Source organism: Strix aluco, chromosome 3 (assembly GCF_031877795.1).
Source record: "Strix aluco isolate bStrAlu1 chromosome 3, bStrAlu1.hap1, whole genome shotgun sequence".
NCBI lineage: Eukaryota > Metazoa > Chordata > Aves > Strigiformes > Strigidae > Strix > Strix aluco.
The window spans coordinates 125,885,332-126,029,510 of NC_133933.1; the positions used below are offsets into that span (position 1 = coordinate 125,885,332).

General features: G+C 41.5%; 1 protein-coding gene across 3 annotated transcripts; it reads right to left on the reverse strand.

Annotated features, from left to right (window-relative positions):
• Window positions 1-1,663: 1,663 nt before the first annotated feature.
• On the reverse strand, window positions 1,664-89,156 carry CD2AP (CD2 associated protein). Of its 3 annotated transcripts, XM_074820181.1 has the most exons (19): window positions 89,008-89,104; window positions 65,961-66,173; window positions 65,102-65,262; window positions 46,067-46,220; window positions 42,235-42,335; window positions 37,680-37,800; window positions 34,970-35,154; window positions 30,806-30,914; window positions 26,755-26,846; window positions 24,415-24,519; window positions 21,910-21,946; window positions 21,466-21,528; window positions 17,909-18,065; window positions 14,386-14,528; window positions 8,026-8,141; window positions 7,099-7,182; window positions 6,303-6,487; window positions 5,129-5,192; window positions 1,664-3,969 (listed from the first exon to the last, which is right to left on the reverse strand). In XM_074820181.1, coding segments are annotated over exons 2-19 (1,920 nt in total). In that variant the 5' UTR covers window positions 65,962-66,173; window positions 89,008-89,104; the 3' UTR covers window positions 1,664-3,927. The 3 variants fall into 3 exon arrangements, with proteins under 3 accessions (XP_074676282.1, XP_074676281.1, XP_074676280.1); XM_074820180.1 differs by lacking the exon at window positions 65,961-66,173 and having other exon boundaries at window positions 89,008-89,156; XM_074820179.1 differs by lacking the exons at window positions 65,961-66,173; window positions 89,008-89,104 and adding an exon at window positions 87,702-87,818.
• Between the last annotated feature and the right edge of the window lie 55,023 nt (window positions 89,157-144,179).

The window sequence follows — 144,179 nt, forward strand, 5'->3', positions numbered from 1 at the left end:
GAAGAACAGTGGTCACTAATTCTTTCCACAGTCCTGCAAGGTGTTTATCATGAGCTTATAGGGTTTCCTGAGCTAATGTCATTTTGTCTGCAACCACAACTTCAGTCAGTCCTCAGGCACAATGCGGGGTCCCCAGTTTTAGCCTAAAGGTAGGCATTATTTAGGGTTCTGTTTGGATATAGCCAGCCTTGCATCTCACAATGGTATCAAGTAGGAATTAAACCAAGCACAATTAGACACACCCAACACAACCCACTTGGGAAGGTTAGATGACTTGCACTTGACACAGTACCAGGTAGAGGTGAATTAAAAGGTGGCACCTTAGCAACCTTTAAGTCAGAAGGGCCAGAGATCAGACTCAAGATACGGACACCTGTTTTAAAAGGCAATTCTTCCCCTAGTCACCTGGAGTTGTGCTCCCTGAACATTTGCTACAATGACAAGACTGAATACCCCTTGATTCTCAAACACCTCCTCAGTCTAAGCACTAGTCCTCTGAAGGACACAAAGGCTGGCATACTTCAGTACTCAAGAGACACACACATGCTTACCCCAGAAGGAAGAGGTGTGAATTTGTGCTCCCACGGACTTAGAAAGATTTTCAGACCTTGACTTCCAACAGGCAAGGTGGGTACTCCAAACCCTGAACCCAGCAGCATCAGTCTCATGCTTTACGAGCTGGTTGAGGCTGTTTGCATTCTTCAAGCTGGGAGGTATGTGCCTAGGCACCCAAAAGGGAGTGGTTTGTCTTTTCAGCTCTTGCAAAATCCAATTACCCAAGATATATGACCAGCTGCTTTGACACTGCTCTGAGAAAGCAAACTGTCAGCAAATCAGGAACTTCAATAGCAGCCAAAAATAAGCCAGCTGTAAAAACCTGTTTTTACCATTTCCTTTGGAAAGAGTTAACAGCCTTCTGCTAATTTATGACTTCAATGAACACAAGGTATTTATTTAAAAGTTCAACAGATACTTTGCTACACAACTCAAAGTCAAACCTTGGAATACATTACAGGTTTTCATCAGAAACTTCATTCCCCTGAAGCAACATAAATGAAAAATGTTACTTCATTGTGATTGTTTAAATAAATTTTAAAAAAATGAAAGTAGACCTGTTTTTTTTTTTTAAACTGTACCTCGTATGCAAACAAAAGCTTTTTAGAGAATGTTATGAACGTTGAATAAAGACCTTGAAGTTTAAAAATGCCCTTCTCTTATTCTGTTCATTTGCCTTTTCCCTCATCCATACTCCTTTTAAAACATGCCACTCTCAGCCTTCAGTTCTTCACTATATTTAAGTGATTCAAACATGCATTTATCCATGTTACTGAGTGGCAACAGGGATCTTAAAAAAACCTCTGAAGATGCACAGTCGGTCAGTTCAATATAGACCAACAGAAAGAAAAAAAAAAATAGGGAAATAAAGAGATACTGAGAAGTTAAGATTCCCAGTTACACTTACAAAGAAAAACAGTAACCTTTCCAATGGTTTGGATCCTAAACCATACTGACAGTCAGGAACCAGAGCACCCCAGTGAGTAAATTAGTATCTCAAACCCTATATACACAATAATACACTTTGTTCCCACCCCCTGAATTTGTCTTGCAAAAACTTTAGTGGCATTAGAAACATTCCTGAACAGAATTGAATAGACATTTCAACAGGTTTTTAAACTTACTTTATTTGCTGCATTTGGATAGCATGCATCATTTTACAGCACCGGTAAACAGGTCAGTGGAGCATACTGCTTTTAGGAACTTGTACTGTGGAATGTCTTCAAAACCAGCACCCTCTCCCCCTCCACTCTAGTACACAACACTAGCTGAAGACAAGACAGACGTATATCAGGGCAACTTCCTTATGGCTAAAAATACTCATAGCAGCGACTTTTAAAGGAGGGTTTTATTAAATCAAGTCATTGCACTTGGGTCATTTATTGCTATAGCGAACAAAGGCCATTAAATAACAAATATCTTTCATTTGTGGTTCTAACTGATTGTCTTGTTCTGTTCGTCTGCTACAAGCTTACACACAGACACAATTTCTGTGGAGCAATCCATTCCAAGATTTATTTCATGCTCTAATCACAATGAAGAGCTTGTATCACAAAAGTTGCCATTCCATTAGGCTCAATTCTTGCTTTTCATCACCTGACTTCGAGGTATGACTTTTAAGTAAGAATTTAGCATCTGACGAGAAGCATTACTACTACACATTATTCTTTTATATAAAGATCTGGCTCAAGTCTTCATTTGTGATGCATCTAGGCAATTAAAAGTTAAAAGCATTAATATTGAATCAGCTTATTAGCAATGTGACTAGCAAATATTACCCAATACCTGCATAGTATATTAATCGAATTTTATCAACCATTTAAATCAGCAACTGACAAACATCCTCCAATTGACTTTTTGATGGTTGTATTTTATGATGCATCAACTGTGGAAAAAGTATACTCTCAAGAAGTAACACTCATGTCACTTACTCAAGTATACTAAATAATTACTGTATTTATGACTATTCCCATGAACAGGAACTTAATTACTTCTCTTACTGGTGAAAATGCCAAACTATGTGGCATGTTTTTATCATTCAAATTCTAGTACACCAAAAGGAGAGAAGGTGATTACTAACAGACATAATGCATTTGACTGGCTTTCTAAAGCTGTACATTTTTTAATTCTTTAATCAAATGAACACAGCAATGAATATCATTGTCTCCCATCACTTTGTATATTATTTATATATTATTCTGGTGCACTGTGTTGGGCTTAGGGGTTAAAGATAACGGCAACCCACAAGATTTCAACTGTTTTTCCATAAAACATTAAAGACACCTTCTTGGACACCAGCACAATGCTGTTAAAGCAATTGTTCCAATCACACGTTAAAATACAAAGATGTAATTAAACTTAGAGGTACACAATATACTGAGAAAGTTTATGGCATAAATATATAAATATTGAGACCTTTTGAGAATATCAAAGTTCCAAAGGGATTTATTTGACTATTGTAAAAACAGATCAAGACGCATACTTAACCACTAGGAAGACTGATGACTTCAGTTTAGGTACACAGAAGCAGAGACATTGTGACTTAAGGTTTACTTTTTCATGCTGTATGCTGTAATATTTTAGGCACAACAGGTTAAGACTGGATTCTAGCCTTGTTTCTGTACTTCTTGCATTTTGTGGTTTTAAAAGTTAATTGTCATAACTTCATAATTCAGTCCTAAATCCCTTTTTAATCCAATAGTGCAAGTGACAAAACATCCTGCTAAACTACTCAGATTAGATCATTCTTTCTTACTACAATGCATAGGAGTTTCACCTGCTTCATTGCATTAACAAATTCCCATCTCATTGCTCAACTTATAAACAGCATATTATTAATATTCTCACTGCAGACAGGCACAACAGCATAACCCTGGGTAAGACTGCCAAAAATTATACAAATACCATATATTCCATTTTGCGTGTAGGGGAAAAGTAGTGACTACAATTACAATACAGTTATTCCAACCCTCCCAATAGACTATTTTACAGATTAGTTGTAAAGATAGATCACCCTATTTATAGTATAGATCTCTTTAAAAATTAAGCTACAGGTATTCAATAAAAATCTATTAAGAACTCCCTCTCCTTTCTATACAGATTCAGTAGTATTTTCAAGCAAACCAAAAAATAAGGTCTGCAATTCCAGCACAGTAAGAAATAAGGCCTCTTTTACATTGGCAAAAAAATTACACCATTATTCTTTTTTGTTTTCTTATCTCTTTGAATAAAAGACTATATTCCTTTTTTTACTATATTTTTTCTTTAAGACTGTAGAACACCAGCATCCATTATTATGAAATAAGAGTCAGTTCTCCTTGTGTTCAGCTTTGAATTCCTGATGAGTTAAAAAGATTTGAGTCCATAGCTGTCTCATGTAGACATCACTGCTTTCTTCAATTTTTCTATTTCAAGCTGGAAAATGGATATTTTGAAAAGAAAGAGAGTCAGTATTAAAGTAGCAATCATCTAAAGTCTTCAGAGCTTTCACCAAAACTATAACCTTTATATTTCAAAGACACTTAAGTAAGTAAAATCGTAACATTTGACAGCTCAATATTTACAGCCGACTTTATACTACTGTATTGCTAAACAAACAAGTATCTAAAATCATTGAAAATTTGCCTATAGTTCTGGAACATCTTATTGGATAAACTCGCTCTCAATAAAGCAGTCTAAGCTGGGTTGTGGAATCACTTGACATGTCCCCACATAATGCTGCATTGTCACCTCAGACTATCTTCCTAAAGTAGCCTTCATGCAAAATACCACACCATGATTAATTTGTATTTATTCAAATGGATTTAGAGGATACATGGAAGTTATGTCCTCGTCATCCCCAGTGTATATTTAAGGCAACTACATTAATTGCTTTAGAGCTGCATTAAAGAGAGGACTCACCAGAAGTTCTTAAGTTTCAAAAGTAGCTTTCTATTCAGTAGGTAGTACTATTTCACAAATAAAATGCCCTTTTGTACCAGACTCAGATAATTTTCTACAATGAGCTCATCCTGTCAATCGCTTGATGGCATCATATTGTAATGCAGGTAGCCTTCTTCATCAATAAATTGAAAGGAGTGGCGTTCATTCATAAGGAAATTTTTAAGATGCATTCTGTTCTTGTAGCAAATTATCCACTTAATATTTAAACAATTCATCAAAAATTTAGGAAAGTTTACTTTTGCCCTGTTTTTCTTTTGATTACGTAATTTGCCCTTCAATCTTACAAAAGCAAAGTGTTAATCTTCTCTCTTGGAACATGTCCAGCTGGACATATCTCTAGCAAAGAGAATCCAGCAACACTAAACCAAACTCACATCCCAACACCTATACATATTGTTAAAAATATTTTTCCAAATGAAGAAAGCTGAACTAATATGAACTGTGAATCTTTATATATATATATATGCCAAGTGCCTCAGGAGGCATTCATTCAATCACACACTAACACAGCAATAAAATTAAAAAAAAGTTGAGCAGGTTCATTAAAACTTCCCTGTGGCATCAAAATTCCAGAACACTGCCTACATAATTGTAAACTTCCCCCCCCCCCCCGTCGAATTGTTAACATTACCTCCAGATTACTTCGCAACAGCTTCTCTTCTTCCAAATCCTTCTTGAGTTTTTCCAGTTCTCTCCTAATAGCAGTTAAGATATCAGAAATACAAGTTAGAGGCGGGGGGGAATTCACATTACTGAGAACAGGAAGCACAGGCCTTGTTTAAATTTTACAAAAGGATTTCACATAACAACTGTCTGACACTACATCTTATAAATAAAACTTACGTGTAAGTACATCCCCACTAGTGAACTGCTACTCAGATCTGCTGGACCACAAGTTTCTACCAACTCTCAACACTTCTTACCTATCACTATGCACCTATCCTTAACTTATAATCACATTTTTAAGTAGTCTGCTTAGAAATTTGTATGGTTATTTTATTATTGAAGAGTTGAATTTAAGCTAAATAACCTGGCAACTTCTACATAGAGAACGGAAGCTGTTTAGAATAGAAAGTTCCCAAAACATGTTTTATTATGCTCAGGCAAGAAAGTGCTAGGAATTATCAAGTTGCTGAAGAACTAGTTCATTAATCTCCAGAACTCATAATTCACTAGTTTGCTTTGGAGACCAACTGATCCTCTCAAGAGGTCACTCTCAAAGCCGGTTTGGTTAGCACTAGTAATCATCTAAATAGTACTAAAATGAATGTGCTGTAAAACTAAAACCAGAAAAGGTAAATTTCCCACAGATTGGTCTTTATAATCTTTACTCCAACATCAATTTTTCTTCTACATCATCCTCCAAACACAACCCTACCCACATGCACAGAGATGATGGGGCTATCATGATCACCCATTTGAAAAGCTCAGTAATATCTTTCCCTACTACCAGTCATGTCAATATTGCAGTTGTGTGCAGTGTTACACATGGCCAGCACATGTATTTATATTAAATATCACAGAAGTTATCTACTTTTCCTTATAGTGAAAGTGCTAACTGTGTAAGAAATATTTTCAAAAAGCTGTAATGAATGCAAAAGTGCAAAGTAGGAAGGAAGAAATATGTACAAGTTCAAAAAATACTCTGACATCAAATCTGTATGTATTTAAGACATGTAGTTAGATTAGCTTCTAAAGAAATAACTTCTGAATTAATATAGAATAGCTTTTTAAGAAGTCTGGCATTAAAAACATTTGGAAGATGCCTATATATCCCTTTGCAGATTGATAAGGAAAATATTTACCCATGTTCTTTCTTCAGTGCATCTACTAAACCCATCAAATCATTAATCTGAGTCCTGAGCTCTTCCACAGAAATTTTTTCATCATCTGTTTCTCCTTTAAATTGGATGTCTCCAGGAAAAAAGTTGAGTATAACAGAACTTGGTCTCTGAGATGAAGATGGAATTGGTGGACTGAATGCAGATGGCTGAAAATATAAACCAGTAGAAAGCTAAGAAATGAAGTCTTTATGAACTGGCCACTTACAGCATACAGTTTGTACTGGTATGGGAGCTACATGTGCACAAGTTTCCTTAATTTTCTACCCAAAAGGTAAGAAACAACGTCCAGTTCAAAGGGACTACCGTAGTATATGAGACAGTTATTTTATACAGTTCTTTATTAAGCACTTCCCTGAAGTTCCTGTAGTCATCAAAAAAAGTAGTTACACTGCAGTTCTCCATAATTTAAAAAACCTGTGATTTAATGGAGCCCATTGGCTCATTATACACAATCTTTTGTGCACCTTTCTGATCTGCTCAGTTGTTCTGTCTGTTGGGATACTAAAGACTACGCAGACATGAAGCTTATTTGGGAAATACCACCATAGTTTCATGCTACCTGATACAATAGTTCTCATCATAACTGATGCACTTTATACTAAAGTATAAATGGACTTTATGTTAAATGACATGGCTCACTTGCATTTAAATACAATCATTTACATTTAGATGGTTGAATCAATCTAAACTGGAAATATGAGCAAGATGAACAGAATACCTAGCTGCCTGGTACTTCTCTAGCTCCTTGGCACCATACCTTTTTTGTTTCAACTGGCTTTGGTTTGGCACTTTCTTCTTTCTGCACCTTCAAAATTTTTTCTGGACTCACATTTTGACTTGCCTGGTAATCCATTCATAAGAAGTGAAAAGGTTTTCACAATTTAGAAAAAAAAAATAAAATAAATTAGAAGAAGAACTGTCATATGTTTCTAAAGATGCAATAGTAAGAAGAAAAAAAACCCCTAACTTAGATTACTCAACTACCAGTTTTCTTCCCCTGCCGGTTAGAGCTTTCCTTCCCTGCAATACTCATTCAGCTGATTTACATCAAACTCGGGAAGCCTGGGCAGGATTTTCAAGCATCTCTGCAGTACTTAATTCTTAGATGCTTTTGGGAGCCTGTAGGTGCTTCCATAAACCACAAACATTAATAGGCATAAACTGTAGATGGTAACTGGCATGACTGAACTATACCACATCCAATGACATAAATTCATGTCAAGGACTCTGCACCACCTGGTTCTCATGGTCTGACCACCTCACATCTTAGCACATGAGATCACAAGTCCTGCGCTACAGCAACATTAAATTACAGATTTGCTGTGGCCAAAGACTAGATATTGTTAGGCTCATAAGGCACTAAAGACACTTTCAGAGTTGTGTGTATGCACAACATCTATTTCATCATCAGCGAAGCTAAAAGACCTGAGTACATACTGCAGCAATACCCCACAGAACAGGAAGACTCCTTCAGCTGCAATACAATCACGCTGTTTCTCTTACATACACTTCCCTCCTGGGAATGGATGTTTCTGTAGACAAAGTCTATAGGAACTGAACCTCTGCGGTATTTTGCATTTCTCTCTCAGGTAAATGGTACGTAAGATTGTTTCCCACTGTAATCCTGTTTCCTTGGAAGTTATTTCTTAGTTCACTACTAGGAAAACACATCCAATATACTCACAGGACTACTGCTATTGAAACGTGAAGGCAGCCTCCTACCAGGCATCTTGGGTCGGTTTGCAGTAGGGTGTGATAGATTATCTGAGGTAGCTATTACATCATCAAAGCTTAACAGATCTAGAAAAAGATGAAAACAGAGACCATCATCAAGCCCAGAAGGTTTTGCTCTGTTCTTTTTTATCACTTCTTTCCTTACAGAAAAAATTATCAGAATTCTTACTGTTTCAAAGATTTTCAGCATATACAACACGAGCCATAGGAAATAACTACATGACTTTGATATATCTGGGAAACCACATTTTCCCCCTTGAAAAAAATAGATGAATTCAACTAGCATTTAAATTCAAGTTCTCAACAGAAGTAGTGCTACAGTAACATGAAACAGTCCTAACAAGTATCTGCAGAAAAACATATTTATGATTGTTTTTCTAAGGGATGCCATATTGAACTATTGAAGAGAGCATATTTTCTTGTTGGTTAAACTTGCATGAAAATTCAAGTTTAGTGACTAAGACAAAAATAAAAGCAACATGATAAAGTACATGTCCACATGTTGGTGAAAGTTAACAAAACATTAACTGCAGATATTTCTGTGCAGGGTAGTTTTTTCATATGTAGCACTTCATCTAAAGAAAATACACAACTTCATAAAGCCTGTAATAAAACATTTCACACTTTAGTAAATCATATAGATGTCTCTGCTCATTTTTGTCTTTATGCTCACAGCTCTAAGTAAACTGTCTTAGATCAGTAGGAATTCTTTATGGGAAGAGGCAACCTTAGGAAAAAAAACTATTAATAGGAAGAACAGAACACATCTAATCAATAACATAAGTACTTCACCTAGTTAAAAACTGAACTTCTTAACCATTTCTCCACAAAATGATAATACTTACCTATCAACAGGTGTGTAATGAGATAGGTTTTTTTATTTAAGCATCAACATAAGATTATGGATATTATATATCATTTTACAACACAAATTCATTGGACTTATTCTAGAGACTCTAAATGTTTAACTAGAATGCGACACATCATTTACTATAGGCACCAAAAATAACATTCAAGGTTTTGGGTCTTGGGTTTTTTTTCCAGTGACTTCTGATTTTTACATGACATTACGATTTCTCAAACAGCAGCTATGATTCTTCTTTCCCTATTTTCTCATTAATTTTGAAGCTATGGCAAGAGATAAGAAAAAAACCCCTAAGAACACTGAGCCAGACCATTCATACCGCTTTGGTGTTTGGATGACTTAAAATCATCTGATTAATCCAAACTTTACTCATGCACTGTCAAAGTTAATTTGTACCTGTAGGAACTAAGTTTTCCACTGAATGCGTTAACTGATTTTTAATGTCTTCTACTCTGCATTACTATCCTTGAAGTTCTTAAAAATATTCACATCTTTCAGACATCCCTGAATGTAACTACTTTATCATCTGTTGCCTTGTTGAAATGCAAGCATTTATAGCACTGTTACCAATCAGTTTTGCTGCTTTTTAATTTTATTAAAGAGAATGTGAAGACGTTCTTTTGAAAACATGTAATCATAGTTGCAATTAAAAAAACGCAGGGAAGAAAAACAAAGGAAGAAACAGAAGAGTGATGAATGGCAAGCAGCTGATGGAAATAAGGATGAGGAAGAAATAAATAACTATGAAGGTATTTCTATTGTAGTCTGTGCCAATAAAATATTTAACTTATTAGAAGTCAAGCAACAGTGACCAAGGGGTATATATTCATGTTCTTTACTCAATTGTCAGTAATCCCAGAGTACTAACCCATGCCAATATGTAAATCAGGGTTTATGTTAGTTAGGTATTATTAGAAAGGTAACAAAAAGGCAGGGAAAAAATATATATATATATATGCCTTTTCCCCACCTCAGTAATTTTTGCCTTTAAACAATCCTCCTTTTGTCATTCTGCAGAAGTGACAAATCATTTGGAAGTAAATTTAAATAAGAACTGTAAACTGAGTTGCTATTATGATTGTAATGCCAGCCCTCTCTCCATGAACAAAGTAAACATCAGGCATATTAAGAATATTAAGAACATATTAAGAATAATGTGTACTTCTGAAAAAACCACAGTATTTGACAAGGGTTGAAGATGAAGACTGCTACAGTTTTGAATTGTATATAATTTAAATATAGATGGTGGGATGACACTAAAGCCAAGAGGTTTTTTTCCTGTTTGTATGAGCTTCTAAAGAAATGGCTACACCTGAGACAGCTGCTCAGCATTAAATTATTACCAACACATTAAAGTCAGAGGGAATTCTGACTGTACTTGCATTTTCCTATTTACCTTTCCATGTTGTTGCTTTAGTATGGGGAAGAAATAAAAACACAGGCTGGTGGGGATTAGGGTTTGTGGGTTTGGTGGTGGTGGTTTTGTTTGTTTGTTTTATTGTGGGTTTAGGGGTTTATTTGTTTGTTTTTCTTTTTAAACAGAAATCTTAGTTATTTTAGGAGAAAGCTTGGACCTACTGAAACCAGTAGAGATACTGATGAAATCCACTGGAAGTTCACAAGTTACACACCCATTTCAATCAATAAGGTGATTTATTAATTTTCTTACAGACAGCCTGTGAGTAATTGTTAAAGGAAATTCCATCATAGTGCCAAAAGAACAATACCATGTATCTGGGGATAATTTGAGTCAAAAAATTATTTTAAGGCTGAGCGATATTCACCTTTCTTTCTAGAAAGATGAGCTAAGCTTAAACAGTTACTTAGGACAGACTATTAGAAACGTCTCTTCTGCGAGCTTAGCATGGATCCGTAACAGAACTGCTAGGAGCTTTAACAGATACAACTAGGTGATAGGTTTTGTTATGATTTGTGAACACTTCAAGTGTATTCATAGCAGTTTGTCTTAAAAAAGCCTTCACAAAAACAAGCAAAGCTGAAGGGGTGTCTAAAGAAATATGCTTCCAATCTCTCATGTGGCTGGGGCTTAAAAACCCATAATAAAAGTGAAACACATGCAGTATTTTAGAAGACAAGACCTCACATTAATCTGCAGAGTAAGAGAAAGTGGCAGTCCTTTTTCCTATTACTCATCTTGCTGAGATAGCACCCCAACAATTTAGAGGGCAGATATAAGCCTTAGAATATCTACATCTGCGGTTGAGCAATAGTAAGGTATTTTCTACAATTAAGCACATGCCTAATATGTAAGTTTCAAAAATGCTCTCTTACAGGATGATACTAAGTAGCCAACATCAGTGGATTCAGTGCCTAAAGGCTTCATAATTGCATAATTTGTGTATACAGAAAGATAAAGCCATTCAACCTACATACAACAGAAGTGCTACAACTACTGAACACATTTCACTATAAGCACTAGGTTTGGCTTATCAATAGCTGGACTGTAAAGTTTTTGTTATTTTTTTTTTTTTTTTAAAATTCTCACAAGTTCCTAATTGAAAAGTATACTTAAACTTCTTTAACAGCTAAGGAAAACAGGCATTCAAACAAACAAACAAAAAAAAAGGCATTTTGAATTGAAACTCAAAAATTTTAGTATCAATAACTGAAAATTACGCTTATGACGTTAAGAAAAAGCTACGTGTATGGCATAAAGCATTTGGATTTCCTTATAGATTGTTATCTTACCAAAATGGAGAAGGGTAGGGTAATTTCCTGACACGTAAGAAGGGAAACATGGCAAACAGGATAGGAAACAAAATCTGGAAAGAAAAGTCAAGGAGAGGAATGTCTAGAAAAAGATTCTGAACAAAAAAATTATTTTACAAAGCAGAAAAAAGAAACATTTGTAGAAGAAACAGAATTGCTTCACATGTTCAGCATGCTAGAATTACAGCTTTAAAGTACTGTAAAAGACTAATTGAACAGAGAAACATTTATGCAATTTTTCAAATAAAGCTTCGAGAAGAGGTATTTCAACATGATCAATGTTTCTGAATGTTTTTGAGTATTTGTCCTTATCTGATGGCTAGGGGCCTAATTTTGGTATGGAGTAGTTTTTTTCCCCTATAGATACAGATTTACAGCTTCTCCTTGGGCTAAATTGAAAGTAGCTCAACCTACACCACACTTAATGGTCAAACTAAGTTGCAAAAAAGTAAGTTCCATACTTAATGAAATTGGTTTTCTAAGAATTCATTCACTTCAGGATCTCAATCTAAAGAAGAAAAAAGAGACTCTGCTAATGCATTTGTGAACCCCAGCCATACATTTTCCCCCACATTTTAGTATCTATTCTAGTTCTTGTAAGATTAAACATTCTTGAACTTTATATAAGGACCCAACATCTTTGGAGCTTTATACAGCCTTAGCTGCTGCACAGAGTATTACGTCTTTAGTAGTAGAATGCACACAGTAACATAAAGCATAAGATTCATTACATTTTACTGGCAGGGGTTTGGACTAGTCTCTTTTTCACAATAGTAGCAAAACTACAAGTGACTTATGTGAAGCTGCCCTTGTTTAAAACAATCTGCATAACAGAGGACTTTTGAAACTTTATTCTTAAATAGCAGCTCCTTGACACTGGTCAGTGCTGCAACCCCACAGACTGCCTCAGCCTCCTTCGCTTGCTCAGCACCAAACAAGGACCATGAAGCAGATGTCACCCACTTGCTTGTTATGCAACCCCTGTCCCCTGCCCCATCTCAGGTACTAAAATCTTGAATATCTCTATGAGCCTGTACAATCTTATGTTAGCAAATCAGAATCCATATATTTTTATTTTTTTACTAAATCGGTATAAATTTTGGGGATTTTATATATATGAATACCTAATATCACAGCTACTATGTTGCTGCTCTGGTTATTAAAGATGCCAAGATAACTGCACCTAAAGAGAAAAAAAAAAAAAAAAAGACATTCCACTCCAGGGGAGTTTTTTCCTGGGGAAAACAATACTATGCTATACAGTAACACATCTAGCACAATTCTAGAGATAAACATCTGAGTAGTAGGACAAGGCTTACATTTTTAAGGCTAGGTTGTGCATCACTCTCATCTCTCAGCTTGCTTTGGCCTGAAAGTGTTTCTTCCATACCCTCACTCAAACTCATCTTTAAATAGAGGCAATAGTTAAACTGCCAATTCAAAACCTTTAATGCAAGACATATCACAGAATATGCACAGATTTTACTGGGGAATAAAAAGAAAACTTATAAATACTTTAGGGTAACACTGATAATATCTGTAATATTTCAGGATATTTTAATACCTGCTGAAGTCCAACTTTTTGTGGCTCAGGAAAATGTAACTTCTGTATTAAAACATATAGGAACCAACCCTTCTTCATACAAAGCACTTAAGCTTAGAAGCACATTTTAAAATGTTTAATGGAAAAGTCAGAAGTACCCTTTTCTATTCATAAACTGTCTCAGTTCTTTAATGCATTATTTTTATCTCCCAGATGAATTTATTACACTTTAGGACAAACTATTCTACAAGCTGAATATCATAATTGGCCTAAAAAAATAAATCAAAGTCATACTATTTCAAAATGTATAATAACTAAACCTTTTCTGAGAGGAAAGGCTGCATTTGAGATACATAAATCAAAACTGCAGGTACAACTCACTAAAGCTTTTTCTGGAGTGGTTAATCATACAATAAAAATAATTTAGAATTTAAAAAAAAATGCCTGCAGCGGATGATCTCTGCCCAAGAGGCACAGAGAGGACTGAAATCACTTGTGCTGTCAAGTAAAAGACAAAAGGTAACTAAATAATAGCTCACAGAGCCTGATCATCAATGTGTGTGCTTTAACCAGTATCAAGGGTTTCACTGGACAAATTCAGATTTAAAGAGATGCCAGGTTTGGCTCAAGGTCCATTAAGCAAAGCCATAAGCACGGACTTCAAATGTACAATGCTCCAAGCTGGCCCAAATTTAAGGAATGATAAAGTCATAATCTAGAATAGCTATGAACTTAATCACAGAATGCTGAAGGTAATGGCATTACTAAAAATATGCAAGTTAGCTAGAAAAGCAAAAGGTCTCTGAAATACAAGAGCAGAACAAACAGAACCAGTCAGTAAGGAAAACAATTTCATAAAAACGCAAGATAAGAGTGGCAGCAAAACCCCATGCTTTCAAATTAAAACAACAAACCATTACCTACGTTTCTCCCTTCCTGTCATCTCTTACATCCCAGAGCTCATCAACTACCTCCAAACAGCCCTCTGACAACTGCCCATCACTTGTTGACTCTTACCTTCAGCTACCTACAGCAGTTCTAAAAAATATACTTTCTACTGAACGGCCATAATTGCACTCTGCAGCATTTTGAGTAAATTACTTAAAAAGCTAACCTTGTAAAATACTACAGTCCAAACAAAGACCCAAAAGAACGTTTTATTCTTTTCTTACCTGATTCTTTAGAGCTCTTTACCACAAGTGAATCTACCTCTACTGATTTTGGTCTAAGTGGGAATGGTTCAGAGTCTAACTTTGGTTTTGTTACTGGCTCAACTTCAGATTTCGGTCGAAGAGAAACAACTTCTCCATTAGATCTGTAGCAAGATGACAAACGACAAGACGTAACTAGTCAAGAGATTAAATAGTTTACAAATGAAACATATCAAGGATTAGATGTAAACTGAAACATTTCAGTAGGTTTTATAATTCTCTAAAGCCTCGCTTAAAATCAAGTCTTTCAGAAAGCAATTCTAGTCCTATAAAAGTCAATTCTTTTGTTCTAGCTCTTGCAGAATTGTCAAACACGTACAATTCCCTTGTAAAAACAATCCCAAACTTTTACTCCAGGGCACATTTTGGCACTTAAATCCAAAATATTACACTTCAGTGCAACAGAAAACAAGAGAGCTGAATAGCACCTTCAGTGATATCTCTTGAAATATTCAGAAACATACTCAGACTCCTTGACATCAAAATCTTCCTGTAAAGAAAAAAGCTGCCAAGATGAAGTTATTTCTTTCTGGATATAAAGTACCTTCTATATATGGCTTTTATTCTACCATGCATTCTTTGCATGTCTGGTCACATCACCCCGGGGGGGGGGGGGGGGGGCGCGGAAAACACACACCAAAACAAACACACAAAAAACCACACTCCCCCAAAAAAATGAACAGATGACATTTTCCTATAAATTTATTGCCATCATTTAAGCTACAGCATAGAAATAGATTCATAAAATCATTTAGGTTGGGAAAGACCTTTAAGATCATTGAGTCCAACCTAACATTGCCAATTCCACCACTAAACCATGTCCCTAAGATGTACATCTTTTAAATACCTCCAGGGATGGTGACTCAACCACTTACCCAGACAGCCTGTTCCAATGCTTGACAACACTTTCAGTGAAGAATTTTTCTCAATATTCAATCTAAACCTCCCCTGGAACAACTTGAGGACACTCACTCTTGTCCTATTGTTTGTTACTTGGGAGAAGAGACAGAACCCACGTTGCTACAACCTCCCTTCAGGTAGTTGTAGAGAGCAGTAAGGTCTTCCCTGAGCCTCCTTTTCTCCAGGTTAAACAACCCCAGCTCCCTCAGCCACTCCTCATAAGACTTGTGCTCTAGACCCTGCACCAGCTTCATTGCTCTTTGGACACACTCCAGCACCTCAATGTCTTTCTTGTAGTGAGGGGCCCAAAACTGAACACAGTATTCAAGGTCTGGCCTCACCAGTGCCAAGTACAGGGGGACAATCTCTTCCCTACTCCTGTTGGCCACACTATTTCTGATACAAGCCAGGATGCTATCAGCCTTCCTGGCCACCTGGGCACACTGCTGGCTCATGTTCAGCCGGCTGTTGACCAACACCCCCAGGTCCTTTTCCACCAGGCAGCCTTCCATTCACTCTTCCCCAAGCCTGTAGCAGTTACATGGGGTTGTTGTGACCCAAGTGCAGGACCCAGCACTGAGCTTTGTTCAGCCTCATACAATTGTCCTCGGCCCAGCGATCCAGCCTGTCCACATCCACTGTAAAGCCTCCCTACCCTCAAGCAGCTCAATACTCCCGCCCAACTTGGTGCCATCTGCAAACTTATTGATCTGCAAACTTACTTGATGCCCTCAAAGATATTAAACAGAACTAGCTCTAATACTGGGGAACACCACTTGTGACTGGTCACTAACTGTCAGCCATCCAGTCACTTTTTTACTCAGTGAAGAGTGCAGCCATCTAAGCCATGAGCAGCCAGCTTCTCCAAGAGAATGCTGTGGGAAATGGTGTCAAAGGCTTCTACCTGGACTCTAGTAAAGCCTTTGACATCCACAGCCTCTCCCTCATCCAATAAGCAGGTCACCTTGTGATAGAAGGTGATTAGGTTAGTCAAGCAGGACCTGCCTTTCATAAACCCATGCTGACTGGGCCTGATCACCTGACTGTCCTGTATGTGCCATATATAAAGTGCATAAATGCACCAGTTGTCAACTTCAATGTGTTCCTGTTATTAACTCACCTCCCAAATCCTTTATTTGGAAGTTTTATTGCAGTAGAAAGAGATAGCAGCCTTATCTTCCTAGAACAATGTTTAAATATGTTTAAATATCTGAAAGTTTAATACCCCTAAGATTTAAAGTTTTCAATTATTAAAGGACCACAGTTTACTACAGACCTCTACTTAACTGCACATGTGTATCCCTTTATAGCCATAATTATTTTCTAAAACTGAGGAGAACATAACTTGTGGTATGAAAACAAAAATCTTTACTTGGGAAACTCTCCAAAATACCAAGTGATATAACACAATTACATGCTGAAAACATAAACAGAAGTAATGTGACAATGGTCTAACTTCAGACAGGCATCCAGTGTTCCCAGGGCTGTGCAGGGTGGAATCAGAGGCAGGTGACCCATGTTGAACTCAACCATCCAAATTGTGTGCCCTACACACACTCCCTTTCCCCACTGCCCTCCTCCTCACTGCCTTTAGATATTCTTCCTTTTGGTTCAGCTATACAGGACCTGCTGTAAAAAAAGATAAACCTTGACAAATGCTTGCTGCCACTACGTATCTTTGCAGGTATTTAAGGTGCAAGCTCTTTGATGTAGCAGCTGTCTGCTCCTTTATTTGTACAAGGCCAAGTTAATCATGACCTTACTTTCTCATGGTTCTTTCAAGTCAATCCCAAAGGGACAGTTACCCAAAACTGCAAATAAACTGCTGACAGGTAAGGATCTAGCAAATATACTTTGATGGAGACAGAAAGGGAAACTGTGTGCAGGATTGTACTGATGCAAAATTAGTCCTATAAGTAACCATTACAAACTCATGAGAAAAAAAGTTTTTAAAAGTGGATCTAGAAGAAACAGTGAGCAATTACTTGCTATTACCGTCCCTATTTGTCCAGTAACTCAACTGAGAATACTCAGGACAGAGTAAAGACACTGGATGTGGTTCTGTAATAAGTGCTTTCTTCCCAGAAGAGCACATAAGCAACACTGAGTACCTTTAGCAGAGGTTCTAACTGTGGTAACTTCCTTTTCATCTATCTTACTCTAAAGTGCTGGAACACTGAACACTGATGCAGCTCAAATCTTCAGTTTTTTTCCAACACAATAATAATTCTCAAGTGCCACGTACACAGATTCTTTTACACCACACCGCTACTGTAGTTACAACTTCTTCGTTATGGGGCAGGCTTAAAGCAAAGCAGCCCACAGATTTGTAACTTCATCAGCCCCATGGTTAGCTATGCTGTAATACTTACTCTGAGATAGATTCCATGTCTCAAAGAATTAGAAAGTTATAAATTCACACTAATAATGACATGGAGAACCAAGACACTGATAGGTGTAGGGTAGAAGTTATCCTTGCACCCTTTTCACCCTTAAAACATGTTTCTTCCCACCTCATCCATGAAGGAAGATTAAACAACGCAAATAAAATACACTTGGTGTACACGATTTAAGTTATACTGACTTGGACACAGATGATGGCAAAACAGGTTTATCTGGACGTTTTTGCAGAAGCCCTGCTCTCAGTAAGCTGTTAGTCTTGCTTGGAGGAATAGGCTTCTTGGGTGGTACTTGAGGAGCTTGAGGCTTCAAAGGCTTCTGATCCAAAGCTCCTTTTTCATCTGACAAAATAAGTCACCAGAACATTTTAAAAACGCCAGTTGTCTAGAATTCTTACAATGCTAATCAATTAGAAAGCAACTGCTGTCAGAAATACTTTCTTTGCAGGTAAAAGTGAAAAATAGATATGCAAGTGTCTTAAGCAACACCTTATCAAAACACATAGTTATCTGAACTTAAAAACCATTAAAGTAATCAAAATGTCTTTCTACTGACATCAAACAGTAGTAAGAAATTATGGATTCACCTTATTGCACTGCAAATGACATCTAAGAACCAAGAATCTTTCTGTACTGCTACTGCTTTCTCTTTTCTATGAATTCACCTTACCTCCCCTAAAAAAGGTAGGGGGTTTTTTATTTTGTTGTAACTAGACTTCTTCCATACACACAAGCAGCATAATGTATCTATGGAAAAAAGGGAAAAATGAATATTTATCTGAATAACTAAATTTATTTTCAAGTCTACCATCCTACAAATTCAAGATACAAATTAAGTATGTATAAAAAAGTTAACTTTATTGTTCAATGACTGTATGACCTAATTGAATACTGTCCAGAGAAGCTGACATATAACATATGGGACACTGAAAAATTCAAGCTGCTTCACAAATGTTAGCTGAATAGACTTTAACCCATGTTCCCTAATTACACCCTGGGGGATATCCAGAGCATACCTTCTACTTTTCCTTGTAAAACTATGCTACAGCTCAGTTAGGCATGCATAAAGTACTGAGGCTTTAGAAGGTTATTGTTAGACTACAGTAAGGAGTTACAGTCATTTACAGTTACTGCCCTTGCAGGGCAGGAAATCAATAAACTGGGATGGAGAGACTGACCTTCAGTTTTGATTCTCCCCCTTCTCCCCTGCTGTGACTTTGCTTTTAACCAAGTATTGGTCTAATGTAAAATCTGTACATATGCTATGGATCTGGGGGGTAGGGTTGGAAATTTGCTTCAGCTCCATCACAGCTAAGTGCCTGAACTGCCAGGTCTATGACTGACTTCCTCTGGACAAGTCCTGCAGCCATTGTCAGCCCTCCAACCGTAAAATGGTAAAACACTGATTTTCTTTCACAGGAATACTTGGAAGTAAACAGATCATAGAGACACTTCTGCAAAAAAGCATTATCTAGGGCAGAATTGTCTTTCTGCTTTGGGACATTTAAACAATAGGAGACAATTTGAACAAAAAACCTAAACTGGTTGGCATCCCCGTCCAGTCTCTCTTAATATTAAAAGAAAATAAAACACTGAAGTAGTGGAAGAATTTTGCCACATGGTGGTGCTGACTGTCCTGTCTAAAACAGCCTGCTAACAGTGCTAGCCACTTCTGCCCGCTGACTCTATATGTAAGATTTAAATTTTAAATGCCCAATAGCAGTTAGTATTGCTGAAGATCAATTAATTTTATTTAGCTATGCTGAACACGAGTTGAGAATTACACCTTTTGTTTTTAAGAATATGTGAGTTCATAAACAGGGCAGAAAAAATGCTGTCAGATTGTATTCCTGAATTATCAACTGTCAGTTTTGCCTTCAATTACTCCCACTCAAAATCTGAATATAAAAACTGTTCACAACTAAGTGGAAAAAGTTAATACCAAAGGTCAAGATTAACCATGAGCACAGAAATCAGACAATTCTGCTGCACAAAATGGCATGCCTCTTTTTTGGCTTTTGCTCCGCAATGAAAGAGATAAGGGTTGGCTAAAAATGAGCAGTTTAGTAATGGAAATAGAAATACTAATCTGGAGACATTTACACTGGACAAAAATTTCTACATGATACCACTAAGTATCCTTCGCTATAAATACAGAAGTATTTATAGGACTATTGCTTTTAATTTCTGATCAATTTTTGATCATAAAGGCAGGTTTATTAGTCTCCCAATAGGCATAAAAAATTTACATGGTTTAATAGCTTGCAATTGGAGCTGCTCAATCAATTTTTTTCTGAAAACCAATTGCAGTACAATTTCATATTTAGTTAATTTAATCATTAGTATTGACATGGTTATTTTTGCAAAAGTAAAACTGCACTGATAAATGGATATTTCTTCTAGTAAAAGATTACTGCTATCCAAATAAGTAACTTTAAGACCTGACCTTCAACTGAAGGACAAACTTGTCCTTCATAATTTCCTGTACCACAGTAAAGGATGGTTCTCTACCATACTTAATTTTTCAGGAGCTTTCATGTTCCTAAGCATTTTAGATGGTGTCACTCAGTACTTCTTTTTCCTATATTCCTCCACAAACAGTGGAACTCAACTATGCAAAAGTTAACACCATAGTACAAACATAGCCAATCTAAAATTAAACTTACTTCAGTTTAAATAAACTTGAACTTCTAAAGAGCCAAGTGATCAAAATTTCTAGAAGCATAGAGTTGATCTCAATTCATACCTGAAGATACTGTTCCAAGAGATAAAAATAATTTGTTTGCTCACATTCAGAAGAAACATACCTGATTTTAACAAGTATTCTTCATATGAAAAACCTGAGGATGTGCTATGTTTAAATGTGGGTTATAAAAACTGCCCAAGGAAGCCAAGAAACCCACTGAGCAGGCTTACTTGTTGAAATGTTGTTTAGCCATGGTCAGTCACAGTTAGCTATTCACAGAGCAGAGTATGTTTTTATAATATGGTTAAGCTGCAGTAACATCAGAATTTCTTCCTTAAGACCCAACCAGCATGTTTGTTTAAGCTTCTGATTTTAAACACAGCCAAAACAGTTTAACAGTTTCACTTGGCAAGTTTTTCAAATATGAAAAGACGACTTTCAGAAACATGTTTAGGTGATAATAGTAGCTTTTTTTCTATTAAAAAAAAAGGCATCCTTTAAATTTTAATAATAAAGTGGTAAAGATCTCCAAATTCTGGAGAACTGGAAAATATGGAATGTAGCAAGAACTAACAAGACAAGAAATCTCAATTTCTGAGCATTGCGACTGTAACATCTAAGGAGTGTTGCTACCATTCGGTGTATTTATTTCAAAGATATTTTCAACCAGAGACTGATTTTGGCCAAAACATTCAGAAGCAGCAGCAAGCATTTTCATTTCTAATAACTTACTATTGCTATTCAAAACTGAAGTCACTATCACAGAACTACACTTAAATGAATTCAACAGTAACTATGTTATTATGCAGTGCAATCAACATTTTTCAGAATGTAATGCACTAACAAGAAATAAACGTTTCATAAAGTGTAGTTCTTCCAATCACTCTAAAGATATTTCCATAACATCACAGACACAACAGCTTCAGTAGACAGTAGCAAGGGAATCTGTATGACATCTTCTAAACAGGCAACTACTGCACAGAGCAGCCAAGCTAAAAAACTAACTCGTTTACAAGAGCATAGTCTGAAACCCACTATGAAGAAAACTGGTCTCACCTTTTTCCTCAGGCCTCAAAGAAGGGAATTTCTTCTCTCCAGTTGACAATTCAGGCTTTGGAGCTAAATGCAAAAACAAACCGTAGACATTTCTCAGAGAGCTTTAATTATCTTGGTCACTAACTAAAAATATGACATACACCAATTTGTGTTTATATTTTCTCCTTTGCATGGAGTGTAATACCATTTATAAACACTCATTTGAGCCCAGAAAATGGTAGGCCTGTATTAAAATGTTTCCAAAGTAGGCTCCGTCATAATTTTGAAAAATATATAGCAGCAGCAAAATACATAAAGCATAAAAAAGTAACCATAAACTGTGGCTATGGGTGGCTCCATTACTAGGAAATACAAAGCTACATCTGAATTTTCTTCTGAAGTCATGCACTGCTTCTGAAATGTAATGTTTCCTCAGACACGTACCACCATACATATACTACATACCTGGACTTTTAGCTGGAGGCGGAGGTTTCTTTGGCTTCTGCAAAATTAAGGAAAAAGAGTGAAATAAACAGATATTCTCTATCAAAGACAGACTTATTCATGTTTTGTTTTGCTAACTGTAATGTCTAGCTTGTTTACTAGCTGATTTCAAAGTATTTCACAAAAGAGGCCATCAATTCACAGACAGAAAACAGAACTGGAGCAATTCCCCTGATATCTCCCCAATAACCAGTTGCAAAAAGGAAGAAAATGCAGGTTTCTTCAAATCAGATCAGTGCGTCAGCAACTTGCATAAGCAGTAGAGGTACAAAGAACTAAAAACTAAAGATTACGTCTTTTCTAGTCCGAAGAATTGCTCCAATTGCACCCATTTTAATTTCAGTATATAAAACTCAAATCTTAGTTGTTACAATGCAAGTTTCAAAGAGTAATCAGTTAAATTTTTGAACCAAAAATAGTCGCTTTCACTGAAAAAGAAAAAGGTTCTAAATTAAGTATCTGAACTATTTCAATGAATTGACTTCTAAATTACAACAGTGTAAGGAAAAAAAAATAATTTGCAGCATTTGCAAAGTAAACAATGCAGTTACATGAAACACGTTGTTCTGAGATTCCTTATCATTATATATTTAAGTGGGAAAGCTGGAGAAACTACTCTAGCCATTAAAAACTCAAAGTATTATGGTGCCACAGTCTGTACATTGAAAATAACTCTATTTTAAAACACAGTCACTCATGACTTTCCTTTAATTGGTAGACTTGAATTTGAATTTCTCTCCTGTTGAAGGAGTACTCTCAGGACAGACATCTCAAGTCACCTCAAGCCACCTCATCCTCAGAATCTGATTCATGAAAGTGTTCCACATTAGGTGTCTTTGTGGTTGCATGAAGGAGAAAACTCACTGATAAAAATGATCACAAAAGCCTACACTTGTTCTTTATACAAACACTGCTGAAACTGTATGGGCTCAGTCTAATATAGCCCTTTCAAAAATGCCTTGTAGTGGGTATTTTTGAAACAGTTGCTATGGATGGATTTCACTTCTGTGCCCCTACCACTATTGAATAAGCTCTTAATGCAGAAAGATTTTATTCTGACAAGTGAAATGTAATTAAGCAAGCATGAAAACCCATATTAAGCTTTTTTCTCTAGTTTCAAAGAACACAAAAACTAGTGAACTTAAGTAACAAGGCCATATTTTCTTTCTTTCCCAAAAAAGCAAATATATTATCTAGCTGTGCAGCACTGCTGCCTATATCAAAAACATTTACACTGAGAGTTCAGCATCAACTTGCCATTATATGATTCTGATCTCTGTTTTTATTAAGTCGATATTGAATAGCTGATTACAATAATCAGACATGCAATGCCTTGAACTTCAAAGCTGCTCAGTGCAAGGTGAATCCCTGTACTGAGACACAGTATACAATGCAGAATAAAGGATCAAAGCAAGGTCTGCCCACAGGAAACATTGTTTATGGTAAGAGTATTTTCCCCCCCCCCCCTCTCAAGGGAGACAGGGAAAAACAATTCTGTATAGCAAAACAGCAATACTACCCACCCACCCCTCAAATCAAGTCAGCTTTATGTTACAGCATTTATGCCACCCTTGCAAAGCTGAGAATCAATTTGAAAAGCAAACGCTGACTTGGAGTAACTAGATTTTCTGTCTATGTTAGGTAACTGAGGTTATATGAAGTTAGTAACTGTCTGTCAGGTATCTAGCAATCCTCTGTGAATGCCTCCAATTCCAGACCAAATGGCACTAAATTACTATGAAACTCAAACTCTGTTCTGCTGAGATACATGCTTCAACATTTAGATGTCCTGATCTGGAGCTGAATCTATTCCATCTGGGGATGACATATATTTGTGAATTAACACAACCATCTTCATTATACAAACTTGTCAGAACAGAATATCACACTAATCTCAACAAGAAACTTATAAAATAAGAACCAAAATTACAAGACCAAGGAGTACCACATGAAAACATGAATTTCCACAAGTTAGCACATGAGATTGTAAAAAAAAAATATTTCTAGATCCCACCCAAAGATTATCCTTCACACACTGCAACCTACTGGCAAGTCTTAACATGGAGAAATCCCAGCTGGTCCCACAAGGGTCACTGAGCATTTTTCAATTATAGTTACTTACAGGACTCTGATGGAAGAGACTGACTGCTTATCTCCTTTCAAAAGAGTAAGGGTTTTTTTCAGTAATCAGTTACATATAACACCATGTTATCAGAACTGTATCCTTTTCTCTCTGACCTAACCATCCTCATTAATTATAGTTAATCTTGAAAAGCATGCCTCAGTTTAATATTTGAGAAATTTAAACACAAACATATCTTCTTTGATATAGCTAATACAAGATAAAGTCAAAACCTGCCACAATTGTAGTAATATTTTAAGCGACATAGTGTGCTGTGAAGTCTTATTCCTTGCATTTTCATCAATACTCTTTTGTGGTACTAAACAACACACCTAAGAACTTACAGGGAAGTCTTTATCAGACTCTTGTATTTGAACAGCGAAATTATCTGGGAAGACTCCTTCTTTACCATTGAGTTCTCCTTTCCACCAGCCTGGCTCTCCAGTGTCCTAAAATAAACAACAGGACATTTCAATCAATATTTACTTCTTCCCCAAAAGAGACAGTTACCGGAACAATGTTTTTGCTTTTACCCACAATATAAAATAATTGTTTGTCTGAAATATCGCATTTATAAGAGGAATACTTTGGCCACCTTAGATAGGTGAAACGGCTACAGATCAGATCAGGTTTGGTCACTTTTTATTTGTTTTCTAAAAAGCAGAATGAAATTATATTACATAATATATATGATAAGTGTATAAGGATAAGATCTGCAAACGGAAGGAAAATACATAAAACCAGTTATGACGCAATGCACAATATCCAATATTCTTAACTTCCTTGACTGGCAACTTGTTCAGTAAATACTTCAAGTGTCATTGGAGTAACACACAATTCTACTAAGTAAAAGTGATTCTGATGTGATTAATTAGGTCCACTGCTCTGAAAAGTGAAGCAGCAAGAGGATATACCCTACTGAGGAGAAAAAATAACCATATGAAGACATAAGCAAAAAAAAAAGGACAACTAATTCAGTGGCACAGAAATCCATTACATGATCTTACTGGATTGAGGCCTTAGTGTCTCCATAACAGAAAGTATGACATTATCTGAGTGTTTTAGCAGAATAAATAACAGCTTTCCTTTGTGCCTCAGATCCAAAATACTGCAGATGTCACTTCTCCATATAAGCCCAATTGGATTACTGCTGATATTGTTAGCAGCATCAAGTAGTTAATCACAAAGTTCAGTCCACAAGAAGGACAATTCAGCACTCAGTTCAGCTGAGACAATGAACAGAAAAAAATCCCACCCCACATTAAACTAAAGGAGGTAGGAAGAAGACATGAATAGGTGGTTAGTCCTGAAAGTGAAAGTTTGCTGAAGCCTTCTTTCATTTCTCCCTCCATCACCCTTTCAATTAAGTAGAGTCCAATTCCTGAACAGTGTGCAGTCGTGAATGGGATAAGTCATCTATTGCTAAACTTTATTTAGACAGTGCTGAGGCATGCCAGCAAACCAGAGACAACTTCATGGAAAATGATCACATGCAGAACAGACACAAAAAAAAGTCTGAGGGGGACAGGCTTTACACAAAGTGAATGTGCTAGAAGAAAATATCTTAACACCAATGAGATCAAAACCCTGGACTGAGTCAGCCACATGACAGTTAAATTAATATACTCAGACTTCAGATGTTTTTGGAGGGAGAGCTCTGCTCTGGATAATTCTTCTTCACTCCATTTTGAACCAGGGTATGCTTTGGGTAAATCAGTTTAAAAAGGACAGAGAGGCAAGAGATATGGTGAAGATACTCCCTTGGGGCAAGGGCTGTCATGTTTAAAAATAGGCCTTCCATAACTATTCTTTTCCACTACTGATAATATCAATTTTCCTGTTAAGAAAAGTGGCCATCTTTTCCCAAACTTAAAATCCTCCTAAAGAAACAGTGTTACTTTTCTTCTCCAACTGCATGAAAGCTGAAAGCAACAAAAAAGAAACTGTCCACTTTTTTAGCCAAGTCATTATTCCTTATTATAGCAGCATGTAAACAGCAACTAACAAAAGACTGCAGAGTACTGCAGGAAAATGAAGTATGGGTAAGTTCATTTCTTGTTAAAAACCATCTCTAACAAGCTAACCTTTCAAAAAGGTGTTTTCAATATTTAACACAAATAGTCACCTAAATAATTGTATTTCTCTAAATAGCCAGACGGTATCATTAACTTCTCTATGGTTATTCTGAAATACCAAGTGTCTCTAACACCTGCACTTCATTCTCCTACTGAAAACATTTCCTCAGTTTTTTTCCACCATAACTGGATCAAAACCAGTTATGTACAGAACTTAACTTCTCACCTTTTGACACAATAATACTTCCCAACCACCACCTCTAGATCAGTCTGTTATATCACCAGAGAAATAGTACCAGTTCTGAAGGTAAAAGGGCTATTTGCAAAGCTTTCCCAGTTTCCTCACCAAAGAGGCCTTTGGTACTGTGTGTATACTGATCCAGCTGGCCTCTGAAGAATCTAAGATGACTTCCCACTATGGAACAATCTTTAAGGACATCTCTATCTCCACCAAGTGTAGAAGCAAAGAGTTGACCCTCACATCAGGCAAATTGGTCTATGGGAATATCCACTCCAACAGACTCTCCTGCTTTCCCACTTTACACATTACCTACCTGTACAAAATCCACAAAAGCTATATAAATTGTTAAAGCAGACTGAACATCTTACCTTACTGATTATTTGAATGATCTCGCCTTCTTTAAAGCTGAGTTCATCATTTGAACCTTCATAGGAAAATAGTGTCCTGCAATACTCCTTGGCTGAAACAAAGCAGCACAATTAACTACATTTGCATACCATGGGTAGTAACCTACATAACACCAGCTCACTTGTGCTGTCTGAAAAGAGAGCTCAGAAATTAACACTATAGTTATATTTCCCTTCTACACCAGCCATCTGAGACTGCTGTACAAAGGTTCACTGTGTCATTCATATCACAATAAAATTATATATTTACAGAGTGATGGAGAGAAATCTTTGTGAAGACAGTAGTTTAAGCTCTAAAACATTTTTATCCACAACAGCCATTTAATTCAGGTACTCTCACTTCAGAGGGAGGAGAGGAGCCTACTCAGTTAAAATTGTAACAGCCTATCTAAAACCCTCCCCATAGCGTTATATATTCCGTTTTGAGCTGCTTTATACAAAAATGCTTTCAATTTTTATATTTAGTTTATATGATATTTTTATGATCTCAAAATTGATCTAAATTTCAAATTTACATTCCTAATTAAATACGTGCAACTGTTTCATACTGACACAACTACAGAAACTTCAAGTACTCAAGCAGCACATTTACTGAAATTCTACAGTGAAATTAAGTAATTGAAGCAAAGGAATTCCTTGGCTAAGCACCTGAAACCAGAGCTCATCTGAGTGATCAACTCAGACAGTTACAGCCTCATCTGCAGAAGTAGAAAGAATAATTCCTTTCTTTCCATTTGGTACAGTTCTATAACTAATCCATTTAAAATTGCGATAACGATTTCAGGTGAAAAAGCAGGAGGATTTGCTTTCCTTTCCCACGCTAGAATAAAAACAGAAGAAAAGCCAAAATACATTAATATAGAAGTCTTAATTGCAAAGCATTTTTTGCACCTCTTTTCAACCCCAGCACATTTAAAATTATTTAGCAGACAAAAAGGCTGGATTTCTGTATTTGACACATTAAGGAAAAAGCAGCAAACAAGGACTCTAACGTGCTGCATACCTGTCAGGTATTTGGCACTGACAACACACACACGTGAGCAGCCACATGAAGCCCTAATTAGAGAGCAGCACAACATCAAGTCCTCATTAGGATCATCTGCAAGTCAACCTCTTAACAACAGCCTTTTGCTGGATGGTAAGAAAATAGATGAGTGAGTTGCATTATTTTGTTGTTGTTTTACTTCATTTAATCAAAATACAAATCTTTAGTTAAAAAAATGTACAAATTGCACCCTTAAATAAAAGTCTACCATGGTCAGTGCCAACACTATGTTAAAATGCAAAGGTATGATAAGTTTAAGAGATATATATAGAGAGATATATACAGATATACATAGATATGTAACCACATGAGTAATCCTAGGTAAAGAACCTGCATTATTTTACAGTCTTATCTGGTGATCAAAAATGATCAACTATAGATTTACTATATAGTAGTTTGTGAAGAATTAGAGAAACATAAGTAGAACCCTGTCAAAGAGATGAATCTAGGTCTGGGGTGGGGCAAAAAAACTCCACACACTGACTAAGAAAAAATTCATCAGGTACACTACAAATATCTATCAAATTTGGGGATTTTATTCATTCGTAGTGAATAAGTGTAACACAAATGTAATACATATCTGTATGTCCTGATTCTGTAAAAACACATGGATTTCCTTACTGCCTGGTGATTTGGCCAGTACAGCTGAACTACACAATCCCCCTTTACTCTCCTCCTCCTCCAAGCACTTCTCCCCTCCTCACATACATCTAGTCCCACAACAGACACAAAACCATCCCAGAAAAGGCAACCTTTCCCTCTGCTCCAGCTGCCAGGGAGGCTGGAGACTGGGAGCCGTGCACCCTGCAGACTGCCAAGTCCCCGTATGTGCCATGCTGTAAACCCCAGCAGTCAGCACCACCTGAGAAACCCAGAGTTTGTACGTACAATTTGCCATTTTAGCATCTTATTTTGTGAGCCTGATATTCTGCCAGTACTTAAGATGAAGAATGAGTCCAATTTAACTTTCCAGCACTTAAATCTAGGATGGTATTTACAAAACAGTAAATCCGAACTTCAGAAAATATTTTTAATAAAAGGTAGTTTAAACTTTTCCAAAGACTAGGGACTAATAGTGCAGTAGCTGGAATCACAGATGTATTCTAACACAATGGGGGCAAAGAGAGGTCAAATTGTGATTTTTTTTTTTTTTAAACAAAATATTTTTACATACTTGCACAAGAGGCCAAAACAAGCTTCCCAGAAATAGCAGAGCCACACCAAAATAAGCCATACTAGTCTAAACATTTTAGTGATCTGTTTATTTGCTAACATATTGAATAGTTTATTTTAAACTTGCTCTCTCAAAAATGAAATTGATAAACATAAACCATAATATGGTCTGTATTAAAATAAAAACACTGAGGAAGAAAACCAAGCTTTCTTCCAAAGGTTATAAGATGTTCTTAAATGGTGTCTATAGGTATTATTATCTATTGATGTTCTACAGCATCTATTACTATCATATTTAAGTTCCTCTCTGATGTATGACTCAGATGTATGATGCAGCAGACTCAGAATGGCTACTAGATTAGTCCAATTTCTATGCTTTTAGCATAAATGCACCTGAAATTATGAAAAGAGCTAAATACTGAATGTTCTGAGCATTCAGTACTGAATGTTCAGATTTTTTAGGCAGACTTCAGTTAATTTTTATATAAAGTTTTAAACAAGTCAAATTTCATAATGCTCAGGCCTTGCTAGCTGTTACAATAGCACTGGAATGGTTTAAGAGCAAGATCCCATGACTATCCCAATTGTGATGTTTAGTAAAGGTTTCAAAGTCGCAAAGTAAGCATCAACTTCCATCGAATGCATCATATGTAAACTTTTGATGTATGCTTTGCAATGGCAAAACTTAAATATTAACTGCTCTTAAGACATTACATCAAACAATTCTTGACAGTCATCAACTGTTTGTACAGATGGTTGTGCTGTTTATAGCTGTCCAATTCACCAAAGCCAAAACAGGGCTAAAATGCCATGGATGCCCTGTATACTGCTATAGCTACAGATAGACTGGGGCTCTGACAAACCTGCCATTTCAAGTGCCCTGTGGTGATAGATTACACAACTCCTGAACACAGGCAAAAAGTCAATTGTTTGTTGCAGTTTTCTTATTTCTGCAAATTATGCATTCCATGTAAAACAACCCACTTACACCAAAATAGGGTATTTCCACATAAAACAAAAATATACTTGAAATTACAATACAGAAGTCAAAAAAAGTCTGCTCTGGAACCAGGGGAAATGAGCTGTCTACACATCACATAGTTGAAGTTAATTTTTATATGGGGTTGGCATGCCCGCAAGATGTTTTGTGTTAAAAATCTCTCTCTAGATAAAACTCTGCAATTTAGTAGTTAAATGAAGTAATAAATTCTTAGAGATAGTAAAAAAGAAAAATTAAATAAGCTGTTATAAATAGAATGACAATGGAACCAGATTATCTACAGAACAGACTTCAACAAAACATAAACACCAATTTTCTGATGCAAGAAACTTCACATACAGTTATGACAACACACTAGCGATTCTACAGTAAATCCTGAGCCTAGAGAGTCACCTCTATAGCACAGGGGCAGAAATTGAGTTTGGGGACTGTTCTATAACAATGGATTTCCAGAATCCCAACTGAACAGTAAAAGCTAGGCAGAAAGTCAGTTTGAGCATGTCAACATAGCCAATTAATGTAAAGGGGCTGCTGCAATAAAACTTCATACCCTAGTCTTATTTTGTCCTGGAAAGACAATGCTACAAATGTTTTTGATTCATTTTCCACAGAAATGCAATCAAAGACTCATTCAGACTCTTTTGCATCTGCATAACTCCTCAAAGGTACAGAACCCTATACAGTAGCCTAGTATATGCAAAAGTTTGAGATTTTAACACCAAAAAAAAGTGACAACCAAATACTTCTCTAGAGAGGACTACCAAGTAGTAGTTGTAAACTTCCATCAGCCTTACCTTTTGGTTTACTTTCAGCTTCTGATTTTACTGCTTCTGATGAGTTTTCAGGTTTTGTTGTACTGGAAAAATGGATTAGCTTTGTTCCAGGGGGATGGCTAGGTGATGGCTATATGAACAAAAGAGAACTTTGTTAACAAAAATTCATTGACTTATACTTTTGATTAGGCTACAGGACGTACTCAGGTTTTCATTAGCTGAGACTATGCGAATGACCATCTCCAAGAGATTCAATGAACTTTCCCATTAAGTACTTAACTTACTGTAGATACTGCATTACAGCCACTGCAATTAGAATTTTGTGTAATGATTCATGACACAGCACTAGCTTTCAAACTAGAAGCTAATTTCAGGACATTGCCAGATATACTTTTGCAATCATATTTCAGCAGTTCCAAGTGTTACTGTTCCATTATCCTGAAAATTGCCTCCTCCAGTGCAGAACAGAAGTGGTAATATAACAGCTCTGCTGGAAGTAACTCACTGACCACACTTATTTTGCACTGGAATAAAGCAGGAATATTCAGTTGCCGTACACCACCTCAGCAGAGGAGGCAATCAGTTTTTAACTACTCAGACAAATGTAAGAGCATGTGAAAGCCCATCCCAGATTCTCTTCACTCAGCGATTCATACAGAACAGAACTAAAACAGTAAATGTCACTGGAGATTTCTCCAGAACCAAAAAACCACAGAGGCATTGCAAGTAGTAAAAAGTTTCAGAGTTAACATCTAACCAAAATAATTGTTCAAATATTTTTTTTTTTCTCCCCAGGAGACTTACTGAGCTGCCAGGAAGATTGAGACAGCTTCAGCTGCAGCCGCTTCTTCACAGCCCTATGAGCTACAAACATAGAATATAATCTTATAGTCAGTACTTACCTGAGCAGCCCTAATAGCACTACTGTTGTGAAAAATCCCATTGCCTTTAGTTATTCTGTTCATTTTCACTAACAGTTAAGCTTTGTAGACTTTCTACTGCCAGAGAAATTAGATTTACTCTCCTTAAAAGCAGATGATGCCTGTGGGCTGGTGTTTAGTACCTCTGACATACCATGGAGGAAGCCATGGTCACTCGGGATGTTCTTGGAGTACATATGCAATTTAACTCGCTCCAGAATGCTGCATGAAGGAAGCACTAAAATAACTCACCTATGAGATTAAACAAGTTGAACACGGAAATAGTTCTCTACATTTCTCCCTTCCAAAATAAGATGCAATTAGATGCCTGAGAGGAAGTTTAGGCAGACAGGATATAAATAGCCTGAGCCCAGGCAGGACACTGGGACCAACTGAAAGCGACCTCCTGCAGGAGCATAGATACCCTCAAGCACTTCAGATATGTCAGTGCTCAGCCTTCCTCTGCTGAATTCCCCAAGAGAAAAAAGCCCTCTCTACCCTAGAGTTTCCTGATGACACCTTTTTTCCTTACTGGCTTAAAGACTGAGAATCCTCTTCCAGCATTCCTCCACCTAACTCACTCTGGAGTTGAGCACAAACCCAAAGAAGCCATCCATTTTCCCAGATCTTCATAAGAATTGTCTCCCTAGGGCTCTCCATGTTGTTCTGTAAGTCAGTCCACCTTTGGGATGACTTTGGCAACAAGCACAAGTAGAATATTAAGCACTAAACTCAACTGTTTATTTCACTGTCTTTAAGCTATGCAAAGCTGTTTTCTCACTTCATTTCCCCTCTTGCTGAGAAACAACCTTTTCAGACAAGCTAACCAACAGAGTGCCAACATATGTTAATGCTTATACACAACTCAAAATCTCAGACTTCATATTAATTGAACATATTTTAGATAGGCTCTTTATACTCTTAAGTTACAAGGTGGAAAGTAGAGAAACATGCTTTTGAATTTCATGGCAAGAAAGCAAACTAAAAGCTAGGTCCTGAAACCCTAGTCTAACAGCATTCACATGGAAGTGTAGTCATCCCACTGACTCCTACTTCAAAGGTTAAAGCCTTGAGAGAACTGAGGAAAAATCAATGTGCCTTCATAGAATCATAGAATGGTTCGAGTTGGAAGGGACCTTCAGTGATCATCTAATCCAGCTCCCCTGCTGTGGGCAGGGACATCTTTAACAGATCAGGCTGCTCAGAGACCTGTCCGACCCAACTTTGAACACTTCCCCTCACTACAAAAGGACATTGAATTACTCGAGCATGTCCAGAGAAGGGCAACGAAGCTCGTGAAGGGTCTGGAGCACAGGTCTTATGAGAAGCAGCTGAGGGAACTGGGGTTGTTCAGTCTGGAGCAGAGGAGGCTGAGGGGAGACCTCATTGCCCTCTACAACTACCTGAAAGGAGGGTGCGGAGAGATGGGGATGAGTCTCTGGAACCAAGGAACAAGCGATAGGACAAGAGGTAATGGCCTTAAGTTGCACCAGGGCAAGGTTAGACTGGATATCAGGAAGTATTTCTTTCCAGAAGGGGTTGTTGGCCGTTGGAATGGGCTGCCCAGGGCAGTGGTGGAGTCCCCATCCCTGGAGGGGTTTAAGAGTCAGGTTGACCCAGCGCTGAGGGATCTGGTGGAGTTGAGAATGGTCAGTGTGAGGTTAATAGTTGGACTAGATGATCTTCAAGGTCTTTTCCAACCTCGATGATTCTGTGATTCCAATAACAGGGCATCCACAACTTCCCTGGGCAACCTGCTCCAATCTCTCACATTCCTCATCATGAAAAATTTCTTCCTTATGTCCAATCTAAATCTACCCTCTCTCAGTTTAAAACCATTGCCCCTTGTCCTGTCACTACAGGCCTCAGTCTTTCTCCATCTATATACTGAAAGGATGCAATGACGACTCCCTGAAGCCTTCTCTTCTCCAAGCTGAACAACATCTTCCTTAGGAGATAACATTTCCCAAGCCTTGAACAGAAGACAATGCACTTGTAGCTTTCATTTTCTGAATCATCTGATGTTTTGACTGGGCCAGAAGCAAACAGGACACGTGCCACATCTATAGGTGGATAAGCCTTTCTCTTAGCACTGCTACCAAGGGAAAACACATTCAAGGATATCTCTGTCCCTACTCTCTTCCCAGGGACTCATCCCACCTTTTGCTCTACACTATTACAATTACTTCCATGGCAACAGAGGAAAGCAAATCAGTCAGCAAAACAGCATTAGTGACTATAACCTACAGACAAATATTGAAATTGGACAAAGGTTTTAAAAGCTTTTTTGAATTGATCACCCAAGTAAAAACTGCAACACTGGATTATCTCAGCTGCCTTTAATTTATCAAAAGCTGAAAATCCATATATAAGCTTTTAGTATAAACAATAAATAAATTCAAGAGAAAGGAGTGAGCATCACTGTTGTGCTTCCAAGGGGTAAGAGCCCTCTCAGGTTCAGACCAAAATAATACTCAAACTAAAGCAATTCCACTATCATCACATTACCTGCTCTCTCCTAAGCTTTAAATTCGATATGGAGACTAAAAGTGCTCCTTTTCCCACTCACTCATAAAAAAAGGGGGGGGGAAAAAATTAAAGACAATGCAAAATTGTAGAACAGTATTCTTCAGGCTTACACAATCAGCAGTTTACATAGCTCATTAACCTAAGAAACCACTAAAGCTAAAAGCTTGGCAGCATTCACTGAAGGACATTTACATTGGTAATGACAGTTGACACCTAGAACAGCAACCTCAACATCCACCAAAATTTGGAAAAAAAACAACCCAAAAACTAAAGAAACTTCAAAATATTCCTTGTTTTAAAGGCCAAGTTTAACTTGTATAGGAAGAATTAACAGTCTTGTTCCAGACTATATACAAAAGACTGTTACAAAGAGAACAAGGGACCTTGTACTGTAGATGTGTTTGAGAAGTTACTATGTCTTACGCCACATGGCTTTGAAATGATAATTTTTCTATCAGCTTGGTTGTCTCTCTCTAATGTTTAAATACCAAAACATTTGAATAGTCCTTTCAGAATCAATGTGAAATATAACTTATTATGAAAGAAGTTTGAGGTTTGTTATGTTTTATAGGCAAGAGCCCTATGAGATGACTGTGGTCTGATTATGGAACAATATTGACAAAGCTTAAAATGACCAGTGTGTTCAGCATCTGCAAGATACTACGTCTTCAGATTCCACATCTTCAAAATTATTTTTACAGGAAACCCAAAAATAACAATATGAACTGCTACAAACCTTATCTTGCTTCTTATCTTCTGATTCATTACTGGATAATCTTGTCTTAAGTTTCACTGAGCCTTCTTTAAAGATATCTCCAAACCCAACACCTCGGATTTTCTTTGGCTGTGCTGGTCCAGATCCAGGTTCACTCCCATTTCCTGGAGAGGCCACAGGTGAGGTAGGACCACTGAAAACAGACTCTGAAAGTGAAAAAAATAAAGAAAACGGTGGCTTAATATCCGAAATTATTTATTTGCTCTTCTGGGAAAAAAAGTGGAGGTAACAACTGTGTGCACTGCTCTTGCTACATAGCTCTTCTAGGAACGTTATTGTAGCTGTAATACCTCACATTTGTCCTGGTTGTGCATTTAACCTAAGACTGTTCAAAATAAGATCAGCATTGCATGATTAATACTCTGGCAACCAAGTCATTAGATCATTAATATTTCTTAGTATTTCAATTATCATGCAGGCTCCACAGTCTGTTCATGCCAATGTTTTCCATTAGTTTTACAAAACATTGCTTATGAATTCTCTGAAGACATGTTTTCAGTCCAACATTTAAAAGCTTGTCATTTGCATAGCTATACTTGCTGAAAGCAATAATCAATAAAGGTCCATAATGAGTCCTACCATGTTTCAACAGCCACAAGAAAAAAAAGTGTTTCAGTAGCAGAGTGATGCCTCTCAAGGCACCGAAGTGAATTTTTCCTATTGCTCCAAATGAACTACCAAAAATACCTGAAAAGAGTTTCTTGCAAATTTATTTAAATAGCTTTTTAACCTGGTAACACTTAAAAAATATTTTTAATTAGTTAAGCATTCAAAATCAGATATAACTGAGATTAATCACATAGTATTTCAGTTTCTTTTAATCTTTCAGTTTTAAGGGGCAACATTTATCCCCCCCAGAAAAATGTAGCTCAGAGAAGAACTGAATTTAGGTGTTAGGACCTTTTAAGACTTTTTTTTCTTTTTCCTTTTTTTCTCTCTTTTTTTTTTTTTTTTTAAGCTACAGTCAAATCTGTTAAAACCTACAAACTAGTATTCATGGACAAACTATTTCCACATGTAGAATTCCAGGAAATACTAATGTGAAAACAGACAGCTTTTATAAACCAAATTAAAAATAGCCTCTACATCTTTTAGTTTTTCAGTCAAGTTCTTTTCAGCACATGCATGCCTGGGAATTGCCATAAAGATTAAAGCCTCTTCCCTCTACCATAACTTTAAGGGGTTTTGATAATACCACAAAGTTACATAGCTCTTGAATTTATTTTCTCACCTTTTCTCAAACAAGTTCTCTTCACTTAGTTATATCCCTCTTAGATACCTAAAAGGATAGCTAAATATTTCATTGATGAGAAAAGTCCAGGTTGCATGTTTGAAAGAACATAGCTCAGTGAATGAAACGAGGAGAGAACTAGCAGATAATTGAGATCCTGACTGTGAAAGTACTGAGCATTAAATATAACCCCTGGGGGTGCGAGGGGCTGAAAATCGTAAATTGTTAGTTACTGACAGAAAATACAATTACTTTAAATTACTATTCAGTCCCACTGATCTCAGTATTCAGGAATTAAGACCAACACATAACCATTTGTAAATTCATCTCACTAGACCCCATTAAACTCAGGGAACTTGACCTCCAAGGAGACAGCCACTGAGCTATTTGGGACTGCTTAAGTCAAACAACTTTTGTTTTTTGCTACTGCAATTATTTCCACAATTTAACGGAAAAAAAAAATCCAAGCCAGACATTTCTTTCCTATCTCTGAGCAAACCCTTGTTAGAAACAATCAATACTGAACATCTTGTAAATGAGGCTGCACATTACTACGAGGGGAAAAAAAAAAATAATCACTTTTTCCCTTGAAAATTACACATCTGTCTTTAAGCATTGATTAACTTGCATTAAGATGTTGTTCCTAAAGAATATTGCAATTCCAGCTGTATCATATCTCAAGTTCCCAGCCTTCAAACAGGTCTTCATAGACAGAATGCCTCTAGAGCGCAGTGTTAAAGGAAAGTAACTGCCTGTTAAAGCAGGCACCTGCCTGGCACCAGCCAGCACTGAACTACTGTTCAGCCACAGACCGTCTGCTTCTGCCCAAGCTTTACAGTCATAGCCACAAAGGAATGGCTAAATGTAAACACTGCCTTAAAAATACTTTATTGTTAGATTAAAACATAATAAAGAACTGGGGCCCCCTTCCCAGGATTCATTTTAACCTGATGCTCTCTACACTGTTTCGATTCAAGTTTTAAATCTCAACTGACATGGTTAAACACTTAGGTTTTCCATGTTAGAGAACTCATGTCTGTGAGTAAGACTGAAAAAAAGCTGTTAAATGGAAGAGCAATTTTATATCCAATAGTAAAAAAACCCAAATTTTGAATATGAAACACTTTCCAGGGATAAAATGCAGAGTAACTGTCAGTGTTAGGTCAATGGTTGGACTGGATGATCTTCAGGGTCTTTTCCAACCTAGACGATTCTGTGATATACATTTGCAAGTTCAAGACCTTGACTTCAATTTTATTAGAAATGTACTGGACGAACAGGTACCTTCATACTCAGCATCAATATTTTTTAGAATTAAATACCATTCTTAGGAAGCTTGACTTCTTTACAACTTTTGTTGTACTACAACCATAATACTCAAAATTACACATGAGATCTAAAAATGACTTTGCAATGGGTTTACAACAAGCAGAATGCCACCTGTGTCATCCAGAGCATCCTGTGTTTCTCCATCATCCGTCAATTCCAATTCTTTCACAAAGTTTGAAGGAAACAACCCCACTTTGCCATTTAGTGTTCCACTCCACCAGCCTTCTTCTACCTGTATAGAAATATTTTGCACATTACCAATAAAGCAAAAGGAAATCACTATCAATTCCATCCACACTACACTTATAAAACTCTACAAACAAAGTTCAAATGAACATGATTTCTCTTTAAGGAAACCTACCAAAGATGTAGAAACAGTAGACAAAAAGAGCAGCATGAAAATAATTTACTCTCAGTTCTATCACTACAGAAATGATCCTGAAACTGAGACTAGCCCCATGCCAATTAATCCAGAAAAGCAGCAAAATGTTTATCAACTTTCTCAAGGTAAAACAGAGTAACAGGCATTACACATCCAACAGAAGAAGAAAGCATTAAACTGTTTATGAAATAGATGCAACTTTTAGCCTGACTTTCTAAGGGCATTTTGATGTATTCTTGCCATCATCTGTCTTTTCCTCTGTCTTGTCCAGCTTCCACCAGTCCCATTCCCACTGGCCTTGTATCCATTGAACAGCTTCGAACAATTTTCATCAGATGACAAGTTTCAAATATAAAATTTCTACAGATAGTGTTGGGTAGAACAGAGGAAAGTCCTTAAGTATATCACAGAGTAATGGAAAACTAAGCTGTCCATTCTTCCAAGCTGGAGGCAATCTGGCTGAACAGCATACACCCAGCTCCCCATGTGTCAGAAGGTAAAGGATGCTTTCCCATCAGAGCTGGCCAGCCGATGAAGGCGGCAGAAACACACGAGGATTTTGTGGTGGCACACAGCAGTCCGAAGGATAGAAGTCTGTTGGATGCCAAAATCTGTTGGCTTTGCTATTCTCAAAACAACTCACTTTTGCACTGGAAATAAAACTGTTCAGGGATTAGGAAACATAATGACTCTAATGCTCTGTTATGTGCTTGGACTCCTGGTGTGTCATTTACACTGCAATACCCAAATATTTAATGGAACATTTATCACGAATACCCCATGGTCCAAAGCACAACAAGCAAAAGCTGGGGATGCATAGGGGACAGTGTAAAACAATGCCAGAAGACCAAGAATTGTGCTCTTCAAATTTATGAACAGTTTTCAAAATGTCTTAAACCGAATTGCCTAATGAGCACTACGTAAAAACTATAATTAAGATAAATTTTCAAAATATTTTATTTCAATTACTCTGTTTTGGGGCTGGAAAGCTGTTTTTAGATAAGAAAGAAAAGCAACAGGGAAAAAAAAAAAACACACACAGTTGTTTACATTCTCTTTTTTTAGCCTTGTTTTGTAGGTCACTATGCCTGACACATGGGCATAGTTTTTAAATGCTAACCTACCTCCAGGCAAGCAGAACGTATGCAAAACCTGGCAGCTACAGAGAGAGGCAATGAAAAAAGCACTGTTATTTTTAAAGACATCATGGTGCTAAAATACAGCTTTGCTGTGGATGGTTCAAATTCAGAGTCCAGTCCTCTGAAACAAATTTTAAGCATAGATTACTGACAAGTGCTGACCAGGCTCTGGCTCTTTGTGCTTTACATAATACATTACAGAAAATTAAAATTCAAATGTCTTGACTCATCAATATTACACCCAAGAGCCATGAGAAAGGGACTTTTAGTGCTTATGATACAGAAAGCAACTCCAGCATCCATTTATTCTTCTGCCAAGAAATATGGTCAGCAAAGCACTTTACAGACTTGCAAAGCAAAGCGATACCAGGTCAGAGACAGTCAGGAATAAAACAAAAATTTCTTGAGTGTACTTGCTTCAGATGCCTCACCACATTGTCTTTAAAAAAACCTGACTATATACAAACTATATTACCAAAAAGGGTATCTTAAATCAACATTAAAAAACAGGTTAAAACACAGGCTAAAAAAAGTTCTACACACTTTGGAGGAGAGCATCTATGCATCTCTGTGCACTAGCAATTTCACAACTCTTATCTCCCATTTCAAAATCCTATTACATGATACAATTTCCACAAGAGGGAGTAACAGCTCTAGTACACACAGCAGTACTTTTTTAGAGTGTAAATACCATCAACTTATTTCTATAACATAATGAAAACTCAAGACTTCTAAACAAAGGAGGGAAAAGAAAGGCTGAAACAAGCAGTTTTGCCAATCTGATATTTTTTAATAAAAACTCCACTAATGAAGTCATATGAATTTCAATTATGCTTGATAACACAGTATGCAAATATTACTAATATAATACTACAAAAATAAATCTGCTATTTAATGCTGTGCCTGACAGGAGTGGTGCAAAGATATAAAGGAGAAACAGAAGTTTTACAGCAGTGATAGTTATCACATGCACTACGTGTGTCTATTTTGCATGCAAAACCCCCATGTTCTGTAAACAAAAAACCCTGCAGATTCAGCCAGCACATAGCACAAGGGCCTTCTTCCCTACATGCTACTTCTGGTCCTTGTAGCCTGCTCTCTTCAATATTAGCCATTTATTTCTGAACCCATCTGCCTCCACCTTTGATTTCACGATCGGCAGTGTCAGTCATAACTACTCAACTTATGAAAGCAATTGCAAGGGCTAAATACTGAATTGTTCTCAGGTAACTGGCAAAACTGATCCTCTTATGAAGCTGATTCTACCTTATTTTTCCCCATTAAAAAAAAGTGACCAAATGATCTTTCCTTGAAGTAACAGTTATCTGCACATATATATAAATAGTACCTTTTATATATAAATGGAAGCAAATCATCTCACAGTAGCAAAGACAAGTTACCTAAGACAAGTTACCCCAGCACACTGCACAACTCATGGATGGTATTCTCTATCACTCTTCACATTTCTGGTCCATCAATGAAGCAGACCTTAGCTACACCTGTCGAGTCTATTCTACACCATCATAAAACCAGTGTGCAAACACCTCTACATTAATAGTTAGCCGCAATATTTTTCTACCTGATAGCATTTGCCTAAAAATTTGATTAACAGTTTTTCTCAGAAGTAGCAAGGCTGGGTACTACAGATATGTATTTTCAAATCATTAGGAAAAGAAAAAGCATGGGGACTGACCGAAAAAAAATTAAAACCATAAACCACATATTTCCTTAAGAAACCAGGAACGAGGAAATGGTTTGACCATTTTATTCGGTTTGGCTACTTGGTCATCTGAAATATCACACCAAACACCTCTCCCAAAATAGTTCCAGATGCTGACATGTGTGGCCTGAAATGGCAGCTTCCGCAATAGTTTACTACACATGCTTATGTTGGACCATTCAAAGTCATGACTGCTGTGTACAAGTGCTATCCACAAGTTAAGCTAGTGAGGCTGTCCAGGAGCACTCCTTTACAAAATATCCATACACAATGGTGTTTATGAAACTAATTTTCGTGGGCAGGTTTTACAAGTCACTTGCTCTGTTTATTTGAAGAGAACAAATTTTACAAGCCATTAGCGCAAATGCATCTAAAAGCGTAACTTTTTCCTTGCTAGGAGAATGGAAAAGTCCTTCCTGGCAACTGTTGGGATCCTGGAGAGTTAGTACTCTTTTCTTTTTCATGCCTATGAAAAATACAAACTCATAAGCTACTTAAAAAGCACCACCAGACACATGGCTAGAAAGAAAGGTTCAGTATTCTTCCTCAGACACTCAGGGAGGTAGTAAGAAGAGGCAGCACCAGCAGGTTAGAGCATGCTGTGCAGAAGTTTACCACCTAGTTCTAAAATGGTTCCTTCCATGATCAATCTGGTCTTTTCCACAGGTTCCCTGACAGATTTCACTCTTAAAAGAGACACTCTTCCCACATATTCAAGCCTCCCCCAACACAAGTTTCTATTGAAGGGAATAGATACCAAAGAAGCCCATAGGTAGGAAAAGGTAAGAAACCCCCACTCAAATACATCAGACCATTGCCAAAGTCTGAATATCAAGACATATCTTTAACTGTATTTCTTACCCATTGGGAAAGGAAGCCAATAGAAATAATAACATGTTGTCGAGTGTATTTGTATGCTCCGTATTTTTGTGCAAGTAAGTTGACGTATATTGTACAACACATACAGGCTTCTGTGTTGAATACTGTTATAATTAGTTCAAAGCTTCAAGGAGTTTGCAAGAAAGCATGGACCCAGAAAATCAGGTCAAATATCATTTTTCACCTAAACCAAGTTAGACTATGTCAACTTAAGACAACTGGTCAAACAGTTTTAGCATAAGCAGCCTAAAAACAAGGATCACAGACAGGGCCAAAGAACTGTTAAAAGTCTTTCAAAAAAAGGAATCTGTGTAACAGATCATAATTTACTGCTGCAATGATCAAATACTTCCCCTAAATATCTAGCATTCATTGATTTACGATTAGATCCTGAGACAAAGAACTCCTAAACCATTAGCTTTAGCTTCAAAACCACTACTTCCCATGCTATTTTTCCAACATCCTTGTAATTCAAGTAATAGGCCAAAAAAACAATTTGACTTTTCATCACATAAAAGAGACGATCAGCTCTGTAAAACAGCTTACCTCTTCACTGATGTCGATCACATCCCCCAGCTTGAGTTCCAGCTCATCCTCATTCTGCGGGACGTATTCGAAGAGCACTTTGCACTGCCGCTTCTTGGACCCTGATTCAAGGGAAATGGCAAAAGTAAGAACGTTTGCAAAGGAAAACTAGTTTTTCCTACACTCAGCTCCTGAGGATCAAATCTGACCATAAGACCCATGAACGATGCCAAAAAGCTACATAGCTTTTGCTGCTGGTTTTCCAGTTCGCTTGTGTCACTTCAGGCTAGCAAGCTGTATCTTAGAGCCTGAAAACCATTGAGCTTCACAGACAGCTGATTACAAACAAATAAACACTACACTACCAATTACCGACAGGCTATAAAAAACAGGTTGACACAAGCAAGTCAGATAAATCCCCACTACAGTGATTTTTCATGCTATTTCTTGACCAAAATCTGCAGGAATGACAACCGCTGCCAGTTGCAGTGTTAGCACCTGCTTGAAAGAAAATGGGCAAGTTTGAGCCTTCGGTCTGTAAGCAATCCTGAAAGAAGTAACACATGTTTTGTTCTGCGCAACACTGAAGTGCTGATAGCCTTTCTGACCTCTAAGACCTTGCTAACTACAAGTCTGAGGTAATGCTAACGTTTTCTCAGCTCATATTTCAAAATCCAAACTCATTTTTATCTGTGAATGCAAAAAACCCTTCCTTTTCTCAGTGACAGTATGGAGTTCAGAGATTAAACCTAAACTTCAATTAGCAGTGTTTGACAAAGGCAAAATTAAAATAAACTACAGTCTTTAGATGTTTGTTACATATCATTAAAGCTTTGCAGGCATTAAAAAGACAGAATGACATCCCGAGAGGAGAGAGCATTGAAGTGGCTTCCAACAACCCCTCCAAGCCAGAGGGGTGTGAACCTACAATTGCCCAATTTCTCTGCACGTATCCTGGAGTGATGCTACTGCTGAACCCAGAGAGTTTAGGTATCTCTCTTTCAAACAAGAGGCCATGACTTCAGACCTTTTCCACAAGAGAGCAGCTGGCACACTTTCAAAGGCAACTGCCATCCTGAGCTGACCCACACATGCTCCCTATCCTCCACAAAAACAATTTGCCACAGTTTAAGTGAAAATATGCTTGAAAAAGCAAAAGCTTGAAGTGATAAAGCTTAAGATAGTAGGAGCTGCATAATTTCCATACTCTCTTATACTTTGCTCTCCTTCCATACTCAATTAACAATTAGCAATTAAGATTAGCTGGGTGAAAGCATTTCAAAACACAGATACTGCCTCCAAGATTGATCCTTGTCTTATTACAGCAGCATTTGAGTCCAAAGTCAGACATTTAGAAGACAGCCACACCCAGCATCCTCAGTCCAAAACACACCAAGCATCTGAGCAATATTCAACATCCAAAATTTCTGAGAGAGTGCTCACCAAATCAAGAATTTTCTACATGTTGTTATATGGTCTGTGCTCTAAAGAGCTTAAAAGGGGCAGGAAACAAATAAACCAGAAGTATGAAGCTCTGTGGGTTATTTCTAATAACATGTAATTGCCCACACAATAAACCCTTCTTTTAACTCCACTGAAACTCGTACATCAGCCAAGACGGATTGTTAGGTTAACAGTAATTGCAATAAACGGTTCACTGGCCTTTACTACCTCCTACAGCGCTTTCAGGGCTCCTCCTTTGTACGAGATTAATTGATAACAAAAAAAGGCAAATTAAAAAGTCATTGCCATTTAGTATAAATCTGATCTGAGCATTCCTTTTCATATTGTAATTCTATCTAAATGGGGAAGTGGGGGAGAAAGCAAACCCACAGATGCATTTCACATCCAGAACTCTCTCTCACCTGAGGTCTGTTTCCAGTAATACTCAGCTTAGGAAGTACTTCCTTCCAGTTCTGAATATCCCTAGATTAACCCAGGAAGCTAACCAATCCGCTCCAAAAACTTCACATGGTGCTGCAGGACTGCTGGGCTGGCAGCCTCCAGGCAATTCTGTCCTTTTCCAAAACAACTTGTCTGGCTTCAGGTTTTATTTGTTTTGTACAGGGTAAACCAAATTTAGCCCTTTGTTGCTGTAATTTAGCACACCACCTGTATTTTCTTCTTCCTGAATAAGGACAGCCATCTAACTGACAGGAATACTGCCTGCAGCCTACTACCCACGTGATATAAAATACCTGCATTCAGCAAGAGCTGCACATGAGAACAACACAAGGGACTTCCCAGGTAGACACAACCTACCTCACTACACATTGGAAACTTGCTATTAAAGCAGCTTAACTTTGTTTTTAACGTTGTAAACCTCATTTTACCAGTAAGAATCAGGAACAGAAAGACAACCAGGCACTGGAAACCTTTTGAAAGAAGTGTGTGATTGCCCAGGCACAGAGTAAACAGGATCTGCACGAGCTGTTTAAACAGTCTTCCAGAAGAGGGAAGAACAAGTAAAATAGAAACACAGAGATTGCCAGTGTGCCAAGTAAATAGTTGCGTGCTTAAAGGAAGGTGCTTGAACACCATTTTCTTCTAGGAGGATGAGAGTAGCCAGAGCACTCCAAAGTTTGAGACCAAGTTGCACCTATTACTCTTGGCCACAATCACACATGCAGCCACCAGCATGAGGACAAGTGATGCTAAATATGGGATCGTTCCAGGGTTAGGGAGACCAGAATGAGCAGCCGACACCTGAATTGGTATCAGATCATGTTCACAGGATCAAAGAATCCTAAAATATCTCGAGTTGGAAGGACTAACAAGGATCATGTTGATTCCCTTTCAGAGCCTGGTTGCATTAGCTTAGGAACAGCATTAATCTCTCAGGCTGGATTTTCAAAAGCCCGATGCTGCAAACATCTAACAGGCACATATGTATTGTTGCCAATATGCATATACAGATCAGATTCACTAAAAAGTGATTTTGAAGGTCACATCTTTATTGCCTAGAAGAAGGTTTCAACAAATTTGTACATCTGGTGGTCCCATTTCAGGACTTCAAAAGACAACTAGTGGCTCTTCTCCTTTTATGGGCAAAAACTCAAAGCAGAAACAATAAGTTCTGAATTCTTTCTTTTAAAAAAAAGCAAGCTTAAATCATAAACGCTTGAAATCCCTTATAAGAGAAGCCAGAGTAATTCAGAGCAATGTCTCATAAGATTGAGGTGTCCAAACACAAATCACAAGTCAGTTTTCTGGATGCAGGGAGTGTTAAGTTTTCTGTTCTAAGTTTCAGTCACCTTGATTTAAATACTGGCATTAAAATACAGAAACCACAGATATGGAGGCACCAAGTCTGTGCTCCTGTCCATCCTGGGGGTTGCAGTTACTATCAAAGGAAGACCACTACTTGTCTTAGACACCACCAACTCCACCTTATTTCACACTAGAAGCAAGCCTACCAAACAAAAGGAGCCTGAACTACAGAGTGTTTCCTTGTAACAAAGCCCTAAATTAGCAGCAAAATGTTTATGCTTAAAAGAAATAACCACAGGAAGATTTTTTTATCATCATGAACAGGCCTGCACTTCTCATGCAGGTACCTGATAATACAGGCAGAGCTCACATGAAGTAACAGAGCATCTCTGTGCAACCTGGAAAGGGTCTAAATCCTGTTCCCAGGAAAATTCAACGCTATTGCTGCTGTTAAGAACTACATATAAGCTTTCTGCCCATGCATCCAGGAGCAGAATTTGGCTTAGAATCAAAGTTCTTCCTCCTATGTCTCTAGTTTTCCATACAACCTTAAAACTAAGGCAGACATTAAATAATTCATGTTTATTTAAAAAAATGCACGTCAGCAGCTTACATAATTGAAAGAATTGGAAAGACTACATACTCTTCTTGAAGCTTTTGGATGGGGGATGAGGCTGAAATCCTCCTGCTGGAAGCCCATAGCTGCTTATACGCTGCACAAGACTGGCTACATTGCCAGATTTCTCCCTCCTGACTGGTACAGCATCATCCTTGGGCTCTACATCCTTCTTAACTTCCTGAAACAAGAGATTTAAAAGACTGAGAGGCCATTTAAATCACCCAAGAGGTCAGTGTTTCAAGACAGGTGCTCCATATAGACCAACAGATTTCAGGTACTTACCATTTGGTGTGTAATGATGTATTATACTCAAAATTCATGGCATCCTGCAACTAAACACACTAAAGGCCTTAGAAAACTTTACCCTTTCATACAATCATGTCAGTAAACAGGTAAGCTGAGAAAGTTCAGAAACGAGGGCAATATTTTAGCCATCTACTCCGACCCTAAGAAAAGTAGCTTTGAGCCCAAGAAATCCCATGTTACAACTAAGTCACAGCTCATATTTGAAAACATTTTTAAAAATATTAATATTACTTCAATGACAGACCCAAAAGGTAGGGCACTAAATAAAGTATTTCATTATATAAAACTGTATTAGGTGATCATCTCTGCCTCAAAGCTCAAAGCTTGTTTACAGACAAGATGCAATCACACTGCTGAAAGACACAAGTGGAAAAGAGATACAAGAAATAGAGTGGGAGGAAGCATGAGGAAAGGTGTAGAAGGAAAGTAACACAGACATAATTTTTCTAATAATTGTCTCCCACCTTCCTGTCTTCCTAAATTAAGGTGTTAGGATTGGAATTGAATGTGCCAAGACTAAGAAATCAATAAACAAGGAAGCATCAGTTCTTAACAGAAAAGGCCACACACATACGCAGCAGTTACTCTACTGCATCAGCTCATTAAATGAGATTCCACTGGAGAAGAGATACTCTGAAAGAAGGAAATCATCCCTTTGCACAAGAAGAAACCCATTAAGTCAGATGAATGATCCATCTAGTGCAGAACACAGCTCCCAGCAGCCACAATCCCAGGCACTCTTTAGAGAGCTAGCCTGCAACCCAGATCCTCCCACATTCCCAGAGCACCCATAAGGGTTTCATTAGGGAGATACATCCCTTCCTCTCTCCCTTTCACATCTGCTGATGAAGCTGTCTAATCCCTTTCTGCACCCATGGTCCTGTCTGCCTCCACAGCTTCCATGGGGACAGACACAGACAGTCACTCTCTGCTACATAAAGAAGCTCCTCTCTCTCACTTGCTTTAAGCTGACACCTCACTGGTCCCAGTGTGTGCTCCCCACCACTGCATTTAGTTTATCACTACCTCCACAGCTGTGTAAACCTTGATCATATCACCCCTTCGCTTTATCCTCTCAACTGAAGAGCCTGTCAGCCCCCATCTCACCAGGCAGCTGTCCATCCACTTAAACATCTACCCACCCGTCCCCATCCTGGTCTCAGTAGACCTGATGACACCTGGCATCCTGCTGGTGTTTTGGGCTGTCACTGCACCCAGAGCTGAGCAGTTCAGAGAACTGAAAACAGCACTACCAGATATTCATGAGCTGATGCTCAACTCTCAACTGGCAGTTCCATGTAGGCATAGTATGGATTAACTATTCTTATACACACGTTGTGGTTTAACACCAGCCAGCAACTAAGCACCACACAGCCACTCACTCACTCCCCACGCTGGGATGGAAGGAAGAGTAAAAGATAAGAAAACTCGTGTGTTGAGAGAAAGACAGTTTAATAGGTAAAGCAAAAGCCACGCACGCAAGCAGAGCATACAAGGAATTCATTCACCACTTTCCATCTGCAGGCAGATGCTCAGTCACCTCCATCTCACATAATGGTTACTTGGGAAGACAAACACCATCACTCCAAACATCCCCCTGCTTTATATGCTGATCATGACATCATATGGTATGGGATATCCCTTTGTTTCAGTTGGGGTCAGCTGTCCCAGCTGTGTCCCCTCCCAACACCTTGTGCACCTCCAGCCTCCTCCCTGGTGGGGTGGGGTGAGAAGCAGAAAAGGCGTTGACTCTGTGTAAGCACTGCTCAGCAGTAACTAAAACATCCCTGTATTATCAACACTGTTTTCAGCACACATCCAAAACACAGCCCCGTACCAGCTGCTATGAAGAAAATTAATTTTGTCCCAGGCAAAACCAGCACAACACATTACTTGTTGTGCAATTACCTTCAAGGTCATTTGCCACACTTTGTGTCTGCCCAGCTCCTTGCCATCAGTGTGGCATCATACTACATAAGAGTTTTATAGCACTCACAAAATGGAAGTGTTGGCTGTTAAATGCCCTCTCCAGATGACCAGAGATGCTGAACAAAGCCAGTACCACAACCAGCTCCTGGGGGATCCCACTGCCGACTCTCCTCTATCCTGTCTTTTGCTTCTTATTGTTTAAGCAACTTCATAAAAGAATTTCCTTCAGTCTCAGAGCAACTTCATTTCTTCAATAACTTGATAGAAAACTTTATAATAAAGACTTTCTGAAAACCCAACTGAATTTCATGTGCCTGTGAGCTTAGCCAGACCCTCAAAGCCTGTCAGCTTTCCCACCACCACAGCATTGCAATGTCTCAAGGAAAGCAAACACCCAGAAATACTTTGCCGCTTTTCATGATCGACTTCAGAACAATTATTGCACCCACCATCAGTAGCCACTGGTTAACAACTCCACTAGTTATTGCAGCTGTAGCTGCAATAAAATATTTAATAATATTCAAAAACAATATTGACAATGCACATATATACACTTACTAATGTTGTGTGAACTGTTAAGCATGAGCTTTAGAGACAACAAAACCCATGCAATGATGAAATGTCAAAAATTAAAAAAACATATTCACCAGTCTGGAACATTAAAACCCAGGCTACTTACTGCAGCTGTCCTGCTGGAAAACTCAGCAGGTCTGGAAATCCAGTGATGCTTTCAAACATACTACAAACCTCAAGTTAAACAGTCCAAAGCAACTTCCTGTTACCCAAAAGAGCAGAGCAAGTAGAATAAGGAAGACTACAGATAGCCCAATTTTTCCTCCCACTCATCTACAGTACATAAAGAGGCTTTCCAGAAAACAGGTGAGCAGCTCCTGCTGTTACTCTCCTTCACCCACAGGGACTTCTTGCCCTGGAGATCTTAGCTCAGCTGAGAGCCTATCTTCCAAGTCAAAAAAACCCCCCATATTCCAGAATAGCACAGCATCATGTCTACCTCCCATCTGAGACATTTCACATTTCAAAGACTCTGTCATTCTCAGTCTTACAGTTGTTTTTTGGTCAGTTACTTGCACGTCTGATAAACCATAAGGAATTAAATTTGGCTATAGCTGAGAAGTTTGCCACCTCCAAAACACCTTTCTAGCTGCCTTACTGACAAGGCTGTTCTGCTCAACAAAACTTGCCTAGAGTCGTTCTGTCTCTGGATTTTTAAAATTATAAATCTTTTGCTATACAGACTCCAAAAGCTTCCAGCTGCTCCAGGAACTAACACTTCCCTAGTTAACTGGTTTCTCAGTTGTAACACTCTCCAGTGAGGAGTAAATTCCAGGTTCTTTCCCCAGGTCTGCACTTCGCATGAGACTTCAGAAGCAGTCGCTTCAATAACTTTGTAAAAAAGCATAGAGATGCAAAAGGGAAATGGCAAAGACATACACAGACAGTCTGGTCAAAAATATGACCTCTTTCTTCTTTTATTTATTAGAAGAAAACAAAACAAAACACACCCACACACCACTTCGAAATACTAGAACATGCTGTAAGGTAAGCATCACCTTTATCAATAACTTGAAGTAAACATACAATACATTCTTAAATCCAGCAGTAGTATCAAAGGCAACAAAGTCATTGATAGGTTACAAACAACAGGAAACAATTTGAGATAAAAGACCACAGACCCAAAAATGAAAGGAGGAATGCTTGGGCAACTTTCTTGCTTGGCTTGAGTCAGTAATTAAAGTGGTAACAGCAGGTACTCAAAGATAACAGGTACTCAAAGGCTAACACAAGACTAGCAATGACAAATGTAACAGAAAATATAGTGGGATTAGATTAAAAAATAAGATTTAATTAATCCTGTGAGGAACAGTTATATGAAGAAAATCTTGCAAACAGATTCAAAGGCTGAAGGTTTAAGGATTTCATTAGCAGAAACCAGAAAGAACAATCGGATGCTGGGAGAGACTGGTACCACCAGACCTTCCTAATACAGCCAAGATATGAAGTTGAATACTTCAAATATGCAGTTACAAGAAACCTTCCTAATGTAAGATATATGAAAGGAAAGAGGATGCAAGGAAAAGATCAAGATGCCCATGTGAAAAAAACAGGAGCAGAGAGCTGCAAATAATCAGAAAAGATATGCAATAAATACACACAGGTAAAGAACCAGTGCCAGCCACACCTGAATCAGAATGGATAGTGACATTTTACTTCATGTATCAAAGCATGCTGTGACCATAGCATCCAGTGAAGCTGCTTTGCAACAAGGGGAGGAAAAATAACCACACAAGAGTCCACCGCTACAGCAACCAGCGATAAACCCAGTTTTGACAAAGAACTACAGAAGAAGGGGTCAGTTAGCAGTGCATCCATAAGCCAACTGCTTTCTCCATATTTAATCTACTAACCTTTAGAACATCCTTGTAAAGTATGGACTTATTTTTTTCTTCTTCTTCTTGTTAAAGAGGAACTGCAGCATTAATTATTCTTCCTCAGGGCATTAAAAACCACATTAAAACCAAACCAAGTTAAAGGAAATTCAGGAATCCCTGGTGTCCACATGCACATGCAGTCCACTACACCACAAACCTGTGTTTTACATCAGTCTTCTAATAGTAGGAAACTGCTCTAAGATTCATTTTCAAAAGCACACGTCAGGATCCTCTGAGTTACACACCCATCACCACTGCCAGCAATTTCATCCTGAGCATCATTGTTATGACTCTCTGACCTTTTGGACATGTTAAGATTTTACAAAGGAAGTAATTTCTAAACAAGACATGTATCTCTGAAAACTGACACTAATCGATGCAAAGATTAATAGATACCCCATTAATAACGTTAATAAGAAATTACAATTAATGTTAGATGTTAATAAGAGCCTGCAATTCTTAGATCTCTGCCCAAGCAGCTGGGTTGAATTTTGGTGGTTGAAAAATGACACTGCCCACAAGTCTCATCTCCCAAGTACCACTACAACCAACCTGAACATGCCCAAGACTCCTATTCATTGGCTTCACAACAAGTAAGGCATTTTTCTTTCTTTGTTTTTGTTGTTTAAGTCAGCCTCCTATATCCAAACTAACAGAGAGTGTCTGTGCTATGACAATACCAAGAAAAATCCTCCAGGACACTTCAGATTGTTGAGAGATGAGGCCACCACCAGCTGCCAGCCAGCAAAAGCAAAATGAAAATCTGACATTAACTGCAGCTGGAAATTTTAATATTTTTATTATGCCAGTCTGCTGCAGTTCAAGGCTTGTCAGCGTTTCCATTAGCAACACAGACTTTATGCATTTGTGACTTGGCAGTAGAAGGTCAATACAGACTGTCTCTTGGCGTAAGACACACAACTGGGAAGTAACCACCCACTCTTTCTGTTGCAAACTACGGCACTAGTCATAACGGTTTGAAGTTTTCATAATTCCCACTAAACACGTATTTCACAACACTTAGAAAATTTGTCAAAAATGCATATAATATCTAGCTTCAGAGCAAAAAAAGACTGGGGTGATCTTAAGAGGCCATTGTTTTAATTGCACCTGTCAGTTTAACAATTCCTCAGGGAAGTGTATGTATGTATATATAAAAATCTCAAAATCATTTAGGTACAGCAACATGTGACAAGAATTACTCTTCTTTATACCCAGACCAAAATCTAACACATCTAAATTCATCTATAGCCTCATGATATCCATTAAAATAAACCATTAAGGTGGTCCTGACCTACTTTTTAAGCAAGAAAGCAGTCTTCCCACCATCAGCCGCCTGCCCACGCATCACTCTAGTGGGGACAGCAGGATCCTCCCCGCTCCCCTTGCCAGAAGCAAAGAGCACTAAAATCAGCAGAGCACTGGAGATAGAGAAAGCAGATCAGATTGTCTGAAAGGACATGCGGAATAGATTGTTATAAATATGAAGTCCATTCCTGAGTTACAGGTCACAGAAGTTCATTATCCAGCAAACCTAAATCCTTAGCTAGATTCTTCAAGCATAAATATTAGGACTTTAGCTGCCGCTTTCCTTCTATATATGTCATTATACCATGAACAATCATCTTTAGACTTTTTACATTATTTCCACTGTAAACCATGAAACATCAGCATGTACAAAATGCACAATGCACAGCTTGTGTATTTCTGTTATTGGCTGAGTACATTTTAAATCAAGGTATCAAGCGGCAAAAAATGGTCTCAATCTCTGAAGAGGATGAGATGAAGAATACACAACAGTAAATGTCTGAGCCTCTACTTATCTCACCTCTTTTCTTCCCCTTTTCTCATCTCTCTTCTTCCTCAGCAGAACAACAATAAAGAACCCATGGACTGGCAAATTAACTTTATGATTCATATTTTACTGGGCAGAAAATAAGGAAGTCAGAATTGGACCTGTCGCTTATTTTAGGGGAGAAGGTGGAATTGGGACCTTGTGATAAAACATCTCTTCCCCTCACAGCCTGCAAAACCCTATCACTGAAAAATAACACACATGTGTGACTGTATGAATACATATGAAAATCTGTACAGCTGCATACAAATGAGATTGTCAGCCATAATCTGTTCAAGTGCAATGAAACGCCATGGCTTCTAGAACACAAAAATCTTCACATAAATAATTTAAGCACCTGTTACCTCTCCATTTGCCATCTTAGTTACAGCAACAGAGAGGCAGGCACACGGCAGCTTTAACACCTCCAGTGTCTTAAATCTAAGATATCAAATGTCCTTTCACTTTGTCACTGTCTCCTCCTTGAATAGAAAACATGTTTTCTCATCCTCAATGCTGTCACCTACAGAGGTAAAGTATTTAATAAAGACAAAGAAGGAAAGATGAGTAATTTGCAGCTATTCCTATGTGCCCCATTCCTTTGCCACACCTGCCGTGAACTAACAGGACAGATGAAGACAATTTATGAACCAAACTAGCCGAGAAGCTCCTGAGCTCTCTCCCTGGAGCATTCAGGAGGTCAGAGCTCCCAAGAGACGACCTCAGCTAGGAGAGGTCACAAGCTGCCCCTGACTCCCCAGAGGATTAAAGGTTATTCTTGAAATTAGACACAAATCATTTTAAAGATGAAAGTAGTTAACATCTGCAGAATGGACAAACTTGATAACCTTTGGTTTGCAAGACAAATTACCTCCTGGGCACAGGTTCCTGACCTCCTGTGTCACAGGTTTTGTTGGGGTTTTTTTTGGCCTAATTTATGGCTGAAGTAGGAACTGTTTAACAGTAAATTGCTGGGTTTATTTTTTAAGTGCTGACCCATGATCAGGCTGAACCAACAGTAAGGCAGCACCACTCCTCATCTTTGCCCCTTCCAAAACTGAAATTGCCTCATATTCTGATTTCTGTACACCCCAGTCAAGGGCATTTCTGTTCAAGACTAAGTTTAGAAAAAAGTTTCCAGCTGACATGAATCCCCAGCAGTTTTCACAGGAGCTACAACACATTGTGCTATGGGATCGACTGTTCCTGTAGTTCCTCAACACAGCACACCACTCGCTCAAAGGCCATTATCGGCTGAGCATGGCTTTGGAAATTCCCTTAAGTGTTTCTTATGAGAGTTTTATGCAGAGCTATCCATTTACATTTAAAGTTTTTGCATGCTTCAAACACAGGAGTACAGAAAGTAAGGATGCAAAGTCCTGGTAGATAAAACTTCTCTGCCATCAAACAATGTCAGAAGAAATCTGTGGACTCTCTGTTCATGACAGTTTCATAAATGGTTGAAGAAATATTTTCCAAAAGTTAAATTATTAATATTTATGCCTGCTGCAGATTCAAATCACAATTTCTAACTTTTATTTTTGGGGGGAAAAATATAATTAGCTACAAAAGTGACTCAAGCCAGGCTCACACTTCTCCAGTTTGCAGACAGAACTCCAGCGTTTCCTTCTATTAAATCACACCCACATCACATCACTCAGCATGGAGTTTAACACATGTAAAAATATTAGTAACTTGTTATAATCTATGCTAAATATAGATCATAACATACCACCTCCCTGTTAGGAAAAAAGGCACCATCAACCAGGCAAGGTATCACTTCTTTCTCACAATACAGAACACGTGGAATAAGCAGGATCTCTGGGAAGCATAAAACAATTACCGAGTCATTTTAGACTTACAGATTAAAACTGGAGCCACTGAATAAATGTAATATTTGAAGGTGAAGAGCAGGCAAACAACTGGACTTCACTAAATATGGAAAACTCCTCTCTACAGGGGGAATGTAGAAGCAGGCTTGGAATTCCAGATCTTGATACAGATGATTATTATTACTATACCTACATATATTTTACTTTTTATACATATATATATAAAAAACACATTAATTTTTATTGTTGAGAACTGGATACCTATAGAGCTTGTGCCAAACAAGTGTCAAAACAGATTCTGAAATGAGGTCTTGTTAATATTTGCAAATTACAAGACCTAAAAACATGCAATGTCTTATTCTGATATGTTTATCTGATAACGTAATTCTGATAATGTTAAAAAGACTCCTTCTATCTGCTTTCAACAAGGACCAAAGCCCAGATGAAAAGCACAGCAGTCAGATCACCAGGCCTACCAACAGAGAGCAAAGAATCCTAAATTAACAGGAGTAACTAAAAGAAGCACAGATGTTTACATACATGTATGCCAACCATTTAATGAAGAAAAACAGTCTTAAAATACGTCTAAAAATACCACCTTAATAATAATTTATGGTGCTGCCACATTCACAGCCAGATAAAAACATCTTAAAGTGTTAATTGCATTTCTTTCCTATTCTACTTGCTTATACATACGAAAATTTAATTATATTTCCTGTAATTATTTTATAGGCTAACAGTTAATGTCCTGTCAAGCACCAGCCACAAAATAGCGCTTTAGATCAATGAAACCAAGAATCGCACATGGCAGAGGGCAAGCCATAGATCCTGCTCCTGCACCACATGGTGTTTTATCAAGCTTCCCTGACAAGGGAAGGCAGGAAGACACAGTTCTTTCCTTTCTCCCAGTTAAGTGCCTCTGTTGCTGGTCCAGAGAAACGTGTGATCCATCAACCGCTACAGGTCCACTTTGATGTTTAACTCTGAACATTGCTTGCTCCTTCTCACCATCATCCTGGCTTCCTGCATCTGCTGTTATAGTCGGTTTTCTTCTTTCCTGCCTCCCTTTTCCAGGGCACCCATCTCTTTCCATTCCCTGTAAAACCTCCAGCACTTTACTTGTGGCCACCTCTGCACAAAGGTTAAAGGAAGTTAAAAACATTGCCACATCTACATCCCATCACAACTCTTGCCTAAGACACAGAATTAAATGCTGAAGAGATTTGCCAAATAAGGACTAAAAATATAAATCACAAAATCACAGTGGAGATTAAGAGGTTTAAAGATTAAGTTTTATGAAAGATTCACACATTAATATTTTTAACTGAAAATGCGTCTTTGCTTTCTGCTCCTGTTTTGTAAGCATCTAGGCGACAGAGCAACTGCCCATTGCCATCAGTTTATAACAGTTTGAAAGCTTATTACATCAAGTCCAAAACTAATGAACTCATGTATAAACCAAAATAATATTTTTAGGAAGTCAAAAGTATCCCAAGATCTTGTTAAGCCTAGAAAACATTTACCACATCCAAGTTTGAGATCAGCTTGTAATATTACATAGAACCCAGTGTTCAAGGAAAGAAAACATACGTTCAAAAATAAATTTAATACTGAAAACACTACAGTAGAGGAGAGCTAACTTCTTCCCTCCAAAACGATGACCTATCCAAAAAAAATTTACAAGCAGTGAAAATGGTACAAGATGACAGACCAGATGAGCTAGCCTCATGAAAGTTTAAGTTTCAAGTTCACAAGTAGACTACTTCATTCAACCTCATAAAAGAATCAAAAGAACAGATTTAATATTAACTGTGTTGGGTGTACACGCATGTTGATTTATTAGACATATTGCCAAAGTACTAAAAATACAGTGCTGGAATGGACACCCAGATCCTCCCAAGATGTAAGAAACATTACATATTACAGTACCTGTATAATACCAAGAAGGTCAGTTATTACATATGCTAATTCCAGAGTACATATTTATGGCCGCATTTTAGACTTCTGTATACAGTGAAGGTCTAAACTTAAAAGTTTTCTGCACACGTCCAGTCCATTATTACTGACCAAGACGCTGACAACGCTTTGTGGAGTTTACTCAACAACGGTTGTAAATGCCATCTGATGGAACACACCCTGTTAGCGGGCTTCCAGCCAGAGAATGGTTACCTTTCTGCGGTGCTTGGAGAGGAAATTATAAAAGTATGCACAAATCAAGTGTACAAACTAAATAAGGAAGGGCAAAAGAGCAGACTACGTTTCATGTGGTTAAAAACTACCTGTATATACCTGTTGCCCCTTCCAGACTAGGTTGTGCAACAAACCATTACACACAAACCAGGCAGCACTATGAGTATGCAGGCGTGTGCAGTTACAACAGAGTAACATCATAAGACAATATGCCATTTAGAAAAGCAAGAGGCACATGTACACCCAAGAAGCATGGATAATTCAAATCAGAGAGAATAATTAGCATATTAAACAGGATTCACACAAGTAATTAATCACGTTTTATCCTGTTGTCCTTTGGAAGAGTACATCAAGTTCCCTTCCGTACCAGTACTGCCACTGAGGCAAAATTTAGGAGCTCTTTCCTTTTCTTCCATGCTCTTGGCAACACAGTATTTTAAAATATGGAATATATAAATATGTTTTAAAATGCTAAATATTAAAAGAAGCGCCAGTGTTTTCTTCATTCTGTGTTCACATTCAGCCATAGAAGAGTTCATGATGCTACAGATTTTTACACTTACAGTGAGACAACAGTTTTCAAATGCAAACTGAAACCTTGACAGGTGATATTTTTTTTTTAACACACAGGTGCTCATCTAGAACAGGAAAGGGACCACATTTCACCAAATTTTCTGCACTTAAATAGTTAACTTTTGAGGAAAGCATCTGTAACATTTCAGATCTAACAGTCCATCAAGATAAGTAACTCATAGCCACATAACTTTATGCCCTCTCTTTCTAATCAACATACCTATACTGCCCTGGAATATGCAATAATTCACACATCCTCAAGCAACAGGGGTGAGGCAATAAAATCCCAGTGTGGAGACAGTGACAATACAAAAAGACAACCTGGCACTCAGGTGCCCACAAGTGGCTGTGCTAGCATAGCTGTGACAGCAACAGCAGCTCTGCAGTGCAAAGTCTCGGACCATCTGCAAACTCAAACCAACCTCAAGACTTTCCTTTTCCCCTCTTCATGCCAGATACAGTCAGTTTACAGAGAACTCACAAGACTGGGACCCAACTGGTATAAACCCAAGCAGTCAATCCAGTGATTTGACTGTAGAAGTCACAGGAGTAAGGATAATCCATGATGAACTGAATCCCAGCAAATATTCTTACATATGACTATGTGCCTATATATCAGTACCATTGGCTATATCTGCCAATGTTTTCAGCTGTTGGGTTTGGGTTTTTTTTTTTTAGTATTATTTTTAGAAACAATGGTTCCATCATACCCAAGCCATTTATCCCGACATTCTGGTTAGAAGAAAGCCGTTTCCTTGTTTATTCAGGCCAAAACAGCCAGCTAGTAGAGACCTGTCTCTCACCCCACAAGCACAGGAATCACTATCACCATTCTCATAAATCCCAGACACGTGCCAATGGATGGGATTAGCAGGAGTAGCTCAGGCAAACACACATGACACCCCATGATAACACACGCTCCAGAGCCACTATTTTCTCCAAGAGCCAGAAGAAAGTTCAGCAGAACAATGCACAGCACCATCGTATCAGCAACAGGTCTTAAAGCACCAGCCTGAACACTCAGATTCACTCCTTGCCAGGAGACGAAGAGCCACCTTACACCCATCAGTTCTCTCATACTCTCAGCACTGAAACCAAAATTACTTAATATGGCTTTCAATCTTGCATGTTATCTTTGTTTCTGAAAAACAAGAACTGCCAGCTTTGAAGGAAGCATCACCTTCTTATGGGCAGGGCTGCCTACGTCTCCCTGAGAAGCTAATGACACCTCTGAGCTCCTCAGTCTCACCTCCCTACACAACCCACTGCGATAATTTCCTCAAAACAACAATAAAGCAAAGGAGAAAGCTGTATAAACTGAAGTATCATTTGACCAATAGGATTGATAAATTACTGCACATCACGTAATTTTCTCCAAGCCTTACCTGGATGCAAAGAATTCGGACAGAACACCCAGCAGAGGAGCAAACCCCAAAATTCTAGAAATAGGTAAGTCTTTTATTCCATTCTATAAAGACATCCCAATTACTCCAAACTAGATGCACATGGCTCATCCTATATACATTGTTTAAAAGCTTACAGTTATTTATCTGGGGTTTTTTTGTAAATAATGTTAATTACACTATTTAATTGTGCCTAGGTTAGAAATAAGAACAACTCAGAAGCGAGTGACACAGCCACCTGCCACCACTCCCAAATCCACAATTAATGTTTAAAGTTCTGGGCAAGGTCGATTTCCTATTTTTGAAAAGAAATTACCAAAGATGCTATGCTTGAAGGAGTTTTCAGACAAAACTTCTCTCATCGGTTCACAGCATGCTCAGAGCTTAACAGCATCCTGAGAGCAAGAACATAGGAAGGAGGCAGCAAAGACACAGCTTTAAGAAGGCAGGCCAGCTGTGCTAATACTCTAAAGTTTTGGTCTAGGGTGGCTTTTAAGGAAAGCAAAGGGGCTTGGGTTTTATTTACATGGACAAACACACAGACACATAGAGCAGGAAGCTGAACAAGAAAATAACCACTAAAACCAAATCACTCCTAAAAGAAATTCTTCATGCAAACACCGTAGTTGTCTGCAGTTCCTGAGCGTCTCTATATACTACAGAAAAGTAGATAAGCTAAACCAAGCTCAAATAACTTCATTACACAAGCAACTCTAAGGCCAAGAATTTACATTATATATTAAATTAAATCTAAAAATTAAATTGCAGTCACAACTTTTAAATTTGTGCTGCTGTTCACTTTCATTACCCTGAAACACAGTCTGTTTACAGTATTTGATGTTAAGAACATATGGAAAATAAAGCAAGCTTACCACTTCCAAGGACATATTTGCTCGAACACACCCAGTGTTGCAGCTTTTTTTATTTAAGGGGAGGAAAAAAAATGTCACAGCGAGCAAAGTTCATGTGTTAACCTGAAAAGGATCCAGGCTCGGCGCTAAGCTAAGCAGGAGTGGCTGCACACACCTGCGCAGGCAAAAAGTTCTCTCTGAAGCAGCTTTATCGTAGATGTGTCCTCCGCTGAGCGGGCGGCTGAAGCGGTGCATTATCTCAAACACGCTTGTAGAAGTGTCCAGCTTGCTCACCAGAAGGCCCCTGAAACCTACCAGCAAACTTTCTACCTTAACTGATGAAAGCTACAAATTAATCTAGCCAATGCTCCTCCCTCATTCTGGTTACTGCCTTGAGCTTATGATCGAACTGGTTTTACTACTATGAAAAGCCGTATTACTCACAATATAGCTAGTTACAAAACTAAGATACCAATAAATGAAATTAAAAACCCTCTCAGCTATATACGGACAAAAAAACTTCAGAAGGATGAACAACAAATCATCACTTCCAGATTATCAACACAACAGTTGGCTGGCGAGTGAATAGAGCTACTAAAAATAAACAAACAACAAAATACAAACCATCAAAAAACCCAACCCAAAACCAGAAAGCCTTCTACATCCCACACCTTAACATCTCCAAAAACCTCACACATTCAACCTAACAGCATTACTGCACTGCTCTAACCCATACAGGAGATGAACGTCTGTGTGCACATTTCACACTGTGATGAGTTTTAGAAAGGAAAAGCCACTCTCAAAGAAAACAATAAAAGTCTGCTAGGTTTCCACTGCTAATTCCTTTCAGGAATTTATGAAGTTGTTTATTTTAAATTGCCCATACAAGAAGAAGAAGAAAAATGGCAATAAAAATGTCAGGAACAAGAACTCTAATTCAAGTATTTCAACCCCACTAAAAGTGTAATAGGCATACAGATCAAACTGGAATTTCAAATCCGGTTTTATTAATAAAATTGGAAATCTATGTACTCCAAAATCCAACACTGCAATACAGGCAGAAAAATCTTTTAAAAGGCCTACTACTGAAAAGTGAATTCAAGGAAATTAGCTTCACAAGTGGGCAGTGCAATTGCTTGTACTACTTTTTTTTTCTCCCACCCTCTGTGTTTTCAACTATACAGTCACAGCAAGCTTCACCACCACCCCAAGCTCTGATTTCAGGACTCCTTTGGATATCCCACGGCCTGACTTCCCTCCCAACCTTTACAATACCTCCTGCTGCATCCATCCAATGCAGTGACACTGTCACACTAGTATCTGAGAACGTCTGGAGGCTTGATGGGATTCCCCTTAACTGAGTCTACTGGTTCTATTTTAATGCAAAACAACATAAATGGAAGTCAGCACCAAGCACTGCACCTTTTGGGACAGACCATCTCAGACTGCTGGTTAACCTGTCAAGTGACAAGCTCGCAGAGAATGCCCAGGTCTCAGCTGGCACTAGGAACCAGGCACCACCAAAGCCCTGATCCTTCTTCAAGATCTCACCATCAATGGTTTGGGTAGAAGCCAAAAAAAACCCAACCAAGAAGTTACCAGCAGGTGTTATAAAGTACCAAGCATCAGCATCACATCAGTATCCACAGGAAGCTTCCATATACTCCCTTCTGCATACAAGTATTTCAAAGTCATATTATGTTTAGCTCACCTACTTGTCTATACAACAAATTAATCCATTTGAAAACACATCAGTTTCGTTTGCTGCACTTATGACAGCAAAGACCCAATTGCTACTACTACATGAAACAAATCCACTACCACTACATAAAACTATTTTGCAATATTTAGAAGACTTGAGGAAAAAAAAAAAGGAAGACATAATCAAAAAGCTATTTCCCGCATGACTTTAGCATTGGTCATACTTCAAAATAGAAAAGATGCATTTGTCAAAGCATGCAAAAGCCAAAGTGTGAGGAGTGGTGTAAAATGACAGTAAATCCTATGTATTAGCAGAGCCCAGGAGGAGGGAACAGAAGGGGACTGATCCCCTTTAATGATGATGATACAGTCCAAATCTGGGGCATCCAGGTGGCATGCAGCCACAACCCCCGTTAACATTTTGGTTGTCCTTCAAACAGGCAAGAAGCAGCCGCATGCTGCCTGGTAGCCAAGGACAGTTTGCAGCTGCCACCAAGGCAATGAGCTCTCTTCCTGACCTTGAAAAGGATGAATAAGAGACTAACAAAATGAGCAAAAAAATCAAACTATCTGGAATTAGCGCCTCCCCCCCAATTCTCCTGCAGTTGTCTGATGAAAATCAAGAACTTCTTTAAAAGAACTCATTTATCTTCTCTAAAAACATCTAACATTGGAAAAAGAAAACATGTCCATCTTACCCAGTTTAATCTGTCATATATTTATTATGTTTTTAAATATTTTATAGGTGAAGAGGCTAGGCAAATCTAATCAATAACACATGCACCTTCAGCTTCAAATGCTAATCTTTTTCAGGTCAGCACAGATTATAATTTACCATTGAAATTCTGCATGGAGAGGTTATACCATGGCCTCAGTTGAATACTTAACAAACCAGCATATATATCACAAAAAAACTCCAAATTTATCCATATAATAAGGTCAGGCCAGATCCCCACCTAATGAATGAAATTACTCTCATAACAGGAGAATAAAAAGATCCTTTCAGAAAGGAATAAATATTCAAGTACAGTCAGTCCCAGAATTTTGCATCCAAATGTGTAAAATTTGGTGCAATCCTTGGTCCTGTTCACATCAATTTGCTCTCTCTGGTCACATTTCTACTGACCTAACCTGGGAGATCCATCCCATGTACCCGAGGTCTCCCCAGTCCTCCCAGCTGCTGCGTCCTTCCAGCTGCTTCCTCCTCACTGCATCTTTCAGACCTTCAGCCTCCCTTCCCTTTTGTGTGGGTCACGTCAAGTTAGCAATATTTGTTCCTCTTTAGCATCCTTCTTGTCATTATCCCTCCCAATCAACTTGCTACACTTCTCTACTCTCACCCCTAGAGCCCCTTGCAGGAGCTGTAGGGAGGTTCCTGCTTAAAGCAGTATGACACCCCTTCCCATGGAAAGCTCAGAGGACACAGAGGACACCACCACCAGGTGATGGTGAGCTGCTGGGCAAGGCAGCAAACAAGTAAATCCATTCCTCAAGGGACCTTCCTTGTTCACAAGACCAAAGTACAACCCTGCTTTACCTTGTTTCTACCTCCCTCCTGAAGTTCACCCACAACTTGTGGGCGTTAACATTGCAGCAGGCCAAGCTGGAGCATTTGAATTTAGTTGTTGAGGCTTGGCATTTGCAGCAGTCTGGTCATAGTGGCGTTTCATAGATCCTGCACTATCAACAACCTAATGCTAAGCAGCAAATGAGAACAGTTGGGGGGGGGGGGGGGGAAGGCACGAACACCTCCCTTTTCTGCAACAGCTTTCCCAGAAGTAAGTCTCTCAAGCTATCACTACCAGTACATCAACTTTTAAGAAGAAACTAACTGGCCACGAAGAAAACCATAACTTTCACTTCCCTAACAACTAATGCTTTCCCATCATCTCATCACTGCACAACAGTCTTCCAGCCTATGTATAACATCTTAAAGTTCCCAAGATCAGCCTCCTAACTGCACTCAACTCCAGCACCAAGAAGGCAAGTTACCCCCTGTTGCCATGAAACCAAAGAGATCATTTTCTTCTACACAACTTCCTTCCACTTCTCCAAATACCTATGCCTTCTAGAAAACCAACTGTCCCCTGTAATTCAGGATATCTGACCATGCCACGCACATACTGAACAACTGTATAGCTAAAAATACCTGAAGCTGAAAAGCACAGAGATTTTTCAGGATGCAAATAATTTAAAAATACGTTTATAAAAGCCACAGCTACAGAAGGGCAAGAAAACACCCAACAAGTTTAGTATTTAACACGGAAACAAGCCACATCTGATCCCTCTTCGCTGTTCGGTAGAAAGATGGTCTTGATGACACAAGAACCAGAGAAGAGCCATGTCTGATGCTTTCTTCCTATACGGCACTTGAGTGCTAATTCAGTACATCATCAACGGAGTAATTATCAACATATCACAGTAGAATTACTATTTATACAGGACTCAAAACGGATTTTGAACTAAACTACAAGCAACTTAAAAATATTAGACAAGTGAAAGGCAAAAGTACAAAACTTTTCCTTGGTAAAGGACCCTCTGAGAACAACTGGATTATTCCCATCAGTTTTAAAAGGTATATACTTAAATCCTCCTGCAGTAAGTCAAAAATGAGTAATTTTGCTTCTTCAGTAAGATGAACAAAATAATTGTCAAATTTGATGTAAGCAAGTGTAAAGAAGTGTTTATAGCACTGGACAGGTTTCCCCTTAGGTTTAACAATATGAAAATATCGCAGTAAGATACATCAGGTAATTCTGTTTTGGAAAGAATTCATTTCACTTCAAAAGAGACAAGAATATCTAAATTCTCTTTGATTATACTTTACAGAAGTTACACTGACGAATCCTTGGAAGTTAGTGAAAAGCTTAAAAAGCATCAAGCAGCAAAGCATAACATCTCCGTAACACGTAGTTTAGATGAGAAACTATCTGCAGCTCAGCAGACTCTGAATTTCAGAAGTTATATGTGGAATAGCACACCTAGCTGCTTTGCAGACTTTTTTGTAACTAATAAATAGGTCAATACTCAAGATAACATTTAGAAAATTTGCAGGGAAGAGTTAAAATGTGGAAGGTGCAAGCAAGATCTTCAATTAAAGTTAGGCCACAAACACAGAATAAATATAAAAGTTTAAATAAAAGTTTAGAGAAGCAATATCTCACAGCAGAAGACAACTACCACAAGTCAGTCTCACAGCACTAAGAGAGAAAGAGATCCCAGAGAGGAAGATTGCATTTGGAAGGATGATGACTAAGCCAAAGACACGACAGTGCTGCAGCCCAGCGGAGCACTCACCTCACACCCTTCCTGTTTCAGATATTTGCTGCTGACAGATGGGGAGCCCGGTCAGGAAACCAAACAAACCGAAAGCCAACCTTATTTCACAGTTACCTTTTAGCTGGACATGTTCCCTGCCCTGTCCTTTTGCACGGTCACGAGAAAGGCAGTGCCAGCAGCAGGGAGCACAGGGTAGGGCAGAATCTCTCCTTCAAACAAAGTAGCTTGGTCCAGGCTGAAGCACCCACACAACCACAGCCTGAGGATGTAGTTTTTCATTATAGCTGAGCTGACTGAGCTGTGACCCCACTTTCCTAACTCTCTCATGACTTGATGTCTTTTGTAGGGCTAGGTTTGGGGATTTTTTTGTGTTGGTTTTTTTTTTTTTTTAATCAGTTCATCTCACTAAAGCAGGTAACCACAACTACAAACAACTTAGTGCACTGCAACAGTGGGAAGGAGACAGAACATACAGTACAAGGGTATAGACCAAAAGAAATACTAAAGTGATTAAGAACAGACAGCAGAACTTATTTCAAACAAGAAAGGCCTTCAAAAGCACACTAAAAAAATGTAATCATCTAATAGGTCTTCCAGTTAAAAAAAAAAATCATCTTGTTACAAAGAGAACTGATGTGTATTCTAATCATTTCCATAGTAACTAGCCTGCAGTACAATCACAGTAAAACCAAGTCAGTGCAGAAAACTCACCTTCACAAAATTGTCAGGGAACATGCCCCTTTTGCCATTTAGCTCCCCTTCTAACCATCCTTCTTCTTCCAGTTTTTTCACATTCCTGATGATTTCCCCAACTCTGATCGTTAACTCATCATCATGCACTGCATCATAGTCATATTCCACAATATAGTCCACTAAAAAGGAAAAAACAAAACAACCACAGTGAATGCAACTCAAACGTGGAAATGCAACGTGAAAGCCATGCATGTACAGAGAGGCAGACCTAGCGACAAATGCTAAGAACAAGCATTTCCCTTACAGCAACACTTATTTATGAATTGTAGCATTCCCAACAATTTTGGAAAGGGGAAAAACTGGACAGTCACCTATTAAATTTAGGAATATGACATTGGGTCATATTTTGTTGATGGTGGGTAGGTTTCTGTGCATGTCTGGTGGAATGGATTGCTGGCAGTGGTTTTTCCCCCCTGCCCCACCAAGTCCCAGCCCAAGATTTAGCAATTATGAATCACTGCCCAGAGGGCAAGTGTTTGTTACTCAATGCATATTTAGGGCCAAGGAGGGAGAAGGGTTCAAGCTGTACATGTATGGTACGTACACGCAATGCTTTGTTAATTCTCATACTTGCATCTACTATTATATCTGAAAAAAACTGATTGCTGCACACACAATATTTTTCCAGATTTGATTCAAGAAATATAATACAGCCAGAAGGTGTACAACTGACAATATCATACAACTTAAATTGCACAGACATGTAAGAGGCACCCTCCTTCAGATTCATCTGGTTTTGCAAGAAGAATAAGCAAGTGAGCTTTAATTTTGATATAATTAAGTTTACTCAGAGGAGCATAGCAATGTATTTACATACTTGTCCATCTGTTGCACAAGATCCATGAGAGTTGCTTACTGACAGCTTAAGGCTTGTTTGGCAATAAAGGCTCATTTGTTCATCAAGAAATTCTGTTTATGCCAGAAATTTCCACAAATCTGCAACAATCAAATAATCTTCCCTCTCAGTCAAATCCAGTCAGGATACCCAGGCACTACCAAAGGTAACGCTGTTCTGAAACCTGCCTCTCCTCTGCAGATCACAACAAACACGCACAAAGATAAGAGCACAATAGGGTTAAAAGACAGCAATCTTGAATGGCTGTAAAAGCTTTTCCTAGGCTTCTCTTTATTCTATCAGTGCATAACAATATCCAACAATTAATTCACAAATTAAGAAGTCAAATGGGAGAAAGTATTATTTCCTGGTATTGAACTTACAGCTCCAATAAATCACTGTATAATTCTGTTCTGTGGCCAGTTTTGATCAAAAGCGCTGCTGCGCTTACACTGCAATGTAGTCTTTATTCCTCTGCTGCTTATAGATGAAGTTAGAAAACCCTTGGTAAAAACAAGAACTATATGATGGTGACATGAAGACAAGCAAAGCTAGAATGATCTGTCTGGCAAACTATTTCCTGAATACACCCACTAACAAAGGAACCAGTCAAATACAAACATTAAGACTTAGTTTTGCTTTTTGTCCTTTAAGAAATAAAATTTTTCTTCATTATGAACAGAAGTCATCACTAAAGTTATCTGCTTGTGATACACAGTCTGGAACTCCTAACATACGCTTTTTGTACTGTATACATTTATTTTTGACAAATGTATTCTCTAAGCTTGCTTCAAAGCATCATATTTGCCCATTACTGCCTGCAGCAAGCATAGTAGTTTTGTCTTGTTTCTGCACTGAATTGTCTTTTGAGTGGCTGACATAAAATATTGCCCAACAGATAGGAAATTCTGGCAGCCACAGATCATAAAGACAACTGCCATTCATCACCTACAGTCGGGAAATAAAAGTGTCATCTTCCAACCAACTCAACCCAACAAATCCATAAAAATGTAAAAAATATCCGTATTTCTCTCATGATAAATTCTGGTTTTAAGCACATTAGCAAGTATAATATTTCAATATACACACTATAGGACAGCTTCACGAAGCTAAACATGGAAAATGGATCAGAGGGCAGTGTCAGTCATGCTAAATGCTTACAGCATTGCAGACTATGACTCGAACTGCCAAACACCTGGTCCTTTTTCCACAGTAGTAGTAGGTAATCATACCCACACTGTGTCAACATGAACTAATTATTCTGAAAGCTTCCTTATTTCCTTGGGGGAACATTTCTACATTTGTGCTTGAAATGCACCACATGTTCATTTTTGTCACATTTCCAGCTGTAAAACGTGGACTCAGTCATACCAACAGCCGAAGAAGGATCTCAAGACCTTCCCAGTCATCACCCATGTGTCTCCATGTTCCAAAGACAAACAGCAGTAAATGAGTATCAGCTTTTTATGTTCAAAATTTAGGTGCTGAATTCCCTCTTTTGTCAGTGATACTCAATACCACCCTCACTCTCATGGATACGTATACAAAACAGACCTAAACTCTGTTGTCTCACCTGTAAAGTGGGTGGGGTCATGGGGAATGTCAAGATAATTTCATCCCATACATTTCTTTCATATCATGACACAGAAACAGCAAGAAGCTACACATCTCACTACTACAGGGTCCTCAACAGGAATACTTACTAGTTTTGCTTTTCAGTATTAGCAAGTAGCACTAGATGAACCGTCCAGGTAATTCAGACTGCAGTGTGATGGGCAAGAAACCATTCTATTGCCAAAACAGTCCAGAATAAGTAAGCCTCTGAAAGGTCTTCAAGTATAACATTTACCCAAGCAAAAACAGTGTACAGTGGTGACAGAAAAAGTTTTTAAGGAATCACAACTCCTTATAACAACAATTATTAGGAATCAGTCAGTCTACAGATTATACTTCTGAATGCTTGAAGCAGTACTGAATTCTTCTGAATTACACTTCTAAATGCTTCAAGTTCTCATTTAAAAGCTTCACTCAAGAACAGATGTGGTACTCAAATCAGTCAGCAATAAGTTGGGCTGCAGTAATACAAGCTGGTCAAAACTTTTGAAAACCAGAGCGTCTCAACTGGTAGAAGGTGCAGCAGAACACCTCAGCAACTACCAAAACCACCTCTTACCTCCCCTCTACTTTTTACACAGCTTTCTCCATTTCAAACTCAACTCAAATTAACTATCTGTAGTTTAAAAGTTCGTAAATGACGAAGTCTTGGATGAAAAATAGTCTTTTCAAGCTTGAGCTCAAACACTGTGAGGTTAACCATGCTTTTCTTGCACATCCAGCAGGACCAAAGCTGACCCGATAAGGAAACAACATCCTCCTGAGTTTTCACAGACAGCATAGGGCATCACAAACCACCTCCTACACTGTGTGCAAAGATGATCTCTTTATCCTAGATCTCTAATAAATAAATGGCAATCTTGTTTTGGCAAGAATTCAAATATAAACATACGACATCACTTGGCACATGCTTCCAACCAAGGAAAGAGGGAAGGAAACAAAAAAATGACAAGCCAAATCACAGTCAGGTTGATTAGGGTATTACAGAAAATAAATTATAACAGACTGTAAAAACTGACAAAACAGATTTAGAAACAGAGGACTATGTTCAGTGCTGTGGTAGCAGTCAAGAGGCTGGAAGCTCTGTTCAATGAAGCATCATAGGCAGCTGAGCCTGTGACACACAAGAGCACCAGAGTGGTGATAGTGGGAATCAGCAAATATGTATGAAGAGGAAATCATGCCTGAGCAACCCAACAGCCTTCCACAATGAAATGACTACTTCACTGGATGATGGGAAATCAGCTGACACTGTCTCCCATAACATCCTCATACACAAACTGATGGAGTACAGGCCAGATGATCGTGAAGTGAAATAGACTGAAAACTGTCCAAAATGTCAGGCTCAAAGGGTTGTGATCAATGACACATGATCCAGCTGGAGGACAGTCACCAGTGGCATGCCCCAGGAGTCAGTGCTGAGTTATTCAGTGTCTTTATTGATGTTCTGGACAATGGGACTAAATGCACCCTCAGCAAGTTTGCAGATGATACAAAACTGTGAAGAGTGGCTGACAGACCAGATGGGTGTGCTGCTATTCAGAGGGACCTCAACAGGCTAAGGAAATAAGCCAACAAGAACCTCATGAAGTTCAAAGGGAAACGCCAAGTCCTTCCCTGGGGAGGAACCACCCCCTGGCACTAGTACAGGCTGTGACTGCTTGGCTGGGAAGCAGCTTGGCAGAGGAGGACCTGGTGGACACCAGGTTGACATGAGCCAGCAATGCACCCTTGCAGCAAAAGAAGGCCAACAGCATCCTGGGCTGCATTAGGAACAGTATTGCCAGTGGGTTGAGGGAGGTGATCCTCCCCCTCTGCTCAGCACTGGTAAAACCCATCTGGAGTGCTGGGTCCTGTTCTGGGCTTCCCAGTATAAGACAGGGATGAACATACTGGAGAAAGCCCAACAAAGGGACAGGAAAATGACTAAGGGATTGGAGTATCTTCATACAAGGAAAGGCTGGAACTGCTGGGAGAAGGCCTAGGGAGATCTTATCGATAAGGGTGTGGAGAAGACTGAGCAGTGCCCAGTGAAAACACAAGAGGCAACAGGCACAAACTGAAACAGAACAAATTCCACTTAAACATATACACACACACCGCAAGAATGATCAAACAATGGAACAGTTCATCCTGAGGGGTTGTGCAGTCTCCTTAGAGATGCTCAAAACCCAGCTGAACATGGTCTTGAGCAACCTGCTGTAGCTGACCCTGCTCTGAGCAGGAGAGTTGACCTGGATAATCTCCATTCTGTGACCGATTTGAGCCAAAGATAAATGTTAGGTGGCAGCTTTCCATCATCCAGCCATGCCAGATTTCCAGCGTAATTAGAGACAGTGCTTTTTGAAGGTTTTGACCCATTTTCAGAGGAAGGAGATCGATTAAATCAACAGTGCTAATTAAAAAAATATTGACTGGATATCGGGGGGGCGGGGGGGGGGGGGAAGGAGGTTATAACAGGCTTTATGGGAGCAGTGTGGTCAGCTCTTGGTTTCAAGTAAGACGACAACCTCACTAGTGAAACAATAAAACAGACCAAACATGTCAAAGGCAGTCAGTCCCCTCAACAACTACAGACTATGTTGTTCCCCATGGCAAAGACAAGAAGTGTCCTAGCTAACAACACTGCCTCTCTGACAAAATAGCTCATGCTGTTAGCCAACATAGCAACACTGCCTGCACAAGGCATTCACTCACTGCTGGCACAGGTGGACTCTCCACTTCTCCAAGACTTACACAACCGGCTCTTCTGCCAACCACATCCCAGTGCCAATACAGAAGGCAAGCCTCCCGATAAGCATGGTCTTATAACACCCATCTTCACTGATTTTAAACAAAGGAAGTTTTGAGCTACTCAGACTCTTTCTGAAGTTGGCTGTTACAGGTAACTAAGGGTCTCTGGGAGTCCTACAAAAAGAAATACATAAATAAATCAAGGAAAAGAGTGGAAAATATACTGAAATTCTAGCATGCCTGTGTCTTCAATAGAAGTAACCAAGCGTCAGATGCTCATCCAGCAAAAAGCACAATTTCACATTCTTGGTACTTTGTTTAGGATATTACAATACTGTCAGAATCCAGTGACCTTTCCATAGTAGCCAGAAAAAGACACAAACCAGATACAAAATAAAGCCAATTAAGAACACATTTAATAGCTAATAAAGAAAAAAAAGATATCTAATTTGTGGGATAACTGAAATCCTTGCATATAACTCAAGCTATTCAAGAAGCCTTGATGAAACTTGCTGCAGACTTGGAGGGACAGAGTCCAACATCAAGCAGCAAGAGAAGCTCAAGTTGCATGCCATGCTCCACAAAGGTCTCTTCAGGCAGGTTTTAGGTCAGTTCAGATTCAAAGTAATTTACTGGAACGTGAACCCTGGAAAGTTGTGTGGCCTCCAGAAGCATCTTGCCAGCAGAACTGCAGTTACACCAGAAACTAAGATTTTGCTTTTCCAATTTATCATAACAGACAGTTGCTAGATGCCTGAAACAAACTTTATCTTCACTTGTATGTCTATCACAAAAAAACCCCAAAGTTTAATCTCCTCTAAAACCAAGCTAACATTTTTGTTATTATATATGCATACACTCGGAGTTATAAAGGTATTTAGTTTTATAGCAGACAGTTAGCTTACACTAGAGACAAAAGATGACAGAAGACACAATGTTATCCTTTTAACCATCACACTTTTCTTCACAACTATCTCAAAATCAGGTGTTGGACTGAAGGAGAAAGCTCCTTCCAATTGCCTTCCCCAAGATACATTCCTACAATGTGAGATATGAGAGTTTCAGCTGTTTTAATAGTAATACCATACATTTGGCCACTGAAGACAGATCTTTACACTGAAACAGTAGTTCAGGTGTTTAAATGATGAACAATGAAAACAGCTCCGTAAGTGTTACACATAAGTAGTGGTTATAAGAATTTTTTTTTTCCACTTCAACACCACATAATTCCCTGTTACCCTGACCTGAATCACTGATGACAACTCACATGCTCCAATAAAGAGCCCTGGTGGACTCCCCATTGCCCTTAAATTCTTGCCCTTAAGTTGTAGTGCCTGCTTCCAAAACTGCACAAATTTTGTCCTGCAAAGCTCTCCTGGTAAGACACACCTACAAGGCAAGCACCAGGGTTTGGCAACTAAAGACAAACCCCTCCTGGCCAAGAGCCTCCACTGCTCTGCAGCCAGGCTTCTGCACTCTGCAACTGCTCCCATGATTCACTCTCCTGTTTACACAATGACCCACAATGACCATAATAACCAGTTCCTCGAAGATCAAAGTATTCTTTTGGGGTACAGATGTAGGTTTGGTCTTCCTCACACTGAGTAGGGAAGCACCTCACATTTCCCACTATTGAGGAAACCACTCTAACCACTGGTCTTGTGCAAAAAGGTACTTCCCTTCCTTCCACACCCCAATAGCCATCAGTACAAGAAGCAGCCTAGGGACTGAACCCTAAACAGATGGAAACAGCAGGAAAACTATTTCCTACTTAACTCTCAGAGAGCGGGAAACCTGCAAAGTACCTCCAAGACATCTTAACCCAAGGATGCTGTGATCCCATCCTCTCTTCTGTATGCATTCACATGGTCCCTTCCCCCTGTTCTGCACTTAAATTAGTAGTTACTTATACTACTGGTGAATCAGATAAAGAAAACAGCCCGAGAGAAAACCATTTAGTGCCAGCTTTCTGCAAGTTTGTCTCCCTAAGATGGCTCACTGCAGGGTCAGAGATGCAGGACTGCATCAAACCCAACTTAGATCAACATCTACATCATTGTTACAGTCCAGATCAGGAACACACTTCTCAGTGAAGCTCCAAACCATCCTTATTTATTGTGCTTCAGTTCAGTGTGGAACAGTCCTACAGCAAGTAATCAGGACTTCCTTTCACTGAAACTAAATCAAAGATACGCAGCCCAGGAACACTCTTAATGCATGCTAATCTTTAATAGGCATTAAGCCCATGGGATAAGACTAGAACTACAATGATATAAAAGCGTCCAAAATGTGCAATATTAATATCAGGTCCCTGACACCAGCAGTTTCCCCCCACAGATCCACTCATCTTGCCCCTTACCACTTGCTGCTTTGCACATAAATGAAGTCTGCTGTGAAACCACATCCTAACGTAATGCATCAACAATATGAGGCCACTGGATTCCTGTCAACTCTGATGGTAGGGATGCAGTTCCAACCTGTTAAGAAATTGATCAAGGAAAGACTATATTTAACTAACAGAACTAACAGAGACCATGCAGTCTACACATATTTTACAGCACAGTTCACCACAGCCTTCAATAAGTCAATAATTTGAAGTCACACTATACAGAACAGCAGACACTAAACTGAGCTCAGCCATACAGAGCCATCACGTTCATGCTCCACGTGAAGGACCTGCAAGACAGCTGCAACATGAGGACTACTGAAAGCGTTAAACATCACAAGTAACACGTTCTATGTTCACAGTAGTTCAAAAGGAGGTTGGACGACTCCTGTACGGCCTTGGCCTCGAAAACAGCAGTGACACATAGCAGAGCCATTTCTGCCTGCGACTACTCCCAAGTGAGCCACACCAGTCATGCCAGCTCCAGCCCTGATAAACAGCTCTGTACCAAAGCACTCACATTGCTTCCTGCTCCTGAAGCTTTGATCCCCTATATGCCAGCCAAGCAAACTTCTGCTGCCACAAGGAAGGGATGCAGCAGACAAGGTACTCTGCATTTTAAGGTAATGCCGACCTCACATATTCAAACATTGACTTAAGGTCTTTTTTTTAAGCAAAGTGTCCTGAGCCATCAGGATTCTTTCATTAGTTTATAATAAAACAACATAATGCCAATGGAAAGGAAAGATTTTCATGCCATTCTGTACAGAATTTCTTTTAAGCAGGTACAATTAACTCCCAATTTACTGTAAGCTGATTATTCCAATAGTACATTATTTCAAAGACAGAGAACCTAAATCTGTAGAATATTAGCTCAGCTGCTGGGCAAACAAGCATTGCTTTCAAGCACTAAAGACACCTTCAATATGAACCAATACACACTGTTGGTCTCAAGCTGATTTTACATAAAACCAGCTCAGCTGTGTCCACCCAAACTCTGGGAACACCACAAAGACCCTGCTGGGGTCTTGCTCCATTTGAAGCAACAGCCTTTACACTCAATCCAACACACCCCACATCTCAGAAGGCTCATCAGGTTCAATGCAGCATTAGATGAGCGATGGCAATCACCCACTATGCTACAGAGTCAGGCCAAATTCCCAATGAGCCCTCTTTCCACTTCCCCAGCATTAGAGATGATCAGACAGAGCAGCATCCCTGCTCACACTCATGCAGCACTGTGCTGGGACAGCTCAGTCTGGCAGCCCCAGCCCCCATTCCTCTATCAGATTTTTTAAAAAATTATTTTTAGAAGGAAACTTAAAAATCAGTCTTTCCAATCCAAGACCATAGCACTGGTTATCAAGAAAATACATCATTCTTCTGCAATACAGTATATGTTTTCTATCACAAGTCACCACCAAAAAGGTGCTGGATATACTCGATGGTTTACAAGATCACTTAGAAACTTATTAAGTACTTTCCAGTGCTTACAGTAAGGGTATTTTCAACTGTTATAAAGATAGCTTTTAGAAAAAAAAAAAAGAAGTCAGAATAAACACACACCAGGGGAAAATAAAAAGGCAACAACACAACTTTCAAACATATTGTTTAAGTCTCACAATATCCAGTATTTCATTTGGGCCTTTGCTTGCTGTTGTGATTTGAGCCCAGAGGGCAACTGAGCACCAGGAAGCTGCTCGCTCACTCCTTCTCCCTCATGGATAGGGAGGGGAAAATAAAACAAAAGGCTCGGAGATTGAGGTAAGGACAGAAAGGCATGACACACCCATTATGGTCATGGGCAAAAGACAGACTGTTAGGGGAAGAAAATTAACATCAATTTAATTTAACCATCAACAGCACTTAAACAGAGTAGGACACAATTACATGTTAAAAACACCTTCCCCTCACACCTCCCTTCTTCTTGGGCTCAGCGTTGCTCCACATTTCTCTACCCCCTCCCCTCCTGCAGCAAATGGTGCAGGGGATGGGGGTTACAGTTAGTTCATCACTCATTGTTTCGGCCACTCCTCAGAGGAAAGACTCTGCATACTCCTCCCCTGCTCCAGCATGGGGTCCCTCTCATGGGAGTCAGTCCTCCATGAACTTCCTCCAGCATGAGTCCTTCCCATGGGCTGCAGCCCTTCCCAAACTGCTCCAGCGTGGGTCCCTCCTGCGTGTTGCGATCCTCCCAGTGATGAACTGCTCCAGCATGGGCTCCCCTCAGAGTCCCGGCCTTCTTTGGATGCAGCCACCAGCTGCAGCGTGGGGTCTTCTACAGGCTGCAGGTCGGCATCTGCTCCACCGTGGACCTCCATGGGCTGCAGGGGCACAGCCTGTCCTCCCACCATGGGCTGCAGGGGAGTCTCTGCTCCAGTTCACCTTCCCCTCCTTCTCCTTTCTTCCACTGACATTGGTGTCTGCATAGGTGTCTCCTTCACAACTCCTCCTCCCCCCCTCAAGTTCCCCAACCTGGCTTTGAGTGAGTCGTGGGGGTTTCTGGTAGTGGGGGAGGGGGCTACAAGAGTGTCCCCTGGGAGAAGCTTCTTGAAGCTCCCCCAGCTTCAAGCCAGACCCACCTCTCGCCAAGGCTGAGCCAATTAGCAACAGTGGCTGCACCGCTGTGATAACATATTTAAGAAGTGGAACCTGAGAGGAGGAGTTGGCGTTGTGAGGAGGAGTTGCCAGAAGGACATCTGTGTGAACACCCAGGTCAGCAGAAGAAAGGAGAAGGGGGGGAGATGCACTAATGCAGAGCGCCCCTGCAGCCCATGGTGAGACAGCTATGACTTTCACAGACTTCTTGTGATCCACAAGAGCTGTCAGATCCCTCATTAAAGTCTCTCACACTTTTGATTTTACATCTACAGCTGACAGGCAACTCTACAGAAGTTGGCCAAACTAAAATTAATTTCAGCCACTGAACACTCCGAAAAATACCTTCTCACTGCTATGCCACTGACATCCCAATCACAAACTCAGAAGCACGATCCCTAGCCAGCTCCAGTCACTATCAAAGTCAGTGATAAGGTAATTTCGAGTAAAGTTAGGCTTTTTTTTTTTTTTCTTTCCACCCTGCAGTGTCTGTTGTTTTTCCTTACTCCTTTTGTAACTTGCTCTATGCTGCATCACCCAGTTCTAGCACAAACATTTCCTGCTTAGAGCAACAATCCTTCTACATCCATAGCTTGCCTTAAAAAAAAAGGAAAATAAAAACAAAAATAGCAGTCTACCCATGAGACCATCTAAAGCCAGCAGCCTTGGTTCTGTCAGCACAGAACTGGTCCATCTGGAAGCCTCCCTGGATCCAACTGGCATTTTTAGATTGGGCAAGTCAATGATCCATTCTCCAATACATGAGTCACCACACATTTTTTAATAAAAGATTATGTCTGATTTTACAGCCCAGTAAGAATGGCTGAAGTAATGAGGAAAATGAACAATTGAAAACTGTAAAAAATGCACACTTTTCCTCCCAAACTATTTCAAGTAATGAAAAACTCATTGCATTCTAACAGCAACCATCTCAAACACCATCTTCTGGAGCTGGCTCTGGTACAATTAGCAAGATACTTTGTGAAGGAAATTAAACAATATAGCAGAAATCCTGCCCAGCAGCCTGCCCTGAAGCATTAAAGATGCAAACCATACATGCCTCATTTTCCTGCTCCAGGCTCCCATACTCTAGTGCATTCTAGTGCTTACAACTATGTACAATAGAACACACTTAAATTCGAAGTTTGTAAATTTTTCTTTCCCTAATGCAAATCATTCCCACACATACCCTCATAATTCTACAACTGTATCCTGTAGATAATTCACCATTACCACCCAGCTGGGAAAAAAGTATTTTAGTGTTACATTCCTCACTGCAGGTACATTAAACTGACTCTAGAAGCAGCATCCGATCATGTTTTTTCCAATATTATCAGAAATACCTGTCTTAAACTCAGTTGAAAACTTAATAAATGTTAGAAGAGTGGATTTGATTTACCCCCTTACTTTATAAAAGGGAATTGCAAGACTCCACCCTTCAGACCAAGAGAAAACATGAAATAGGAAGCATTAGAGTAAAATCTCTACCATCTACAGGTATTTGATACTACCTTGTAAGGACAGAAGAGGTCAAAATGTTTTACATGGGAAGTTACATTAAACAGAAAGCTATGTTTTGTGCTACTTGCTATTTCTTTCAGTCTGAGTAGAGCTCACTGCAAGAAACCAGATTGGAAATGAGAAATCACACCAGCAGGAAAGGTAGAAATGTCTTCACAAGCAAAGATGAAAAACTGGTATTACTTTAATATGCAGAGAAAACCAGGGATCTTAGAGGGCGCAGGGAAACATACTTCAAAAAAGCACATCACATTTTCTTAAGTAATGACTCAAGACACTGTTCCATATATAGATTTACACCTCTTCCTCTGTTCCTTCCCTTAAGTTAATTTTATAACATCTATTTGGCAAAACATTTAAGGTGAGTCACAAAACACCAAATTACAAAAGCTGCTAAACCAAAGCCATGCCAAAAAGCTCTGAAGAACAAAAAGATCATACCTTATTTAGATTTAGTTCAAATCCAAAGCACCAAACAAGCAGTGAAAGTACCACAGGGTCAACACTGTATTTATAGGTTTTTCCCTTAAAAATTCCACTAGATAGTTAGTTCACAAAAATGTTTGAAGCTGAAGACTGTTGCTTATCTTAGAATTCTTTTTACAAAGTCATCCCCCTCCCCCACTTCCCCAAAAAGTTTAAAAAAAAAAAAAAATCTGTATTTGCACTTTATAAGTTTCCTTCCTTCAATATCAGGACCCCATGTTAGTACAAAAGCTTCAGCTCCTCCTGCAGATTTTTTTCAGGACTCTTCTAGCCAAAAAGGACAGCATAATCATAGCTGCAGGTTATGAATTCATGAGTTATAAAAACAAGAAAGTCTCTGAAAGCCTTTTGGGTTTAAACTAGAAGAAAACTCCTTTCACGCTCTAAAGAAATGCAAAAATGCTTTGATAGATGGCCTACAATTTGGCACATATCGAATTCAGAATGACAATTAGTATTTCTGCAAACATGGCAAGAATCTGGCTTTGAAATAAATTTATGGAAACTTAAAAGCATCATTCGGAGTGTGCACAAAGTGTTCCCTTCATCTTTAAAAACAGACATGATGCAATAGTCTGAATGGTCCCAGATTGGGATCTTGCAAAAACCACAAAATATGCTTAGCAATGGGACAAGTGTTCCTATCTGAATTCATGCTGTCAGGACAGTCCCTACTAATTATGGCATTAATAAAGTTCATTTACTTTTTAGCGCGGACATTTTAGTCAATACAAAAAACTGAACTGTTGATTGAAAAGCACAGAGAGAAATCCGTATGCAATGGATTTTTACAAAAGCCAGTCAAAACAGCAAATGCTCACGGGCACCCTACAATCTCAATCAGATAGTTTTAAAGGAGATAAAAATGCTTCATTAGCTCAATTATGTTCTAAAAGTTAGGAGACTGAGTCCTTTAAACATCCATTTGTAACTTGAATTTAGGAGGATTTAAGCACATTAAGACCGTGATTTAAACCTGCATGGCTTGCAATACTTCCAATCACAGAACAAGGTTTGAAAGGACCTCTGCAGGTCACTTATCACAGAATCATCAAGGTTGGAAAAGACCTCGAAGATCATCCAGTCCAACCATTGACCTCACACTGACCATTCTCAACTCCACCAGATCCCTCAGCGCTGGGTCAATCTGACTCTTAAACCCCTCCAGGGATGGGGACTCCACCACTGCCCTGGGCAGCCCATTCCAACGGCCAACAACCCCTTCTGGAAAGAAATGCTTCCTGATATCCAGTCTAACCCTGCCCTGGTGCAGCTTGAGGCCATTACCTCTTGTCCCATCGCTTGTTCCTTGGTTCAAGAGACTCATCCCCAGCTCTCTGCAACCTCCTTTCAGGTAGCTGTAGAGGGCAATGAGGTCTCCCCTCAGCCTCCTCTTCTCCAGACCAAACACCCCCCCAGTTCCCTCAGCCGTTTCTCTTTTTTTTTAGTTTTTGAAATTTTAAATAATTTCAAATCTCCCAGGAGAAATCCACAATCCATTCAACTCAAGACTTTTACACCAACTGAGAAGCCACATAAGTATCATTGAGGCAACATGTCCTGAATTATAATGCAATTGGACATTCTGTATTCTGGGGCTCCTGCTCCATATCCAACAGCCGTGCTGGGTTACTCAAAGAGAAGATCTTCATCCTTCTCTTCTGCTTCTTACTCCAAAGCGGTCAGAGAAAGGCTAACCTCAAAGTCAAATCATGTCACTCAAGGTATTGTCCAGCTAAATTCTGAAAGTCTTCAAAGGATGGAGGTAACACAGCCACCCTGGGCACCTCTTCTGGTACTCAATTCTCATAGTAATTTTTCCCCCATTATATTCAATAGGAATTACCGTAGCTCTAACTTGCAGACATTGATTTACATTTTTTCACTAAGCCTCTAAGGAGAGCATGTCTTTCTCTTCTCCAGGCTAGACAAACTTCTTCCACGCTATATGGACTAGCCTCCAAACCACACTCTGCTCTCAGATTTGTTGACATCCTCCTTGCATTTGAGGGGAGGGAGGAGCAAAACTGGACACGGTATTTTAGAGACAGCCTTGTGAGTGCCAGGTAGTGGGGAACAACCGCTCCCCATGACCTCCTAGCTACAATTCTGCTCATGCCACCTGGTAGACAGCAAGGTTGTTCCTTCCATGTTGCTGGATTATGCATTTGCCCTTTTTGGAACCACAGGAGATTCCTCTTAGCCCACTCCCCCAGTACTTCTGCAGCACATCAACCATACCCCCTCATTCACTGTGGATTTTTTTTAGGTAACCTGAACATCATCTCGAGCACATGAAGAAACCAGGCTCGCATGAGCATCCCTATCAACCTATCCTCCTGCTTCACTCACAACAATTCTTACCCTGTACACCCATTTGGTTGAAACATGCCAGAAGAGTACCATCTCAAAACTAAGAGCTGTACTTTTTTTTTTTTGGTGTAGCACTCAACCACCCAAATCACTGTCCTCCCTAAGGAAAAGACTTCAAGACTGTCCCAACACTCTTGCTCTTTTAACCTGGTGGTTGGCTAATCACCAAATATGCAGCTTGGAAGCAGCTACAGCATGTGCTGTGTCTTGCAGAGCTAATTGATAGTAACACAGAACAATCGGTATTTGAAGAATTTGAGAAGGGAAAAAAGGCCTTACGGGAGGTTATGAAAAGCTGTCTGGGGCAAGGGATACCAGTGGCTCTAGTCAGGAGACAAAGCACCCAAACGCAAGTTCACAGAAAGCTAATCCTCACCTTCACTATTCTCAACACATTTGCTTGAGGTAGCAGTTTGGATTTCAGAAACACGAAGGAAATCCTTTTGACTGTCCCCACCTATTTCATGACCACCAGGCAAAACCCTGGTGATCCAACTACACAGGAAAAAAAAAAAGTAAAAGCCAAGAGGAGAGAAAAATCATCAATATAACCTCAGCTTTTTAAAAAACACAGGTTAGGATTTACCACTTCAATCGCTGCTCATAACTACAAAAGCACGACACAGCAGCATATGGCAAGATCCAGCAACTCTGTCCTGATAGGAAATCAGCATTGGGCTTCTTGCTTTATGGAGATAGCAGGCTGTGTCTTATTCTACTGACAGCACATCTCATGTTTCATAAACAGCTTTATTTCATCTGCTATTCATCAAGCCTGAGGCTTCCTGTTACTAGTTATATACCAGGGCAGGTTTTCTTCTACTGCCTACACATTAGAAACCATTTACATGACAATCCATATATACATTTTATGGTTCTCTTTCAGTAAGGATGCAGCATTAAAATGGGAAGAGCAAATGCTCTTCCCACAAAATAAGCATTTAGTAAGATGAGCACAATGAAAAGTAGAGAAAGAAATTTAATGCACTCTCAATTGTGCTTTTACTTGATAACAACTACACTGCTAATTGACATACAGCCCTATAGCACACAGAGCTACAAGAAATGCCTTCAAGATCTCCTCAAGATACTAAGCATTTCATCTGAGACAGTTTCCAATTTCTCTGCTTCCCTGCACCACATCCTTACGCAGATACTGGTATGCAGTAAAAGCAGTTCCTGTTATACTTAGGCTCTTCATAATGTGAAAATCTTAATATAATATTCATGTTCCTCTGTTATGTTCATAACGTTACGAATATGTTAATGTAATGAACTATGGTCTTTTACTTCACAAACAAAATCTCCTTCCCTGTGCTGACGATGTATATTTTCAGTACCATGCATAGTTTGACTTGGGCAAATGAAACACTGTATTTGATTTTCAAGAGCAAAACAGCACACTTCGTAATAATTTATGCTTAATAAAAGGACTATATTCTCCTGTTTGAACTTTTCTGAAAGATCCACTGTGTCCTTATCTACCATACCCACGATAGTATGGGATTAACATATTCGCTTTTGTCCTTATGTCTACAAAAGACTTATTACCCCCAGCACTTCCACTGCCCCGATTTCAGAACGTCATCTCATTTTACCCAGCTTCAGAACAGCACTAACTCAGATGAACATAAAAAGAAGTGTTGTTTGGGATACTGAGGTTTCTAACAAACAGACCATTGCCCACTCTTCAGACAGCATCTGAATCTCTGCTGACACTCCCAAGCAGATTGCAAATCCAGCTAAATTTGTGAAGTCTTGTACTAAAAACTCTGAACAAAAGAACACTCTTCACTTAACCACTTAGGAAACCAAACAGATGGGCTCTGCTTTTCAGGAACTGCTTTAGTAATTTACAGAGAATAGAGTTTCTTAGAGCAATTCCAACAATCTGAGGATGAAGGAGTGACCCTGCATGCTCTCTCCCTACTCATTCCCATACCGCTGCCTCTTCCCTTATGCTGGTCTCACAGTTGTGCTGCTCCAGGGTGTGCCGGTTTAGTTTGCTGCCAAATCAGCCAGCTGGTTCTCTTCCAGTTGGATTCAACTCTGGCCAGTGTCTTAAACTAGATCATCCCATGGACACATGATCACTAAATCTGCCAAAAGGGAAGATTAAAGAACACACTGATATGGGCATCAGCCAGGGGCTTGACCATATCAAGAAGCGATGGATCTAGCACTTCCCTTAGCAATTTGTTCTCGTAATTATTAGCTTGCCAAAACATTCTGATGTTAAAATGAGTGCAAACAGCAATATAATTTACCTTAAGTTTTAGGCAGGTTTATTCTAGTTATTCTTGCATTTATTGATTTATAACAGTACTAATTAAGCCAAACTTCATAAAAGCATTGAAGTGATGGGAACATTGAAGTCCAGCCCCACTGTGGAAAATCAGGATACAGAAGGACAGAGGCATATTCTTAGATACTGTGCTCGGCCTTCTTCTCAAAACATATACATTACTGAGGACAACCAAAACCAAAATCCACAGAAATACAAAAAGGACCTTAATAACAAATTCTAGCTGTTTAGGAAACATTTTCTCTTTAAAGGTATATTAAAGCCTATTTTAAAAAGAACGCAAGTCAGCGGCACGGTTTAAAAAGGGCACCTGGTTATCTTAAAATGGATGGGGGAGGATGACAAGGAATTTAAAAAAGCATTTTAAAGAACTGGAATGAGAAAGCTGTGAAATAATGAGTTTGCTGAATCATGAACACTTTGGGAGAGCAATTAATATAGACACTCAGGAGAAATTTAAGAAGTTTCAGCTTGGATCTAGTGCAAATGGAAAAGGAGAAACACGCTCCGTTCCCTGGCTCCTGGAACACAGTCCCATCCCCTCTTGCAGAGGAGCTAACAACTGTGCAGTTAGAGTAAGGCCATTCAGCTTCCTGACACAATGGCAAACCTAGCACAAGAGTTTCTTCCACATCAGCCAGCTTGTCAGCTCACACCACAGACAACTACTAGAGTCATGGCAAGCCACGAAGAGGCATCGCAAAGCTCTGGCCCTTTTTGGCAGCAGCCTGAAGTTATCTCTGCTGAAGGACAGCATGAAACTGTACCCACAGGATGACTTCAGGAGAAGAGAGATAACATGCAAAGCAGCCTTAAAACAAATCCTTTCATAACTAAAGATACAAGTTCATTGTTAAGCGATGTGATTCTCCTTTACTAGAGAGTGAAAACTTCATGAAACTAAGTTTCCTTTCTTCAGGCAGCAAAGATGGAGACTTTTCACTTCCCCAGTCCCAGAGATGCATTGAGTGGAAACAACTTGAACCATTCTGAGAAGTTCACTTATTGTTCTGCTTTGGTATTTTTCCTGAAAAACGAAGAAACAATGCAGCTTCAGGAAAAAAAAAAAAAACAAAAAAAAAAACAAAAAACCAAAACAAAAAAAAAAAAAAACACAAAAAAACCACTAAACAGAATTAAGGTACACTGGTATTTTTCAAATAAATCCACGACTGAACTAAAGAACAAAAATTATAAGACAATAATTTCTATCAGGCACAACGACTTCAACGACTGCTGTAAGTGTGCTGTGGATGACACAGCTGTAAGTAGCATCCTCATCCTCCTGCTTCCCTTCACTCTTTTTGTAACCATGAGCTTAGCCTCAGTTTCTGGAGAGGCAGCCTGGCTGAAAGCTAATCCAGGAAGATGGGAGGCTTCAGAAGATGCAGCTGGCACAATGAAGGAAAGAGGACAATACTCACTAGCCAGAGGTAAGTGAAGGGTGAGACTTTCAGCACCAGCTTAAAAGATCAAGCTACATATACGGTCAAAAATATTTGACTAAGACTGACCACTTAGTAATTTTAGCCAAGAGGTAGAAACTGATGATTTAAGAGTTGTCTTTAAATGGTAAATCAGGCAAGTTTCCAGGAACTGAGGCAAAACTGTCTTCTTTAAAACCAAAACAAAAATCATTAACTCCAATCCACAAAAATCTATTCACAGCAGCCAAGACTCGGCTGCTGCAGAAGCAAAAAAAAAAAAAAACATTACCTAGTACTGCTTAATTTGAAAACCATTTACATACTCCTCTACTGTCAAAAAGTATCATGTTCATGGTGATTTAAGTAATGTTAAGAAAACAGCATGAGCTTAAGCCATTTAAATAATTTAAAATAATACTTTATCTGGTTGAAGCGATAAAGGTTATAAAGATAGTTTTCAGTTTCTTTAACAATAATGTCAAATTTAAACTCAAAGTTTACAAGCACAAAACTCTTCAGCACTAAGGCACACAAGCTGACAGATCCCTGCTTCCTCCTCCAGTTCAGTGGAGAGCTCCAACTGCAACCCTCTCCTGTAACTCCACAAGTCAGCACTGTCCAAATTGCCAAAATTGAAGGAAAATGGTTCTTTTTTTTTTAATAATTCAAAATATTAGATTCTAATTTATTCCACTGAAAGCAACCCTGCCTAATACCTTGAGCATGTTACAGGCAATAATATATTCCTTTAAGAAAAGTTAACTTAATATTCTAAATGACCTCATACTATAGCCTCTCCATGTACATCACCCCAAAAGTGGAAAGATTTAACTCATTTGGCAGACAGGCACACACTGTGACTTCTCCTTCAATCTGATTTTGGACTCTGGCAGTGGCAGGTCTTAAATTTTTCAAGAAATGCAGATATACTGTTCAAACATATCTGCAGTGCTTCATTTTCTTCATTCAGGATTTCTGAAAAAGCAACATTTCGGATTGATTTTACATAAAAGAAAGGCAATTCTGAATATGGCTAGAGCAATAAAACATAATCCCACCCAAAAATACTTGTTGGCATTAGTCAGAGAAAGTAACTATTTGTGCTGGCATCACAACATTATTCAAATGAACTGAAGTTTATGCTAAGAAACAGAATAATTTAGGGTGAGAGGAACCTACAGAGACCACCTAGTCGAACATCCTGCTCAAAACAAGGCTAGCATCAAAATTAAGTCTCTAGTACACTTTTATTTAACATAACAAGGGATCGCTCTAGAAAAGAGGCGACTGTACAGGCAGTTTTACTATCTCAGTCCTGCTAAGCACCAGTGTGACAGGACAGCCAAGGGCGATGCACAAACAAGGTTACATGCGCACCGTCACAGTGACAAAGTTATGTAAAACTATTCCTCATCACTGCACATCCAAGAAGGTAAGGGACAGCAAAGGCACAGGTGTCCCCTTCACAGAGAATGGGGTACATTTTAGATCATTCACAAATTCACAATTCAAAGTAGAAGAGAAAAGCAACATTCATGGAAAGGAAGTGGCAGGGAAGAAAAATCTGAACATAATTTAACTATGTTACAAAATATAGGAAGACAGTTTAAAAAAAGAAAAAAAACCCCACACTTTAAAAGGAATAGAAGGAAAGCGCTAAACCCCTGTAGTGGACCATAGACATGTTTTAAGTGCCCAGGTGGTAATCACAGGTTGGACTAGCTGCTAGAAATCGCTACCCCCCCGACCCACTAGCAACAAATTTCACCTAATCAGTTTACCCACTTCTGTCAAGATGACCTAAGTCACTTCAAGCACTTTCATTGCTGCTCTTTCCTAACAAATCATTTTTATGATACTGGGTTAGGGAAATACTGCACCAGCAGTCATATGTGACAGAACCTCCAAGGAAGCAAAATGGATGGGAAGAGCAGACAGCCAGAGCGGGACAGACCAGGCAGCCACCTCGCTTAGCCCCAGACAGTACAGTGTTCCTGACCACGCATTTCCTGTCTTTATGCAACAGAAACCCACTAACGGACAAAAAATCCCAACACAGGCAGACAACAGAGTGAAGGTGAAGAGACTTCAAAGGGAAGATCCTACCTAGCTGAAACAAAAACTCTAAGAACTGTTAAGAAAACCAAAGAAGCCAAGAGAACACGGAGTTAGGTCTTGAGCAACACATACACTACCCTGAACAAATCTCCACAAGACAAAAGTGCTATCAAAATTAAAATAATCATCCAGTACAGGTGACCAGCAACTGGCACCACTGACTGGCACACAAAGAAAGTAGATGTAGAGAGACTTCTCAGTCTGAAACCACCCACCAATCATCCACCATTTCTCCAAGGAGTCAGACAGAACAAACAGCAGCTTTAGAGGAAAAAAGCTCACGCTGAAATGACATATTTGCCCCCCACACCCCCATTCATGCTAAACAGGGACAGGACTCTCACTTCCACAGGTAGTTGTGAAGGGCAAGAGCCACGTTCCTCTTTGTCCCACCTTGTACAAGTCCCTGATGTTCCATCCCTGTCTATAAAAAGGTCTGGTGAAACTACAAACACCTTTGAGCAAGTCCATAAATTACTAATTGCCAGACCATGGGTCTTCTAAAGACGAAATGCAGCAAATTCAAATGTACTAACTCGTGGGAACCACAAATCAACGCTTGCACAAATCTGTGGAAATAAAAAAGGGGAGGGAAACACATATAGCCAAGAAGATACTGACAGAAGTCCAGTAGATTCCACTGTACCACTGTGGCAATTTATCAACTGTTGCTGGAATATTTCATTCTTAGTTGTGCAGCCATACAAACATTAGGTGCACACTGCAAATTTATCTCAGCCTTGCACATTAACGTGCAAGTTGTACAAACCATTTCTCAACGATAATTAGGAATATTATCTGTTATTGAGCCATAGAAGTAAACCAGACAAATGTTACAACGCATCAATATATGGAACTCTACCTCCATCTAAGTGGATATCAACCCAAGACAGCAAGAAGATAGTTCAATGAAATAAAGTTGTTTTTTTTTCCCCCAGAACATCTGAATACATCTTTTTCTTTTAATTAATCTATTTCTCTAAGTATTCATAGAGCCATATACTGAATCCACATGATTAATCTAGCATAGAAGGCAAAAAAGTATAAAGATGGACTTTAACCATGCAACTGGACATTACTAGTAACTTTGTGAAGTCTAGTGTTTGTCACCTCTGGTAACATCCTCTTCCCCATCTTTCAAGTGCCTGAATGACACGTGCTCTTGCAACATTAATTTCCAGCTACCACAAGAACATAAAAGAACCTGTTACAAGGCATTTTGTATTTCTGCCCTTCTCCTTTTGGTTTCTCCAGTCATACTGCCCCATTCTCACTTCTCCATAAATTTCAGAAACCCTTGAGTTTGTCACAGATACCTCAACAGTCCCCTCTAAGCCACCTCTTGCATGTAAAATCTCTTCCATAAGCTGACATAAAAGACAATCTCTTATCAAGAGCCAGCTCTACCATGATCGGTAATAAAATAATCAAATGACTTCTCAAGGTAAACGTGAGGCCATCTGTGAATATAGTGAGTGCAGTGCAAACTACAGTTAGTTCTTTCTCTACTCTTATTTTTAGAGATGTTTTACCGTACATTGCTCCCTGCTTTTGGTCGCAAGAGAGTAACACTTGAAAATCTCAATAAAGGACACCACCTTCATAGAAAATCCATTTAAAAGGCTCTGAGATCATTCTGCAATCATTTATAGAGGTTTGCCAGTGTTCTGGCAGAAACAGTTCTATAACTGCACATGCACACAAATTGTTATGGTTATAACCACCCATGCAATAACAATACTTGGCACAGAGCATATGCACCCACTCAATTCAGTTGCCTCTGGAGCAGTAATAACATGCTCACTACTGTAGTCAGAAGAGGCAGAGAAAGAAGCCACACTTAAAGGAAAGGTTAGGAAAAAAAACAAAACACATGTCATATAATGATCATTAGTCATAAACTGGAGTCAGTCCTTTAACAGTCTTATACAATATTCCTAACTGTATACTAATAATTTTAATAACCCAGGCCTACCATATGTAAATCCTCAGGTACTGCAGGTTTCAGCATTACACAGTACAAGTGCAAAATGTTTAATTAGCACACTAAACCTTTACGCTTTAGGAACTACCATCACAGGCCACCACAATAACCTGGACAGACAATTCTCATTTGCAAATAAGACAAAGCAACCCGAAAAGAAATAAACAGTAATTCTTACCTATTCTGATCACAAGAAGCATCAAAAAGTGAGTTCACTTTGTATTTTCAGACTTCATTTTAACTGTGCTTTGACCACATAAGACGCCTTTCACTGAGATGAAAACACTGAAAGCTCATCTTTATGATCAGGAGGGACACAAGTCAGGAGGAGCGTTTATCACTTCACTAACTGCACGTTTGATCTGCACATCGTGAGCTTCTTCCCTTCTTTTTACGCACGAGGGGGAAGTAGCAAAGCTCTCCAAAACCTAGGTATCCTTCCACTTAAAAAAGCTTAAATCGTGCTAAAACGTAGCACGTTTGCACGTAGGAGCATAAGCACACACGTGCCTCTTCACACAAGAGACGAAAGCCACCGCCACACACACTCTCGCTCACACCTCTCCAGAAGCACATCAAGCAGCTGATGTTATACAGGACAGCAAAGCAAGGGATGCAATACAAGCAGAGGTAACAGAGACAGACAAAATGGGCAATGGACCTTTCTGGACCCCAGTGGGGGTACTGTGTCTAAGGAAAGAGGGCTCTGAGAGTGGCATTCAAGTCACTCTTTCATACTTCCCTATGCAGGTGCTCCTACATTAAAAAATTAGACCCAGTACAACTGACTGTTTTATGGGTAAACCTGATCTGCAACATTATGAAAACAGGAATACTTTGAGTTGGTGGACACTTGCTTTTTCTAAGCTAACACCTTGGTGGAGAAATGGGTGAAGCGCAACTCAAACTGAAGTTGAGTAAAAAAAAACCCGAAAGGGCTAGATTTAACTGGAGAAACTTTTACTCTTCACCAAGCCACCCCAACCAAGCTCCCTCCAACCAGCACTGGATCCGCGTTCGTTCTGTGGCTGTAAAACCTCGCTCTCCCCGCCGAGAGTCACGCAAGCCCCGGCGCTGCCCCCCGCCTTCTCCCGTCCCGGGCCCCTGCCGCAGCCCCCGGGACAGGCCGGGCAGGAGGGAGCGGCCCCGGCCTCTCCCAGCCCCGCCGCCGCTCCCCGTCCCGCCGAGGAGGCAGCGTTTACCCAAGCACCTGCGGGCACCTGCCGCCGCCAGCTCCCGCCCGCCGGGCCCGGGCACCCCTGGCAGCGCCTCCAGCCCCTCCACCGGCCGCGAAGGCGCCGGGTACCGACAACGCTCCTTCCCCAGAAGACTTCGGGGGCTGCCCTGAAGCGGCGCTTCCCGGGCACCCCCGGTCCGCGCCCTCCCCCTCAGACAAAGGGCGGCGGAGGCGGCCCCGGGGCAGCGGGAAGAGGGGGCCAGCCCCGCCGCCTCCCGCCGCGGCAGCCCTTCCCCGCCGCGCTCACCCATGCTGCGCCCGTCCGCCCGGGCTCGGCGGAGCGGCTCCGGGTCCCGCCAACGCGCTCAAACCGGGCACGACGGCTCCATCCGTGCTGCGACGGGCGTGAAAGGGGCCGCGCCGAGCCGCCGGCGGCCCGGGGCAGAGGCAGCCGTAGACCCGACCCGTCCTGTCCCGCCGCCGCTCCTCGCCTCAGGCGAGCTCGAGCTGCAGCTCCGGCACCGGCGGCCCCGCCCCCGCCCCGCCCCACCCGCGGCGGGGGTCGTCAAATCCCGCGAGAGCCGCGCGCCACCGCCCCCACGCTGTGCCGCCGTTGCCAGGCGGGATGACGTCACCGCCGCTGCCCCGCCCCGCGCGGGAAAGTGGCCCCGCCCCGCGGGGCCGCCTCCCGCACTGTCCGCGGCCCCCCGCCGCCGCTCCCCTGCCCTACTTCGCTCTCCTGCCCAGTCCCCCGCCCGCCCCGCCGCCATTTCTCCTCAGGCGCTCTTCAGGAGACACCCCCACGGCGGGTGGGGGCTCAGCCCTCGGCCCGCGCACCCACAGCTCCCCCGAGGGCAGGAGCTGCCTCCCGGCTCTGCAGCCCCTCAGCAAACCCCCGGCCCTTTGAGGCCCTCGGGCTGCCCCGTGCATCCAGGGGCTTCCCCGCCTCCTCCCCCGCTCTAGCCCTGCCCCAGAAAAACCCCTCCCTGGGATCACAGAATCATCGAGATTGGAAAAGACCTTGAAGATCATCCAGTCCAACCATTAACCTCACACTGACCGTTCTCAACTCCACCAGATCCCTCCACGCTGGGTCAACCCGACTCTTAAACCCCTCCAGGGATGGAGACTCCACCACTGCCCTGGGCAGCCCATTCCAACGCCCAACAACCCCTTCTGGAAAGAAATGCTTCCTAATATCCAGTCTAAACCTTCCCTGGTGCAACTTGAGGCCATTCCCTCTTGTCCTATCACTTATTCCTTGGTTCAAGAGACTCATCCCCAGCTCTCTGCAACCTCCTTGCAGGTAGTAGTAGAGGGCAATGAGGTCTCCCCTCAGCCTCCCATTCTCCAGACTTCCTGATCGTTTCAGGAAGCCCCTTTTGGGCAAAGAAATCTTGAGATTTGGGGTTGGTTCTGGGACCAGGAGCCAGGCCATTCCTCCTGGGTCAAGGATGGTGGCAGGGGTGCATGCAGGGCGGGCTGGGGAGGAAAGCGGGCAAGTCCCCTTGGCCTTCGAGGCTGCTAACCTCGTGTGCATGTTTGTGGGCTTGTGCATTGCTTCTGGAGAATTTATAGCGCAGAGGTATTTTTTTGTTTGGTTGGGGGTTTTTTTAACTTAAGATGTACTTAAGAAAGGAGGAAAGTATTCAAAGCTATATCAGGCTGCTACTGTTTAGGTTTTTGTGGGAAACTCAGGAATGAGTGAAAACGACTTCTTAGAACTAAACCGATTTAAAGAAAAAACAGTGACCCTGAGGCCAAAAGGACAAGTAAACATGGTCTGGTTTTGATGAAAATCAGGGAATATAACACAGCAGGGCTCTCTGAAATGAAAATACTCTGTCTTCCCTGCTGCAGACATCCTTTTATGAGTGGCTCAAAATGAGCCATTTCAGCCAAGCTCAGGACAAAATTAGCCTAAAAAGAATGTCAAGTATTTCCAGGACTCAGCTTTTGCTTAGCATCTTTCTCATGGCATATAAACAGAAAATGAGTCAGATGATGAGTACTGAAGACAAAATGTGAACTCTGAGGGTGTAAACAAGCATACACCATATTATAGTATGATATTTTATCTCCTTCATTGCACTTTGAGGCAGATTGTTCTTCCATTTCTTCCAAGAAGCAGAACTACAAGCGATAGTCAGAATTTCCTTGAAGCAGGTATAGCATTTAATGCTGATAAATGGCCACATGATACTCTCTTTAAAAGAAGAATCTATTTTTTATAAAAATACAACCTTCCCACACTCCCAGATTTACAATAGTTAACAGCAAGAGGAGATTTGGGACAGAAAGGAAACATCTTCCTTAGAGTTTGAAGTCACTCCCAAGAAAAATTCAAAAATAACGTCCATGAGGATGAATTATCCTCATCTGTCTTCTCTGTAGTTTTTTTCCACTTCCTCTGAAGAACTACATGCTAAAAAAGGATAAAGAATGAGACAAATTATAAATTTGATCTGATGTAGCAATTTTAACCTTTTTAAACCCTGCCACAAGGCTAAGTACACATGAAGGAGAGGTGAGAAATAAAATATTCATGGTGTACACCTTGACAAGAGAGTTGGAGAAGCTCCATGTAACCTTTCAGGAAGCTGGTCTGAACTAGGGCAAAAGCTAATTCCAGTTTATTTAAGCATCATTTCTGCCTTTGGATCAGCCCGGAATGACTGCTCATGCTGATATAAAGCTACATTTGCCCTCCTCTTGAGTCTAGAACATGCTGGAGAGCAAAGCACTGGTTCTCAGTTCTTATGCTGTGGACCAGCAAGATGCTGGCTTTCTGAAATTCTCTCTTATTTTATTTTTACATGTCTTGATAACTGTGGACAAGGCTGGCTCAAAGCTTCTCAGCAGTCTGAGTACAAAAACTGAATTTTATTCAGAGCCCATCTGCTCTGATGATAGTACACCAGCATCCAGCTGGTCCACTGCTTTAGCCTCCGTCTCCTTTTTGGTACCAGTGAGGCAGAAATGGGATGGTTGCTGAGGGAGTCCCTGAGGCTGCTGAGCCCAAAAGTCTTTTTCTCTCTGGACGACTGGCTGTGATGCTGCTGAATCCATCATCTGCAGCCCCGTACAATTTTCTGTTTTCCCTGTGTCTAAAGCTGGTCCTTCTTTGGGGCTTTGGTCCCTGAGTTATGTGGCGCTGAGCAGTTGTGTCTGCCTCATGCTTCACTGAGTTTGACAAGGCTTCGCTACAGTGAGTTTTGCAAAAATGCGAGAGTCCGCTCAAGTGTAACTCAAAGCAGCATAGGGACCCGTATTAAGCATTCTTATATGAGTTGTCAATTATAATACATATAAGGAAAATACATCTGTGCTAGACTATTAACTATTATGGCTCAACCGTTAAGCCATGTGACTACTTAATTTATCTTCTATATCCTCTGTCTGGTGTCATGTGCTAAATGCTTATTTACCGATATTTACCCTCTAAATCACCTACAATGAGTTCCTTCCTCATTTTCCACTTCAATAAAAGCTGAAAACATTTAATTAGCCATTTTCATTTGGATATTATGCAGTGATTGGTATTTATGCAGTCCTTTGAAAATACAGTCTTGCTGTTATACTGATAGATATACAGGGAACGCTGCATCCTGGTTTTTATTCAGTCGTTTCTTTCAGTTCAAGCAGAACATAAAACATCGATATTCTGACTCTGGAATTATAAAAGTGCATATTTGTTTCAGAGTATTTTCAAATCCAATTATGTTCCCCAAAATAGCTGTGATTGTTTTCTCCCAAGGTGGAGTTTGTTCAACAAAACTTTTAAAAATGAAAGATTAGCATTTTAAATGCTTTATGATTGAGCTTAGTTGAATATCTGAATTTATTGCTTGCTTTTGAGAGAGGAAGAGTTGTGACATGTTCACAGATCAGGAAAATACTCACTGTTAACGTCAGTAACTGCTATCATTTTACAAGAGAGATCAATGTATAGAGCCTGGTATGTAGGTTTATAACATAAAATAAGAATGATATAATTTGTCACCACTGGAGGTGCTTTTTTTTCTCTCACAAAAAACTAGGAATAACAATAGACCCTTTTTCTAGTAGTGCTACAGTGAACATTTGACTTGAACTTTTTTGCCACTGTGGTAGTCTTAAAATTACTCTATTACTTCCAAATAAAGAAACCTAAATCTGGAACTTTCAAAACTTCTCCCTAGAGCACAAAAAAATAAAGGAACTTTTTTTTTAAAGAAAAATCCTGTGTCAGCTGTTACCAAGTTATGGTTTCATGCACATTTAAGTGGCATATGTACTGCAATAATTGTACATTCCCCTTTAACCAAATAGTTTGCTCCCAAACATTCCAGCTGAGTCAATTTTTCATGCTTTTAATACTCTATTGCCTTTTTCATGACAGCAACTTCTTGCACAATAATACCCGTAAAAATTGACTAGAAATGTACAGACTCTAGCGCAAAGGAGTTAACCAGTCTTGACTGTAAAATTTCCCATTTTGTTTGCAGTAGCAGTTCCTACTAGGCAACATAACATTACTAAAAAAAAAAGACAGGTTTGTGTTTCAGAAGTCAAAAAATTACTTAGATGAGAAAACTCCCTCTGCTGGTTAAAGAAGCAGTAGATATATTTCATTTAAAAAAATACAAACTGTGGGAACATACTCATGCAGCCCACACAGTATTTTTCCCTTCAATACATATTCAGTGGAGAGTGAATCTGCTTATTTCACAGAATGAGACAGGACTCTTTAAAAAAAAGAGATAAAATATAAAAACACAGAGCAGTTGTTTTGTAAATAAAAACTTTATCAAAATGTAGATTTTTCAAGGAAGGGGCAAATTAAGCTTGCACACTTAACATTTAATCCTATTATTTCTTTTAACTGTTGGGGCGGTTACATTATTTTAAGAAGCAAGACCAACTTTTTCTTCCTGTGCCCATATGGACACTCTGTGCAGCTACAGCTATGCAGGGCTCTTAGAAAGGCTGGACCCTTTGCAACTACAGCACAGCTCCCTCCATGCAGGTGAAGAGCAACTGGTCGTAATCTTTCTTATGGATTATTGCTAAAGGAGGATGGAATACCGTGTCACTACAGACAGCTGGTGATACTAAGGAATTTGGGGTGCCAGTTTTCAGGCTATCAAAAGAATCATGCACTTTGTAAACCTTGCATTCTCACATGGAAAAAGCAAGCAACCAAAATGAGGGGAATAATAAGGACACTAGTTTTATTTGTCTTTAACTGGAAATTGTTGTGGCAACACCACAAAAACAGTTTGGGTTTTTTTGGTTCAGTTCTTGGTTGAAAAGGCTGAGGAACATCAGCCAGCAAAAACAAATTCCTGTCCTTTGTTTCAAGTTTAACCACTCTTGATATATTTCCTCTATTATCAATCTCTTTAATCAATCCCAATCTCTTTTCCGTAATCAGTTCTAGCCTTGACTAGCAAGTACTGTTTTTTTCCCTTGTCTTACTCCTTTACCTCATGCCAAAAATTCACTGTGCCTTACTCCATGTTGTTGGGCTGAGCACAAGACAGGGAGCCAGGACAAGTTTCAGTTCTGTGGCCTTGTTTTGTTGTGTAAAAATACATCCTTCAAATAGTACCCAACGTTAAGTAAAACATTATTGTAGATAACAGCTTGTCCAGTGCTAAATACTTTTAAAGTCCTGAAGGAGGTATTAGAAATGTCACTTCTCTTGCACAGGTATGGAATAAAGTACTTGTAAATGTTGAATCTTGAAAGAAGAGAATTGGGGGAGAGGGAGGTGTATGAAATTCAGGCTAAGTATAGGCAACAATTAATTATGTTTCTGCCATGAGGCCATTATAACAGTAATCTGAAAGAGCAGTTCCCTACCCTGACAGCAGCCATTACATTTTTTCTTTGACATCTCTTCTGAGGATTCAGTTCATTTATACTGGGCTATTACAACTAATTAACACAAAGCTGCAAACAGCAGGGAGTTTGTGGAGAAACTCCATCCGCATCATGCTGATAAAAACCATTTCACATGGACGTGTAGTCTTTAACGGTATAACCACGTGTTATATAACGGTATAACCACGTGTTATATAACGGTATAACCACGTGTTATAACAGTATAACCATGTAGTTTCAAAAATACTCTATTTGATTTAAATACAAGAGAGTTTTTATGTCCACAGTTTGGTTGGAGTACATCACACAGTACTTAAAACAAGAAGTACTAAAAAAAGCAAATCATGCTTTTTGCTGGCTTATTTATTTTTTTCTCTAATAAGCAAGCACCTTCCTCCTTCTTTTTAGGCACATTTGGCATTTTGCATTCACATTAAGTCCCTTTGGCAGCCGCTGTTTGGGATTTCCTTATATTAACATATAGCACAAAGAGATCTCATCTTCAGGGTCCAATGGGCTAATGGTTTCCTTGCATATGAATAAATCAACAGCTGTGGCCTTCAGCCATTTTGTCTTACCAAGATAAAAGTAACTGAAAAACTGCTTGTTGTTGTAATAGTTCTCACACATGCTCCCAGAGGGGGATAAGAGGCCTTTTCTCTGCATAGACGACTTCACACAAAATGTACAGTATTAGCAATGTAATTTTTCCCTCACTCTATCAGTAACAGCAGTGTAGTCCTAATTACAGTGATCTAAAGATACAGTTTGCTCAAAAGGTAATGTTTTATTAAAGCATTTGATACATCATCATGAATACTTGTATCACTGCAATGCACTCACGTTATGTATTAGGGTGCATTTCTGTGCCACAGTAAGATGATGGTGTCAACTGGAAGTGCTTTTATATTCAGATGGCAATCACTGGTACCTGTACAGCCCCCTTGTGCTCCAGGTGTGGTGCAAAAGCAGCCGAGTCACTGCCACCACAACTGGAAAGTGTCACTCTTTGACACTGAACTGTTTCTGGCTCTGGCTGTTGTGTTAGTTCTTGTGCTCGTCAGATGGTTTTGCTCAGTCAGTTCTGCTTCCAAACCCAGCAGGAAACTTTTAAAGCAGGGAACCATTAAGTCTTTGGAGCAGTTTGGACTTACAATTAAACTATGTTCAACTGTAATTTTTAAAATTCCAAATAAAACCAGTCTATCACCAAAAAGACTGATCAGGGGCAGAAACTCTGCACATACTACTTGCACTCAGGGAACTATTTTGAATATGATTGTCTTGGGGTTTTTTGGTGTTTTGTTGTGGTTTTTTGTTGTGGTTTTTTTTAATGGAAGCACAGCAAAGCCACACTCTGCAAGCTCCAGGACATGAAGACACAATATTCTCTATAGTGATCTGCAATAAGGGACTCTTGGGAGCCTTTCAGAGAAGGGGATGTGGAGTTACCTGTATGTTTACATTTTACTGTATTGATTTTTCTAAGCTGAGAGCGCAACGAGTAGCGCATTTGCATCAATATCGCAGTCTCTGACAGAGAGGTCAAGACAAAGGAGTGCAAACATACTTGTCTATCACTTCATGCTTGAAGCGTAACACAATGCCTCTTCTCTCTTCATTCTCCAACAATGTAAGATTGTCATTAATTTTCTTGAAACTGGCAGCCTTTTTGTGAGTGCTGTTCAGCCACTTTTGACTTTATAAATAGCATTCCCAAGGGGCAGTCTGTACATCTGTGGAATGGCCAGAGTTGACCAAATACCCACTCTTTAGAAAATTCTATAATAAAATATTACCTCCCCTGACAATTACACACCCTCACCTTCAGTTATACTAACTGAACTCTAGGATGTGTTGCTATAATCAGTAGATGCTTCTGTAAGGTGTATAACTATTTCCAGCAAGCTACTAAATTTTGCAAAAAAAGTTGGTTTCCTGCATTTTCAGGTCTAAATGTTGTCAAGTAAATTACAACTGACAAAACCTTTAGGCATTACTTCAAAGAAAACAGATCAAGAAAGGACACACATTTCTCCCTCCCCATTCCCAGACAAACCAAACCCCATCTTTTTTGTTGTTGTTGTTAAAAAAGTCAGAATTGCGATGGGATCTAATAAATATGAAATATTTTCAATTAGAAGGGTTAGCTCTCATCTTAGTAAGGTACTTGTGGCTGTGAAGAAGGGCCCCTTGGCAGAGCTTTGGAAGCTTTCACTGATTTTTTTTGTCGTTGTTGTCATGCACAGTAAGAACTAAGATATTTATCTACATTCCTGCAGGCTTGTATATCCTCTCCCTCGGGGCATTGGCGCCTGCTGCCAACAATGCACGTCAGGTTTTCTAGAGAGACAGCAAGCTCAGCCTAACAGCAGACTGAGCACTTCAGAAGCACCTGATTACTTTATATTTTCCCTCCTAAGAAGTTAAAGTATTGGGGATTATTCATTTTATAAGAGCACATTCCCACTAAAACAGCAGAAGATGAGTTTTCTGTTTCACTCACTGGCTACGAGTGGAAATTTTGACGCTGAATTTCCACTTCAACAGTTATCAACATCTCAACCTGAAGGAAGAAAAGCAGCTCCTATTCTGCTTTCAGAGACAATGAAATTAGAGAGGCAAACAGAAGGTTTTATGTTGTGACAAGTAAAATGTTTTTCAGTTCCCATTTTAGGTGGGACAGTGAATTGACTTTATTTCTAGTTTTCACGATTTGCAGGCTTTTTGTGTGTGGTCAGAGAAAAACACCACAGAGAAATTAATTATATGGAATAGTTTGTTGCATTGTTCCGACTCACATTTGCCCAGCAGAAAATGCAGAGCAGGATGTGTGACAGAAAAAGGGAGTGTGCTCCAGCAACGGTATCTGAGCCGCCAAAAGTGTATCACCAAATATACTCACAAACCTGAGTGTTTTTTCTAAGGAAGCAACATTTACTAATCAGCCAATTTGTGAGTTGATTACTCATAGATATGAGCATGGATAAATCATCCATTTCCTACCAAAAGTTGAATCCTTTAGCTGGCACTTTCCCAAAAACACCCACTCAGAGAACGGTTTGCAGACGCGATGTTTTCTATTCTTTTTCACTTCTCCATCTGTGTTATTTCCAGCCCAGACTACTTGAAAGTCAGCATCCCTTCTTGAATCTAATTAATCCTTATGACTTGGCCCTTCACATCAAATTCCTTCCTTTTTAGAAATTCCAGTTTATAATTGTTCCAGAACTCCTGCTGTACTCAGGAACTCCCCAATCTCTCTTCATGACTTTTTGTCACAAACAAGAGCAAAAACAATAGTTTTATTTAGACACACCGGTCTGTTGAATGACCATATTTTTTTCAGAGTGAGCTCTTAGAAAACAAGATCGGTCTGATATAAGGACAGATGGTAACATAGGATTGGTCAGAGGCAATTTCCTGTCTCAGCCATTTTCTACACCAATTAATCAGAGCCCTCTCATGGGAAATCAAAATTTCAAAACTTACTCTTGTTCCAATTTTAAATTGCAGCAGTTCTTGCAATGAATATTCTAGAAAACACTTTCTTCTGGAAAAAAAAGTGGTTTAAATGTCCTATTTTTTTCTTGATGTTTGTATTTGTCTCATGCCATGTCAGTAATGACTGGATTTAGGGAGTTTAGTTCTTTTATACGTTTCTCTGACAACCCAGGTGACTCCTCTGTGTTCTGTTTTCTCAGTGCATGAAAAATCCAAGTGCCAAAGCCTCAGTGTTTTTAATTCTTGGTGACTAGTTCTACTCCTGTGTTACACTTTGTTATTCTAGAGCTAGTGGCAAAAGGGACACAGGAACACCCATGCATGAAATCCACCCTTGTTCTAATGTTCAGAAAAGTGCTAATGTCCTCCTGTAATTTTTAGAAAGTGCAGCATGGCATACGTCATGTAGCCAGCCATTTCAGTCACTGACTGGAATATTCTTTTGAATTTCAAGATAAACAGTGAAGAGAGGCTCATTTCACCTGATTTTTAGCTGCATGCTTCAGCTACTCTGCTGATGCAGATTCATTTGACAATCTGTGGAAAGGCAGAAGCAGACACTGGTAGGAAATAGTTCATCGGATCCTAAAATAAGTGTCTAAGATATGAATGATAAAAACCTTGGAGAGGTGCCAGCATCTTTCTGGTGGTTGTAGAGGGAAACCACACAACTAGTTTAGACTTTGATGACTAAAGTCTGATGAAGTGAATGCCACCATTAGAGCAGACGGATACATACTCCTCTTGCAGCATCTCTGTATTATTTTTGCCTTTATGATCTGCTCTTAAAACATTTTCCTTGCAAATAAAGTTGACAGTTGGACAATCTAGAGTTGGGTTTAGTTCATGTTTCTGGAGATTGCTTCATACACCCAAAAGTGAGACAAGACCTAGACACAGCTGCTTAAAGAGGAAGTCTTGAAGTGAAAAGAAAGTAACAAAATACTGGCCTAATCCAAGTACGCTCCTTCTATTTTTAAGCCTCTTGGTATGAAAGACAGTAGTTCAAAGTGCAAGGTCCTCCACTGGTCCTGCATTTAAGCTAATGGTGAGAAGTTACTTGTTCAAAATTATAGATGTTGAGGAGAAAAATCAGAGTAATTGGCTGTAGCCACTAACATGATGCAGCCACAAAAATGACAAGTGTGGTTCTTTGGTTTATCAGGATAGGTATTTCCATTACGTAGGGAAATGTTGATGCCATCATTTGACTAGTAAAACCTGCTTTTGAAAAATTAATGCAAAGACCACATTCTAGAAGAGTAAATTCAGCTTGGAATAGGTATGGAAAAGGTCCATTTGAACAATACTGGAGTGTGAGCAGTCTGAAAACAGTCTCACAAAACAAAGACGGAGAAGGGAGGGATTCGCTCTCTGTAAATACATCCATGGGCAGATCTGAGGGAGAGGAGATGACTAAAGCTTACAAGCAGCACTGCTCAGAATCAGTGGACATGATATGGTGATGGATGTGCTTAGGCTGGAAATTAGAAAGGAAATACTACTGCAGAGCACAGCCATGATATCCTGGAACAACTTTCACACAGGAGTTTGGAGAGAAGAGACATTAACAGTTCTCACGATGAATCTTGCTCATTTTCTGTAATGGACTGTTATTATGTGATTTGCTTTACTAGCAGGGAAAAGGACTTGATTACATTATTTCCTAAGTTCATGTAGGTACACACAGACATATATATATAATATACCTTTGTGTGTGTGCATGCATGTGCTGTATGTATATACATATACATTTATTTTGTGGAAGTTCTGTGCACAAGGTCAAGTTCTTAACAATCCATGAGAAGCAGGTGGTACAGGCACCTATGTACATTTATAGGCTGATACAATGCTTTGTATGGCATGGACTTCATTATTACCGTTTTGCCTTTGACTTCCAAATATTCGGGAGTGATTGCAAGATAGCACACAAATGCCAGAGCAAGTTAGCATTACCAAGGCTGAGTACTGGTGACAGTAGTCAGTATAAAGATCACCACGAGCTAGGTAGCTCTGCAGTCTCCAGTGGGTTATCGTGGTCCCACTTTCACCCTGTTTCTTTCCTTTTCAGGAAGGACAGTGTTCAGACTGTCAGAAGGGCACCCCTCAAGGGGCAGGTAGGGGCACAGATCTGCAGTAAGGAGTGCAACTCTCTCTCCTTCCTTAACAGAAAAAAAAAAAAAAAAAAAAAAAAAAAAAGACTGGAATAAAGAACTGAAATCTTGTATCAGCTTTGGCTGTGCTCCCATGACATTAACCAGGTGATTACCACCCCAGCTCAGAAGTGCTTGAACAGTGCTGTTTGACAGCTGCTGATTAACCTGTGTGGTCTACCAGCAGAGTGTTAGGTGCCATACAGAAGCCAGACGCTTGAACTGTCACCACTTGTGCAAGCTGCTGGCCTGGAGTATCTGTTTCTGTGGGGCCACCAATCCAGCATCTGTCACTAGTGTCTAGTTCATAGTGAGGAAACAAAGGGAAGTCCCAGTGACACATCTTCCAGCTGCAATCCCAAAGAAGTGTCATAGGAGGGCAATAGAATGCCTCTTCTGCAATGACTGAGTGGGTATTATTACAACGCACATAAAATATGCACAGGGTTGAATTTCACCTCTACCAGAGACAGCAAACGAACACCAAATGTGTATAATTGAAGGAAGCTCTGGAGTTTCGCTCTACAAGGTGCTTGAAGCAAGCTGTAGTAGGATAAGTGTCATGGCTGTATGTGAAAGCAGCATTGTAACTTCGATGAGAAATGATGATGCATGAGATGTATTCTCATTCTTCTATGCTCCCACGCTGTATTTGCAGGGAGGGAGACAGAAAAAAACAAGTCATGATGTCATTTGTACATAGTAACTTCTTGTCTTAGAACAGGAGAAGATCCTTATTCCTTCCATTTACTTACTTTTGTAAGTACAACAGCACTGCCCTATGCAGCCCTCCATCTCCTATTCCTTTAGTCTCCTTTCATATGTATTTGTTGTTTTTTTTTTAAAAAGAGCTTATTCTCCCTTGGCCCATACCACTTTTTCTCCGCTTCCTCACCTCCAAATACACTATTTATTTTTGTTTAAATTGTGTATCCATTTTATATAATTCTGTAAAACCACTTGCAAAAGAGACAGTATTTAATCCACAGATTTTTTTCTGTACATCTCGCTATTTATAGGGGATGCTGATAATCTTTGTAATAGGCTTCAAAATGGTACTTGTTTTTGGAGCACTAGCTACATACCCGTTGCCTTAAAAACCCACTGAAGTAATTTCCTCAGAGAGGTTATAAGTCACAAATATATATTTAGTTGCCTCTATTTTTGACTGCCTAACTGGTTATTTTATAAATCACCTGGTTTTCATATAGTAACTTCCATAGCTGATTTCAGATAGTCCGGACAGAGGAGCCCAGTCTGATCAAAGCAGCAGAGGAGAATAGATCTGTAGGTGGGAAGGCAAAGGAGCTCTAGGCACAGAGGTAAACCTGAGAGAAGATGGACAGGAGCCTGAGGTCAGAGGGAGGAGAAAGCTGATAAGGAGCTGTAGCCCATACAGCAAACACAGGCCAAACAAACAAATGCCTTTTCCAGGAAATGAGCACAACTGTTCAAGAGGAAGCTTACCTCATACATGGTCTTTGTATCAGATAGTTCTGACTTAAACCTCTGAGCCATAAGCCTGATGGCTGAGGTCTAAAGGAGAAGGGGAACCCCATCCAGAAAGCTCTTAAAGAATAGCAGCCTGGAAGGAGGGAGCAAACAGCTAGAGTCTGGTAGCAGGGAAGGGGCTGAGGGAAATGGATTAGCGGTCATGTTTGAGGCAGGCATCTGAAAGATGGTGGATTTTCATTTAAGGTTTTCATATTTGGAGCATTTCTGTTAAAACAAACAAACAAAGAAACAAAGAAACAAACAACAAGCAGGCATGTAAAACCAGAGGAAATTACACAGTTACACAATTACACAAGAAAAACCTGAGCTAATCAACCAAACCAAAAGAGGCCTGGAGTGACTGGTCTGTCTCACCTTTCACATAGCTTGTAGCTTTATGGCATGAAAATACATGTTAAAGAAAAGAAAGAGGAAGAACCATAGTTAAGAGGATCTTTTGGGAAAATTGGGTCTTGGGGTAGACATCACTGAAGAAGAGGAATAATGGTCAAAAAGGGACAGCTTGCTAGAGGAGCCAGAAGAGAGAAGGAGCTCAGGTTGGCTGAAGGGCAGTTCAGAGTTGAGGGATCATCTTTTTCATCCTGAGAGGAAAGAGGGGGCTCATAGGCTGCCAGTGGGGTGCTAGTATGGAGACACAAACCAGCCTGCAGTTTGCTTGCCATGGAATCGTAGAGGAAGACTTCAAATTGTTTTACTCTGTTTATTGTTTGACTTTGGGAAAAGTGCACCCAGTCATTACATGCTATTGTGTTTATCTTTTCTTCTCCACCTTTAATAAGCTACTATCATTTTAAACACTGCAATTCATTACTGTGATGGGAAAGGAAATTTTCCCAGGTGTCAGGGCTGGGGCTCAAACCAATCTTCACACCAGACCTTCAGAGATAATCAAAGCCAGCCCTTATGGTTACCAACCAGGGCCTTCCAGAAGTATTGCAGAAAAGCTGATAGTACTTTTATGATTTACTTGGCTGTTGGCAAAAGGCTGCAGCTGTGCTAAGCACTGTGAAAGCAACACTTGTCCCCAAAAAGCTTTGAGTCCAAATTGTGGGAAACTACATGAAACCACAATTCTGCCCAGGAGCAAACTTTATTCCAAGTACAAGAAAATAATGCTAATTCATCCCGGGTAGAGAACCAAAAGGACTTAATGAAACAAGAGGGATCCAGCCACAGGCAGATATTGGAAAAGCAGATTTTCACCCAATAGGATCTGGAGACTGTAAGTTCCTCTTTCAAAATACAAACCAACAGCCTCAGAGCGTAGTTCTTCTTGCAAAGTCTAGTAACATTATTTCCCTATGACAGTGTATCATTGTTTATCTGACAAAGCTTCTTTTGTGTCCCTGTGTTTTTTCTACAACAGATATTTATAGACATTGTAGTCACAAAGCTGCCAAAAGCACTTCCTGTAAATTACATAATGTGTCTGTCTCCCTTCCAGTGTCACGAGGACCTATTCACAAGCTTCCCATTACTTTTGAGACCTTTATTTTACAAGATAGAAGAGCTCTGACTGTTACCATATGCTACACATGTGCTCAAAGAAAACACTGCCGATAGGAGAGGACTGAGGCGCACAGTAACAGGCAGAGAGTAACTGGAATAGTGACTGTGAGTGGTTCACGTTTCCAAGAGTGTTTTTGTTGTTGATTTTTTTCCACATCTTTAAAATGTTCTCTTGAGCAGATTTTTCTTCTGAAGACACTTAATCAGATTCACCAGTATACCCTGTGTTGTGCTGTTGCTTTGTCACAGGGCAGGTGTGCCTGTGACTGTAGCCTCTCTTTAGTATCTATCAAAATAGTGTATGTTCCCACCTCACCCAATATTTTCACAGTGAAGTAGCTGTGCAGTTTTCCTGTTTAGGTCTAGGCTGTTTACCTTTATGGATGAGAAGACCCTGGCGAATGACCAGCAAAATTAGTTTAGAATACTCAACATTCTGAAATCAAGCTAATTTGCCTGGGTTCATTTTATATCCAACTGACCATAAAATAGTTGATTATAGTGTTCAAGAAGAAAACAAGAGATTAAAGATTAATCTAATCTGTATTGTAGTTAGTAAGAAAACATCCACTTATTTTAGTGGGAATGGTTTTGCGCCTAAATGTGAATGTTATCTGGAGTTCAAAGGAAAATGAGATCTGAGCAAAAGGTATAAGAAATGTGGAGAGTGCGTTATGTAGTAAACAATCCCATGAACTCACGCTGAGCCCTTTCTTTGCCTGCCTTTGATGTTGGAGCTCCCACTTTATTCATACAGACTTGATCTTGGTGCCTTTGAATTTAGCGGGAAGACCTCTCATTGACTTTGATTGTGCAAAAATTGGCTTTATATTCTTACATGGCTTTTTGGAGCAATGGGGTGGTTTTGTACTTTTATTGTGATCCTAAGCTCCCCCAGTGGAGGAAGAAAACAGAACCAGGGCTGTATTACTTGCACCATCTTTCTGCTCCAGGCAGGCCCCAGGGATGGTAGAGGAGCTGCACCCCCATTTTCCATCTGCTGTCTTTTTTCCCCTCTTCAAAACACCAAAGCAGACAAGAGCAATGGTGCAAACAGGGGTCAGTGGAGGTCCAGGCAGGGGAAAGAGCAAAGGAAGGATGGAAGGAGAGGGCTATACTGGGTTGATATAGAACCATGGAATCATAGGACGGTTTGGGTTGGAAGTGACCTTTATGGTTCATCTAGTCCAACCCCCCTGCAATGAGCAGGGCCATCTTTCACTAGATCAAGTAGCTCAGAGCCCTGTCCAACCTGACCTTGAAGGGTGGTTGCAGAGAGGAGGTGGCCCTGACACTTCCCGCCCTCTGCCAGCCTGCAGCCTACTCTGGTCCTGCATCCCCTGAGGAGAACAGGTCACCTGCAGAGGGTTAATGAAGGAGAGAGACAAACCCCACACAGGCCCAAACCAGGCTGGTGCACAGGTTTAACAGTGTCACAGCATACAGTTGTAGCACAGTATTTTTTGGGGGGAAGGGGATGTCACTTCACAAAATTCAAACAATATCACGCATTCTGGATGTAAGGCTGCCTGCTGCTTCTTAAAGGTGTGGTATTACTTCTTGTACACACAGCCATGAACACAAGATGTGTGACACACTACCTACATTTCATAGTTGCTACAGAAGGAATTTGGCACCATACTTCCCCCAGGAAAGGAAGGAAAAATAACTGCAGCCTGGAAAAAATGGAAATAAGTTACCTTGTCCAGCTTGCATGTTCCTCAGCTCTCATACTGAGAAAAGAACAACTTCCCTTGAATTTGACTCTGCCTGTGGCCCAGACTCCTGCCAACAGCCACCTGCAATGGTGGCCTCCACCAAATGAGCAATCCCTGTCATAAGAGCCTGGAGCAATGATTAACCGAGGACAAAATCCTGCTGAGGCCGCTCACAAAAGCAGACTGAGATTGGCCCTAGCCAGTACAGCTCATTTTTGATTAAGATTTACAGTGCTACAGCAAGGATTAGAAAGTGAAGGCCAGCATGTGCCAGCCCTGGCCCTGGCTGCTGCCATCGTTGTCCCACAGGAGCCAGCCAGCTCCTGGCTGTGGAGCGAGCAGGAGGCTGCAGGCATGGGGGATGGAGACAGACAGTGGGGAGCACTCAGTGGGAGGGGAGCAGGGGGTCTGTGAGCATTACACAGCTCATTATGGCTTTGGGACTTTCTGGCAACATCACACATTTCTAATTTAATTTGGAATCGAGGTGATTTCCCAACACATATTTTGCTCTTGAAACCTCTCCCTTAACTCCCCTTTTGTTAATTTATTATCACATTAGGGTGTTTTGTGTATCAGATGAAGCAACTTGCATTCACAACACTGGTTTAAAAATAGTAACGAGAAATTTGATAGGTCAAATACAGGGTGTCTATTTGGAGAATAAACATGTCCCCAGTGTTAGCTCAGCTTTTAAAACAAAATAATAATTGCTTCCAGAGATAAAATATTTGCAAGCTATTATTACATCACTCTCTCATTAAGGAGAAGGAAACACAGCTGTCTCTTTGGAGCAAGCAGACAGCAAACAGAGAAAGTTATGCTCTGTAATTAGGTTTCAAGAACTGTCAGGTACCTGTACCTGTGACAGCTCAATGTTAAAACCGTATCAGCGGAGCATTCATCCATGCTGCTGTTTCCCATTTGTTAATTAATTTCTGAGAAACACGATGGTTCTGCCTCTGAAAGCAAATGGCCTAGGGAGATGCTAAATGTCTCGAACAGAGGACACAAGCCTGCAAGTGATTTAGGGGTTTGAATATTGTGTATTCTTCAAAAGCAGTGGAAGAGGAGGGAGTGTGTCAGCTAGCTCATGTCCTTACACAGAGACATGTTTTTTCTTGAACGTGGCTATTTCTCTTTAAAGCATCTGATCCCGCAGCTGCTAAAATAGACGGTGGAGCTAGCCAGGTGGGTTGGATTGGGGACTGTCTGAAGATAATAGAGGTAACACGTTGCTTTCTAGAGATTTCTTTAGGGTTGTGCAATATAACGTACACTGGCTCTTGTCTACAGAAACATCCCTCATACACAGCCGCGTTTCCAATCTCAACATAATTTGGAACAACTTTGCACTGCAAATAACCTGGCAGGAAAAAATAACCAAAACAAAGAACTCAAGCAAGTCATAAATCTACATTGTTTCCCTCCCAAGGGATAATAATACTGTGATACGGCAATAGGCCACAGCAGTAACTTGCCCCATATCTACAGTGCACACATGACGCATCAGAACGGCACATTTCTGTTCACAGTGGCACAATCTAAAATTAACTACCAGGAGCTCCATGCCAGAGCAAGCTTAGTTAAAATTATGATGTTTAAAATATTAAGAGCCTCACTAGCACTGAGGTGGATATCTGCAGTACACAGCCTGCTTCTGAATTTTTAGCGTTTTTAGTGGGAACCTGGTACATGTGAATCCCAGGATTACTCACATGTTTTACAGTAAACACTTGTCTGGATTAAACCCCTCTGGACCTAATTTTTGGCCAAGGGCTAGTTAGAATTTAGAAATTAGGCAACCCTTGGCAGGACTGATTCTCTCTGGGTGTGTAACATACACTACAATGTTGTGTTGCCCCATACACAACCGAAGACAATTCCTGCCTTTTGTAAGAACCTCACTGCCCAGATCTCTTGCCCAGGAGGAAGACTTCGTGTTACAGTTGCAGATTTTTCCTGAAATGCTTTGAATTCACACCTTACCATACTCTAATTAACTAGATCATCTCAGCAGAGACTCCTCCTCCACCTCTGTTAAGGTAGGGCCATTAAGAGCCCATAACATACACTGTATGTAACCAAAATACTTTTCCTGACTGAGGATTCTTTATTTGGGACTGGGGAGCCTTAGGGAACTGCCTGCTGCCTTTTTATGTGAATCTATAAAGCCACCATTTGGTAAAGAGCAAAGAGGGACCTTCAGGCAGCTCTTACCCTCGTCGGAGAATCCTGCTGGTGATGACCATCCCGGCGCTGATCTGGAAACTTCCCCATTTAACACACAGAGAATTTGGGCATTGTGAATTCTGCTCTTGAAGCATCAGTTGCTACCACCCACCTTTGCAGATTTGTTTTAGGAACATGCTGTGCAAAGCGAGCCAAGATCTTTAGATTCCCAGACTTTACCCCTATTTCTGCCATCTTCTACCCTCTTGTGCTTGGGTTCAAGGAAAAGAGCTTTTTCACAGATGGTGGAGCACTCGTAGAAAGATACTCTTCTACCAGGAGCAATACAGTATGGTTACCCTGGTTCTGTACCAGTCTTTATTATTCAGAAGGAGCCTCTATACAGAGGAAGGAAGTTTTAAAATGATTGCCTGCAAGGATTTCCAACCATCAGAACTCATGATCCGTGGGGATTATTTGTAGTTTATTGTGAGCCATGTCTCATTTGCCCTCCTAAAAAGGAAGCTCAGTGACTCATTGTTTGAGGTATAACATAATGATTTTTGCCAGATCAACTTCTGACAAAGGAGAGCATTTAGTGTAAACAAATCAGTTATTGTAGAGTAGGTCTTTGACTGGTTTACAGTGAGAAAGGACAGAATTTATTACACTGAATGCAAGCTGGAACGGTTCAGTCACTTGGGACTTCAAAACATTAGTGCAAGTGTAATTTCTGTAATTTAAGGTGATTATTTTATGTCCCTTCCCAGTATACAGGAATAACAGTTCTTTTCCTCTTTTCAGAAGTCTTTTTGCATATATAAATGTTTTTACAACCTTCTCCATCCATTCTCTTTTCTAGAATTGCCTAGTAGTTTCTAGAAATGAATGAATTGTCTACTTCTTTTCTGAAGTGATTTTCCCAAACCAAGCACACTTATTCCATCTGCAGCCTTAGCAACACAATATCTCACATGCCATACATAGACTGGGTGAACAAATTGATTCATTACAAATCTGCCTTGACTGTTATTAATTAGATGTTTTCTGCATTTTGCACACATTGTTTTGATATTTTTTCAGAAAATGCAGTCAGGCTGATTAGTGACAATTCCTATGTACCTTCCTTCCTTCTTTTTTGAAAATATTCACCACTCCTGCTCTTCTCCAGTGCCCTGGAACCTCATCCGTCCTCACCACCCTCTCAAGGGTGATCACAAACATCTCATCCTGCTTACAGCAGCTACTTAAGCATTTTAAATAAACTTCCTTTTTCTTAAGTGACTACTAAAGGAAAAAAGGCATTACCCTGTCACCCATTATTATTTCTCCCTTCCCATCACATGTTGAACTAATTCTTTCATATTTCATATCTTTGGAGAATGTCCTTATGTTATTCTTCATTCCATTTCCCCGTTTTATCTTATTCTGCTCTTTGTTTTTGTCCCTATGAATATACTAGTCATAGGAATTCAACAAGTATCTACATTATGCCAAAGTCCATTTGATAGAGGACTTCTGTCACACAGTGCAGTAGCTTAGCTTTTGTCTGTTAGATAATAGTAAGCAAATACCATTGAAGCAAAATACCACAGCTTTTTGCAATGATATCACTTCTATATTCTTTTTCAAGGGAACAACTAGTCCTGCTCCCCTTGAGCTCTTGACGAAACTCCTCCTTACCTCCAGGGAGGTGAACATGTTATCCCGAGCCTCAGTAAAATAAGATGTGAGTGTTTGTCTCTCACACAGGAAAATCACTATTTTCAATGTGTGCGAAGTCAGCAGGGAGATGCCAGGTAAGTGCAGTAAAAGGAGAAGGAATATTGCATCTACTGTGATGTAACAGCAGCTTAGTTGTTGAAAGAAAATATAAGACTCAAGGTTAATTGCCAATGGTGAAAGTAGTACTGTGCTCCAGGATTATTAATAAACATGCAAGAGAGGAACATTTTGACCATTAAAAGCATATTTTTAGTCTGTTTGAATACCTGAAAAGTAACAGTGTGATTAAACAGCTGCTCTGGTTAACATTGGAAAAAATGAAACCCAAGTATTTTCTGAATGTTTGCCTGTTTCCCACACTAAGCAGGAAACAGTATTTTGACAGTTCTGAAGTGTTTCCTTAATACTGTTTTTCTCTGTTATTTTTCATTTCTACTGTTTAAAATGTTTTTGTTTAAACATAATTGAGAGTTTTGACAGTATTTTTTGTAACATTTCTCTAAGAATGATCCAAAACATAAAGTAAGCCTGTTCTAAAATATTTTTACTACTGAGCAAAATTGTAAAAAGCCCAGATGCTTGGGTGCCTATGTGAGCCGAGGGCAAAGTTTGATCCACCTGGTATTTACCCATGACCAATTTTAATGCTGCACACTTCCCATCTTTAAAATCCTCTTCAATCATTAACTGATTTCTCACATTTTAGCAATGCAGGTAGATTTCTTTCTTCCTGTCTTGCAGACAATGAACCGAGACAAAGCGATACAGTGAGCTGAAGAGCCACAGGGGGGGTCGCTGTCAGTGCCCCCATTCAGAACACGATTTAATTAATCTTTACATGATGGTAGAAATGTCTGCATCTTCCCTTTCACTAAATGTGTCATCCATCTCTTTCACGTTTTCTCATCTATATTACACATCTTTCTCCTTTTGCTTTTTACAAAAGAAATTCTGTTTCTTTTTTCCATCTGCTTGGTCTCTTCTTTCCCCGTGAAAGCTCTGGCCCAGGGGAAAGGATCCTGTGTCTTGCTTTTGGATAATCTCTCATTTCTTGGCAGACAGTCAGGTAGAAAGCAAAGCACAGAGCTTTGGCACAAGACAGAGGCTAAGTGTTTGGCTGTTTGGGAAATTTTTTTATTGTTTCTAGGGGATTTTTTTCCCCATCTCTTCTTGGGAATGTTTCACTTGGGCTGCCCTTTAGTCCAGGGAGAGAATAGGAGCCCATTATATTAAAGGCTGAGGTTTGATGTTACAGCTATTCACAGGAAAGTGGGACTTTCCTTTTATTGTTCACAACAAACGTTTTCCTTTATGAGAAGCATAATAGAAAGGCAGGTCTGAAGTTAGGGAAAAAGATGTTTTGCCCTAGTTTAATCAGATATGAATTGTTTGTGAAGTTTTACAAGAAGTATATTGTTTGAGCTAAAGAACACCAGCTGATACTTCCTTTTCTTTTTGGATGCATCATTACAAAATAAATATGGCAAAAGATGAAGTATAAGTATTCTAATGTTTCACCAAAAAAATCCTGTTAAAAAATAACTTGTAAAAACTTGCGGTGCTGGGTCTCTGCATAGGGTCTATCTCTGCTCTAGGTGAGCTGGTCTGTTCCCAAGTCTGTAGCACCTCCACGTGGGCTGAGCCAAGAAAAGTGATTCCTGCTCTCTGGTCACAGGATTCACTGCTAGCCAGCAATCATTTCCCACCTGCTTGGCAGCTCTGGCATGAAACATCTTAGAGGTGTCCATGCTAACTCTTTAACGGCCAGAGTTCCATCACTTGATGGAAATAAATCCCTGTGCTTTTTGGAATCAAACATGAACTGGAACATTCAAATTTTAGCACTTTCAAAGCCTTGAGTGGCGTTAATCACAGACAAAACTTACCTCATGAGTCTCCATCCATTGCCACCGTGCAGCCCATCCTCAAATTCACCACAGAGTGGCTATTTCCTCATCCTGACACAGTCAGCCTTGGCTGACACTGAGAACCTCCTGAGACAAAAAAATGATGCAGAAGGAGCAGGAAAATCTTGGTCTCCCCGTGCCCTTACTCCATTCTCTAGCTCCTTCTTTGCCCATGCTCTGGGATGGCTCATGAGAGTAGCTGAGCTTTATTTTCTAACTACAGCTACTCAGTGTGGATCAGGACCACAAAGCAAATGTCTCCAGCCAGATGCAGTCCAGTCTCAAAGCAGAGGGGTGGGATGCTCAGCATTGTGGCTATTTTTCTGTATCGTGGCTAGCTGATGGCATTAGTGGTTGTATTCATGGGGGAAAAGGACTGTTCAGTCATGCTAACAATTGGTCTTACACATACAGGTCCTTAAGCGCACACACACTCACACACACTACAGGTGTTGTATGGAACTGTTCTTTCTGGTAGAAGCCATATCCCTGCATGATGCTCATACAGTGTGTGCAACAGTTGGAGTTTATGGGATTGTTGAGCTTCAGCTGACTATGCCAAGTCCCTTGGCACAGCTCTAATCTGAATAGTCTTTAAATTCTTAACTGTTCAATCACCATTTCTGTAAAGTAGGTATTTTCTAAATTATACAAGGTAGGTGTGCTCTCTTTTTTTACATGCCCCACATCTGTATAATACGTTCATGAAGCACAGGGCACAGTCTTTTCAGCAAATCTTGTGTTTTGTCTTCATACCAGCTTACTCTGAAATAATTACATCAGTGTTCTTACATGTTCCTTGTTACTTAAGGGAAAGTCTATGAATGAACATGTTTCTTTCAGAGTAAACTGAATTGTCAGCAAACAAAATAAATAGTCTGTATGGGAAGGTTGCTAGAGGGGAAGAATAAAGCTGATCTAGTTTAAGCAGATACAGAAAGGTAAAGTTTGGAGGCATGAAGAGCCATGCTAGAGCCTACATTCCTGGGAAGCCACTCTTTGTACTGGAGCAAAGTTCATGGGGAATTATACAACTAATGAATGATGTGCTGAAGAGGGCAGAACTAACAAAGGATGAATCGACTCTGTGTATCCATAGGGAAAAAAAAAACTAGTCAGTGTTCAGATTAAACCAGTTTTGAACTATGATCAATTCAGTCCCCTGTGTTTGGGCAGGAGATGTTGGCAGGTGTGTATTGTGATTCATTTCAGCAGCACGGTTGAAATCATGAGTTTATTGCATAATAGCAAAAGGGGAGACAATAATTTAAAAAAAAAATACATTGTATCAAACCTCAGTCTTTATTTTCCTCACTAAATACCAAAGTGAAATTTCACAAGATTTATTCTTCACTGGAAATTTTTAACAAAATATCTGTGTCATATTTTGTAAAAAGTCTACATGGATTGTTCTCCTGCCATATATTTGATATTCCTGTCATAAGGGATAAAACACTAGTAAAATCCTTGGTCTAGGGATTATATGATATAAAAAATAAACATCTATTATTCGTACCATCTACATATGCCAGTGGTGCAGAAGGATTTGACAAAACCAAAGCTTTTGACACTGTCCTCCATGACATCCTTGTCTCTACATTGGAGAGACATGGATTTGCTGGAGGGACCACTCGGAGGATAAGGAATTGACTGGATAGTCACACTCAAAGAGTTGGGATCGACAGCTCGATGTCCAAGTGGAGAGCAGTGACAAGAGTCGTTCCTCAGGGGTGGGTGTTGGGACCGGCGCTGTTTAACATCTTTGTTGGCAACATGGACAGTGGGATGGAGTGCACCCTCAGCACATTTGCTGACAACACCAAGCTGTGTGGTGTGGTCAACACGCTGAGGGAAGGGATGTGCCATCCAGAGGGACCTGGACAGGCTGGAGAGGTGGGCCCGTGCAAACCTCATGAAGTTCAACAAGGCCAAGGGCAAGGTCCTGCACATGGGTCAGGGCAATCCCAAGCACAAATACAGGCTGGGCGATGAGTGGATTGAGAGCAGCCCTGCGGAGAAGGACTTGGGAGTAGTAGTAGTGGATGGAAAACTGACTATGAGCCAGCAATGTGCGCTCACAGCTCAGAAAGCCAACTGTGTCCTGGGCTGCATCCAGAGGATTGTGGCCAGCAGGTAGAGGGAGGGGATTCTGCCGCTCTACTCTGCTCTCATGAGACCTCCCCTGCAGTGCTGTGTCCAGCTCTGGGGCCCCCAACATCAGAAGGACATGGACCTGCTCGAGCGGGTCCAGAGGAGGCCACAAAGATGCTCAGGGGGCTGAAGCACCTCCCCTGTGAGGACAGGCTGAGAGAGTTGGGGGCATTCAACTGGAAAAGAGAAGGCTCTGGGGAGACCTTATAGCAGCCTTCCTGTACTTAAAGGGGCTACAGGAAAGCTGGGGAGGGACTCTTGATCATGGGGTGTAGAGATAGGATGAGGGGTAATGGGTTTAGACTGAAAGAGAGTAGATTTAGATTAGATTTAAGGAAGAAATTCTTTACTGTGAGGGTGGTGAGTCACTGGCACAGGTTGCCCAGAGAAGCTGTGGCTGCTCCCTCCTTGGAAGTGTTCAAGGCCAGGTTGGATGGGGCTTTGGGCAACCTGGTCTAGTGGAAGGTGTCCCTGCCCATGGCAGGGGGGTTGGAACTATCTTTAAGGTCCCTTCCAACCCAAACCATTCTATGATTTTATGATTTGGGCTATGCTGGCAGCTGATGGTAAAGTTTACATCATACAGGTTTTTAGCGTAACTACTTGCATGTACAAATGCACTTCTGGAAATTCAATTTTACAAGTTCATGTCATTTTGAAATCTTCTTTCTAATATATATGTTCTGGTATAATTCAGTCAAGTAAAATTGGAAGACAGTGAATCTCAAAAGAGCATGAAAAACATTAATTTTTTTTAAATGATCAAAATATTTTTCATATTCAGAATGATTTAATAAACTCATACCAAAGATTAAATTGCACAAAGAACATCACTTGTGAAATGAAACCTTTTTAACTATCATCTAACAAAGTATAATTAATGCTGACAAGCACAACCCTTAATTAACCACAGGGTTTTTACAGAACCTGATGTTTTCAATGGGAAATTTCTAGTAGGAATATTAAAGTTACTCTAATATATCCTGTATTAAGGAAATGCATGAACAGTTTGCCTTCCAGCACGGCTCTCTAGAGAGACATGTTTCTCTTTGTGCATCCTTCACTATGTGTAAATCTTGGGAAAACTCTCAGAGCAAAACTGGATGCAGAGTTAGCCTTATGCCAAAATTTCTTTCCATGTGATCACAACCCCTTCTCAGAAGACACTTAGCCATTTTTGCACATCCATCAGACCCAGCAGGAGGGCTGGTCCACAAAGCTGTCAGGTCATTGTCCAAGATGGTGTAATATTATTTCAAAAAACACATCCAAAACCAGGCCAAACCTCAGATCTCATAAGGACTCCCCTGAGGAAGGTAACATTTGGCAAAAAATCCCTCATTTTTCCTTATTTTTTTGGTTATGGCACTCATTCAGAAAGGCTTTTAGATGGAGAATCTGCCTGGAATAAGATCTTTGAAAAATCAAAGGAGTAGTATTTATTACACCAAGGTTCACCCTAGCTCTTGAGCATGAAGGAGAGGTAGTCACAAAAAGCATTCACCTTTCTCATATTCCCCACAAGCCTGTCAGTATGATGAACCAAGCAGGAGAGCATCCCCATAGTTGATTTCCCCTTGAGCTCTGCACACTGCCTGTCCCACAGCCTCTATCCAAGCACATGAAGCCAAGTGCCATTGTTACCTACCCACAAACACTCTGGTCATGCAAGATATACTCAGAAATAAGGAGAGAGCATCTTCTCTAGGTGCCACCTAGCCCCACGGTGCTTCTGCTGAAGCATGGCCAAAGGCACTAGGTACACCCCTCAGCCTCAGTCCTGTTGTGGCACTGTCCTAAGGTACTTACGATGTACTTGTGTGTGGCATTGCACATTATCAAAACCCACCTGCTTTAAGGCTGGCTTGGCAAGCCAGATGCATCCCGCCAGGCAGAGCTTTCAATTGGGTTAAGGTCCACGTGCACAGCTCTGTGTAGGCTATGGCCGGCTGATTTGCGTGGGGCAGTGAGTCGGGGCTGGAAGGAATCTGATAATGCTTATGGTTATCTTGAAGCGTCGCAACTTAATCGGGGGAGACTGAGTGAAGTTCACCAGGAAAACTGAGGGCTTGCTGTGCAGGTAGATCTAAGATGAAAGCTGAGTGGGGCTGGCTGCAAACAAATATGTGGGAGGGTGTTTGAAAAGATGTCCTGTGCTTCCCACGCTGACTAACGCTTGCTTCTTGTAATCTTGGTGTTCTCCACTGCACTCTGGCAGAGAGACAAAGAAGAGACAGGAGGCTGCAAACTGATCGACAGCAAATATTGCAGCAGCCTATGGTGACCCAATTTGTAGTGCTCTCTGCTTTTCTGTGAATGCAGGAAGGTCTCAGCAGGGTTGAAGGGAAGCAGGTGGCCCTATGAAGTGTTTGTCAGCTGTTGTCCTTGACATTGAGCAGTTCTGGGGGAAGGGAGTCAAGTGAATATTGAGAACAAGTCTGTATTTGCAAATCAGACCAAGCTGATGCAAAGCAGACTAAGAAGACTCACCCAGCTCAGACTGATAACTTTGCCCAGGGAGGTGGTGGAGTCCCCATCCCTGGAGGTGTTTAAGAGTTGGGTTGACATAGCGCTGAGGGATCTGGTGTAGTTGGGAACTGTCAATGTTAGGTTAATGGTTGGACTGGATGATCTTCAAGGTCTTTTCCAACCTAGACGATTCTGTGATTCTGTGATTCTGTGATTCTGTGATGCTGAGGCTTCCCCAGGAAGTGGTTGGGTCACTATCCCTGGAGGTATTTACAAGATGTGTAGATGTGGCACTTAGGGATGGTGGATTTGGTAGTGTTAGGTTAATGATTGGACTAGATCTTAAGGGTCCTTTCCCACCTAAATGATTCTGTGATCTGCTGTCTGACTTGCTCCAGTACTTTTCTGATCCTAGTTCTTTACCAGCTCCATCTTCTCCTTAGCCATACAGGCCCTCCCAGAGGGGGGTTATGGGCTGTTCTCATCATCCAGCGAAGGAGGATACCTTCTCACCTGCAGCATCATGTCCCTTTGGGTGTCTCCAACCGACAGCAGGCTGAGAATAGCAGTGGGCCTGTTGTTAGATGATACGGAAGGATGCCTCTGACTTGAAACTGGTCTTTAATGTAACACCAAATAAGACAATAAAACCTGTAGCTGCTCATCTGGGACATGATGAGTGCCAACTACAAAGTCACAAGAGCAACAGTCATCCTAAGGTTCAAGGTCAGGTTGGATGGGACTTGGAGCAACCTGATCTAGTGAAAAATTTCCCTGCCCATAGCAGGGGGGTTGGCCCAGGTGATCTTTAAAGGTCCCTTCCAACCCAAACCATTCTATGATTCTATGATCCTCTCAAACTCCATCCTGCTAATGTGCTGCTGAAGGCATTCACATTTTGCCACAAAAGCAGCTCTTCAAGACAGCTGATGACAAAATTGATCTGCAGTCAGAAACTTCATTTTGTGAAGGCATTTGCATCTTGAAATTTGGTCTTATCCACGATCTCCAGTATTCCTGCAGGGAAAAAATTTCAATGCTTTCATGTACTATCAAGCCATGCAGATCATTCTGATTTTTTCTTATGTTAAAATAGGAAAAAAAAAAAACAAAACAAATAAAATGTTTTGGAAAAACACAGTTTTCCCTACCAAAAATGCCATCATGCATTTTAGTGTGGTAGGAATTTATATTTCTAGACTGCTGTAGGCTCTGCTTTCTGTGAGGCATCAACTCTGCAAACCTAAGAATCACAGCATCTGTTTATAGTTTTAAACAAAAGGTGCATTTCTACCCCAAAGGCATGGAGCACTTTGAAAACAGGAATTGCACCCATTCTAAAGTCTGCTGTTCACACACAAATAAAAGAAGTCAGTATTAATCCAGAATAAAACCACAGTCTGTTTTGCAGACTTGGGGCAGGCAGAAAAAGTTTCTTTCTACAGCTATCGGAGAGAAGGCAGAGAGGCAGAGGTCCAGTCCTCTATCTGTGTGAACTCTGATGTAAAACAAAATGGCTGGGGCTTGTATACATTTACAGGAGATGAAAAACTGCCCTGAGAAGGGGTGTCTGCATAGAAAGAAACTTTGTTTGAGCAGATATACGCCTGCCTTCCCAGTAACTCAGGATCCACAGCCCTGTGGCCTCAGCACACCTTTGTTCACCTCGTCCCTCTTGCTCCTGATGCTGCTGTGTCCTTGGCCAACTTACAGGCCTGCATCCACATTATGTATTATTTTGCAGTATCATCATTTTCAAGCAGAGCTCCTATTTGAGGAGGGAAGGGTCTGTCTTCTAATTTCCAAGGATACTTCAAAACAATTTTCAATTCTTCCTTTGTCTTGCACCACAGATCTGTATCTAAAGATGGGGCAATATTTGAACATTTCTTACATTTCTTATTGAGAAGAGCAGATATCAGACTGGCAGAGTAAAAAAAACTCCTGTGTGGAGTTGTGTGCAGGAGCCAGGCTGTACCAGCTGTACTGCCCGTGAGGTGTACTTCAAGAAACCTCTCAACTGTATGGACAAAGTTGGAGAAAACCTACACATTAGGGGAAAAAAATAATTCCTTGTCCTGCATCCCTCTGTCAGTAGATGGCTCTGCAAGCCATAGTGTTGCCCGTGGAGGCAGCCGGGGCTCAAGATGGGTGGGAGCCTGGCTGTTGCCCTTCTGCAGCTCTTGCTTTCTGCCTGGGGAAATTTGAGGTGTCCCAAAACCTCCAAACAACCACGGGTTTTGTCTACCCCTTGTTCTTTCTGACATCTTTGCCACCCTGACCTTGTTCTTTTCGGACAGACATCCACCCCATCCTGTTCTCTCCGGAGGTCCAGTCCACGATGAGCACGCAGTCATGCAATCACACCCTATCTCAGCTGCGCTCCGATGTCTTTAGCAGAATCCTGATGACATTAGCTGGGTGAGTACATCCGTACGACAGCTCCTGGCAGCCCCAGTGGGCCTGTGCAGGCAGCGCTGCAGCCCTGCCCTCCTGCCTGCAGCATCACATACACTGACACATGCTGCATCACATCTCTGCTGGCAGTGGAGATCCAGCTGTTAGCTGTGGTGTGCCATCAGGCACTGAACAGGTTAAGTCAGCAGCTGCCATCTAACATACTGCAGAAAATATGACTCGGAACAGAGTGTTTTATCATCTCTTTTCCCTGCCTGATGCTGGAAGCCTCTAGAGGTCCAATCTGCTTGACTTTTTTTCCTATCTGGCAACTCAATTTCACTGGCGTTTCTCTCTTGTGACCGTGCACAGTCAAAAATTGCATTTTATAGATAATACATTTAGGTTGGGGATGCAAGCCAATTTAAAAAGCACTCATGGAAATCCGAACAGCACACTCTTGGAACAGTTAGGGAGAAGATGCATCCTTTTCAGCTAGAGCCCTTTGCAGCAGATTGCTATGGAGATAGAAGGAAGATTTGTCATGGGTGGCAAGCCTGGGGAGCATGGGGAGTTTAAATCATGTAAACAGATCATTACCTACACAGTAGCATCCAGGGTGGGCATAAGAGGTTGCAGCTTTACCTGGTATCTAAAAAGACAGGCTTGTTTTCTAAAATTCTGGTACTACACCTGTAACAGGGTTTTGTGTCCTCTCCCTTACCACATAGGGTATGATTAAAAAAGCTCTCTGAAGTTGCTCAGGTAGTGGATGGTGCCATTTCTACACTGTCATGTACTGAAGAGGCATGGAAATTTTTTTCTCAGGGTGTTGAAACATGTAGAACTGACCTGAAGGAGGTTGCCTCTGAACTGGTAGCATGGTCATGTCATCAGATCTGGGCTGAAAAGACCACCTTTCTCACACTGAGCCTCTTCAAAGACCTTCCCTCCCCAGGGGGCACATGTTCTGCCTGTGCAGAGCATTTCCACAGCTGGGACCGCGCCTTAAACTGATACTACAAGAATGTCATCAATATTTTGCTATTTTTTTAAAAATTTTGTTGCCTTTCCTCCCACTAGTTCCACCTTTCTAATTTTTTTTCTCTATGTCTGAGTGCTTGGTTTATGAAGATAAAAGCCATGGAGAAGTAAAGCAAGAATCTTTCCCAGTTGAGTTTCCACAAATCAGAGTCCTTATCCTTGAGGTGCCAGAGAAGATGCTTGCTTGGTGGCAGTGTGCCTGGTACCAAAGAGGGACACAAAGGCCACATCTGTGTGAGTGCAGTGTCCAGCCACTGTTGATCAGTTGCTGGCATGCTTGTCTTGATGGGGCAGTCCTAGTCACAAATTTGGCCCCAATTCTGCCCAAGTAATTCCCAGGGAGGATTCAGGACTTAACCCAAGACAAGGGTCCATCTCTAGCTGCAAATTTGGTACACCCACCGCTTTAAAGGATAAAAGTGTAATAGTATGGATGTGGCCTTATCACACCAGGCAACCTCAAGGTCAGAGAAAAGGCAAAGAAGAGTTTTATAAGACAAAACTGAAAGGGATGATATTTCAAAATGGAAATCAAAATGTTCTCTCACAGCAATGCTGAGTTTTGGCTCCCTTGACAAATTCCAAGCGAATCAAGGCAAGAGCGTGCTCATTTGGACCGACAGTGCTTTCCCAGCCTTCAGGGAAGCTGGCACAGCCTGCCCAGCACACAGAACAAACCACACTTTGCCTAGTCCCACCTGCCAAATGCAGTCCAGCATTCAGCAGGGTCAGCTTCTCCAGAGGATGTCTCACAGGAACGATTTGGAAGGGAAAAGTGAAGAGCTCTAGCTCACATGCATTGAAAAAACAGCTGCATCCATTTACAGAGTCCTTGCCCTGCTTTTCAACTCAGTCCCACGTCCTCAGTGGAGCTGCTGCTCCCCAGATGGATCTGACTGTGCAGAACCTGTGTCCATACCTTGGCTGGGCTGGGCTGCAGTACAGGCATTTTAGTGCAAACCCACCTTCACGGACCAGTTTGGTGGAAAGCTGTGAACTAGATCAAGAAAGGCACCAGGTGCCTTCCCTTCTGTCCCACCTGCTCTGCTTTTGCAGGAGGCGTGGTCACAGCGGGGTGACACAAGAGCAGTGTCAGGCACCACGGCTGGATTGGGCAGAGTTTGTGTGTCTCAAAAGCCCAGATTACAGGATACATCCCAGGAGGTCCAAGCCCTAACTGCAGTCATCATTTGGGCAAGTCACCTATGTCAGCAGTCACCAGGGGACTTCGATGACTGCTCAGGTTTCTACCTTTTACCAAGCAATTTGCAAAATGCCCCAACATCTCCTCTGGAGGAGCCTTGTAGCTCTGAAAGGGCCACACAAGCCATGTGCAACCTGCTGCTGAAGGGCTGCCTGGGGCTATTGGCACCCTGCGGTCCTCGACCTTTCCATGCCTCATTTCTTCATCCCTGAGCACAGGGGAGGAGACATCCCTGAATCATTCAATCAGGCCGTGTAGGAGGAATAAGGCAGGGCTCAGCAACCCTTTAACTCAAACCAGGACAGCACTGCATAGCGTTAGGACAGTACTTTAGTGGATTAGTGCCTTAGGAAAGAACAGCAGTTCCTCCCTCCCGATCCATCTCCTCGTCTGTGTCTCCACATATCCTCTAGTCACTTCCTTCCTCTTTCTCTGGTCCCTGTCTCCTTCCCACTGAGCTGAGCTGCAAACCGCTGATCTGCTTTTGCCTTTGTAGTCTCCAAACTGACACCATGGCCGAAGCCTGCACTGGGACCCTTCTCCCCCGGCTCAGTCTTGTTAATTGAAAACAAAAGCAAATGGAACTGGTGTCCTTGCTGGGGTTTATCGTTACTCATCCAGCTTGGGCAGGATGGGACAGGGTGAAGGTTGCACAAGGAAGATGCTTGATGCCATCCATGTAAAGGGCCAGCCTGGGAGGGGACTAAAATCTTTGGAAGATCTATTGCCTGCAGATGACTTCATGACTCTTGGCAACAAGAAGTAGTCTTGCTCTCAATATTGGGGCCTGGGGTGGCATACAAAGGCATCCCAAAAGTATCGTAGTCTGGGCAGACTTGAAAATGGCAAAGCTTCTCAGGCATTTTTGAATGCAAGGTATGTTTGATGACTAGGCTTTAACGTATTAATGCCTGCTTTACCCTGCTGTGCAATGGGTTCCTCCATTTTAGAATTATAACCTTTATTACCCCCCAAGAGGTATTTCAAAGCAGCCCTAAAGGATAATAGACTGTGTCTAAAAACCTTGACATGGTGATTTGCCTCAGGACCCTGACTGTGTTATCATTCAAGGGCTGAAATCTGTAATTAAAAGCTCAGCTGAGCCACCACTTTCCTTAAAACACCCCCCTCCTGAGCATCATCTTCACATCAGCCTGCTGGTACATGACAGCAGGGAATACAGCAGCTCCTTCATCGCTGAGCAGTACCAGCATAGCTGTGCATGGCTGTGATTTTAAATTCTCATATGGAGAAGCAAAGGGCCTTTGGAGCTGCTTCTCTCAGCAGTAAAACCCCTGTCCTGATTTAACCAGCAACATTACTCCTGGTAGTAGGCCCCATCCTCAAATTACTATCAGGATACCCTGAGCTTGTGCATAACAAAGGCCTGTGGGGTGGAGGAGCAGAGACAGGGGTGGTGGCATGCAGTGCAGAGCTGGATTTCGAGCTTGTGCTCACGGCAGCTCCTGAACATGTGTTGGATGGTCAGAACAAGACATGTATTGGAGAGACCCTCAGCAGTGAGGGGAGTGATGTGGGTGGGGGATTTCTGGCTGCCTGGCTGTGTAGGCTGGCTGCCTGTGAGTGCAGGAATGAAGGAGAAAGGCCACATCTGAAAGAAATGTTTGTTCATCAATTCAGGTCTCATTTCCAGCCTTGTCTGAACTTATGTGCTCTGCCAGCCTGACAATAATTTGATGTGGGCCTCGCTAAGTCCCCTTGAAAGGTATGAAATTGGTTACTCCCTTTCCTACTAGCCCTCTTCCCCTCTCAGTGACCTCTATCATTGACCTTCTTCAAAATCTGATGTCAAATTCAGAGGCTCTCTATAATAAAATAATAAAAAACAGCAGTCAGTAACAATTCTCCATATACCTATTGTACTGAACAGAGGCATCTGCCATGGTCTGTCCTGGCAGCTCCCCCTCCCCTGAGCTGCCCTGAAATCACTGGAAATCTGGTTACTTTTATCCAAATGCTGCCAGGTATCTTGGATGCCAGACTAGTCTTCAAAAATTTCTGTGTTTCCAAAACAGAACTGTACAGGATTTTGGTTCCATTAATGTTTTTTGAGGCTTGCCTCCAATTCCACATGAAAATAACTGCAAATCCCAGTGTAATATCAAGGAAATCAGGCTTTCCGATCTGCTCTGGCATTGTCAGCCCTCTTACCTCCCCTCTGTCATCTCTCTGGTTGCTGAGACATGGAGGGACCATTGTGCTGAATTTAGGGAACACTGTGCCCACTTTCCAGAAGAGCAAGAAGCATGGTTGTAGGAGAGGACAACAAGGTCTTACACTAAGCCAAAGCCCAAGACTTTCCATATCCTTCTATTGCATTGTTCACAGCAGCTTCCTTCCCTTCTTCCGTTAAAGAAAAGATGGGCTCTTCTTGAGGTCTTCCAATGGAGGGGCTGCTATAGGGCAGTAGCCCGTTGGTCAGAGCCTTGCAGGTGTTGGATAATCCAGGCCTCATAAAAGGAATGACCTGTGCAACACCTAGTTATCCTGAAATGGTGCAGATATCTCCAGGTAAAATAAAATATTAGGTTTCCTTAACTGGAAACTGGAGGGAGAGCTGCTAAATCCAGTACTGTTCAACTCTGCCACTAGTTTGAGAGCAAAAATAAATTTCATTGCTGGTAAAAGTTGGGGATTGCAGAAAGATTGGTGAACTAAACAGTAACTGCAGTGACAGAGCAGCATAGGATGAATATCATTCCATGCAGTGGGATATACTGGGGAACAAGGAACACAGGCAGTGCCTATAGGATGGGGATTCAATGTATCTAGAAAAAGAATTTAAGGGATTTAGGGGGATCGTCTGTACCTCCTCGCAGTGCGATGTTGCAGCAAAAAGGACTGAGGCTGAAGAACAGATGGGAAATCTGTGCTTTAGTCAAACACAAGCTGTTGAACTCAACAGGAGGAACTGGTTACATGTTATAATTCAGTGTCAAACAAGAAATCAAACTAGATGTTCCAACAGAATGTAAGTTTATGATTTGCCAAGGGTCACACATGATGTTTATCATAAAGAAGAAACTTGAAGACATGTCTTTGAAGCCCCATTGCCAATGTCCATCCTCTGAATCTCTCTTCCTTATATGAGAAATATCAAACAGTTTTCATTCCTTTCCCTTCCTTCTCTTCCCCTTGGATAAGGAGTGGGCCGGTTGAAAAAGCTATGGTTGTGTAAGGCTGCACCCAGTGCTGTTAGTGGGAAAGCTGCCTCTGAGCAGAAATTCTGATTACAGCACAACCTTGTTGTCCCGCTGCACCCTGTGCTCAATCCTACCCGGATCCTGTAGTACCAACATTCTGCAGATCTTGTTGCTGTGGGCACCCACTGCAATGTGAAACATGGGTCCAAGGACTTGCTCCAAAGGTTCTCCTGGTCCCTACTATAATTGTCCTGGGTCTCATATAGTTTGCTCCACCTCACTGCTCTACACTAATGGCGGGTCACCACTTCAAAGGGGCTCAGAGCTAGGATTCGGTTTGGAAAAACATCCAAAAGGGTGAATACTCCTGGCCTGCTGGCAGCACTTGTTAACTTGATGTCAGAGTCGCTACTCCAGAGACGTGGGAAGTGACATGCAGTTCATCTGGGAAGCTTGGCAGTACTTTCACTACAAGCAGTTCAGCTGTACTCCTCAGGGAGAGAGTAGGAAGTGTCCTCATTTCCCCAGGAGCATGAGGCACAGTGTACTTTTAGCTTGTGTGCATGAGAGCCATACCTTCACCTGGGTACTGGGACCAAAGGACATTTCCTTCCCTCTCACAGAACCACATCACAAGGGAGATATAGTAGTAATACACAAGAGATCAAAGCTGTTTTTTGCTAGAGGGCTGGGAAGAGAAGGGTTATAAGGTCCTTTCTCATCCAAGCCTTTGGGAAATCTGTTGGAGTTGCAGAGAGGGCCTGTCTGTCCTCGCTGGCCAAGAGCTGAGCTGCCTGGAAGGGACAGGAGCTCCATGGAGTGCTCTGGACAGAGTTGCTAGCAGGGAACCTGCAGTGTGAGATGGAGCCTGAACAGCAGGGAAGCCATATGAGTCAGCAGGTTTGCTTCCTCAGTCATGGCTGCGTTCAGGCTCTCAGCTGTAGGAAACATCCTCCTTTCCATGTCTTTTCACACCCAGCTCTTCATGGCAAAGCCTGAGCTAATGTCACCACAGATGTCACAAAAGCCCAGAGAGCTGTGGCTCCCTGTGGTGAGATCTCCATGCTGACCTGATCTGGTAGCCAAGGAAGGTGTATCCTCCTGGTTTGGACCAAGGATGATATTCAGTCTTAGGAAAAGTGGGAGAAGGAATGAGGCACAAGGACACAGTCATCACAAAACAGTTGACAAGCTGCTGGTCATATCTTCCTGAGGGAAATGGAGTGCCATGGAGTGTGGGTGAGTCCTCCAGGACAAGATGAAGGACCAACATCCCAGATAACCTGCCAAAGGCCTCCTTCACACTCACTGTTACAGACCCAAGGCCAAGCTCAGATCTATGATGGTGGTGATGCAAAAGTCACATGACCATCTCTACCATGTCCATTAGCTCATTGTGAACGTGAGCCATGACAGTGCCCTCCTGTGCATGGCAGAGATTCAGCCTCAGGATGGGAACGCTGCAGGGGGAGAAGGCCTGGAGGTGTTGGACTGGGTAGTGGTGGGGAGAGAAGCATGAGATGTTTGCTGGACCACCCATTCCTCAGGGAAAGGGAGATGTCTTCATCCCAACAAGTCTCAGCACTGTGATGAGAGAATGATGGAAAGACAGTACTACTGGCAGATCTCCCACTTGCCAGTACTCAGGAGGATTATGAGAGATTTCCACTGCTCTGTGTGCCAGGGTGAGGTGGGACAAGCCAGTCGGGCCACTGGTTCCCAAAGACACTGTGCCAGTGCTACAGCCATGCCCTCTGCCTGGGCACTAGCAAAGATTCTGCTCTATCTGGGCCAGCTGTTTGCTCCTTGAACATTTTGTCCTCCGATACTGTCTTTCTCCCTCTTTCTATCACACACATTTTTGGCATTGCTGATGCTTATTCATTTATAACACTGAATACACTTTCCCTGCTCAAAGCCTTTCCTAAACATCAGCTAATGAAGCCTCCGTGCACCCCTTGGAGACTGGCATCGGGCATGATTATCCCCGTGGCAGGGATTTGCCCAAGAGCATGAAACAGGTCAGTTCCAGCACTGGACTTGAGCCCAGAGCCAGAGAGCCCCAGGGCTGTGCTCTGAAGCATCCCACCCCTTCTCCTGGGGAAGGGCACACAGAAGTGGTGGGTAAGGCCTCAAGCCAGGGTTAGGGTACAAGGTGCTGTGTACACTTTTGAGCTGACTGCCTCTGCGGGCTGAGCTTCACACCCAAACTGCCATAGCAGCTCTAAAGCCATATGCAATATAGGGGATAAGAAGGGTTGTCCTGTCTGTCTTTACCAAACTTGTCAGCTGCAATTGCAGCGATATTTTGTTCCCAGCAGAGACCATCAATCACCCAGTTTAAGGCTATAAACAGCAGTTCCTCGGTGAAGGATGTGTGATATTAGCCCCAAAGCCCCTGTGTCTGAAGGGTAAATTCACTCACCAGCCTGCCCAGGTTCCTGTTGCCTTGGTGTGCCTGGCCCAGGGAGCTTCCCAGAACCAGGACCTATCTGCATCCCAGCACTAACCGCCTTCAGCAGTATAGTAATTATTATTAATATTATTATTATTATTATTATGCTCTCCTCTATGTCTGCCTGCAGTTTCATAGAAATGGCAAGTCATTAAAGCATTGGAGGAACTGCACACAGCGCAAGCAGAGCTGGAGGGGGCGGGGGAGCCCCTCCGTGAAAAAAATGTTTCCGACTTTTCAGATGTCAGCTTTGCTTGAAAGTGGCAGCCGGATCACATAAGACAAAACCAAAGAGTCACTTTGATCTGCAGCATAGAGCCGGTGCATCTCACCACCGCAGACCAGAGGTTCCCGGGGATGGTTGGGCACAGCAGGATGCCTGTGCCTGCAGGCTGCCTTGCACATTGCCAGTCAGCCCCGTTGAAGGACGCCTCACTCTTTATGTCAAGCTATTTCTTAATGTGTTTTCTTTCCTAGGTGGCATTTCAGGGAATATGCAAATGTCACTGGTGTATTAAGTGAAAGACAGATGAAATACAGTGAAAGGCCCATAAAAATGAAATGTGTGTATGCGTCACCCTCCCTCTTTTCTACTCACATTTTTCTTTCTTTGCATCTAGAGCAGAGCAGCTACAGTAGGAGCAAAACCAGCAAGGAAGGAACCGGGCAAAGAGCAGGCTGGGAACAGGGCATGACACGTCCTTTGCCTAAGCCCAAAAAGCCCATGAGTTAGAGTGGCAAAATCCTTATTTCAGTGTCAGCATGACCCTGTTATAAGGTATGTTTAATCATCATCATCAGACCCAAACTGTCCTCTCCCCTCCAGGGCAGGGTGTGCAGGGGCTGGCTGTTCCTGCAGCTCCTCGCCGCAGTCCCACGCACCTCCTGCTCTCCCCGGTGATGCTCGCCTGCACTGCCAAGGGACCACATCCCACAGTCCGGTGTGTAACGAGGGGTGGCAGGGATTCTGCATGTTTGCTGTGGTCCCGCAGGAGCAGGAAGGCTGTAGCCATCGCTCCCAGTGCTGTCCCGCTGTTTTGCTTTCCAGATTAGGAGGAGCAAACCTGCCCTGCACCCGAGGTCACAGCGATGTGTGCCAGGGCTTGGGCTGCTTAAAATCCTTCTGAATGGGATGCTGTAGAGCAGTATCAGCTCTGATGCTGGTGCTCTTAATTACTCCACAAGTCCTACCAGTGCTTTGAGTCACGCGATTTATTTGGAGTGTCAATGAGGAGAAATAATACACGTAAGGCTTTCTTTGGTAAAGCATATATAGGCAGTACCAGGAGGTGCTGTAATGAGGAGGAGCAGACCCACAAGCTTAACTGGCTGTTATCTGAAAACCAAACCTACAAACAAAAAGGTGCAGCAGATATTTAGTGTTTAGGCGATGTGTAATGATGCAGAGTTGTGTGTGCGCCTGGGGAACTTAGAGGGGGGGGTCTGTAGCATTGCTTTCCTAGACCATATGTTACCCCAGATTTGCCAGAGAAGCAGCAGCATGCAGGAATGGACATGCCTGGAAGACAATGTTTATTCCCTGAGACCTCATCTCACCCCTCGGGATTATGCCAGATAATCCCAGGGTGATAATAGTAGTGATTTTTGCTTCATCACCTTTGCTTCAGCCTTGCTCAGAGGGGAGTGGTTGTGTCACATCTTGACCTCAGCAAAGCAGGAACACTTCTGTTCTCAGTGACAGCCATGAAAACGTTTTTCTAGGTTTTTTTTTTTTTTTTTTGCTTTATTTTGCTCTTATTTTCATCTCTTTGGCCTGAGATTGCTCTTACTGCAACGAGTCACTGAGTGCATATATAAGAGATAATACTTGGCTAAATGCACAGAGGAGCACAAAGATACATTAAATGTGCCAGAAATCGATAGATTTACACCAGTTTTCACTCTTGGTGATTTCAGCCTATTCACCAAGACAAAACTGAGTTTCTCCACTTTGTATATGATCATCTATAAAATTGACATGTGCAACCTATGAGCAAGTATATGCGAGCATATTCCTGTGTCTCCACAAGTTGCCACCTTCCTGAAATTGTCCCTCTGTGAATACAGGACAGATGCTGACATTATACTTCTAATAAATTCATCAACCATCCAGTTTTGCATGCATACATGCTGTATTTTTTAAAAAAATGGGGCAGGATATAAACAGAGGAAAGAATTAGTTATCAACAACACCCTCCAAAATGAGAAAGTGTGTGAAAACCCGGAAGGCAAAGCAGAGATGGGCATCTGGTGCCTGGGAAAGTCTGCAAGCAGTTTTATGTTTAAGTCATATTTCACTGATTTGTCCTGTGCCATGAATCTCTCCTCAAACCTGCATGCAAAAATGCCACCACCAAATTATTAGCTATTAATTATATGCTGAATTCAAGCAAGAATTACCATAATGTGCCACAGCATCCATAAATACGAGATCCAACAGGGGCAGAATGGCCTTTTGTTTCCTTCTGCAGAATTATATGCATGACCCAGTTTTTTCTAATACTGCAGTGGCAGGAGAGACATGGCATTGTTTGTTCAACACAAAACGGGGAGGGAGGAAGGGCTCTGTTTTGCAATGTACGGTAAATAAACTCTTAGATTGCAGCATAAGACCAGAGCAAGGATGCTCAAATCTCTTGCTCCAGTCAGCAATATTTGCAGCAGCATCTCATAGTTAATGATAACATTTTCCTGAACTGTTTGGGGCCAGTCTCAGAACTCAATTTCTATTTTAAATACCCTTCTCCTACATCCTGGTTCTCTTGTTTGCAATGCAGGTTGGTTTGACCTGCTGGTTTGAGTGGAAGGTGAAATCTGTGAGCCCCAGCCCCTGGTGCCTGTGGGGTTTGGAGGGGCTCAGGGCTCCCTGGGCGGCAATGGAACTGAAGAAGGTTCAGTGCTTAGGCTTGGATGCCAGTGGGACATCAAATCTGGGAAGTGCGTGGTCCTCACCCCAAACAAAGAAAACTCAGCATTCAGCATGAGTGGTCATTGGGATGAGTGGTGAGAGACACATCGGTCAGCTCTGGCTGGGGATGAAGATTTTGGTGGCTGAATTTTCACAGCTGAGAACCCCCCACCCAGGGCAGAAGTACATAAATATGGGAGACAGAGAAGGATCCAGTTTCCTTGGAGAAATTACAGTGCTGCTTTAAGGGCGATGTGACAAAGAGAAAAGGGCAATGCAGCAATTATCTACTATGTCTCTACAACCTCCCCCAGGAATCTAGGAAATAAATAAGTACAACATGAATTCTTAAGACACAGCCACAGTGATGACATAATGCACAACGAACTCACAGAAACCTGCTTATGTCCTTACAGAGGTAATCTGGAAAGAGCAGAGGAAAGGCAGGCAGTGCTGGGAGGGCACGTGGCTGTGCCTGGGATGTGGCCGTTGCTGGAGATGTGAGGAGGAGGTAGGAGAGGTTCTTCCAGTTATTAAAAACAGTCAAAATGAAGGATGTTATTTTAATTAGCCACAACTGGAAATGAGACAAGCAGGGACACAAATCAACACAGCTCACCACACACAGTCCCTCGGATGCTGAGGATAAAGTTTTGGCTCAGAGGGACAAACAGCTCCCTAGATCGGACTGTGACCACGAGGAGCCGGCTGGGAGCCGGAGGAGAGAGTGATTTTGGGGAGAGTGATCACAGAGAGGCAGAATTCATTTTTCTCAGAAACAGGGAGATGCAAGAGCAAGGGCCAAGGGACACTGGACACAAACCAGCTGATTTTGACATACACAGGGAAGCCGTGGGTAGCTCCTGGGGAAGCAGGAGAGCTGACCCAGTGGGGGAGAGCCTTAAAGGCACTGGGTGGTTTATCCTGCCAGGGGGAAGGCAGAAAACACAACCACCAACCCTGACACCAGTGGTCCTGCTGCAAACCCATGGCAGAGGGAGGTGGGAACCGTGGGAGCTCATTACATATTTGCAGCCAAAACCGCCCTATTGTGAAACCATATGGGAAGGCATGAATGAGTTTCAGCTAACAAGGGTGGGAAGGCAACAAGATCATCTATAAATACGTCAGAAGGAAAAGAAAGAGGAAAGAGAGTAACTGAGGGATGACTCAGAAAAGGCCAGTGCTGGGTCCACATAAAAGGTTCCTTGTTGTCACTGATTCACTTTAATTACACGTTAATCAAAACAAGGAGCAGAGTGGAAGGAAACTGGCTGGAGACAGTTTAGGTGGGACAGAGGAGATGGAGTCAGCAGAGGCGGAGGATGGTCCCATGGGAGGTGAGTGGAGGAAGCAATTGTGATGCTCTTCCCAGCCACCCAGGCTAGGAAAGGTCCTACAGGTCAGAACCGGCAGGCACATTATCTCCCTTTAAAAAGTGGGAATTATACACCAGGAGTCTAACTTGGAGCCTTGGAATACTCCCAGAACAAATTATTAAACAAACAGTTGATACGGAGCCAGAGGAGAATATGGGGATAAGAAGAGAAGGTGAATTTGTCAGAAATAAATTGCCCAACCCAGAGTAATGTTCAGCTCATGTTCTCTCTTGGGCAGCTGAAACTTGCTGCAATTTAGGTAAAGCTTTTTAAGTAGTCCCATCTGACATTTCACAAATTCTCTTAAATTAAGGAGATATGGGAAAGCAAATTTAGGAACAATTGAATAAGACACTTGGAGTCACTGCTGATGCTTTTGAGCCAGACACGACGCAGTTTTTGAGCAGTGTCCTCCTCAATCAGGCATAAAGGTGCTTCAATATTTTCATTTACCGACTCGAATGATAGCCCAGGGAACACACTTCTAAAATATGCAGGTTGTGCTGGACCGCAAGCATCTGGGAGGACCAGATGAGAATTCAAAATGACCTCAAAAAATTGGAGAAAAAGCCTGAATTGAACTAGATTAAATCCAATAAATAACAGCACAAACTGTGGCTCTTAGAGGAGCGATATCAAATGAACAGGTACCCACCAGGGAGCTCTTACCAGATGACGGTATGGCAGAAACAGAGGAAGTATGGCAAGTCACAAAAGATGGGGATGAGAAATCTGCCATTGGGAAAACACCAACAGAAGAAGCAAATCTCTTTCCAGGATGCAATAACAAGACTGTTGTGTGTAAACCAGAGGAGGTAATTATTCAACTTTCCTTCATGCTGATAAGGTCTCAGTTGGACCAAGTCTCCTATTTAGGGTACACTTTGAAAAAGATGTTAATTAATTAAAAAAGATTAAGATATGAAAAAGTAGAAAGGTCAAAGGATTTAACTTTGTTTTGCCAGGAAGGACAAGCTGTGATAAAAGTTCTAGGATACAGCCAACTGTTGCAAAGAGCAGATATTCGAGTGTTGCAAGAGGAATTCACTTTAAATTGCAACAGGGCAGCTGCTCCATCCCCATAAACCATTTAGCTGCCTTTTTCTGTCCCTTCTGCCCCCAACACACCCGCTTTGGGGTGGAGAGACTGGAGCAGCACACAGTGCTCACCGTGTGGGTGCACCAAGGTTGAACACAGCAGGAGAGTGGTACCTTCTGCCCTGATCTCCATCTCCCTCATTGGTGCTCTCTCCTGATGGGTTTCCCAGGTTCTGGCAGGGACATCTCAGCTGGACTGACTCAACCAGCGGCGCAGATTTTAGCATTGCTGAGCGCAGAAACAGGGAAAAATGGCCATGTCTCTTGCAGCGAAAGAATCAGGACAGAGGTATGGAGCTGGTTGGTTCAATTTAAGCACCAGATTATGGATGTGTGGCCACCCTCGGAGTGGGTCTCCTAGCCCCTTGCCTCAGTCCTTTGGACTCTAATCCAGGTTCAAGCTGTTGGATGTGCATCAGTTGAAAATAAGGAATAATTAAAACACTGTGCAATGCCTTTCCCTTTGGGGCCAGAAAAAAAAAAAAAAAAAAGAAATCTGTTTGTATTTTTGGCCTGGCTTTCCTCATTTTTTTGCCACAGAAAACAATTGTCCTTAATGATGACTGTTCCACGTTCCCGCTCGTGTTCCTCGCTTTTGTTAATGTGAAGATTTAAATGCACCAGTTAATACTGACATGGGCCAATGAACTCATGGTTACACTCGCACTCCCAGACTGTGAGGAGGATGCACGATTCTATGACAGGCAATTAAAAATCCTATTATAGGATCGTGGAATAAGAAGTAGATGATATATTAAAACAAGGACCATGTTTAATTTATAAATCCAAGTTACTGCATGCTGTGAAGTGCTAGGGAGAGAAATGAATAAAGAAAGGACTTTGTAGTGTTGTTTGCTATTAAGTATTATAAACAGCAATATATGTCTGGCTGTCAGAGCCTCCCAGCAGCTTTGCATCTCAGGCAGCTCTATGCCTCCCCTTCCCCCAGGGCAACTGGTTTCCTGTATTTCCAAATCCAATAAGAATTTTTGTTGCATTAGGCAAAAAAAATTCTAACCTCATCATTAGGGACTCTTTGATGCTAGCAACCTGGCCTTGGGGCTGGGGCATAAAGTAGCATTAGACAGTTTCTCTATAAAAATTCGGCCCCGGTAATTAAAATTTAATAATAAAGACAGCTCAGCACCCAGATGGTGCAGGGATGAATTTCTCAGGCATGCTCCTGTCCCTTGTGTGCCCAGTGTGGTAGCCCGAGGCACCACCTTCCTGGCAGCTGACCACCTGGCTGGGAGACAGTGGGCTGCCATGGGGGCCCTATTCCCATTTAGTTTTCAGAGGGAAAGGGAGAGGTACATCATGCAAAATACACAAATAATTGCACGGATGGCAATTGCATGGATGGCTCTGTCCTTTCAAGGAGGACTGATGAAGTAGGGTGCAGCCCTGGTGTGAAAACCCCTCCAAGGAGGGCTGTCAGGTCAGACTGAGATCCTGGAGAAGTGCCTGAGCTCACCTCTCCCTCCAGATGGGAAGGCTGAGGCTTCTCCATGGGTCCATGCTCTGTACACATGTGTTGCAGCGGTAAGTTATCCTCTGAAGAGCAATGCCTCCAGCCACAGCCATTCGGGTGACAGAGGGACGCTACCAGGGACGCTAGCCTGAGATGACCAGAGCCCAGCAGCTTGCTGAAGGGGGTCAGAGGAAATCCCAGAGAGAAGTCAGGGTGAGAGATAACGGGAGGGCAAGACATCTCTGACCCACAGGGAGGGCTGGGAGAGGAAATGGTCCATTAGCAGCTCTTCGTCTGGGGGAATCAAAGAACCATTGTGCATTGGTCTCTGCATCCAGCTTTCTCAGCATGTTTCCACCTCCCTCGGGACAATGCTCCAGCCTCTCACCTACTTCTTACGTCAATGCATTTCCCAGCAGATTTCCCCATCTGTTTATCATCTCTGGTGGTGAAGGATCTCATGGGGAGCTCTGCCTGCTCTGCATCTGCTCTTGTGACAGGCTCCGTTCTGTCTGCAAGAGATGAATGAGCAGCCCTGGGGTGGGGAAGTCCTGGGAATAAATACTCTGGTCTGGCGAAGAGACCTTTCTATGGTGAGGGTAAGACCCCGCGCTGCTGCTGTGGTAATCTGGGGAAGAATGGGAGCTCCTTGTCAAAGCAGCCAAGGGGGTCTTTGTTTTCATCCACAGAAAAGAAATGGTATTTTCCTACATGTCTCACTTCATGTGGCCTTTAAAGATACTGTTGCTCCTTGGGTGATTAGTGGAGAAGAATGTTATTCTGCCTTGCCTCTACGAAGTGCGATGACCATCTCCCGACACGCTTGTTGGCCAAAGGACTTGCACACGGCAAAGGAAGATGCCTAACAGATCCTGGGCCAAACATACTCCACACCAAACTGGCTCTGAGGGGGGGCTGCATAACAAGAGGAATCAAGCAGCAAGCAAGGACAGAGAAGTCCAGACTACCCAAAGCCCAGCTCCTTGCCACACACAAGCACGTGCCCCCTGCCTCCTCAAAATGGCTGCACAAACAAGATGTGTGTTGAGGAATATCTCACCCAGGCAGCCAAATGGGCTCCTAAAGCCTGAAAGGACACAGTTTCCCTTCCCTCCTGACAGTACCATGGCCGCTGGAGGACACAGAACCCCCTAACTCCTGAGGGTTTTGCAAGGAAGCACTGGCAGGAAAGTCCTATCTGATGTCCCCCAGTGCTCCCACAAGTCCTCCCCTTGGCACTGGATGGCGCAGAAGATTTTCTAGTGAGATGCTGTTCTGCTGTTCTTGGTTATTTCACTGGCCTACAGCACATCACTGCCAGATATTGCAGGCATCGCAACATCCCAAATAAGCCTAAAATACAGGTAGGTCCTGGAAGGGACTTTCCAAACCATTTCAAAGCAAAAATCCATGTGAATAGGGCAAGCCCATAAGGCACCTGCTGGCTGGTCACTCTCTTTGACTTGATACTTAAAGGATATTTATGAACTTCATCAAGGTCAAATGCCAAGTCTGGCACCTGGAAAGGAATAATCTCCATGCTACAACACAGGTTGGGGCTGACTGGTGGGGGAACAGCTCTGCAGAAAAGGACCTGGGGGTCTTGGTGGACACAGGTTGACCAGGAGCCAGCAATGTGTCATTACAGCGAAGGCAGCAAACAGCCCCTTGGGCTGCATCAGGCAGCATTGCCAGCAGGTTGAAGGAGGGGATCCTTCTCCTCTGCTCAGCCCTGCTGACACCACATCTGGATTGCATCCAGTTGTCAGCCCCCAGTACAAGAGGAACAGGGACACATGGGAGTGAGTCCAGTGAAGGGCCACCAAGATGGTCAGGACACTGGAGCACATGGCCTGGGAGGAGAGGCTGAGGGTGCAGGGCTGAGGAAGAGAGAGCTTTGGTGGGGATCTGATCATGACCTCCAATACCTGCAGGAAGGATATGAAGATGATGAAGACAGCCTCTACACAGTGGTGCATGAGAAGAGGACAATAAACACAGGGCATAAGCTGAAATGAGGAAGGTTCTGACTGGATATGAGGAAAAACATTCCCACTACGAGGACAGTTCAGCACTGATACACATGCTTCAGCCTCAGAGGTTTCTAAGACCCGACTGGGTAAAGCCCTGAGCAACCTGATCTGACCCCAGAGCTGGGCCCGCATGAGTCGGAGGTTGGGCTGGAGACCTCCTGCAGTCCCTTCCCATGTGAGCTATCCTGTGATTCTTCAGTGCCTGAGGGCATCGTGTGCCCAAGACACACAGTGCATCTGTGGCTTAGTCGGCTCCAAACGCTGGCCTTCCTGTCTAGGAACAGGGCTGGTGATTGCTTCTTCTCCCTTGCTGTGGGACCTCCACCAAACCCACAGCTACCAGATGGCCGAAAGCTGCCTCCCCGCCAGCACTAGCAGAGAGGGGGGGAGCAGGGAGCCTCCCGGCACTCTCCCAGGCATCCCTAACCACAACATATTGTTCTGGGCATCGCACAATAACCCCAGACGGAGCAGGGCGTCATGGGGGGCTGGGATCCACAGTCACGTCTGGGATGCTGCGCGTCACCCCTAGGAACAAAGCCTTGCGGGAAAGGGCAGGGGGCTGTGCCTGCTACCCCTCCCTGCTTAGCGCAGGAGGGACAAGGAGTGCAGCCCTCCTTCCTCTGTCGCAATCGGCATTTGATTATCCAAAACCAGTGATCGTAAAAGTCCCCCACTCATCTGGTAACAATAATGAGCAGGGGAACAGCATGTCCCTTGGCTGGTACCACGTCACTCATCAGGCAATGCAGCCAAAAGTGCAACACCCCACGCTCCTGCTCTGAGTCTTTCCTATTCCACTGCTGCTTGAGTGCAAGGTGAACCTTGCAATGGAAACTGGAGGTCCACAAGCACTCCTGTTCCTGGGTCAAATACCTCTCACTGCATGACCTTGAGACCTTAGCTCAACAGAACTGCTATCAGAAATTGTGCATAAAAAATGGGCTGCCCTTGGGTTTTGACTTTATTTAGGAAGCCTTCTTCTGAGAGAGGACAATATGGGGTTCCTGCTAAGGTCATCACTGAATAGCTAATGAGGAGTAGTGCCTAATGGGGGTGGTTGCACAGACAGAGGGAGGGAGGGAGGGAGGGGGGGATGGATGGATGGATGGATGGATGGATGGATGGATGGATGGATGGATATCTTCTGCCTGGGAGAAATGCACAGCCTGAGACTTGAGACCAGTGAACAGAACACAGTGGGAGGCTGTAGGACAGAGGCAGTAGCCAGCTTTCCTAGGGGGCCCCGGAAAAGCAAAGAGAAACGGAGAGTTGAACATTTCTCTGTGTACTTTGGATGGGGTGGTTGTTTATTGTTATATTATCTGCTTTCCTGTTTCCCTTGCCTCTCTTCCTTTCAGTGAAGCACTGTTTTGTTAAGTTTCTTTGTTCACAAGTGGAGAAGGATAGCCGGGAAGGGAAGCAGGGGAAGGATGGCTGGGGCATAGCGGTGGGAGAAGGAGAGCAGAGGTAGAATGGTGGGGAAAGGCTTGCAGGGCAGGATAGGCCCTGGAGTACGCAGGCTGATTTGACGAAATTTTCCCGGGTTTCTGCCAGGAGATTAGTGATGTGTTTGTAAGGACCCTTAGAAATTAACAGTTCTTTAATTGCTCTCTTGTTGCTGCCAGAAAGGTTGCATTTATTACAGCATTACCACTAGACAGGGCAGCATCTAGAGCTTTTAGGGCTGTGCCCTGGCTCATTTTCAAGGACAACTTGATCCATAGACACTTCAGAGATTGAAGAGGAGGTTCCCAGAGGTGAAATGGAAAGAACTGGGCTAAGAGCAGAAATGCAGTAGCTACACATCCAGCCCTTGTGCTACCTCTAACCAGGCTTATCCCATAGGCAGGGCACTGGGCATCCCATCATCCTGCTGCTACTCAACCAGCAAGTGCCCCACAGTGATGGGACAGAGCTCAGGGTGAGGTGAGCTACAAGCAAGGCCTGGTGCAACCCCAGACCTCCCACGGCACCTCACAGCCATCACTGTGCCATGGTAGTCATTCCTCAGCTGCTGCTGATATTGTCCCAGCAACCTGCCAATGTCTCTTCCCAGTTCTCCCAGTCTCAGGCCTTTCACCCCAGTTCTCATTGTAGCTCCAAAGGACCATCTCTGCTTCTCCTCTGATCCCATATGACCTGGGAATAGGCTCTGATGGCATTTGCATCCATAATGACTATCCCTCACCCACAGACTGCCTGGGACCATCCTCCACCCCCCCCCCACCCCCCCCCCCCGTCACTCTCTCTTGCATCAGGTTTGGTGTTGCAAAGCCTCCACACACCCAAAATACTAATCTGGCACAAAAATAACCGAGCAAGAAAAGGGAACATATTTCTGCTAAGTCAGCGCTGAATGTGCCAGCGTGAGGGCTGAGACAGAGCGGAGGACGGGAGCTGGTGGCCTGGAGCTGCAGGAGGAAGGACGAGAATGAGACCTCCATGTTTGGCAGCGGCAAGCTCTTAGGTTGGTTGAAGCTGATGTGTTTAAGCCATGGCTGAAGGTGATTTGAGCTTGGGGAGTGGGACTTAGCATCTCTTCTCCCTCTTATCCAGCCTGAGTATAAATGCGGAGGCAAACAAGACCATAAGCCATCACAGGAGAGGGTCTGAAGAACTTGCCAAGGGATCAGAGAAAAACTGCCCAGTCCCTAGGAAGGACCTAGAGGCTGGTGAGATGGGAGGGATGTGTCCTCCCTGTGAGCTGGCCTGTGATCTCTGTGCTGCTTTGCACACCAAGCCCCAAGAACAGGCATTAAACGGGTGTTAATGTCTCTAAAGGTGCTCTCTTCCAGAGTAATTTAGCACCAGGGCTAATTCTAAATTTCCTGGAGGAGGATTTGCATGCAGTAAAAATGTGTGAAGGGAGGAGAGTGCCAGACTGCAGGGAGTTTCCTGCAGGCTCTTCTTGCCTCCTAAACTGGTGCTTAATGCAAGGCTTGAGCTCCCTTGTGCTGGAGGTCTTGCTCCCTGGGTCTTTGTCTCCACTGAAAGCATATCACGGGATAACCAACTCCTTATACCACGTTACTCTAACCAATGTTAAGTCTATAAATTAGCCTTTAAGCTACGTCTGCTTATGTGATGATTAAATAGCCTGAAGTGATTTAAATCAGCCAAACTTTGGCAAGGCTTTTAAATAGTTGTGCTGGACTGCAGGAGCCCATGAAAGACGTGAACATCTCGCTACCTGCAAGCCGCTTTGCCCTGCTCCCCACGGTGCCGAGGACATCCAGCCACCGCTCGGACCCCAGAGAGCTGCCTACAGTCACAGCAGGCTGCTCTGTGCACGCTTTCCACCGACGGCCACTCTGGGGAAAAGCCTGCCTCGCAGCACTCAGACAATGCAACAGGGAACACCCAGTGCTGCCAGGACTGAGGTTGCACAAATCCCCGTGATTCAGAGACCCGGCATGTTCCCAGGCTCCCTCACCTACGTATGCTGTGAGCGATACGTTACTAATTTCCCTGTTGGTTTTCTCTGTATCATCCATGACTTCAGCCTCATGTCCCCCATGCTACAGTGCCTGCTAAGCCCTCCCCATCCAGGGGCTCCTCCATACCCATCACCATCCTCCAGATGCAGGGGAGGCTGTTTGTGTTCCTTGCCCGCCACTGTGCTGCGACTTGATATCTGGGGGATCCTCTGAAAGGCTCTGGGATCTCGTTCCTCTGTGGCAGTAACCACGTGGAGGCAGTCCTTGCCCCTCTTCAAGGACACTGTGCTTGTGGTGCCTGGTCAGCTGTTATTTTAAGCTCTTTGCATCTCTTTGCTGTCACCCCTAGTGACCACCCTGGATAACTCCGTATCCGGCGCAAACACATCAAAAATGATGTACAGCGCAGGGCTAGCAGAGCCCCTGTGAGTTACTTCTCACCCTGACCATCCTTCCCCCATGAACACCGCGGCCGTAGCCCCCTTGGCACAGACATGTGCACAGCCCTGCATGCCCCTCAGCCTTGGGGCAACGGAGCCGTGGGGTCCCCCTTACATTGGGGGAGTGGGAGGAGACCTTAAATTGTGATTAAGATTGTCCGTGACCACTCAGCAATGAGGTCTGCCCTACTGGGTGCAGCTGGGGTGGCTGAGCAAGGTCACTCGGGAAGTGACATTCTCCTGGAGCTCCAAAAATCCCCCAAGGCTGCACAGCTGGCTTTGAGCTCTCGCTTGAGCAAGAAAAGCACTGTGCTGAGCCAAGCGAAATGAAGCTTGCTGCATTAGAGGTGGTGAGAGTTATTTGCTGGTTCATCTCTGTACCAGGAGGATTTAGGCTGGATTAGGCAGTGGCTGCCCATGCCACTCCAACAGTCCTTCTGCAGGCGACATGAAGTGTGAAGCCGGCGGCATCACGTGCACTGGGTAATCTGACACAAAAGGGATCTTGCGTCCACAGCTGACGTGAATCACTGATTTGAGCTGGAGGGTTTTTTGTGTCTTATTGTGATGTTGAATCTACAAGAGCACACAACTCTCCCAGGAAAACAATTAGCTTTGAGAAGCTCATACTGAGTTTTGCAGTTCTCTCCGAAAGCTCTGCAAACCACCCCGTCACCCTTGCCACTTCCCCATCCCACTCAGGCTGTGCGGGGCTCAAAGGAGCAAGACAACATGTGGTCTTCTGCTTAGTGTGAAGCTCCTGGCTTTGCTGACAACTCTCTGATTGTGGCTACACTGCTTAATTTGCTACTTGGATTTCTCCGTGTAAGCTTAGGGACACTGCAAGACGTTTCAGATACATGCATAAAAATTGTCTTCATAATTTTTAATTTCCAACTTCATGACCACCAAGATATCCCAGCTGAGAGCAAGGCTCAGCTTTATTAGGCACTGTTCAAGACTCAGCCCCAGAGCACTTGCACCCAAGGAGAAGCAGGAAGGTGAATGCGGGTGTTATATGATATGCCCAGAGTCATAGTGGTTTTGGTGAGGTTGAAATAAGCCTTCAGGCTTCAAAATCTGGGCCTCACTCCCCAGCTGAGCCAAAGGACCTCCTGCAAAACAAGACTCCATATAATCAAAGGGATAAAACCTCCAAAAAGAAGCATTAACTTTAAATACGTTTGTTATTTTTTCTCTGGAAGGTACAGACGTGACTGCTGGGCTTGCTCCACTTGTACTAAACAGCGCGCAGGCAGCCGTGGCTTTCAGATGGAGATAAACTGTTCTGCTTTATAGCACTGGCGTTACTGTGCTGCTCTGGGGCAGAAGGGAAACTTCTTTACAGCGAGTCACTGACCTGGAAAGGATTGATGTGCCAGTCCCAAGTGCCCCTCTCCCCTTTCTCGCCAGAGGTGAAGATGCAGCACCAGCTGTGCTTCACATGCAGCCTCATCTCCCCATCTTACCTGCTGGTTATATCTCACGGCCGTTACCCTGGGTGCAGGGTTAAAGTCATGTTTATGCACTTAGCCTTGCCATCAGCTGCTGAGTTTCTCCTTTCTTAAGATCCTCTGGGAAAACACGCTTTTCAGCTGCGCATCAGCCTTTTACAGAAGAGAGATCAGCTCAGGAGTGATGAGGACCATGTCAAACAGGGCTGCATTTCATTTCCCAGCTGCCACCCCTGGCTCCCCAGCTCCTTGCCGTGACATCCCATGGGGTACGTAGGCAGGAAATCCATCAGTGATAACACACCTTTGTTAAGGAAATCTCTCCCCTTTAAGATGCTTCTTATTCAGTGGAATCAAAATAATATATAACAGCAACTTGCTGCTGGCAAAAAGTTTAAGTCAGGAACTGGATTCTCTACAGGGAGACCCAGACTCATCTTAGCTCTGTCACGGAGAACGTGATTTTGTTTTCCCACAGTGTAAGGTGAGAAAAGCTCATTTAAAAAGCAGAAGTGCACTCTGTCCCAGTCTGGACAAAGGGCCACAGGGGAGCTGCTCTGCCTGATGATCTGCAGGACATTCTCATGGTCTTTTTCGGTTGCCATCTTACACTGGCAGACCAACATTTTCTCATCTCACCTCAGCCACCCGAAAGACCTTCCTGCAGGCAATCCTGCATTTGCCATGGATCCTGCTAGAAACTGCTGTGTTTATAAATATGTGTGTATATATATATCTATATGTTCCTGCTGGGAACATCTGCTCTTGGTAGACATTTCCCTTCCCAATTTCCTGGAGATCATAAGGAGGGCCAGAAGGGTGAGAACTCCCACCCAAACTCTCCTTTCCCTCACCCAGGGAAGTCTACAGGCTTTGTTGGTTTAACTTCCCAGTTTATGTTAATGCAAGTGATAATTGCAGTTTCTGTATGAATTGGAGCTGCAAATTTTCCCATGCAGTGGCTATTTTTCCATAACAGCAACAGAACATAGAAATGTTCTGTTTCTACAGGAGATGTGGAGGCAATGGTCCATGTACAGAAAATGAGAAAGTCCGAAAGTGATTTACGTCTGCCCCATTAGCTTGGTCTCTTTTATTGCAAGTAAGAGATGAGAAATTGCTTCCCAGAATGCTTCTGGCTTCTATGGGATGAAACAAGTGATGGTTCTGTAACGTATTCTTTAACATTTCCCAAAAAACTTCTCTTCACAGAATCACAGAATCGTCAAGGTTGGAAAAGACCTTGAAGATCATCTAGTCCAACCATTGACCTCACACTGACCATTCTCAACTCCACCAGATCCCTCAGTGCTGGGTCAACCCGACTCCTAAACCCCTCCAGGGATGGGGACTCCACCACTGCCCTGGGCAGCCCATTCCAATGCCCAACCACCCCTTCGGGAAAGAAATGCTTCCTAATATCCAGTCTAACCCTGCCCTGGTGCAACTTGAGGCCATTCCCTCTTGTCATATCACTCATTACTTGGTTCAAGAGACTCATGCCCAGCTCTCTGCAACCTCCTTTCAGGTAGTTGTAGAGGGCGATGAGGTCTCCCCTCAGCCTCCTCTTCTCCAGACTAAACACCCCCAGTTCCCTCAGCCACTCCTCGTAGGACATGTGCTCCAGACCCTGCACCAGCTTCGTTGCCCTTCTCTGGACACGCTCGAGTCATTCAATGTCCTTTTTGTAGTGAGGGGCCCAAAACTGAACACAGTAATCGAGGTGCAGCCTCACCAGTGCCGAGTACAGGGGTAAGATCCCTTCCCTGTCCCTGCTGGCCACGCTATTTCTGATACAAGCCAGGATGCCATTGGCCTTCTTGGCCACCTGGGCACACTGCTGGCTCATGTTCAGCCGGCTGTCAATCAACACCCCCAGGTCCCTCTCTGACTGGCAGCTCTCCAGCCACTCCTCCCCAAGCCTGTAGCGCTGCTGGGGGTTGTTGTGACCCAAGTGCAGCACCCGGCATTTGGCCTTATTGAAACTCCTACAGTTGGCCTTAGCCCATCGCTCCAGCCTGTCCAGGTCTCTCTGCAGAGCCTCCCTACCCTCGAGCAGATCAACACTCCCACCCAACTTGGTGTCATCTGCAAACTTACTGAGGGTGCACTCGATCCCCTTGTCTAGATCATCAATAAAGATGTTAAACAGGAGTGGCCCCAAAACCGAGCCCTGGGGGACACCACTCGTGACCGGCTGCCAACTGGATTTAACTCCGTTCACCACCACTCTTTGGGCCCGGCCATCCAGCCAGTTTTCCATTCCTCCCATTTCATGAACATGCTTTAAATAGCCTCAGATGACTAAGCAGGACCACTGGCTTTTCCTCGCAAGAGAGGAGATCTTGCCATTGAAGAGAAGATGGTTTCTGGTGGCAAACCAGGTCAGTGGATGTCCCTCTATCACTCACTTGGACTTGTGCCACCGTCTTAGCAAAGACCCAGGGGTCTCCGGTCAACATGAGCAGCGAGGTTCACCAACTCCGATTAAAAATACCCTCCTTCTTGTTTTTTTAACAGTTACCAGTTCACTGACCTGGTTGATCCCGTGGGCCTGTACTTGCATGATTCACAGGGTGGCACAAGGGGGAAAAAAGGAACCAAATGCAGGGAGGCAAGGAGGAACTTCTTGAGCTGCTGCTGCCGCCACCAAAAACACTTAACTTGAAACTCTGGCCTCAGTCACCTGCTTCCCTATTTTCCTTCCAAAGACTGAGAAAAGTGGAGATGCAGCAAGTTGGATGTTAATAAGCAATTTATGTCGCAGCCAGTATGAACCAGTCTAGGCAGCGTGACTGGTGTTTGTCATTACAAGGGCTGAGAGGCGGGGTGGGACAGGGGATTTACAGATCAGCCCATGCATTTTTGGATAATCTGTGGACTGCCTTTAGGTTCTGTATAAATAACAATAATTAAAAGCGGATGTAACTAATTGGAATCCATTCCATGGCAGTAACATGATCCATCTTATTGCCAGTCCCCTGAGTCACTCCGTCCTCTGGATGATTATTTTTCTGCTTTTCCCTAATACAATCTGAACACTGTCTTTCACACTGCTGATGGATCCAGCGTGGGCTGACGCTGCTGGGGCATTTCAAACCCTCTTCTAGCCCAGACACAACCAGCCCAGATAGTTCCGCATCAGCAGGGCAAGACTTGTCCTGTATTTCATCAGAAAGCTGCACATTTTTAAACTGAAAATCCCCTCCACCATCCACAAGTCTGGTGTTGACCCAGTTGTGTTATCGCCTATTATTTGCTCAATTTATTTTGAATTAAAAGCAGCAATGGGCATCCCGGGTTTCCCTCTGGGCAGCTTTACTGGGTCTTGCTTTGCATCGTGATCTCTGTTTGGGATGAGGCTCCCCTTCTTTGACCTCCTGGGAAGAGCACGTTGTTCCCGCGTTTGGTGGCCCCGGGGGAAGGCAAAGCCCAAAGCAGAGCTCTGCAGAGCTTGCACAGCAGCACGGCCAGCTGTGGAGGAAGATCCTCTCTCTGCACATGTGACACAGTCTGTCTTGTCCCCTCCTGGGAACAGCAGTCCTGCCACTGCCACCCCGGTTCAGAGAGGGAAGCTCTTCTCGAGGCTCATTCCCAGGCTCCCGAGGGTCATTGCTCTCTTCCAGCTCCCTTACAGGATTAGATATGGAGAAAGTATGGGGAGAAAAAGTGCACCTTGGCTGGGAGAGGAGCCTTCTAGCTGGAGTCAAACGTCCCTAAATCAGTAGGAGGCTTCTTGTGGGTTTCAGAAGGGTTTGGATGAAACCCACACTCCTGTAGAGCAAGACTATGACTTTTTTATTTTTTAAAATTTTTTTTTGGAGATTTTCTGTCATTCACAGGGATTCTGTGCTGTTTGCTTTGGCACTGAAACCCTCCCTTGTTTCATCTGTCTTCAGGATGCCTCCAGAAGGTGACTGTTGGTCAATAGAATTTCTGCAGGCTCTGGAAATCAGGTGTTTGAATGTTTTCCTCAGTAGACAACCAGCAATGTAGAGTCATATAATGCCTTAATTCGGTGCATTCATAAACCCTGACAGCATTGATCAGCCTTACCTGGCGCCTCCCCCACCCCTGCCCTGGTCTCTGAAGCCTCATCTCTGCTCCTGTCTCCTGGAAAGACCTTGGACTTTAGTTGCAGCCTTTCCAGTCCTGTCCCTGGCCCCATCTCTTTCTCCTCCTGACTCCCCAGATAGACCTGGACCTGTTTCCATCACTTGTCATGGCCATCGATAGACACTGTGACCAGCACCCTGCTCTGCCCACCCTGTTCAGATGGTGCAGGATGGTCCCTGAGGGCA

What these genes read in the sequence shown, in the direction of transcription:
- CD2AP (XM_074820179.1), bottom strand. Translation starts at nt 87,723, where the DNA reads ATGCTTCTTGTGATCAGAATAG. An exon ending in TTTGAGGCCTGAGGAAAAAG is followed by an intron (nt 18,066 to 21,465) that starts GTGAGACCAGTT and finishes TTATTTTGTCAG; the next exon opens with ATGAAAAAGGAGCTTTGGAT. An exon ending in TTGCCATCATCTGTGTCCAA is followed by an intron (nt 14,529 to 17,908) that starts GTCAGTATAACT and finishes ATCTTGCTACAG; the next exon opens with ATCTAATGGAGAAGTTGTTT.